Source organism: Lepisosteus platostomus, chromosome 2 (assembly GCF_059453375.1).
Source record: "Lepisosteus platostomus isolate fLepPlt1 chromosome 2, fLepPlt1.hap1, whole genome shotgun sequence".
NCBI classification, from domain to species: Eukaryota; Metazoa; Chordata; class Actinopteri; order Semionotiformes; family Lepisosteidae; genus Lepisosteus; species Lepisosteus platostomus.
Window position 1 is genome coordinate 1600677 of NC_142612.1, and position 102893 is coordinate 1703569.

Genomic DNA, 102893 nt, shown 5'->3' on the forward strand with positions numbered 1-102893 from the left:
AGGTAGAAAGAGGCATGTTTATTACTAGAAATTCAACAATATTTTTGTTCCATCATTGTTCCCAAGTTCTCGATTTTGTTGTCTTGTTTCTGCAGGGAAGGTTGTTCTATTACTTGTCATTTCCGTATTCAATGGCAAATTATTCTATTATATTAATATTTATTAAATATTTTAAAAAGTTACACTGTGTCATTCGTTACACTGTGGCTGTGTTGTCTGTGTAAAGCTGCTGTTGCCCTGCAATTTCTCTCACGGGATCAATAATCTATCAAATACTGAATGACTTTCAACAACATCACCTGTTGTGGTGTTGTTCTTCATATTCTTCATATAATACATTTCTTCTCCAGCTCTGTGACTGTTATACCTAGGTATATGATGGATACATTTTCAGACAATAATGAAGAATCACATCAGGAAGCTTTGTTGTAAAAGGCACACAAAAGATATTATTCAGTTAAAAAATTGCATTTCCTGAAACTGAAAGCATATGTACACAATTAAAAAAGAAACAGAAGACCTTTCTGACTTGCTAGCTTAAAAACCCTGTCTGTACTAGTCTTAGTAAAGCTTTATTGAGTAAATTGCTTTCAGTGCTTAGTTAGATAATGAGTAAATACTGTATTACTTATCTCATTTAAACCTTACAAGCTACAATATATACTGTAATGTTCTGTTTTAGAGGCTGAGACAAAAAGCTTTATATAAACATTTAGATTTTTTTTTCCAAACTATAGTCACTGTATGTGTAGCATTTTTTTTTAATGAGAAAAGGAAAAAAATACATTTTCAGTTCTGAAAACATTAATGTTTATTAAGAATCTTATTAAAACAAGTGAATGTATTTCTCTTGCTTCTAGGCAAGATCATGCTACACATTTTCATTAACTTGAATGGCAGCTGGTTGTTTTAAAATAAATTGTGCATTTTCTTAAACGTTTAGACAAAATTTCATCTATGAACATGTATCAGAAAATGTCTAAGTAAACATAAATCATGCACAGTAAAACAGTAATAAAAAGCAATTATTTCTTCCTATAAATGTCTTCCAAGTTTTCTTGAAATACAGATTTTAATATTTAATATTCCTTATTTTAAAGAAAGTATGCAAAATATCAGTGAGCAAGCTAATTATTCCTACATTTTTCACAGAGAACGTTAATGTTCAAGCAAGAAGACTGAATCACCATGTTTTACAACAGCTACAGTAAGTAAGGATTTCCAGGAATTGTCAGAGGTGCCTTGGGAAAGGGAAGACAGGTCAGTCATGCCAAGAAGACACACGGATAATCATTTAAATATATACAGTATATATACAAAATGGAATATAGAGCAAGAAGTATTGAAAATAAATAATTCAGACAGCTGTGTATCTTCAAGATGTCTTTTTCTCAATTTAAGTTGAAGATTTATTTCTCAATTTGGCTAAAACATCCTTAGAAACATCTTTGGCTTAAACAAAGGATTTGTCTTTTATTCCTAAGAGAAAATCTAAAAATGTCCTAGTCGTGACACCCAAGTTTTTTTTTTCTTTCTTCTGGCACTGACATCATTAAAGCCTATCTTGTTTAAACAGGATTGCAAGTAATTAAGGAAACAAGGGGGTAAATAATGTGAATTCTGTTTATAATAAGTTGTTGGGGAAAGATCACATCAGAAAGTGTCAGTTAATCGGAGGCAATAGGTAATCACCCCTCACACCTCTGGTAACAGCAATGATATTATTCGTGTCAGATGGTTGTTACCCTACCAGAAAGAGGACAGAATAATTATTACTCTTCCCATTTATGTAGTGCTTTTCATCCCAAAGAGCTTAATCATAGAACAGGTTCCACTTCGTCCTCCAGTGTGACCTGCTAGAGCCTGTGTGTGCCTGGTCAGGCAGAAGAGTGATGAACCTGCTTCATCAATTGAATTAAGGGGAAAACTTTAGGAAGGTCTGACCAAGTGTACCGTGGGATCTTTGAAAACCAAGTACCTTAGTTTAGAAGGATGGCACCTCATACAGCAAGTCCCCACATTGGGTGCTGGTTTTGGTGTATTGATCAGGGGAAAGAGGACCACCTACTGATCCAACAGCACCCCTTGCAACAGCAACCTTAATTTCATCAGAGGCCTCCCATCCCCAGCACCGACCTCAGCCTTGATCAGCTTCTGAGATCTGACGCGATCAGGCTACAAGGTGAAACAGATGTTACTGTGAGAGGGCACCCCACATTGTCTCTCCAGCCATCACTGGACGAGTGCCCCTGATGTTATTAACAAGCACATTTTCATACTGGCCCGGTCCGTGGCGGAGGGGGATGGTTATTGAAGGGCTCCAGTGGAGCTGGGTGGGGGAGGGCTTTTTGCATTTTTCTCTTGTATGTGTCATCTCACTGAGCCACCTAAAATACAATAAAAATATACTGAATGTCCACCCATATTTCCTGTACTAAATCAGCTTTCAGTGCCATGATGTCAAGGGCAGCAATACATTTGGTAGCATTCCCAGCGTTACAAATCACCTATAGAGACAAAGGCATTGGAAAATCAATTCAGTGTCTGTGATGTATTACTGTCTTTCTTTCTACACAGCTTGCGAACCACAGAAACTGTTCTAACTTTCATCCTTAGAAGTGATTAAAAAATAAATTATTCTGGAACATAATTTATAGTACAAGGTAATCAAAAGTATAATGGTGAATTTTAAGTGCACATAATGTAAAATAAGCTAATTCATGAGTAAGGGAGAGAGAAAAACATTCTAATCCATCTGTTGGTCATTCAGTACTTCTCTTGTTCTGCTTTTAGTCTCTGTGCTAATGGAGTTCTTGTGAGCTCTGCCAAGCCATATTTCAGAGAAACAATGAACCACCTAATACAGGAAAAAGGCCTTTACTTGTGCTTCAATGCACCATTTAATAACGGCCTCATGAAAAGCTCTGAAGTCTACCATGAAAAATGCGGAAAGCTGAAGGGAAGAGAGCCTGCCTGGTGACAACTCACCATTCATTCAGGCACAAATCTCTCCCTTGCTCCGCTCACAGCACCTCATAGACCGGCACAGAAACATTACAGCCTGTGCATGTGATGTGCATTTGAAATTTTGCATAAAGTGTAACTAAAAGAGGATTTAGCAAAGAAAATACTGCTGCACATTCAGTATCTTTTGACAAAGCCTGAAAACATAAAAAAGTATCCGGATGTCACTGTAGCACAACTTAATAGCCTAGCTTTCAAGAGTGTCAGAAATAGTTTTACACAGTATGTTTTTAAACACAGAGAATCACAAAATCAAATGTATTCACATCTTAGAAAATCAGAATTTTGTAGATCCTCTTTAGACTTTTGAAGAAGGCACTTCCTGTAGACTTATTTTAGGCTCAGGCTCTCCTAATGAGAGACTGTTGACCACTCCTCCATGTAAATAATTAGTCATAAGTTTAATATTTGTCTAGTGGCTTATTAAAGCACACATTCCCCCAAACTACTGTACATCTCACTCTAAACCTTTTCATAAAACCTTTCATATCAACTACACAGATAATTTTTTAATATTTGTTATCAACTGGTTAAGAAACTGGAAATTTCAATTTCACCAAGAGGTGAACATGCTGATGCTCAAGTTTCATTGTTTCTCAAGATTCATATTTCATGCAAAGAACATACTGTATTAAGCATTCAGCCAAGAAAGATGCAAATATAGTCACAGCTAACTCGACACAACCAGAAGAATTGTTTTCTTTATCAGCCAGATGAGCTACAGTACCATTAATCCTCCTGAACTTTTTAATAAGATGCCTAAACTGCAAGAGAAATCTTAATTGTGGTGATTAAAGATATAAGGATTTAAAGGCCCAATGCAATATGTTCACTGCCCAGTTATGAGATATTAGTATTTTAAACAAAAGTACAAAATGAAAAGACAGAGTACTCGGCAAAACTTGAAGCTGACCCCTTTGGACCAATTTCAAGTCAGGTTCCCTAAAGAGATGAATAACATCATACTGTACCTCTTCATGGTTTCTAATTCCTGTAACTGGTAATGAAGACAATGTTTTTTTTTAATACATCTGACTTTATGTTAATGTGACCCTACATGGCCAGCAGCCATATCACCCTGCAACTCACAACTGGCAACCCACAGAAGCTAAGCAGGTGTGAGCCTGGTCAGTACCTGGATGGGAGACCTCCTGGGAAAAACAAAGGTTGCTGCTGGAAGAGGCGTTAGTGGGGCCAGCAGGGGGTGCTCACCCTGCGGCTCATGTGGGTCCTAATGCCCCAGTGTAGTGACGGGGACACTATACTGTAAACAGGTGCCGTCCTTCGGATGAGACGTAAAACCGAGGTCCTGACTCTCTGTGGTCATTAAAAATCCCAGGGTGTTTCTCGAAAAGAGTAGGGGTGTAACCCCGGCATCCTGGCCAAATTTCCCCATCGGCTGTTATCAATCATGGCCTCCTAACAATCCCCCTCTGTGAATTGGCTTCATTACTCTGCTCTCCTCCCCACTGATAGCTGATGTGTGGTGAGTGTTCTGGCGCACTATGGCTGCCGTCGCATCATCCAGGTGGGGCTGCACATTGGTGGCGGTGGAGGGGAGTCCCCATTACCTGTAAAGTGCTTTGAGTGGAGTGTCCAGAAAAAGCGCTATATAAGTGTAAGCAATTATTATTATTATTATTATTACATGGAACTTAAGCCCCATAATGAATATACAGTACTATATCAAGAATTTGGAGATGCAAATATCAGAACATATTGGAATTTTAAGACAAATACTACAGTTTATACAGTATACAGTAAATATAAAATGTAATTGTTATTGAAATCGTTATTCTTATTATAGATTTCTGATCACATTGGAATATCTTGAATACACAATTAAACCATTGGAGCAATATAAAATTGCACCACAGATTATTTATAATATCTAACTGATTATTGTATTTTATTGTTTTCACTCATTGTGAGTGCCTTATGCAATTAAACAATGTTCTCACATTTAAGCTGAAATGATCTTTTTTCTCTATTTAAGTGAAATACCCTTAAGACAGGACTAAATATCCATATTATTGCATTTTAATGATACTGTTTCAAGAAATAAAGATATATTGGACTACCAATGTGACTTAGTATCACTTTATAATAAATAGTAATGTGTTCTGTCCTGTAATGAGTAAAATAGAAGGACAAATTAATTTCTTTGAGAGGTGGATTTTATATTTGTTATCCACAGCAGAATTGCACCTCTTTTCTTCATTCTTCTCTCCATTAAAAAACAACACTTGCAAGAAACCGAGTTGAAGTGCAAAACATTGTTGGTAGAGCTGAGAATGGAAAGTCAAGAATACATTTTTTGTAGAAGATAAAATTGAGAGATTGGAATAGTCATTTTGAGCATTCAAATGTTTAATCTTATCCTTAAACTCATCAACCTTTCTTTATCATTGTTCTAGTGGACATCCCGGAGACTTGGGCATTGACGCGTGATCTGCTCATCGTGGAGACTGTTGGCTGCTCGTTCAGTGACTGAAGTGGTTATGGTAACAGCAAATAGTACATTTACCCTTCTTCTAAATCCAGTAAATACACGGTAGTTTTTGTTCTCTTGTATTTTATGCAGTGTCATTTCCACCCTGTCAAGCTAGTCATCACATAGTAATAACTGGTACAATCTGTGCAAAGATTTATTTTTAGCTGAGACAAGGCTATTGTACATTAACCATGAGGCAATAAAATGTGATGAAAGGGAAGGGATATTTTGTCCTATTATTCTTCAGGCAAACTTCTCCATTTTCCCTCAATATAACCTTTTTTAAAAAAGAGATTGTGCAACATGTTGGCATTTATAGTAAATTAAACTGAGAGAGCTAACTTATGAATTTTCCTTGTTTAAAATTATATGCTCTAGTAGAGAAGCTCACCTGGTAACCACTAATGTATCTTTGCTATGGCCTGTGTTTTCACAACCTTAGACAGAATATTCTAAACCTAATCTCTTACAGAGTAAATCAAGAATATAACAGTATTTCAGTATAGGACATTCTTTTCAGCCTTTGCAAATGAATTATACAGGCGGTACTAATCATTGAGAGCACTGGCTTCCCCGAAGTCTGTTGTTTCTTATTTTTCCTCCTGATTTTTGTCAAGTTAATTAAGTATACCTGGAGAGATATAATGAGATTTGATTTCCATCTCCAGATATATCCCGGGGCACTGGGAAGCAGTGGAAGTAGCAGAGGCTTAAAGTGCAATAAGTGGCCTGTTTACCACATAATGTGCAAGTTAAAAGGAACTATATTTCACTTTAGAACAATGCACAAAGAACAATGGACAATGGCTATGATTTAGTTCTTGAATTTTTTTGTGTAATGTTGTCATAGCAACACATTATTGTGAAGCAACTAGAGAAACTGGTGACTATGTATTGTATCTGCAAGGATTTAACATCCTTTATATTGTATATATAGTTAGTATAATTTGTTAGCAATATTGTAGTGTAGAAATAGAATCTCTGAAGCATGCATACATTTGTTCTGCCTTTTGCAAGACAGAATTTTCTTTCATTGATCATCTTGTGACTGTAGTTTCATGCTCTGTACCCAATGCCAATGCAGCAGATGAATACAAAATGCATTGCTAAAAATATATTTCACAGCAGGACAAGCCAGAGATTTTGTACAGTGGAGTGTTATCACACAGAACTGAGCTCATAAGGACTCCTAATGAACTCATACCTTACCTATCAGTGCTAAACAGGCTACCCAAAGATAATCTTGTCAATACTGCATTACTGAAATACTTTTGTTTGGATAATTAGTTAGAGCTATAGCAAAGTAAGAAAGGTTACAGCTACAGTAGTATACTTTAAGACACTGGTCATTCTCAACACCAGTAGGAAGCTGTCTTCCTACTTCCTAAAGGGATCTGAACATGCCATATGGATGTTACACTGATAATAGTCAATCACAGCCAGATTGCCAGTCAATCACATTGCTGTTAAAGTAAAAAAAAAGTAACCAGAAACAGTAATATATTGAAATAATGCTGCTGAAATATCTTCTGGGTAGGGCATCTGGGCCATTAAAGTACCATGGCCAGAAAATAAGTCAGGTTTTATAGTAAGCCTCTCAACTTCTTGGTCAACCATAACACTGGTAAATCTTGTTTTTAAATAGGGACTTCAATAGGTTCAAAAAAAGTCCAGTGGTTGCATAAGTGCCAGACTCCTCCGTTTTATCAAGCTTTCTCCTTTGCTCTATATTTGCAACTCTTCATGAAAAAAAGAGATCACAAATCCTAATCAGACCCACAGAAATCAAATCAACTACATACTGTATACTGTATAACCAAAACTGCTCTATCAAAGAACCGTTTCAAAACATAACGGTCGAACCTGTGACTGAGAGGGTCAGAAGTTATTCCCCCAGGAAAAATCTGTTTGGTGTTACCATTGGCTCTATGAGCAAGTTTAAAATGAATCAACTAATGTACTACATTTTGTAAGAGGAAAAGACCTTGAAATCCACCTGATTGAAATAGAAAGGTATCTAGTTCTTTCTACCAATTAGAAATAATTGGCAGAGGGTTTGTTTTGTATCCAAAAACAAAATTAATATAAAGATGAGCCAAGGACCCTTGTCGAAGTTGTAGGCAGAATTGTAGGAACTACGGGAGGGAAAGACACGGTATTGTCCCAGGTTGTGACATTTGCATTAAGAGGCCTGAGGCACATAAAACCAGAAAAAAGCAATCCAATACCATCACAGCATCACCGAGAGCATTAGGAGAGCATTCTGGCCAGGTGAAAGGCCGAGAGCCAGTAAAATAGAAAGGATTATTCCAGATCACTGAGAACATTTGAAAGTTTGCACAATTGGCAGGAAAAAGAGGTCAAATGTTTTCAAAATCTCCAGCAGCTTTGCTACCCTGGGACCCATTTTAAAAGAGATGTCCCTCCATTTAGAAACAGAATATAAACAATTCTGGGGTCTAACTGGTTCCTCCTTAATTGTTCCCCCAAGAACCTGTCCCACAATCCAGACAGGACTGAAACCCCAATAAAAGAATTTAAAACCAGGCACAGCCGAGACACTGTGAGCTTTCTGGAGCTGTAAGGTGTTTTTGAAATACTTGGACGTTAATCAGTTCTAAATATTTTGGTCGAAGTTAAATAAGTATAATAAAAAACATAGAACCATGAATTTTGCGGCATAAAGCGGACCATATATTAATTAAATTGCTTTGAATTTATTTAGGACCACAAGCATGCAAGTAAACACAGCTTCAGTAATATGGGTTGTATAGGGATTTTGAATAGAAAAGGTTTTACTCTGGCTGTATAGTAAGACAAAAGATAGATTTTTTTAAAATACTTTTAAAATAGACATTATAATAAATAATATAACACATTAACATAATTAGCATGAAAAAAATGGCTTTCCATTGCATATAAATAGAAGAAGAACCACTGTGACATTTAAAAGTATCCTTTTTCATACTAATGCAGTAGCTCAAGGTGACATTAATAAAATAAGAAATTATTTCCTTACAAAACTGCAAATCATTTCATAATATTTCACTTCCCCCTTCTGATTTACTATTCTAGTACCCCTGACAACTGCAACAAGTTAAATGTTAATTTCCATCTCTTTCCCTTTCCATCCCGCTGTAGAAATCGAAAAGATTTTCTGAAACTTTCTGATGAAAGAGTCTAATTTTTCTAACCCTGCTGCCATCATTCTGGGACATAAGGATCAAACTTAAAACCCCAGTTTATTTTTACAGGTGGTGGGAAACTTCTCTTTCCTAAATTACAGTTTGTACTAGGTCTCACACCCTATTATTAAAAGAACAATAACACAATTAAAATGTTTTTTACCAGTTAAACACTACGGTCTAACAAAATACTTTATGCAAATGCTGTTGCAAGTCAAATTAAACAATTCAGACTGCATATCTGAGGATATTTTTTTAGTTTAAGAAAATAACGGTTGAAATTTATCTTTTTTAATCCAATAAGAATACGTATGGATTTAATATGAGTAACTTTTGACAAATACAAATTATGTTGTTTTTTTTGGCCAGCTAAAAACATAATCATCTAATGTTAAACTCAGTGAAGTTTTCCTGTGTCTATTGAGAATAGATTTTTTATTGAAAGTAATTATCATGAGTGCCTGCTCTCGCCCTCTGTTGTATATTTTATTTCTTATTATTGTATTATTTAATTTTTGTTTCAGAAATAGACTTTGAGGACTAAAGAGCTCTGTATCATATTTGAATACATTATGGTGCATAATAACTAGTTTTTTAATATTTTAAATATTTAATATGAACACATGTAAAACGACAGTCACTTATCATTGTGCTTTGATATTTTGTGTGGCTCAGGCAGGTACTTGCCCAAGCTGTGCATGAATGTACTTGTACACAACTACAGTATGCTTGACCACTGTACAGAATCAGCAAAAAAGCCACACGGGCACCCTTACATCAAAATCCTGCGCTTGGGTAATATTTACAAAGTTATGTCAGAAAATAAAAATATGACTTCATTCTTCCCAGGGCCTGTCTGAACTGTTGAAGTGAATCGTTTACTGATTTTCTATGAGATGCATCCTGATGGTGCTTGAAAATGCTGTGCCTTCAGCAAGATAAGGCCAATATTAGGAGCACACTACAACTTGGATTCTGCTGCAGTGGCTGTGTAATGTGACAGATATGCTCCTGCTGTTTCAGTTTTCACTTGTGAATTAAAACCAATTTGTTTGTTAGGCTCTTTCTATTAGTTCCAGTCTAGTTTCCAGGATGAATGTTGTCATGTCAAGGTAACATCCAATTAGTCGTTTCAAACATGAAGTGTGCAATGTGTCTGCTCTGCAGTCCTCATCCATTCGAGCCACATTTTCTTCTCCATCATGGGTGAACATAGTCTTGTTTAGCAGTATAATTTAACAGAAATTTGGAGATTTCCCTGTTGATGAGAGCACGTGGATATGCTGAAGCCTGGATTTTAATGGAGTGCTTGCTCAGAATTTCTGCATTACTATTAAAGGAAATGTTCACATTGAGACATTTGTCAGAATGTCATCCTGCTTGCAGTTTCATACTTGGTTAATTTCTAGGTACATTGATAATTATTATTGTTCAAAATATCTGCTAATATTTCACAGTACCAGCTGAATGAAAGCCACTGATATCCTCATACTGAAGGTATTTGTATTCCAGTGTACTCATAAAATGTGTTTTTGCGACAGAGACAGAAACTGCAAATAGAATTTGCAGAAAGTCTTACTCTAAATAAGCCTTCTGCTTGGATCAAGAATCTTCGAGCTTCGAGTCCCATGAGAACATATACTTTCTGAGAATACACAGATCAGTACAAGGAGTTTAATAATTAATCAGATATTAAATAAAGGAAGGAAAGATAGAATGAAACAAACTTATTGACACATAAAAGTGACTAGTTTTAAAGTTTGCGTTTTTTCAGTCGTCTTTAAATGATTGCTATATATAATAATTACATGGTAACCTAAATATCACAGGACACTAAATTTAGTAAAATGATTCTACAGCGGTCATTTACCAACCCAAAGCTCCTTTTGCAATGATAATTTTAGTGAATGAAATCATGTTTCATGAATTGCACTGTAATCCTCACTCAAAAATAATTTGGTGTAACAGTAAAACTTTCTTGTAGTACATAATATCCTGGTGAGTGGGGTAATTAGCAATCAGGTTTTCTGAGAAAAAGTGCTATTCTTGTGTTTTACAGGGCTGGTTATTTACTGTGAAAATACAGAGCAGTACTCTACGTTCAGAAGAATCTGTGAGCCTTTATACAGCCTCAGTCTGTATTTTATTTGTGTTTGCCATGCACATTTACACAACATTAAGAATAAAAACAATGTATGCAGCATAGAAGTTATTATAAGCACATTTCATATTTAAATCTCAGATATAAATCTTCAGGAATTGTACTACTTTTACATTACACTGAAACTAATTAATAGTGTTAATAGTGTGGAGGAGATTAGTGGATGTACAATTTTAAATGAATTTAGTTTTCTTTAACAGCTATTGGAATGGACATACAGTACAAATCTTTGCACAAATACCTGCAAAGGTAAGCTGACAGTAGGTAATGCGTGTTTAGGTTTTGTGGCCTAATGTGGAGAGTGGGATTTAGAGAAAAAGACAAGGAATGTGCTCAGTGAGATATCACAGTGTAGTTTCAGTCAGGTCGGCTGATGTGAGTAAGAGTGTATTAAACATCAAGTCCTTTGGATCACTGACTTTTTGCCCTGTTCTTCATGTTAGCCCTGCTCCACAGCTGACCCTTAACATGCCTAACCTGTCCAATCCCTTAATCGGTATGGACTGTTTGTGTGACATGGATGCTGTGGAAAAGAGGGGTTCTAATGGGGAGCAGATATATTCACCACTCACATTGTAGTGTGGAAATGCTGCTCTCAGATGTGTGCTTGCACAAACAGGATCATGCAGTGAATTAACCTAGTACAGACAGCCATGAAGAAACCGAATTTAATGATTCTGTTCATGTCACCTCAGCAGAAGTCATTTAAGCCACTCTACCGAATCATAAGTAAACTCCCTTGAAGATACTTAACCTTTTCAACTAATTTTTTTCCTTTCTCATGGTCTTAATGATGACTTACAGAGCACTCTCAGCAGGGTTAACTTTAAGTAGACCCCAAGCCAATGACAGGGCTGATTGCTGATGCTTAATATAAACTCCCGTTTGAACACACATTCACTGCATAGAAAATCTATCAAAATCTTTGGTTCAGAGCTTCTTTCATATTTTCTGATTAGCATGATTTGATTAATGGCAGAAAAAATCTAGGAAATGAAACCAGGATAACTGAGTATGTTGCCTGTTGTCCTATCCTGGGGGCATTAAATTAATTTTACTCTTTCTGTGCATCTAGAAAGACAAAATTTAAAGCTGAGATCATCACTGTACTACGCAGTTATCAAGAGTTTGTAAAACCTATAACCTTTCCTCCTACATTCCTCCCCCATCTTCACTCAGCTCCTGCCGCCCGATAGACGTACTGTACATACTCAGTGGGGCTATTTGGAAATCTATTTTGTGTAGGCCGTGAAAAGATGCAACCTTTTTACTCATTACTGTCTTTTTTCATTTCACTTCTTTAACTGGGGGTCACATTAAGGGTTGAAATACATATCTGCAGATATTTATTTTTCAGTCATTTATTTGTGTAGTGCAGCTCAGCAAACTCTAAAAACTACATTTGTACACACCCACCCACGAGCCAAAATATGACCTTGACACAAGTCAGTGCAGGCCTGATTTTCAGAAGCATGATACTAACTTCTCCCATCTTTCCTGGCCAAAACATTCCCTGGATCTTAATCCTGTTGAAATGCGGTGGAATTATAGGAACACACCCATTATTATAACTTCAGATCCTGCAAGAAGAATGGGATGAAATTGGGCTAAAATAATTTGAAAACCTTTCACCATACCCACTTCAAGCTGCTGTTCCTGCTTGCAAAGGCCAAACACAATATTTGGTAGGATATCTACTTTGTCCTATCAAAACATGTTTTTGGTTATGAAATAATGAATATTTCATAAAAATCTGCCATTCCCAAAAATGACTGTTTTGAGCTCTTTTTTCTGTATGACTAGCCACTGATATCATTGCAGATCCTTTCCAAAATGATGCATGTGGGAGCTCTGTTGAAGTGCGAGCCGTTTCTACAACATTAGCTAGTTTGAAAATGAAGGTTATGGAAGAATATTCTTCCCCTTCTTTCTGTAAACAGTAATTATGTATGGGTGTGGTGGCAGCTCATATTATTAATGTAAGTACTGTTCATGTTCTGTTTGCTTTGATATCTACTGAACAAGGGAATAAGTTACAGCTCGTTCATAATCACACAATATCTAATTCTGAGTGGAACAAAAATACTTGAATTTCGTACCTAAGTTTTAATATGATTGAAGTCTATTCCTCTCCCATTTGAACCACTTGAGAACTCCTCTCTTGATAAACAAGGTTATTGGAATAGTGTAGAATGATGTTCTTTAAATGATCATGTCTCTGTAAGGTGTTGTTTTCTATTATATGAATGAATGTATGGATAAATTTAAACACTCGAGAGTATTTCGGTGCATGTATCCATCCATCCACCCATTTTCTAATTGCTTAATACAGTAGAGAATATCCCAGTATATTTCTAATTGCTTAATACAGTAGTGACAGGCAGAGATATCCCAGCAAGCAACAGGTGCAAAGACAGGGTACACCCTGAATGGGACACCAGTCCATCACAGGGCATGCACACATTCACAACAGATACTGTAGCACCCCAGGTTTCCAGCTGAAGCCAGAGCCCCAGGGCTGTGAGGAAGCAATGCTAAACACTGTGCTGCTGTGCCACCATCTATGCATGTATATTTTTAGACCAATAGTATGCACATATTAGGTATTATATAAATATTTCTGGCATCATTTTGATAAATTGATCATTTGTTAAGCTGATAAAGCTGAGTGACTTTGGCAGTTGTATACGCACTAAGTCACCTCATTAGTGAGAGTGTGCATTGAGAACAGGCAATGGGGTGACTTAAACTCTTGAATGTCAAGACTAGTTAAAATCAAGAACAAAAAACATGGAAAGGAAACAATTATTCCCACGTACCAAGAGAACAATTTATTTATGCCATCAGTATGCTGGAGGCTGAGCTAAGTCACCTCAGGTGCCAGCGGCAGAGTCAAGTCTGCTGAAGAGAGTTGTTGAACCAGAGTTTCGTGTAGACCACTCTGAAGGATGTCAGTGAGTGTGGCGCAAACTATATGCTAATTGTTGTGTACAACAGACCAATCAATAAAGTGTGGCAAACATGAAGAACTGGGCAGAAGCATCTGTTCAGTACAGAGTCCCAGTATTAGTGGTGAATGCCTGTCTGCATGGCAATTTAATTGATCAGTTTTCCAACCTCATGTTTGTTGCCCGTTCTGCAAATTATTCCCAACATGACAACACTCCTACAGGACAGAGTGAGTCTCTGTGTTGTTTCTCTGCAATGATGTCTTTCTTGCAAGTTAAGAAAGTGACAGTTATGCCATGGCTGCCCTACTTACCAGACTTGAGCTCCATTAAACATTTATGAGGTGATCCGGGATGACGTGATGCAGCTAGGGCCCAGAGCCCAGTGATGAGGCACATGCTTCTTCTGGCTTTGTGAGAGGAATGAGACAGAATCTCACAAAGTAGCATCTGCAGCCTGGTGCAAAGCAATCTGTCACAGATACACAACAACCTGTACCTGTTGCACTGATAGATATACATGTAGGTTCTAGCCTGTGACCTCAATGATGAACCTTGCCGATGACAAATGGTAATCACCTTAATTAAAATGTCGGAGCACCTGCTACAAAATTGTCTTTCTTTTCTGATAAGAACTGTGTTTTGTTTGAGCTGTAAATGATAAATGTCTTTTGACGCTCAGTGTCGTGACTAAAATCCCCAAATCAAATTTTCAATTCAGCCATCAAAACATAGGACTCATAAAAAATAAAATGTACAGTCCAGACATCAGGGCCCTGGCTTCAATCCTTGGATCAGATGGCAGTGGGACCGCTCCAGAGTGCAACAGAGTGCAGATCCAGATTTTGGCCTGTGATCAAGTGTTAAAAAATATGTGTGGCCAATATAACAAATGTCCACTTAATTTAATCAGTCTTCACTTGTAACATGGCACCGTGACAATGCCAATCAGATTCGAATGGTTCTCTCAAGATGTGTGTTTTTTCTTTTCCAACAAAGTCCAATTTTTTCAAATGAAACGACCTGAAGATAAGATTTAGCTATCACTACTGGAGAATTTATTGGTAAGGGTTAAAGGTACAGATGATATACCTTGTAATACTAGGCTTGTCGTTAGTTTCCAAGAATATAAGAAAAGTAAAAGAAATATAGTTACACAGTAGCTGTTTTGACCCTATCACATCCATTGCTACGCCAACAAACAGAAATGTACTTTGATCTCAGTGAGATTTACAGATTTATAATCTAATAAGGACGTTCGTAAATTCACCCCACCTTCCATTGAAACATGCTTTCTCATCAAGAATAGAGCATTGGCTTTTATGATTAAGATGGAATTACACAATCCTCTGATTAAGTACTATGTAATTCAGCCAGGAGCACAAAAAAGGTTCAGCAGGACATTACTGAGATTGGTCTCAGAAAATACATTAGAAGAGCTTCTTCTTCTCTTCTCTGCCGCTCTCTCAATAAAGAAAATGAATAAATATGTTAAGGAACATAAATCCCCATGGCTTTAAATGCTGTTTGTAGTAATGGCTATACGTTCAATTTCAGTATTTCTATGGTCATAAACTGAATGTTAAAATAATGATATAGCAAAGAAATGCAGGATACAATATTAAAATAAAACTAAAGTTAATGGAATTACAAAAACCTGTAAGCACTAAAGTGTGTTTTGTAAATACACTTACATCATAAATTGCGATGAGATTCAAACAAGTAGACCACACACAATACAAATTCTCCCATATGAAGACATGGGACACATAAACACTGTTATGATTCTCTGGCCTAAGGAAATGGCATAGGAATTACCATGATTACTGTAATTACTGTGTGTTATATAGGAGGATCTTACTGTAATTATTCATACATACGGTAATCTGTGGTAACATCTGTAACACTACATTTCTTTTTAAATTATACTTAAACCAATGGTTAAAAAAACATTACAAACAAAATTGAAAAGAAAACAAGATCTACATCTATCACAAATGTGTTTTCTTGGCAGTTATCCACTGTTGTTTTCATACAGCTACTGTACAGCTCTACAAGCTGCATCTGCAAACCACTGGGGACCTTCAGAGCAGCACATGGACTGAAACGATCCTGCAGGGAAACCAGTACAGTACATCTCTGAACCCATCAGCCTCCCAGGAGGAAGAAGGATCTGCTAGGAGTTTAACTGTAAGCAAATGATCCTTGATCATTTTAATATGAACCTTCACAAGCTGTGTAACTCGTGGGAAACCTAAGATTTACAAAAAACATTTACAATTTAAATTGTCTGTGAAAGAAAAAAGTAAAGATCATAAAGATTAAAGATTAACAATATTCTTTTGACAATTGATTCTCCAAATGTTTTTCTCATCTCAGAATCAAAACTAGAAAACACATAAAATAGTAAATGAAGCTGAACACGTTTTTGAATGTGTGCTGCTATTTTCCTGTACTTTTTTCTGCTGTTCTGAAGAAGAGAACATTGTTACTAATGTTATTCCACATCTTAGTTGTAGTTCATGTAAAATTTCTCATATACTGTACAGGCAGACAATGATTTGACTGTTCATACTCTCCACAAGATGTTAGAAGTGTCGAGATTTTACTGGGAAGAAAGAAAAAAAGATGTAAGTCATAAGGAAGTATCCAACAATTTCATTTTATGCACCTCTAACAATGGCGAATACAAAGTTAAAAGATTCCTTTTGGAATACTTTTTCACCGTGAAGTATTTCAGATACCTTAAAAAAAAGCCTGTCACAGGCTAAAGGCATTTTCACATGCTTGTGCAGTTAACCTTTGAACCTTCTCACATGGCTGTGAACAATGGAAACACTTTCCCAAATTCCTGCATGTAATGAAGTTATGCAATAATCTGACCTTGAGCCAGCATGTACTCTGCTACCGCAAGCTTCAAAATGCAAAACCCTTCTTCCGTTGACGTCTGTGTCATTTTATGGTTAATGAACACTCTAAATAAATCTTCCTTATAAACACTTCCATATTACAGACTGCTGTATTTCATTTTGTGTACTCTTTGTAAAAAACTCTAACCTGAATAAAGTTATCTGTTTTACAAGCAACAGGATTGATTGTTAAAGTCCATCTCACTCTCCCATTCCAGTTATTCTACCACTAACGTGTGAACATGACTTTCACCTAAAACATACCAGTAAAACATCTCAAATACTGTATATAACCTTCTTTAGAAAACAAGATGGATTTCATAAGTCAAACTGGTATTCAGAAAGCATACTATTATATATGTGTATACAATACATATAGTAGATAAATGCTGAATATTTGTAACTTGCAAGAGATTTCACAGTATATACAGTAGTATAAGAAGTATAGTAGAAACACATTTGTAAATTTAGTAGAAATGTGTAAAAGCTTTGAATTATAAATAATCAAGCTATCGTAATTTTCACCCATACTGTATGTACAGTAATAGAGACACACCACACTGATTAAAAATCACCTACATAATAAAGGTTTATTAGTCTTTATGCAAGGTTTTAAAATTCAAAACTACTTTTAATTGTTGTATTTCTGAAGATGTGTTTATCTTACGAGTATCTATTGACTAAAAAGTATTGCAATTCATAGCAAATTCCCATAGAAGAGAATGTAACATGACTTAATGCCAGAAATATGCTTCACCTGCAGTTTCTATACTAAATGATGCATGGCTTTTGTTTCTTCCTCCATGAAAGATTGCAATCTGTGGGTTCAAAGATATCATTGTGATATCCCAACATTCTGAACAATAATCAAGTACACTGTACTGTACGTGTTTGATCTGTATATGAAGTGTATAACTACAGCTTATGAACCTCTAATAATAATTTAGCAAAAGATAAACTAAAATAAAAAAGTCATCATGAATGTGATACTTTTGTATTGAAAACCAATTCCCGACTTACAGTAACATAAAAAGCAAGCTTGATTAGAACTATAAACTTTTTTTGATGAATGCAACATTATTTGTTCATGGAACAATGTACAGACTGTTGAAATTAACATTTTAATACGTATTATTAACTCATTTATCTACTATTGTGCATTTTTAATTACCTTTACGTTTATATATAGTTCTTGAAGCCCCTCTGAGTTACTAAAAGATAAACAATAGCCCATGTATTACTCTGTTATAACCAATAAGTAGTATGGTGAACAAGGCACCAAGTCCAATGAATAATGTACAAGTAAGAGAAAACACTCAAGGTTAAGTCTGACCCAGAATGGCAGGTGGAAAACCTGGGAATTGACATTAGGTTTCTGCTGGGCAGAACCATAAACACAACAATACTATCATGCAAAAGATTCATACAGCGATTTGTGGTTGATCAGTAACCCTGGCAGGATCTAAGGATCTAAGCCAGTATATAAACCAAGGATGCTAGTTGTTCTTACCTTGAATATTTGAATATACACTTTTTCAGTTTCCTTTTTTTTGTATCAATGTAATCAATCAATGATCACTGATCACTATTCTTAAATTTGTCATTCTAACATACAATATCCTCCTGGAACGTCCTTAACCAAGCTCATTCTGTTCTTAAGATCAGAGTGTCACATAATGTTCTCGGTCAGAGTGTGAAAAACAATAAAGTTGTTCTGGAGTGTAATGGAATGATTTCCACACTCTCTGCTGTTACTATAGCAATATGAAGTGATGAGTAAAACAAATCATGACTTTAGCTAAACAACATTATAACCAATGTGATTGCTTTGTAGAAAAAAACAAATGCTGCTATTTAGTGGTTAAATTTGAGGCAACAGCAAATCACTATCTATTAATAAGTAAGAAATTTCAGCAATATCAACATTTTAAAATAATTATTCACATGAGCTTGATAAGTCTGTGGAATTGTGCACAAACAACAAACATTACAGAAAGTTTTAAAGATAACTTTTTTGATAAATCTCTACTTATCAAACCCAAGAGCTTGTTAACAAACAAGTTTAGAACTGGGAACATGCTGAAGTCAATATGGAAACTCAGCAGGATGAACAGCTCAAAAGGCAGTGAATTCAATACTGTGTAAGCATTATGACATTGCTTGTTTATGGTGTGCAGTGAACCATAGACATCAGAAATAAAACAGTTCTCGATTTTTAACAGAATTTACAAATTATTATTGTACCCATTGTAAATTAATGACTTTAAAATGTATTTCTGAAATGGCTTGTCACCCCATTAACCACATTACCTTTTAACGACAGGAAAATGGTCAAATTATGACACCGAATATATTAGCAGTGCCACTTTTATTAATTTGCTTGTTCTGGAAATAGGAGTTCGATTAAATTTGTGGAGCGCAGTGATTTTTTAAAAATAAATCTGCATTGCATTTATAAGATTATTATTGTCAAGACAAGAATATAACATAGCAAAGTGTAATACTAGAGGCAAAATGGGAAAAGCAGTTTAAATGTGGCTTTGAGACATAAAGTCTAATCTAATACTGATAATCTGGCTGAGATTTTTTGTTTTATACTGTATGTTGAGAGTATATTGGAACCAAATGAACTGCAGGCAGGCTCCAAGCACAGCAATATATCTTTAGATGTCTTTAGATAGGGTAACCTGACCTGCTCTTTCCTAAGTCACTGTCAGGCCACTATTCTTTATATCAAGCAGCGTTGTCTCGTTGTCTCTCCCCTTTTCATGCCCAACTACAATTTAGTGTTCTCGCAAAAAAGAACTGCATGTTCTTCTTGTTGACTTTAACCTGCTGTGAGAAAATTTCAGCAGCACAAAGGGAGTTATTATAGGGTATGGTACATCTGCAGACATAATTAACACTGTAATACCACTAAAGGTACCTCAATGACAGCACCTTAAATACTGCCTAATATTGTACATTGTTAAAGGATACTTCAGCATATTGTATATTAACATATTGTACTGTATATTGTTACAACTTATTACAGCTACAACTAACATTGTTGTACTTGTAAATATACTTAGTGGGGTTCATTTTTACACTGCTCTTTCAATTGAATTTTCAAATTGCTTCTTGTTTCTTTTGTTGATGTGGGGACTTCTTTTCTTTCTACAGCTGTTGGTACTGTGGCAGGACGTTGGGGTGTGCCCAGTGTGGAGCAGAGCCCCGGTAGAAGAGGTCTCAGCTGTCCTGGCTTCAAGATGATGAGCCCCACCTGGGCGGGTCCTATAAGGCACACTGGACACCCCCCGACGGGACGAGCAGGGCACCCCCACAAGGGGGAGTTTTCACCGACAGCCCCGGAGGGGGATTGCACCCGCGAAAGGTTTTCTTTTTCTTTTTGCCTGTCCCATCATACACTTTCACTGGGGTAGGCATACACACGCATTTTAGTTACACACAAAGTTCTTGCTTATTCTTGCCTTATGCGCCCTGCTCCACCAGACTGGACCCCGCTCAACAGGGTCAGTCCAGTCCGGACGAGCTGTGCCAGCGACTCTTTTTCTCCCCAGGCTGGCCCCCCGTTAGACAGGGTAATCCCAGCCTGGAGGGAATGCAGCACAGCAGTACTCTTTCTTTTTGTCTTTTTGTTAGTTTTTCACTCTTTTTGTGATATCTTTGGTCCCTGCTTACCTCACACCAGTGCTTCCCTCCCCCCGCCCAGGGCGTTGACTGTTTACCAGTGCTCGCCCCAGCGACTCCCACTCCACAGTCACACTACTATAACAATATCCAGAAATCAATGACATTTCATGCTGCTAGCTACATTGCTTTGCAGAGATGATTTTATTTAAGATAATTCTGGTGATACAACTAACTCTAACCTAACTCTTTGTCACCGTGAAAGACCTCATAATCGAGAGTTCGCAGAGTTCTACCTTTCACTACACAGATGCACATTTGAGTCAGACAATAAATGTCAAAAGCTGTTAAAGAGCTAGAGTTGGTCATCTAAAAGGATCAAAGTGGTTAATGTTGACACTCAAAATAAATCTGATTTCACAACCAGCATTGCATTGTGCTTGCTGAGTGGAAAAAAATTCAGCATTACAGCCATATTTTCCACTGATCCAAACTACAGTACCTTAATGAACTGTAAAAAAGTAAACTGATGTTCTCAATGTTTTTATGAAAGAGTAAACGCTGACACTCTCAGCGCGTGTGCTGAATGCCAAGGAAATATTAACATCCTGCACCTTTCATTTCTGGATAAACTTTAAAACAGAACTGGCGTATCTTAGGCTCACTTGTTTGACATTTCTCATCCTCTATGTCTGTACCCAACAGTGTCTGTGATGCTTCAGGAATATTTTGAGGTATATAATTTTCACTTATTCTGTAATTTTTCATTGTGGTCTTTTTTTGCTTCATTGTTAATTTATTGATTACTCATTCATCTCAAAATACTTTTTCTCCCTTATTGCTGTCTCAGCGGGGGTCAATCTTTTCTCTGGAAGATGTGCAAATTTGAAAACTCCTACTCTGTCACATCAATTTGAAATCTAGTTAGCAAATAACAGTATTCAACTTTCAGGTGTTTCATCTGGTACGCACCCCCATTTTTAAGATACTTCACCAAAAAAGACATATTAGGTGACCCCTGTCAGATATAGATACATTAGGTATGATGAATATTAAAAAAAAAACAGGCAGAAATATATTTGTTGAATTCAGAAGCAAGCAAGAAAGTGTAAATTTTGAAAACAATGCTTTGTATCTTTTTGAACTTATATATAAACTTTCATTGTATAGTATTCATCTGTCTGGCTGATGTCCATTTTCAAGGTGCCTTAACACGGTGGTAGTGAGCAAAGTTTAATGCCCTCTGTTTAGTGGATAAATAACTGAAAACACAGAAGAGTAATAAAACAGTGTAGTTTATGGCATCAAGCAGGAGAAGGCGGTGGTGGTGGGGGGAGCACAGGGAGAGGGAATGAGCAGGCGGACAAGAAGAGACAAGGGGGTGGGATGAAGGTCAGGGTGAGGCTCGGAGAGCAGAGTGGGAAAAGGAAGGAGGAGGAAATGGGATCCATGGGGAGGCAGAACTGCCAACAGATGAGGGCGGCACATAACGGCAGAAGGTAGAGGAAGATGGGAATGGAAAGGATAAAAAGTAAAGAGGAGTCAATGGGGGTTGTTGGCACAGGACTGAGTAAGAGGCTGAGAGTCAGGTTACTAATAATAATAATAATAATAATAATAATAATAATAATAATAATAATAATAATACTTGGCCCTTTGGTATTTTTCATCTCCCTTGTAGAGGAACAGAGTCCTACACACTTCCGCCCATCACCTTTGGCCCTAGGCTCCTCCCTCTCGGCTCCTGCTGCTCATGATTCTCTCTCTCTGTCTGGCTCTATCCAGCATCCTATAGTACCTCTGCATCAGCCAATGGGCATCCTACAGCTTATAATATCTCCCTTTCCTCCTGTTGCAATCCCCAATGTCTGACACAATCCAACACCTTTGTTGCCTCCCTCTCAGCCTGCTGCTCTCAATGCCGTCTCCTCAGGCCCAGGTCCCACTGGTGTCCTACCTTCAGCTCAGTCAGCAGACGTCCTACAGTCGACCATTCCCAGGCCTCTCGACATCCAACATGACCCACCAATCACTTCCAACCAAGCTTTTTATTGGCTGTGGATGGGTTATCAAAGTAAGTGTTTCTACCTTCTGCCTTTTCTTTTACATACTCTTCTGACAAGTTTTTTGCCGTTTTTTAATTATACGCTATCATTTTTGTAGCCTTTCTTTGGGACCTGAATTGCAAGCATAAGTATGTTCTCAAATGGCTTTCTATTTCTAATTCATACTTGATGTTCTCATCACAGCTCAATGTCAGTGATGCTCTCACTCCTTTCCAGTTCCTCTCTTTCATCATGTCCCATAGCTGGTTCCTCTTTCTCCTTAATATTTTTCTAAAAATCAGAATTTTCCACCAAGCTGATTTTTGTCACTTGTTTCGATATAGCCTCCCCAACAGGTCACCATGGTATTCCCGACTACTTAACTAAGAAACTCGTCGCTGGTCTTCAGAAGGACACTACACATGATTCAGAATCAATCCTGGTGCTCTGAAGAAAGCGTCCCTGTAGCTTTAATGGCTACACTCTCCTGGTGCCTGCATGTCCCTCCCATCTCTGTCTCTGCTTGTTCTGTTTTGGTGGAGGCTGCTTCTTAACCAGGTGAGAAGCCAAAATGTGTTGCAACAAAAATACTCAGTAAACATTCACAAAGCATCTGATTAATGGATGTCATTATTCCTCATTATTTAAATTTCAACTCTTGCCGTTGTGTGATGACAACAAAAGAATTTGAACTGGGAAATGCCCTCTTAAAGAGCACCTCTTTCATTATAAATGCAGATTGTGTGCTGAAATGTTTGGGCTTTAGGTGTTTGCTTAGTCAGGAGGATGTGGTTTGTTAAAATTGGTAGATTTGTCAATGCATGTATCCGATCCCGAAAGTAATAGCCATGCTATTAGTCAAACCTCTAATTTTGTGTAATTTTTTTTCCAACTTTAAGGTGATAAATAGGGTATGATCAACAGAGCTGCGTGGCTCATAATAAGATTACTTCTTACAGTACCCTTATATAAACAACTATATGACTAATGTGCATTGCAAGATCTAGAAGATAATAAGCATTAAAGTAAAAAATATTTATACCTCATTCAGTATAGTTTAACGTTCCCATATTAACATCTTTACCAAGGCAAAATATAACATAACAACATTCAAATCATATTTCTTTCACTCAGATCTCAGTTTTAAGTTCATCTAGCACTACTTACTGTTTTTGTCTAACTCACAGTAAAGACTAAATTATTTAAATATTACTTAATGTAATCTAATAAAGAATAGTTAAAAAGTGGAATGTTTTTATCAGGAAAATGATGATTGAAGAGCAAAAAGAACATAAACTGAAACATTGTATTGTTTCAGTGAGCAACTGTTATCAGTTTTTATGTGTATATAACCTATTCTATTTATAGATATTGTGGAGCAATTCTTATCTCACTGATCTGTTACTCCAGTCATCATGCAAGTATTGCTAAACATATTCATGGAAATGTTACAACCATACAGTATTTTCATAAGCTGTGAACTCGTTTTTTGGTTATTACTAGCAAACACTGAACTAGTGTAAGATTCACAGGAAACAATAGCCTTTTGAATTTATGATTTGATTATACAATTAACTTATTCACAGTTAAAAAGTGAAATATCTGAAGTATATTCTGAACTGTGTACATACTGTAAGACAATAACTGAAATATACTGTGTACAGTATATTAGCCTGTACAGGCTGAATGTTGACAGAACTCCTGCAATCGTGACCTTCCTAAATTCTTGTCAGGGGACCAAGGAGCACAGGGCTTTGCTCATGTTAACCTAGAGCAGGCAAGGAGCTGCTCAGATGACTGAGAATATAGCCTGTCGTAATATAAATGAATATACTGTACGCAGTATATTGTTGTTGAGATATTTTTCAACTGGCTACTTACCAGCATGCCTTATTTCAGTAGGTTATATATCAGAATCACACCTGAAGAAGGCTCCACGGCCGAAACATTGTGTTTTCTTTCTTCTTTTTTTCAGCATGGAATAAACCTATTACTTGTTCCTATATATCAGTAAGATGTTTTTTCATTCCCCTTTAGCCTGTGCAGGTAGGTTAGGTGATCAAAACAAAAGTACCACATACTATTTTACATCTGTGTTTGTTAAAAAGAATGCGGCTAAGCATTTCGTAACTTCAGATTAAATCTGTGCGTAACTTCCTAACTAGTCCAGATGGAAAACTATTGCACCTGGTCTCCGACAAACCTAATGAGCTCATGTACTGTGCAGCGTTGTTGAATTTCACTTCAATTGCGTTATACAGTATGTGACCATAACACTTACTACTGATGCGGGGGGACTGGTTTAGAGTGCTTTAGTATTTTGAATTTTTAGTGATGCTTTATTAAAAATTCACCTGATGACGCCAGGATTGTGTGATGAAATGTCTGCTTCTGAAACCAAAACCCGGAACACTCTACGCGTTCCAAAAAGTACTTACATTTTGATAGACGTTTTCTAAAAGTTACTTCCTTTTCACAATGAAAAACAAATGAGCCATTTAATACTGTATGTAACTCGGATTCAACTACTAGAAACCATTAACAGTAGAATTAATAAAAAGGGCTGTTCAAATTATTAGGCCTGCAAATTTGTGCAGTCAAGTCATTCTTCAGCATATAAAGGATAAAAAGTTTACAAAGTTTAAATTGTCCTGTTTGCCTGGGGAAACCTCAGATTTACATATGGCAGCATATGGCTTTAGAAAACAGAGGTCTCTTCACCTTCTTTTGACCTTCACATCAGATGTCCGATAAAGTAAACTGTATTGTAATAAGGGACTGAAACCTGTGCTATTTCCGCTGGAACACGTCCGTAGTTCCCGTTCGTTCACTCTGCGTGTTGCAATTCCAACAAATCATCGGAAAATTACGGCACAGACTTTGAAATTTGAGCAAGGCAATAGACACGTTTTCCCGAAGCCAATCCTTTCGTGGCGACTGAGTCAGCTGTTGGCGCGAGGTAAAGACGTGAAAAAAGAGCTAAATCGCTGCAAAAAGGCCGTGGAAATTTCCACGCTGAGGCTGCCCGCCCGCCTGCCTCTGCGGCGCTGCTGCCCACTGCGCCCCAGCCCCGACCTGCACGGGAGCAGCGCAACTGCGCCCTCTGGTGGCCCTGCGTGCGGGGGAGCCGAGCCGCTTCCACCCCCAGTAATGGCAGCAACAAAGAGGGAGCGGACGGGCACGGTCAAGAAAAGAGGTGAACCCACATGTTGTTTGTGAATTAATCAATTAAAAAAAAAAAGTGGACTCGCTGAAAATACGTTGATCGAATGACGTTCGCGAAACACGGGAGCGAAAGTGCCTCCCAGTGCTTGGGATGCGACCGCTGCAGTACAACCGCACCTGCTAGATGTCTGCACAGTGTGGGTGTCTAATTTCATACCTGGGGGAGAGATTTTTCAAGCAGGCGAGTGATCTGCTTAACAACGAAAAAAATCGGTACAGTTAGGAACATTTATTGTTTCAGCTGACAAAGTTAACAACAAGTAATAGGTTTATTCCATGCTGAAAAAAAAAGAAAAAAGAAAAACACAACGTTTCGGACGTGGAGCCTTCTTCTTCAGAGCCTTCTTCTTCTTCGTCTACAACGATTTATTTCCTGTGAAAAAGATTTTTTTCTATATATAATCTCCTGAAAGACTCGCTGCATTTTTACAGATAGATACTTTGTTGTCCACTGCTGTGGAAATTTGTCTTTGGCTTCTCCCACAGCTTCTCTCAAGCAAAACATGAGTCGCATAACATCACATGAAATCATAACAACAACTGTATGTGATACATGGATGTATAAATAAAATGTTGGGGGGGATAATACAGTATAGGATGAAATAATGTAACATTAGTTGAAATCCTTTTATGCATTTGTATGTATGAAGTGCACATTACTTTAAAAGTATATACATTTACATTACCTGTCCATATATAACATTTGTTTTTCATATTTGATATACAGTATATCCAGTTATGATGGCATTCAACCTAAACCTGTCAGTGACAGGTAAGGATATTGTGGTTATTTGTATTATGTGTAATATCTGAAACATATACTGTATATTATTATGTGTTTATTATTATATTGAAATTGAAAAAAAACATTAAAACGTTAACTAGCTCTTTGTATTCATCGTTAAATATTCAAAATGCAAAAAGGCTGAAACTGTACAAGAGGATGTCGGTTTTAGTACAGCCCTGTTTTTAGTTTATTCTGATTGCTTCAAACACAGCATGTGGGCATACATGCCTTTTCATTGAAGATCACTCCCCACGTTGCCCACGTTGATCACTCCCCACTGCACATCAACGGCTCCCCTGTGGAGACAGAAGCACCAAGTGTCTTGGTGTACACATTACAGATGACCTCACTTGGTCCCTCAATACCACCTCCCTAGCCAGAAAAGCACACCAGCTTCTCTATTTCCTGCGGTGACTGAGGAGGGAAAACCTTCCCCCCAATTCTTACCACTCTCTACAGAAGCACCACTGAGAGCACCTTGACCAGCTGTGTCACTGTTTGCTTAGGGAATTGCAATGCATTGCCCAGGACTAACAGTTACTGCACAGTAACAGTAAACAGGAAATGCTGTCTTCCCATGTTGTGTTATGTTGTTTCATGTTTAAATTTGTAGGTGATCAAAGTTCCTAGTGATTGATCCTTATTTGTGACTATCGGTAAGTGCTTTGCTTGCGGTAAGTAGCTTTCTTTGTGACAGCTGGCATGTTATGTTTGTAAAGCAAAGCAGAAACAAAAGAGAAGAAAAGAAACACAATGTTTTGGCTGTGGAGCCTTCTTTGGGTGTGTGACACATTGAGTTTCTTTTCTTCTCTTTTCAGCTTGGAATAAACCTTTACTTGTTCCAATATAAATACTCTCTCGCATGCTGGGTATACAGTACATGTACAGAGTGTAAAGTCTGTCAGATTAATTTCCATCCCTTTTCGAGGTGATAAGGGAGTTCCACGGGCTTCTGTCCTGGGTTTCGTCAATTGTGTATCAGCAATATAGCTGATGTTTTAGATATTTTATACAATCCTGCTATAAGATTTATCACTGTTGTCCCTATTATGGTGATCATTGTAATTGGTATTATTCTATTGATTGGCCCTCTTTGTATTCTAGATAAATACTTCACAAATTTAAATTAGATTACAGATCTCTAATTGAGACTACTGTACACCTTCATAGTTTACTGTGCTGTTTTGGTATTTAAAGTTACAATACACAGTTCTAGTTTCTACAAAATTTGTACAAACATATGTCCAAGATTATGTTTGACTTGTGTTTGAAGCACAATGCAGCAGCCCAAAAAATCTTTTGGGGGTTTTTAAAAAGGGCAAAACACTTACAGTATGATAGAAATACAAAACTGCATTGGTTCTCATAGTAAATAAGAATAATAAGTTGATTTGTATTACGACATAGAAGAACTTGACAAGTAATAACAAATATGCTTTGCTGAAAATAAACATTGTACCAATGATGTCAATAAACTATGCAGATGAGCAATTGTAGGTACCTAGGGCACTGGAAATGTTTGTGAATGCTTTTTAACAGAAGAAAATTGCAAACAACTGACCGGACACAAAGCAAAAGTTCAGAAACATTCAGATTAGGCTTGGGACTATTATACTGTAGGCATAGTGGGGATAGTCAATAATGCCAAATACAGAGCTAACAGTGTAAAATAAATAATTAAATACAGGTGTATTAAAAAGATCTCTAACCTGCATTCAGGTATTGGACATACAGTTTCTTGCAAAAGTATCCAGTAAAAGTGCAAATCCTTGCGTTTTCACATTTTGTTGCTTTAAAGCTTGCAGTCAAGACACTTTGAAATGTCAGTTGGTATTTATTATATACACAACCTACTACAGGCATCCAAAGCAAAAAAATGAAAAAGAAAGAAACAGAAAATATGAGAGAAGAATGAAAAAGTCATGATGGCATAAGGATTCCCTAAATGAAATTTATTTAGGTTTTACAAATTACCTTAACTAGCCATTGGATGAGTGGGATGTGTCAATGTGCATAAATACTGTAGTTGTTCAAATTATTTTATAATGAATGCATCTGTGTCTATAAGATCCTTATGTCAATTAGCGAATTGAAGCAACTTAGAGATAAAGCTGTGGAAAAGTACAGGCCAGAAGAAAGGAATACACAATTTCAAAACACAGAGTGCTTGCAGAGTTAAAAGGTCTGATGAGTTGTGCTACTGTAAATGAAAGGAAACATACACATTTAAAAATGAGACTACAGGTGGAACATAGCACATCTAGTACACAGGAACCCCAGAAAGCTGAATGAAGTTGCTCAGTGATCAACAGTACCATATGATGGTGAACTTTAAGAATTGCATCAGCGGTTGATTACTGTTATATTCTCACACACAGGTGATCTTAGAAAATCCCGAATTCTACTAATTCAGTTGTGAACAAATCTTAATCTACGAAGATTTGGCTTGAACCACTATTGCACAGAAAACAAAGCACCGAACAAAGCACTGTTTCAGATTAAAACACCCCCAGATACACATAGTTTCAGACCACTCTGTTGATTGGTCTCGTCATCTAGTCATGGCAAATTGAAATTCTTTGTCCAGGGCAGATTCAGTTTTAATCTTAATATACAGTATCAAAATTGTAATTCCAATTTTCACCAGCAGATGGGACAATTATGCAATGCAATACAGCGTATTGAGCCACCACCCAATATTTTTCCCAGTAAAGTACAATTTTGTAGGTATTTATATATGTGGTACAAACCACTGTTTTGAGTTTTACACAATGTTCATATTTATTTAAAACGTTTCAAGATATTACAAGAAAACTTAATTTTTTGAAGTCTATATACATTAGCACATTAATACTGCAGTCAACATGCACATCCTGACCAGGAACACAGCTTTCCTAGACATGCAAGAACAGGTCAACCTGACATTATTATTAGAAGTCTGTTTTCGTATCGACACCTCTTTGAAACGGGTGAAACACCTCACTTATTTTACAAATACCCAAATCCTCCATTCTCCTGAACCTAGGAGTGCATAATTTTTAGCATGGTACAGTATGTGAATATGGAGTCTAAAAAAATTTGCTTTCTGGATTTGCAGAATGTGAAGTATGATTCTTTTAACGTTGTCAACATGGGGGAATTCTATGAGATCAATGTATCTGGTCACTTAATATTTTTTAAATGAAATTTAAAAACATTTTTGTATCATGTTGGCCAGAAATATTTACACAGTACTCTAAATATGATCAAACTTAAGCATTGTAAGATGTAACATTTTAAATTTTTCACTTCTGTGTATCTATATACTTCATATATTCCCAAATTTCTGTCTTTTTTTGCTTGCTAATAGATTCTAATAGATTAATTAAATCAATAATTTGTAACTACTTCTCATTACATAGACTTATGTACATTCTTCAGGCTCTGTGGATCCAATTTTAAATTTATGTCTTCTCAGATGTTATCAAGACCTGTCTGTGTGTTTGACCTCCACGGCAGGATAGCTCAGTACATAACTTTTACAATCCTTAACATTGAAAAACTCTGTAATGAACAGCACCGAACATGTTTATTTGTTGTGAAAAAAAGAAGCAGCTGGCTCTGTGAAATATCTGTTTTTGTAGTGTCGGATGGCTGAGAGGAGAGATCCTGGCTCTAGAGTTTCCACTGACAAACTGTTCAGTTATGAAGTCAGTGGCTGGGAGTGGCACTTCCTTAGGAATTCTCTGGGCCAGCGCCCTCCAGTCTGTGTCTGTGCTACTTACCACTTCCTACATTACCGAGACCAGAGCATACTGCTTTTGTGTCAAGCTATGTAATACAGCAATATAATAAAAATATAGTCATGCTGATCCAGCTGCCTACTTGAACTACTCCACTTCTGCTGCGACCAGCAATACCTTCCTCTAAATCTCTTTCTAGATCTCTTCGTCGTTCCTTCTCCTCCTCCCTGGGCCACTTGCCCCTGCTCGCACTAACACTAAGTGTTACATACTGTATGTCACACAGAAGTTACTGAACATAAATTAGATTTTAAAAATCTTATTAAAATCAAAACACATACATTTTGGTTAGTCATTTTTACTAAAACATTCCTGAAACATTTTTTTTTACATTTATGTTTCCTTTCGTGGTATTGTACATTTTACTTTAGCACAATCTTGGGAACTTCGAGTGGGCTAGACCTGTCCAGGATTTCCTCAGCCTGTGGCCCAAGAGCAGATCTTGCCGTCTTGAAGAGGTATGCAACTCATCCAGTTAAGGCCAGCTCTTCTGCAAACAGCTGTGGGATTTTCAGTGCGTTGATTAATGGCTCTGTCAGGAGACTACACACAGGTCCTCATTCTCCCTGTGTGGTGCAGGGATTGTGGCACAATGTATTAACAAATGCTGTATCCCACATCTTCTGAAGTACTGCTTGATCGTTTCTATTACAACGGTAGGTTATTGAAGTTTGAATAACTTTAAAGTACAAATAGAAAAAAACATCTCAAGGGTAATAATTAGCTAAGACCACGTGGCTATCAGTTTAGGAATATTGGTTTCCTTTTATGAAGTTTATAGTTTACTTTCTCTCTGCATTTTTCCATTTCAGAATTTGCTTTCTACTGTAGTTATATTTTTTGACTCTGAAATGATGTGATGTGGCAGTTGTGCGCAGGATATTATTAACATTTTATGTAGTCATACACTCCTGAAACAGTCCTGAAACATCATATTGTGCAAGTCTCATGTCCTTTTTGAAGGCATTTTAACAAACTATTTGATGTTAACTCAAAATATGAGTGTATTACAGGCAAAATACAATATCTGTAATTTATATACCTGCCTTAATTTGTTTTCTTTTGTGACGTACAAAGGTAATTTACACTCACAAAAACCTTTGAGACAAATAGCTCTAAAAAGGTTTGTAATGATGCATTAGAGGGTCAGTTTAAAGAGAGGAAACTACAGTATAGCACTGTATAAACATTAGTCCCAAATACAAAATTCCTTCTATCATTCTCCTTGAATTTTACTTACTGAAATTAATACTGAAATATTGGTGGATTTGTTCAGTCTTTGTAAGAGTTTTGGCAAAATATGTACATTTATTGTAGATAATGTAGAATTTGAAAGACTCCAAATTAAAGAACAGTTTATGTTTTGTTAATTACCAGTCTTACATAATTTTCATATGAGCCACTTGCCAAAGTTATCATCCTTTCCAAAACTTAAATAATAAGTTAGATAAGTTAAACAAAATATTAGCTGCTATCTTCTCAACAAGCTAGCTGACCTGCTCTGCATGTAAGGAAGGGTTATGTCCTGATGACACGGAAGGAATGAATATATATATTTCCACTCTACAGCATAGAGATTTGTTATTGCAACAGATGTATCACACAAAATAAATCATAGCCTCATAACATTAAAATAATAAAAACATGCAGCTAAAAATTCAACACTCACTCTTCAACAAGCATTTTAAGGTACAGAAAAGTTACTAACACAGATTATTCATTTGTTCTTCAGGTGAATGACAGTCACATGTCTTTCAGTACCACTGTATCCGGTTCAGTTCATGTCCTGTGCAATGAGCTTACAACTCCATTCAATCCTTAAGCAGTGTTGAGAACTGACATAAAAGTGATGTTTCACTACAGTGATATTAGTGCTGTGTCTCCTTAATTCAGCCACACTTGAGAAATAGAGTTTTCAAACTTTTGCATCAACATACATTGATAAACATATTTTAAGGAACTTAAAATGATAAAGCATCAAAGTGGTGATGCTGCAGAATGGCTCTCACTTGTCTAATTACTACACAAAACTGGAACTAGACAACGACATATACGGAATGCCGCCAGGTTTCCAAATAAAACTAATCAGTTCTGTTGCCACTCTTTTTCTACAACATCAAGTCACATGTTTTGTTTTGTCTTCAAAGAATTCTACTTTCTCCGAAGATAACATATTGCATGTATTTATATCATCTCTTTGGATGGAGCTTAATGATATCTTTCCAGTAAGATTTTTTTCTCCATAGGCACTGCTACTGCAGTCCTCTACATATGGTATATCAAGTGTCCTCAGGCCAGAATTCCATCTTCATCAGAAAGGAAATAATATTATGGAACATCATCTGTGTGAACAAAATTGTAATAAAAAGTTAAAAACTTCAAAACTGCATGTGACACCAGAACAAATCTGAAAATACCTGAATAATCAAACAACTTGCATTCTCATATCATAACACTTGCATACAGTGCCAAAAACAGATTCATGAATGCCCAATATCATTATGGGAATTACAACAATTACAATTAGGTGGTTAAATAATTAGATAACAGGCAGCCCAGTCCTATATACCGTCCAGAAGCTTAGCGAGTTTGGCTTTCACCATAAAGATTAGTGGAAATGGATCATGCCACAATCAAAAGTAATTTCAGAAGATCTCAGAAAAAATGTAGTTGATTCTTAAACGTTTTGTGAAGGTCACAAAATCGCTTATAAAAACAAAAAATAAACAAAATGCCTCTTCATTTTGTTCTTGAGTACAAGTACAAATTTCAAACAATTTTTTTTCTTGACAAGTAATTTACTAAAATTCATTACTTGTCGTTACTTGTGATTGTGATCGTTTTTTATTATAGTTTTGACAAAATATCTACATTTATTATAGATAATGTAGAATTAGAAAGATCTGAAAGTAAAGAAAGGTTAATGTAAAGAAAAGTATTTATCATCTATTTACCTGCTTCTGATGTGTTCTGGGTGTCTTCAGGTTGCTTCAGGGTTGCTTCATCTGATGTGCTGGAGATTCTTTTACTCTCAGGCTCTTCATTCTGCTTTTTATCAGGTGTTTCATCTACATTAATTTAAAAAGGCTGGTTATTCTAGTACAGATTTAACTTTAGATTTGAACTATCAAAGCAAGATAAACAAAAAAAGCTATAAGAGCAATACAACAAGGTTGTAATGTGAAATACGTTATACGGTAAATGTGAAGAATTGCTCATCACATAGCACTACCGGCTGTAGCTTATAAACCCAGCTCAAAGGAGAGGTTAGTTTCTTATTCAAGAGGATGGTTTAATATTATTATTCCGTTATTATTAGTTATTACCTTCTGATGGGACAGGCTTATCTCTGATTGTTTTCCCACCTTCTGAATTCTCTGTTATTTTTTCAGTCTCCAATTCATTGTCCACATCTGAAGCACCATTTTTTGCTGCAGGATCTTAGTAAAAAGAAAATAGTATTTCTGAGAAAGTCTGATTTTAAAGGTTCATAAAATAAAGAGATTCATAAAATAAGGAAAACAGTTGTAAGTCTGTTTCTGTCACTTTCGCTGATATCTTGGATTCAGATTTCAACCAGTGCTACATGAGCACAGGATCTAGGGTTAGAAAAACGACCTCGCTAGGTTAAGAAAAAACACAAAACTTTGACTTTAGTCTGGGTGATGACTGTGTTCTTCATGGCTAAACTACGCTTGTGTGATATATTAAAGGGTGGTAGGCTTTTGCCCATGGAATCTGTTTCCCCAAGTGACACCTGAGACCAAAACGTACACTCATACTGTAATTATACTCTCATTCAAACTACAGATATACCATTATAAGGAGCCTACGTTTAAGAGGAAGTTTAACCCTGAGCCTTGCTTCAGTTTTAACCTAGAGCAATTTACAAAATGGTAAGCACATAAAACTGATAAAATGAAAAGAAAAACTGAATAAAGTCAATTTACCAAATTTACAATCATTTCTGCACTACTGTCTTAAGACAAAAAATTCCAGTTCACAAAAATCCACTTAATTTGGTTCTAGACAAGTTAAGAACCATATTTAATTAATCAATTTCCCTACAGGATTAATAAAGTATTATCTATCTATCTTATCATCTATTAACCTGCTTCTGATGTGTTCTGGGTGTCTTCAGGTTGCTTCAGGGTTTCATCATCTGATGTGCTGGGGATTCTTTCACTCTCAGGCTCTTCATTCTGTTTTTTATCAGGTGTTTCATCTACATTAATTTAAAAAGGCTGGTTATTCTAGTAAAGATTTAACTTTAGATTGAAACTATTAAAGCAAGATAAACAACAAAAGATATAAGAGCAATACAACAAGGTTGTAATGTGAAATACGTTATACGGTAAATGTGAAGAATTGCTCGTCACATAGCACTACCGGCTGTAGCTTATAAACCCAGCTCAAAGGAGAGGTTAATTTCTTATTCAAGAGGATGGTTTAATATTATTATTCCGTTATTATTAGTTATTACCTTCTGATGGGACAGGCTTATCTATGATTGTCCCTCCTTCTGAATTCTCTGTTATTTTTTCAGTCTCCAATTCATTGTCCACATCTGAAGCACCTTTAGCTGCAGGATCTTAGTAAAAAGAAAATAGTATTTCTAAGAAAGTTTGATTTTAAAGGTTCATAAAATAAAGAGATTCATAAAATAAGGAAAACAGTTGTAAGTCTGTTTCTGTCACTTTCGCTGATATCTTGGATTCAGATATCAACCAGTGCTACATGAGCACAGGATCTAGGGTTAGAAAAACGACCTCACTAGGTTTAGAAAAAACACAAAACTTTGCCTTTAGTCTGGGTGATGACGGTGTTCTTCATGGCTAAACTACGCTTGTGTGATATATTAAAGGGTGGTAGGCTTTTGCCCATGGAATCTGTTTCCCCAAGTGACACCTGAGACCAAAACGTACACTCATACTATAATTATACTCTCATTCAAACTACAGATATACCATTATAAGGAGCCTACGTTTAAGAGGAAGTTTAACCCTGAGCCTTGCTTCAGTTTTAACCTAGAGCAATTTACAAAATGGTAAGCACATAAAACTGAAAAAAAAAACTGAAAAAAGTCAATTTACCAAATTTACAATCATTTCTGCACTACTGTCTTAAGACAAAAAATTCCAGTTCACAAAAATCCACTTCATTTGGTTCTAGACAAGTAAAGAACCATATTTAATTAATCAATTTCCCTACGGGATTAATAAAGTATTATCTATCTATCTTATCATCTATTAACCTGCTTCTGATGTGTTCTGGGTGTCTTCAGGTTGCTTCAGGGTTTCATCATCTGATGTGCTGGGGATTCTTTTACTCTCAGGCTCTGCAATTTCACAAAATGGTAAGCAAATAAAACTGAAAAATGATAATTACTTAGTTGTTCGCCTTAGCAATCTTTTGCATTTTACTGCTAACATTTCTTTAAAACACTAAAATGTTGCTAATTAAAAAACAACTTTTTACTAAGCATCATACCAGCTAAATTTCATTTAAAAATTTAGCACTTAGAAGTCAGATTTATATCCACATCTTTGATTTTTTAACTGTTTTAATGTTTAATGCAACTGTGTAAAATTTGCTTTTATAACAATTTCTTCTTGTTGTGACTGTAGTCCCTCCTCCTTAAGGGCGCTCCAGCTCGTTCACTTTTGAGTTGATTTTTATGCACCTGCTCCCTGTTCCTGCCTCCCTGTAAAAGCCAGACGCCCACTCTGTTCTTGGCTCTGCATTGGTTCCTGTACCTCTGGATCTGGAGCGCCTGGTCCCGCTTCCCCCTTGTTCCCCCCGACCCTCCACTGGATCCTGCTCTGGTTTTTAATCCTGTTTGTCTTCGTCTCGGATGGAACGCCCGGCTTTGGATTTTTGCCCCGTCTTGGATTTCCCTTTGGACTCTGTTTTGGATTGTTTGCCCCGGACTCACCCCCTTGAACACCTACGCACTATGGACACGCCCCCTGTTTTCATTCCTGACCCCTACATGCTTTTTTTCCCTGTGTTTTCCTCACTCATTCCCGGATTGTGTCGTCTGCATAGGATCCCAAAAGAACGCTTCCATTACACTTCTCAATAAACTCTGAATCCGAGTGAGATTTATGCCCTTGATCAACAGGTAATTTTAAATCATTAAAAAAATGACCTCCAATATTGTTTCCTAATTGTTGTTCTTATGGCTGAATAGCCTATTTATTCCTCTTGCAATTGTTGATACACTGTAGTTCACGTTTCTTAGGACAAAATTTTGGTGAGCTTAATTATTATTTTTTTAAAGTTTTGCACAACAGGAAAATATTTAATTTGTAAATACCTGTAGATGCCTCTGATGACAGCACACCCATATATTGTTTAGTATCTGCCACTGAAACACAAATGACAAACTTCAACAAGAGCAGTTCACTTATATTCATCACCTATCCCTCCACTTCCTTACTGCTTTATCCAATACGGGGTCATGAAGGCAGTTGGAGCCTACCCTGGCATGCAACAGGCACACAGCAGGATACACCCTGGACAAGAAGCCACTCCGCTGCAGGGCACACACAGACACCCACACTCACAGCAGGGCCAATCGAATGTCAACACAGGGAGGACATACAAACTCCACACAGACAGCACCCCAGGAATTCAACCCAGGGCCCCAGTGCTGTGAGGCAGCAATGCTCACCACTTCTGCACTGCCCTATTACTCATCAGGATTTTACACAATCAAAATGCTAGTTTTCCAAACATTTCAACAAATGCGCCTCAAAACTTTCACACACAAAAAAACATTTCCCTCAAGAAGCAGTTTGCATCTGCATTTCTGTGCCATATTTTTGTTTTACTTTTTGGATACAGCTATGCTATGACTTTCTGAGGTGTCCTCTGTTGATTGTGATGTTGCCTTCATAAGACCTTCCTTAATATCATAAAATGATTTGTCTTTTTTATATTCTCTGTCTTAAACTGAAATTAAGTAAACACCCTAACTAAATAATACTACAGATTTTTTTGGGATCTTGGTTATTTGTGGACTGGATTCATCCATCCATTCTCTAACCCTTTCTTCCAATTCAGGCTTGTGGGGTGGCCTGCACACGGCAGGATTCAACACACACTCACACCAGGGCCAATCTTTCCACAAGACAATTAACCTACAGTACCAGTATGTTTCTGGACTTTGGGAAGAAATCAGAGCACCCAGAGGAAACCCACGCAAACAAGGGGAGAACATTCAAACTCCACACAGACAGCACCGGGGTCTGGGATTCAACCCAGGCCGCAGTGTTGCTAGGCAGCAACACTAACCACTGCACCCTAGCCTTAAACACTGAGTGGAGAATTGGTGAAATGAATAACATGGCAATTTTTTCATTAATACTTTGCTTACACTTGTTGTATATGACAGATGACAACACACCCTTACCTCCGTTTCTTCCATATTTCACGGCAAAAGACAAAAGGGTAATGAGTAACATTACTACTGGCAGAATAAGGATTAAATGCATACGTCCTCCTAAAAAATATAAATGATTATAATGATATAAACACAATGATTTTTCATACATTTTCACCATGATACACAACATATTAACATTTTCCTTGATTATACACAAAATGATAATTTTCCACTGCCAAAGTGAAAAATTGCCAAGAACGGTCGTTATGAAGACCATTAAACGTCACGCTGATGGAGTAATCAGTCGGACCACCAGTTTGAATAACACTGCCATTAAGAAAGGTGTTGTCTCGGCAACCGGCTCTTCCTTGGCAAGGTCTGTGGCCGGACACAAAGAGGGACAACGCCCTGGACAGGACAGGAGCCCACAGCAGGAAACACTCACAAGCAAGCAAAGGAGATTCCAAAGCCTCACCCGAGTCACGGTTCTATTAATGATTAACATGAACATATTTAAAATAGGAAGCATTTACAATAAAAAGGATTTATAAAGGATTTTATAAATTTATAAAAGCAACATTTCTTCAAAGATGGAAAAAAGATTCCGTATGAAAGAACCTTTAAAAATGTTCAGCTTTTTTCATTTGAAATATATGTTTTCAACAATGTTATCGGAGTCTTACTTAATATGGCCATTTTTTTGCAAATATTTTAACTAAATATAATACTTGAAAATATAAAAGGAGGGACACTGGTTGTGTCAAAATATCACAATGTAGTTTGATTGTGATACTAATTACATGATTATTTCAAATTTGACTGCAATCAGGGGGAAAGGGTCTTTATAAAACTGAATCACAGTGACATTTTTGATTGTCTAACCTGACGGGGGTTCTATGACAAAGGGCTCGCTCTCCTCTTCACTCTTGGGGTTTCTAACTTTACAAACGTATTCAAGGTTTTCATTTCTCCAAATCAGCAGCCTCTCAGCGGTGTTGCTCCATGAACCAACCCGTCCATTGATGCTCCAGCTGTATTCTCTAACGGTACTGTCGCCCTCACAGGATAAACTGCACTGGGTTTCATTGCACTTAGCAGTTATATTTGGTTTGGAGACCGGCCCTGTAATGAAAACACTGATTAACATCAATTAACATTTTTAGATAAAAAAATATATGAAATTCTGAATAAAATGCAATCTGGTTTCCACCTTCTGTACCTTAGTGAAAAGCACAAAAAGCCTGTGAGCTTTCTCCAGTTTACATCCTATGTCCACCCATCATCACAAAGCCTCTAATTCATGATTGGGGTCTTGACAAACGACTGTATGTCCATGGCAGGTATCCACAAGACACAGGTACAGGACCGCCAGGACAATTTAGAGACACCAGTTAACTTGGCCAGCATGCCTGTGGGAGGTGAATGGCATACTGGCTAAGAATGGCACCTGGAGAAAACCCACACGGACATGTGGAGGACATGCTCACTCTGAGACAACACCACTGCCACACCTCCACACAGTCCTACTTCCTACTGCGTGCATGGAGCAGAACTGTATTTCCCCACTATTCTGTTTGCAGGCCGTACATTCTACAGGAAGACCACAAAAGGTTTCTGACTGGTTTTTCTTCCAGGTCACAGGCACTCTTGGTAGGTCCAAACCTCAGCAGCTGCTGTGAACTAAAGACTATAGACCTGGTCCCATCTGAGCCGGAGATGGGAACTGGGGATTGAGTCCATGTCTGCTGTTTGGATTTTAAAGAGATCCTTCTTTACAGTTTTATTCTTCTTCCATCTTACATTTTGCCTCGGATTTTGTTTCTGCTTGCCGTTTTTGTTTGTAACTAGGGAATGTAATGTAACTGAAAATAAAATGTAACTAAGGAAATGTCGGTAGTTTGCAGAAGGTCCATTTGCTACAAGGGCTCTACCGTATGCTCGTTGGGGTTCTCTCTCCTCTGTTATTCTTATTTACCCTAGTTTTGGAATGACTAGGGCTTGAACTCAAGGAGCTGAACAAGGTAGCATTTCCTATGACAGGCTCTGATTGTGAATCAGTAGCAAAAAATACTAAGGGGTAAAAATCTCAATTTCAGTGGTGAAGTTTCCACAGGGTTTCACCTAACACACCGGGTATTTGAGAAATATAATTGCAAACGTTTTCAAGTATACACACGGAAACTTATGTTCCATGTGTGTCCTTTCATCTCTTGAAAACGGAGCCGAATACTCCACCCTTTCTAGCTGCGGTCACTGAGTTAGTCACAGACAACCCAAGAATCAGAAAGGACAAAACTTTTGCTGACTTAAGCATCAACCTTGTCATCATTCATTCTAACCTTTTCAAGTTCCCTTAGAAGTTCCTAGTTCCTATTGAAGGAGGCTAACTTCAGCACAATTTTAACAGTACCAAAATGTTCAGTATTTATAACCAATTACCAGCTTGGCTGAAATTCTCCATATTACATTTGAATTAATATTTTGTGTTCGTCTTTAAAAATCACCAAAGCTTTCCCAGTAAAAAATCAGGAAAAAATTCTGTAACTGAGACAGTACTTTTGACATGTTCAGTAAAAGTTGCAAGAAGTTCTGAAGGCTTGCAATCAAGTCACTACACACTTTAACAGGGTGAGTGAATAGCAAATCCAGGGCTTCAACGTACAGTACCCAGGGGAAACTAAAAAACAAACTTAGAGGCAGTTTGAATTTAGAGAACAAACAGTGGTCCATTTGACCATGTAACTGGCCCAAAGGACTTTAAAGTGCAGGATGTGGGGAGTGTTTTCAGGTATGAAAATTAACATAGCAGCCTTTCAGGTGCAAAATTTAAAAAGCTTTGGTTGTCGAAGAAATCTGCCAGTTTCCATTCAAATGGTGCTGTGTTTCATGAGGATAGACTGAAAGGGTTAAAAGGGTTTTGGAGTATACAGGTCAGGCTGCCATCTTGGTTCACACAGGACTCTCATTGTGTCAGAAATATAACAGATTATCTGTCTCAGTGTGCTGTCACTCTTTTTGCAGTATAAAATTATAACCCATCTTCATACTTCATTTCTAACAGTTTCTGAGTGAAAACAAGGTGCACTCTGAGGGTTATACACCCTATACACACCACACAAATGATTAAGCACTTTCTGTATTCAATGGTATTGTTTAGGAAACAATTTAATAACAGCTACTAAAACATGAAGCACTTTGGCTCTACATGGTTCTACATTAGACCATTTTCATAACAATGTCAAATATACAGTATATGGAAAGCCATTAAACATGCTACAAATGAGCACTGGATCCAACTGTACTGGCTGTGCTTGTTATGCCTCTATATATTAATTAGTATTTTGTTAATTATTTAGAAGTGTTGTTTTATGAAACTACACAAATGTGATAGATAGCAAAAGTACGAAATACTTACTGATTACTTCAATAGAGAACTGTTGCGTCTGCATTTTTCCATTCATGTGCATTTCAACAGTATAACCACCAGAATCTTTCTCTGTTAAGTTTTCAATGGAAAGAGTTGCATTTTTTTCAAGATGTGTTCGTCCTTTAAAAGGAGGATAATAATCTGGTTTATCTGTTAAGGAATCCCATTCAGCAACCTTATTAACTCCGAAGTGCCATATGACCTCTTGAAATGACCCACTTAAACTTGGAGATATCTGAACGTGGCCATTTAATAATTCATAGATGATTTTATCTAAAAGAAAAAAAATAGTTGTTATTATTACTCTTTGTCTCCTGATTGTCATCTCTATTGCATCATCACAGCCATGTTCTCCAGCACTTGTGAGCTGCCTGTTGTCTGAGGCCCCTGAGAGCCACTTTCCCCAGGTCAGGGCTTACTCCACTGTGGGCACAGTGGGGCAAAGGGCCTCAGACCAGTGTGGACTCCCCACATGCTGGTATGAGGGCTCCAGATTAGTACTGTAGGTTTACAAATGATCATTGCACAGCGAGAGAATATAAAAATAATCTGAAAAAACAAAAATGAAAATGACCAAATTTGGATTATTTAAATTACACGATTCATTGGTTTGCATACAATATAATAATAATAATAATAATAATAATAATAATAATAATAATAATAATAATTGCTTACACTTATATAGTGCTTTTCTGGACACTCCACTCAAAGTGCTTTACAGGTAATGGGGACTCCCCTCCATGTAGAAATAAAACATTACAGGCAAGTACAGATATTCAAAACTATTTTGTATAAAGATTCCTACCAGTTCAAGACAGGTAAAATACTTGCGGATTGGAATGAGATCTGATAATATCAGTAATTCTCCTTCCACATTCAACTACCTGTATATATTGTGTTGCTGCAACAGAATATAAGAACATAAACTTTCTAGCAAACACTAAGTACATCAAGGACCTCAGCACATAAAACCCACAGAATTTAACATAACATCATGAATTGTATTATCAAGATTTCAACTAGTGCTAAACTGTAATATTGTAAATACCACAATGATTAAATTATTTTTAAATGAGAAATAATAATCACTTTAAAACTAAATTTACCTTTACCACAGATGTACATCTATGTTTTGTTTTCTCGCCTAAAGATACGATATCTATATTTTTCCACAAAATGTTAATTATGCTTAATATAATAACATTGTAAGTATTGGAGTCTTCCAAAGTTGTTTCTCCTTGAGACAAGAGAATATTTATTGCTTGATTATTTCGTGTCAGAGACAAATGAATTAGGTTATTTTTCGATTATTATTAGGTTATAGTGCCTTTATTGTTTTAAGTATAATAAACTTAAGAGTTATAATCAAGATCCTAGTAAACTGTTTAGACGCGTTCAAGCTTTTGTACCATGTGTTGAATGAAGGGCATGTTAAAAATGGATATTTCAGGAAGTGCAATAATAACAGCTTCTCTGATTTTCTTTTCACCTCGAATAATGTGTGGAGCAATTTTATGTCTTTACCACATTCGCATTACACCCGTTGCAACATTTTAACTGTTCATTTCATGTACATGTTATTCATGCTGATATTCGGTTGTTGAAATCTACTACGCCGTGGAGCTTAATGACGCGCCGCCTTGCAATGAAGGATCCAGATCTCAGAAGGCCCGTTCATGTCCAGTCTCATCCAAAACTTTCATCTTCAAGGTACGGTAAGAGATATACTGTACATCATCTCAGCTGGTCCACGAATGAGAAATAAAGGCAATCAACTCTTTGTACTACATTATTCCTAAAGGTTTGTTCATTTTTCTTACCTCGGCTACGAGAAGACACTATAAACCTGATTTATTTTTAATTTCTTGTGAGACATACCTGTTCTGGCGCTACTGGTCTGCTGCAGCACGACAGGTAGAAGAATAAAGAGGCCAGCGTTTATTTGCATTTCTCTACCTTTACATAATTTAAGTAAAAAGAAAAGACTAGTGTAACAAGCGTCTACAGATCCCCGGGCGAGGCTGAATTGAAAGTGAAAGTAAGAAGTCCGTTTCCTGTTTTTTCCCCTCCTCAAATTCGCTGGAACATAAATAAAAAGAAATTTTAAAAGCAAAAGTGAAAAAAAACAACAAATTTCCATACAATTCGTATTCAGAAAAACTAAAATCAATCACAGTACTCAATATCGTAAGTAAACGTATGATTGTAATCATACTGTACATTTAGGTTTAATTTATTTGTGTTACTTTTTCGCCATCTAGAGATAAAATACACTGCTACACTTCCTTAATTTATAAGACTAATAATCGTCAATTGCATTAACCAGCAAGCACAGACAAATATATATATATATTATTAATTAGTTCAGTAAATGTAGGGTAATCGCACATATTGTAGCGATCCTTTATATCTCTTGAAGTCTTCCCGGCAGGTGTAGTAGTAGAAATCAGGACAGCATGGCTGAATCCTCACACAAGTTTATTGCCCATTGTAATTAACAGGTGCGTGCAAGTCTCTACAGTTGGTAGCAGTTACAGTAGTTGCCTATATACTGTATAGTGGATGTACAGGAGAAAATGACTTAGTTATTTCTAAACATCGTACACCTTTTGTTTGTTATAACAAGCCGTTAAATAATCCAGTCCATTCATTTTTTAAATTATGCCAGTATACATAAATTACATAATATACATGCAGATAGATACTGTATAAGTCTCCCAGGAAAGTAACTATTTTTCTTTTTTACAGAACTCTGATTCTCTGATTATAGTAGTGAGCTGTTCACCACATTCTAGCCATGAAAAACTGTAGAAAAAAATGATGAATGGTGTCCCTTACCTTCCAACCACATGCTGCCTGCGTGTGTGTCTCTCAACTATCCTCGAGGGCCCTGTGATCAACAGACTTATAGTCTCATCTTGTGCCCTGTGTCTCCTGGTTAGGCTCTTGATTTCCGCAATCATTACCATATGATTAAATTACTTATAACTAATTAACACTGGACTCGTGAGTGCTTTATACAGGACTTGGCATCATCATTATAACTAAAGTATTCTTAGAAAGAGCTACAAAGCAAACAACACACCCTCCTTGTCCACTTTGCTATCTGTAATATTACACTGAAAGTCTAACAAGTCATTATTGTTTTTTCTCCTTTATCCCAACTGCTTAAACATACTGTAGCTGCTACTAGTCTGGTAACACTCACCATGATCATTCAAAGGTATCAATGCATTCATTATGTTCTGCTTTTCAATTTGATAGATGGCCAAGAATCATCCAAACAAAATAACTTCTCTGTACAATACATTTTAAAAAACAGTTCAAATGCGGACACACTTGATCCTGAAAAACTGTCGATTTGCAGTGTCTGTAGTATCTTTATGAGAGTGAATGGTGAGGGAGGAGGGACATCAGGTCATGTCCACCGAATGTTGTTTTGCAAGTGCCGCATGATCAGTGCCCACAATCCTCGTCAGGTCCTCCAAAACCTTTGTCTGTTGCCAGATGGACAGAGGAGAATCTCCCATTTCCTTCCTCCATTGATCCGTAAAAGATTCTCTTGGATTCTACCCTGCAGTTCCAAAGCTGTACATACTGCACAGTAGGGTGCTCTTCAGCAGAACCTTCTCCTCGTGTGATGCCCGTTCTGATTGCTCTTGTTGCTCCTCTCTGGTTATGAAATACCACTTGGGTAAGACATTAATACTCAAATCTTAAACACTGATCAGGAAGACAAAAACTCAACTGAAATCTATTGTCCTATGTGCTAATTGTCAGTTTATGGCTTTTATTAAAAAAATGAACATTTATTAGTGATGTGAGGGTTTTAATTTACTGTAACAATTTGAAATTGGAAGAGTAAATTGTGACAGTTCCTGACCAATTGTTTAGGAAATAAACAATTTACAATCATACACAAGTTCTAAATAAACAATATATAGAATTTATAGATATAACATTAAAACATGCATAACAAACTCAATAGAATATATTTCTGAAACAATATGAGGGGGGAAAAAGACTGTCAGGAGTCTGTCTCAGAAGTTAAAAGAAGTTTTTATTTCATGCGCATGGGAGCAAAACACACAGAGATGCTCTGTGTTTTTTTCTCAAAGTAATTAAACTAGAACAGTCCTTACTTATCTTTCTGTTATCTATTACGCTTCCATGTGGTTACAAGAAGTTCCAAAATCACACATCCCTATTTGCTAAAGCTAACCTCTTTTAACACAACTGGTTACTTAGGTTCGTAGCACACCATTCCTATATAACGGTTTATAATTACATAGTAGCCCTTGTGTCCAGCTTTCTTCCAGTTCAGTTCAAACCAGTTCTGAATGTCCATCTTATAATATATTGCATCTTCTGCAGGAAAAAGTGTGTACAAAGTTTAGAGACCCTCTCAACATGTCATTTTGCTTGGATCTGGCCACAGGGAAGATGTGTGGGGAGATCTCAGTTCGTCCAGGCTATAGCTTCACACTAGGATATTCAGGATATCAAGAAAAGACAAAGAACAGGAAGCCCAATATCAAAATCATTTAAAGTCTAATAAAGGAGAGAATTGTTTCATACGGTGCTGTTTTTACAAAGTGTGTGCATGGTACATTACAAACTTCTGCTTATACTCCAAATATGTTAAAAAATATTAACTACTTCAATTACATAAATTGGAATGCACCTATATATATTCAGCTGAAAGAAAATGAGAGATATTTAACATTTGCAGATCTTTCTCTGTTAAATGTTACAATATTATCAAATATTGTATTCGTAACAGGAAAGTTTTGAGACAAAGAGCATATTTGTTGAATGTTTTAATGTAAGCACCCAGATTCTTCTCATATATTCTTACAGTCTAAGGACATCAGAAACTAACCCTGTCTGATTGTGTTACTGCAAATGGAATTGTTGAGTTTGCTGGGGGTTGGGTGTTTATCTTACTTTTCAGGTCCCTTAATATCTCCTGAGTCACTAATTTCTACCATCTGATTTTCTTGGATCAGAATGGCATTATGACGTTGATGCTGCTGACTGGACATTCTTCTCTGCTTAGACATACTGAATGAAGACATACTGGTTCTTTTCATATTTTCTTAAACAGACAGCAGAAACTCACCCACTGGTTTTGGTGGTAGTTTTGGCGTTAATTGAGGTTTATCTTCCTCCTCAGGTGCCTTTGTATCTGCTGAGTCACCTCTTTCCCCAGCTGATGGTCTTGGATCAGGATGGCTTGATGCTGTTGGTGCTGCTGGCTGGACAGTCTTCTCTGCTTAGAGACAAAAATTCCCAAATCATGATTTAGTCCTCTCTCACTGTTTAATACAGAAGGACTATGTGAGTTGTGCGTTTTACTACTGTTGTGCCAAACAAAGGGCATCAGCCGAGAGTTTGTGTGCTGAAAGGCATCTTTATTTCATATGCATATGGGAGTCTTTCTCTTGTACGCAAGACAACACTTACAGTGCTCTTTTATACAGTGAAACAAATGATACAAGATACACTCCCCCATGAATCTCTGCTTGCACTGTGGCTATATATGGTCATTCTAGAAAGCTGACCAGTACTTATATTTTCTTTACTGCTGGCTCTGTGACAAGCAGCCCCTTCTGCCTCGACCTGAATAAACCATTTGTTCCAGGAGAGATCCCTCGGTCATTTTCCTGACAACTATGCCAGCTATACGTAAAGATACAGTGTGGTATATAATCTTTTTAAAAAAGGCATCCTGAGACGGAGTTAGTAAAATATAAAGAAATAAATAAATAGCCAACAAGATATAATACAAACGTTTAGTTAATTCCCTTAGTATCAATTACAAAAGTGACAAGAAGGCATCATGTCAGAAGTTTGGAAGTGTGGAAAGCATATCAGTTACAAAAGGAAGTGCTCTAATCTGTGCACTGCTGGTTAAACTATGACACCGGTGATCAACAAATGAGAATATGCAGAGCCCTCCATAAATACTGGAACAGTGATGTCAGATTTAATATTTCTGCTATATACTCACCTATTCGGACTTGAGATTAAAAGATTCATTTTCATTTCAGCTCTGTCAGATATTATTTGTGGGTATCTCTGTGCTTATATATTACACTATTTTAAGAAGCATAATCTTTTTGTTTTGGGGAACATGTCAAAATCCTATGCGAAGAGAGGTTCAGATATAGATCAAAGAAATGCTCAGTTGACACCCCAGGTAGGGTTAGTGTTAGCATGCAAACACAAGTTTTAAGCTCAGCGCTGGATTTTGGGGCCCAAGTCAGGGTTAGGACGCATGTTTTTTTGCTCCTACAGTATGTGCAAAGTATTGCATTGTTAATAGTAATGACTAGTACATGAATTTGAGTGTATACACTTAATCTATGAAGAAAATAGATTCAACATTTGCACATTTTCTTCTTCTGTTGTTTGATGTTACAATATTATCAAACACTGTATTTGAAACAGATTTAAAATTTTGAACCACAAAGCTGGTTACCTGTTCTTAATGAGCACATACTGGTTCTTTTCCTATTTTCTTAAACAGACAGCAGAAACTCACCCACTGGTTTTGGTGGTAGATTTGGCCTTACTGGTTTTGGTGGTAGTTGTGGCCTTACTGGTTTTGGTGGTAGTTTTGGCGTTAATTGAGGTTTATCTTCCTCCTCAGGTGCCTTTGTATCTGCTGAGTCACCTCTTTCCCCAGCTGATGGTCTTGGATCAGGATGGCTTGATGCTGTTGGTGCTGCTGGCCGGACAGTCTTCTCTGCTTAGAGACAAAAATTCCCAAATCATGATTTAGTCCTCTCTCACTGTTTAATATAGAAGGACTATGAGAGTTGTGCCAGTTTTAGTATCAATTCCAAAAGTAAGAAAAAGGCATCATGTCAGAAGGATGGAAGTGTGGAAAGCACAGAATGTGTCCGACAGTGTTTGTTTTTAACACATGAGCACATGGTTCTAATCTGTGAACTGCTCCCCCTGCTATCAGTGTACCCTGGAATGCACTGAAATCCATTGCAGCAAACATTTGAGAGAATGAAAAGAAAGATAATCTGTCATTTTTTAACAACTCTAAAAACCTCTGGTTCTTACAGCAGATACTGTATATGGTATTTCATTTTAATGCTCTCAGCTTCTCTGATATATGCCTTGGTCGCTTGTATCAGCCACTCTCCTCTCGGTTAGTAATTTCAGCCTCAGCCAGCTGTACCAACATCCCCTGCTCTCCTTTGTCTAGGCCTGACAAAACCTGACTTTTAGAGCTGTGCCTGTTTTAGTATCAACTACAAACGTGACAAGAAGGCATCATGTCAGAAGTTTGGAAGTGTGGAAAGCGTATCAGCTACAAAAGGAAGTGCTCTAATCTGTGCACTGCTGGTTAAACTATGACACCGGTGATCAACAAATGAGAATATGCAGAGCCCTCCATAAATACTGGAACAGTGATGTCAGATGTAATATTTCTGCTGTATACTCACCTATTCAGACTTGAGATTAAAAGATTAATTTTCATTTCAGCTCTGTCAGATATTATTTGTGGGTATCACTGTGCTTATATATTACACAATTTTAAGAAGCATCATCTTTTTGTTTTGGGGAACATGTCAAAATCCTATGCGAAGAGAGGTTCAGATATAGATCAAAGAAATGCTCAGTTGACACCCCAGGTAGGGTTAGTGTTAGCATGCAAACACAATTTAGACAAGTTTTAAGCTCAGCGCTGGATTTTGGGGCCCAAGTCAGGGTTAGGACGCATGTGTTTTTGCTCCTACAGTATGTGCAAAGTATTGCATTGTTAATAGTAATGACTAGTACATGAATTTGAGTGTATACACTTAATCTATGAAGAAAATAGATTCAACATTTGCACATTTTCTTCTTCTGTTGTTTGATGTTACAATATTATCAAACACTGTATTTGTAACAGATTTAAAATTTTGAACCACAAAGCTGGTTACCTGTTCTTAATGAAGACATACTGGTTCTTTTCCTATTTTCTTAAACAGACAGCAGAAACTCACCCACTGGTTTTGGTGGTAGTTTTGGCCTTAATTGAGGTTTATCTTCCTCCTCAGGTGCCTTTGTATCTGCTGAGTCACCTCTTTCCCCAGCTGATGGTCTTGGATCAGGATGGCTTGATGCTGTTGGTGCTGCTGGCTGGACAGTCTTCTCTGCTTAGAGACAAAAATTCCCAAATCATGATTTAGTCCTCTCTCACTGTTTAATATAGAAGGACTATGAGAGTTGTGCCAGTTTTAGTATCAATTCCAAAAGTAAGAAAAAGGCATCATGTCAGAAGGATGGAAATGTGGAAAGCACAGAATGTGTCCGACAGTGTTTGTTTTTAACACATGAGCACATGGTTCTAATCTGTGAACTGCTCCCCCTGCTATCAGTGTACCCTGGAATGCACTGAAATCCATTGCAGCAAACATTTGAGAGAATGAAAAGAAAGATAATCTGTCATTTTTTAACAACTCTAAAAACCTCTGGTTCTTACAGCAGATACTGTATATGGTATTTCATTTTAATGCTCTCAGCTTCTCTGATATATGCCTTGGTCGCTTGTATCAGCCACTCTCCTCTCGGTTAGTAATTTCAGCCTCAGCCAGCTGTACCAACATCCCCTGCTCTCCTTTGTCTAGGCCTGACAAAACCTGACTTGAACTCAGTCCTGACTGAAGTGCTCAGTGGCTATAAATATAATGACAAGATACAGGTGTCCTTTATACCACAGTGACATGCCAAAGTTATCAAAGTTTCCTGTGTTTGATGGAATATTATCAGATGTTATATCTTTCTCAAATCTGAATATTGTGTGCCAACGTTTATAGTAGGTTCTTTCAATCATTAGAGGTGGCGTCTATTGTTTCCTTATATATTGTAATATAGTCATCAGAGACTCGCCCTCTGGTGGTGGCTGTGCTGTTATTGGTTGGATAGTTGCTGGTCATTTTGGGGGTTTATCCTGCTTATATATTACACCATTTTAAGAAGCATAATCTTTTTGTTTTGGGGAACATGTCAAAATCCTATGCGAAGAGAGGTTCAGATATAGATCAAAGAAATGCTCAGTTGACACCCCAGGTAGGGTTAGTGTTAGCATGCAAACACAATTTAGACAAGTTTTAAGCTCAGCGCTGGATTTTGGGGCCCAAGTCAGGGTTAGGACGCATGTGTTTTTGCTCCTACAGTATGTGCAAAGTATTGCATTGTTAATAGTAATGACTAGTACATGAATTTGAGTGTATACACTTAATCTATGAAGAAAATAGATTCAACATTTGCACATTTTCTTCTTCTGTTGTTTGATGTTACAATATTATCAAACACTGTATTTGTAACAGATTTAAAATTTTGAACCACAAAGCTGGTTACCTGTTCTTAATGAAGACATACTGGTTCTTTTCCTATTTTCTTAAACAGACAGCAGAAACTCACCCACTGGTTTTGGTGGTAGTTTTGGCGTTAATTGAGGTTTATCTTCCTCCTCAGGTGCCTTTGTATCTGCTGAGTCACTTCTTTCCCCAGCTGATGGTCTTGGATCCGGATGGCTTGATGGTGTTGGTGCTGCTGGCTGGACAGTCTTCTCTGCTTGCATAGACAAACATGTCCAAATCATGATTTAGTCCTCTCTCACTGTTTAATACAGAAGGATTATTAGAGCTGTGCCTGTTTTAGTATCAACTACAAACGTGACAAGAAGGCGTCATGTCAGAAGTTTGGAAGTGTGGAAAGCGTATCAGCTACAAAAGGAAGTGCTCTAATCTGTGCACTGCTGGTTAAACTATGACACCGGTGATCAACAAATGAGAATATGCAGAGCCCTCCATAAATACTGGAACAGTGATGTCAGATTTAATATTTCTGCTGTATACTCACCTATTCAGACTTGAGATTAAAAGATTAATTTTCATTTCAGCTCTGTCAGATATTATTTGTGGGTATCACTGTGCTTATATATTACACCATTTTAAGAAGCATCATCTTTTTGTTTTGGGGAACATGTCAAAATCCTATGCGAAGAGAGGTTCAGATATAGATCAAAGAAATGCTCAGTTGACACCCCAGGTAGGGTTAGTGTTAGCATGCAAACACAATTTAGACAAGTTTTAAGCTCAGCGCTGGATTTTGGGGCCCAAGTCAGGGTTAGGACGCATGTTTTTTTGCTCCTACAGTATGTGCAAAGTATTGCATTGTTAATAGTAATGACTAGTACATGAATTTGAGTGTATACACTTAATCTATGAAGAAAATAGATTCAACATTTGCACATTTTCTTCTTCTGTTGTTTGATGTTACAATATTATCAAACACTGTATTTGTAACAGATTTAAAATTTTGAACCACAAAGCTGGTTACCTGTTCTTAATGAAGACATACTGGTTCTTTTCCTATTTTCTTAAACAGACAGCAGAAACTCACCCACTGGTTTTGGTGGTAGTTTTGGTGGTAGTTTTGGCGTTAATTGAGGTTTATCTTCCTCCTCAGGTGCCTTTGTATCTGCTGAGTCACCTCTTTCCCCAGCTGATGGTCTTGGATCAGGATGGCTTGATGCTGTTGGTGCTGCTGGCTGGACAGTCTTCTCTGCTTAGAGACAAAAATTCCCAAATCATGATTTAGTCCTCTCTCACTGTTTAATATAGAAGGACTATGAGAGTTGTGCCAGTTTTAATATCAATTCCAAAAGTAAGAAAAAGGCATCATGTCAGAAGGATGGAAGTGTGGAAAGCACAGAATGTGTCCGACAGTGTTTGTTTTTAACACATGAGCACATGGTTCTAATCTGTGAACTGCTCCCTCTGCTATCAGTGTACCCTGGAATGCACTGAAATCCATTGCAGCAAACATTTGAGAGAATGAAAAGAAAGATAATCTGTCATTTTTTAACAATTCTAAAAACCTCTGGTTCTTACAGCAGATACTGTATATGGTATTTCATTTTAATGCTCTCAGCTTCTCTGATATATGCCTTGGTCGCTTGTATCAGCCACTCTCCTCTCGGTTAGTAATTTCAGCCTCAGCCAGCTGTACCAACATCCCCTGCTCTCCTTTGTCTAGGCCTGACAAAACCTGACTTGAACTGAGTCCTGACTGAAGTGCTCAGTGGCTATAAATATAATGACAAGATACAGGTGTCCTTTATACCACAGTGACATGCCAAAGTTATCAAAGTTTCCTGTGTTTGATGGAATATTATCAGATGTTATATCTTTCTCAAATCTGAATATTGTGTGCCAACGTTTATAGTAGGTTCTTTCAATCATTAGAGGTGGCGTCTATTGTTTCCTTATATATTCTAATATAGACATCAGAGACTCACCCTCTGGTGGTGGCTGTGCTGTTATTGGTTGGATAGTTGCTGGTCGTTTTGGGGGTTTATCCTGCTTATATATTACACCATTTTAAGAAGCATAATCTTTTTGTTTTGGGGAACATGTCAAAATCCTATGCGAAGAGAGGTTCAGATATAGATCAAAGAAATGCTCAGTTGACACTCCAGGTAGGGTTAGTGTTAGCATGCAAACACAATTTAGACAAGTTTTAAGCTCAGCGCTGGATTTTGGGGCCCAAGTCAGGGTTAGGACGCATGTTTTTTTGCTCCTACAGTATGCGCAAAGTATTGGATTGTTAACAGTAATGACTAGTACATGAATTTGAGTGTATACACTTAATCTATGAAGAAAATAGATTCAACATTTGCACATTTTCTTCTTCTGTTGTTTGATGTTACAATATTATCAAACACTGTATTTGTAACAGATTTAAAATTTTGAACCACAAAGCTGGTTACCTGTTCTTAATGAAGACATACTGGTTCTTTTCCTATTTTCTTAAACAGACAGCAGAAACTCACCCACTGGTTTTGGTGGTAGTTTTGGCGTTAATTGAGGTTTATCTTCCTCCTCAGGTGCCTTTGTGTCTGCTGAGTCACCTCTTTCCCCAGCTGATGGTCTTGGATCAGGATGGCTTGATGCTGTTGGTGCTGCTGGCTGGACAGTCTTCTCTGCTTAGAGACAAAAATTCCCAAATCATGATTTAGTCCTCTCTCACTGTTTAATATAGAAGGACTATGAGAGTTGTGCCAGTTTTAATATCAATTCCAAAAGTAAGAAAAAGGCATCATGTCAGAAGTTTGGAAGTGTGGAAAGCGAATCAGCTACAAAAGGAAGTGCTCTAATCTGTGTACTGCTGGTTAAACTATGACACCGGTGATCAACAAATGAGAATATGCAGAGCCCTCCATAAATACTGGAACAGTGATGTCAGATTTAATATTTCTGCTGTATACTCACCTATTCAGACTTGAGATTAAAAGATTAATTTTCATTTCAGCTCTGTCAGATATTATTTGTGGGTATCACTGTGCTTATATATTACACCATTTTAAGAAGCATCATCTTTTTGTTTTGGGGAACATGTCAAAATCCTATGCGAAGAGAGGTTCAGATATAGATCAAAGAAATGCTCAGTTGACACCCCAGGTAGGGTTAGTGTTAGCATGCAAACACAATTTAGACAAGTGTTAAGCTCAGCGCTGGATTTTGGGGCCCAAGTCAGGGTTAGGATGCATGTGTTTTTGCTCCTACAGTATGTGCAAAGTATTGCATTGTTAATAGTAATGACTAGTACATGAATTTGAGTGTATACACTTAATCTATGAAGAAAATAGATTCAACATTTGCACATTTTCTTCTTCTGTTGTTTGATGTTACAATATTATCAAACACTGTATTTGTAACAGATTTAAAATTTTGAACCACAAAGCTGGTTACCTGTTCTTAATGAAGACATACTGGTTCTTTTCCTATTTTCTTAAACAGACAGCAGAAACTCACCCACTGGTTTTGGTGGTAGTTTTGGCGTTAATTGAGGTTTATCTTCCTCCTCAGGTGCCTTTGTGTCTGCTGAGTCACCTCTTTCCCCAGCTGATGGTCTTGGATCAGGATGGCTTGATGCTGTTGGTGCTGCTGGCTGGACAGTCTTCTCTGCTTAGAGACAAAAATTCCCAAATCATGATTTAGTCCTCTCTCACTGTTTAATATAGAAGGACTATGAGAGTTGTGCCAGTTTTAATATCAATTCCAAAAGTAAGAAAAAGGCATCATGTCAGAAGGATGGAAGTGTGGAAAGCACAGAATGTGTCCGACAGTGTTTGTTTTTAACACATGAGCACATGGTTCTAATCTGTGAACTGCTCCCTCTGCTATCAGTGTACCCTGGAATGCACTGAAATCCATTGCAGCAAACATTTGAGAGAATGAAAAGAAAGATAATCTGTCATTTTTCAACAATTCTAAAAACCTCTGGTTCTTACAGCAGATACTGTATATGGTATTTCATTTTAATGCTCTCAGCTTCTCTGATATATGCCTTGGTCGCTTGTATCAGCCACTCTCCTCTCGGTTAGTAATTTCAGCCTCAGCCAGCTGTACCAACATCCCCTGCTCTCCTTTGTCTAGGCCTGACAAAACCTGACTTGAACTCAGTCCTGACTGAAGTGCTCAGTGGCTATAAATATAATGACAAGATACAGGTGTCCTTTATACCACAGTGACATGCCAAAGTTATCAAAGTTTCCTGTGTTTGATGGAATATTATCAGATGTTATATCTTTCTCAAATCTGAATATTGTGTGCCAACGTTTATAGTAGGTTCTTTCAATCATTAGAGGTGGCGTCTATTGTTTCCTTATATATTGTAATATAGACAACAGAGACTCGCCCTCTGGTGGTGGCTGTGCTGTTATTGGTTGGATAGTTGCTGGTCGTTTTGGGGGTTTATCCTGCTTATATATTACACCATTTTAAGAAGCATAATCTTTTTGTTTTGGGGAACATGTCAAAATCCTATGCGAAGAGAGGCTCAGATATAGATCAAAGAAATGCTCAGTTGACACCCCAGGTAGGGTTAGTGTTAGCATGCAAACACAATTTAGACAAGTTTTAAGCTCAGCGCTGGATTTTGGGGCCCAAGTCAGGGTTAGGACGCATGTTTGTTTGCTCCTACAGTATGCGCAAAGTATTGCATTGTTAACAGTAATGACTAGTACATGAATTTGAGTGTATACACTTAATCTATGAAGAAAATGGATTCAACATTTGCACATTTTCTTCTTCTTTTGTTTGATGTTACAATATTATCAAACACTGTATTTGTAACAGATTTAAAATTTTGAACCACAAAGTTGGTTACCTGTTCTTAATGAAGACATACTGGTTCTTTTCCTATTTTCTTAAACAGACAGCAGAAACTCACCCACTGGTTTTGGTGGTAGTTTTGGCGTTAATTGAGGTTTATCTTCCTCCTCAGGTGCCTTTGTATCTGCTGAGTCACTTCTTTCCCCAGCTGATGGTCTTGGATCCAGATGGCTTGATGGTGTTGGTGCTGCTGGCTGGACAGTCTTCTCTGCTTACATAGACAAACATGTCCAAATCATGATTTAGTCCTCTCTCACTGTTTAATATAGAAGGACTATGAGAGTTGTGCCAGTTTTAGTATCAATTCCAAAAGTAAGAAAAAGGCATCATGTCAGAAGTTTGGAAGTGTGGAAAGCGAATCAGCTACAAAAGGAAGTGCTCTAATCTGTGTACTGCTGGTTAAACTATGACACTGGTGATCAACAAATGAGAATATGCAGAGCCCTCCATAAATACTGGAACAGTGATGTCAGATTTAATATTTCTGCTGTATACTCACCTATTCAGACTTGAGATTAAAAGATTAATTTTCATTTCAGCTCTGTCAGATATTATTTGTGGGTATCACTGTGTTTATACATTACACCATTTTAAGAAGCATCATCTTTTTGTTTTGGGGAACATGTCAAAATCCTATGCGAAGAGAGGTTCAGATATAGATCAAAGAAATGCTCAGTTGACACCCCAGGTAGGGTTAGTGTTAGCATGCAAAGACAATTTAGACAAGTTTTAAGCTCAGCGCTGGATTTTGGGGCCCAAGTCAGGGTTAGGACGCATGTGTTTTTGCTCCTACAGTATGTGCAAAGTATTGCATTGTTAATAGTAATGACTAGTACATGAATTTGAGTGTATACACTTAATCTATGAAGAAAATAGATTCAACATTTGCACATTTTCTTCTTCTGTTGTTTGATGTTACAATATTATCAAACACTGTATTTGTAACAAATTTAAAATTTTGAACCACAAAGCTGGTTACCTGTTCTTACTGAAGACATACTGGTTCTTTTCCTATTTTCTTAAACAGACAGCAGGAACTCACCCACTGGTTTTGGTGGTGGTTTTGGTGGTAGTTTTGGCGTTAATTGAGGTTTATCTTCCTCCTCAGGTGCCTTTGTATCTGCTGAGTCACCTCTTTCCCCAGCTGATGGTCTTGGATCAGGATGGCTTGATGCTGTTGGTGCTGCTGGCTGGACAGTCTTCTCTGCTTAGAGACAAAAATTCCCAAATCATGATTTAGTCCTCTCTCACTGTTTAATATAGAAGGACTATGAGAGTTGTGCCAGTTTTAATATCAATTCCAAAAGTAAGAAAAAGGCATCATGTCAGAAGGATGGAAGTGTGGAAAGCACAGAATGTGTCCGACAGTGTTTGTTTTTAACACATGAGCACATGGTTCTAATCTGTGAACTGCTCCCTCTGCTATCAGTGTACCCTGGAATGCACTGAAATCCATTGCAGCAAACATTTGAGAGAATGAAAAGAAAGATAATCTGTCATTTTTTAACAATTCTAAAAACCTCTGGTTCTTACAGCAGATACTGTATATGGTATTTCATTTTAATGCTCTCAGCTTCTCTGATATATGCCTTGGTCGCTTGTATCAGCCACTCTCCTCTCGGTTAGTAATTTCAGCCTCAGCCAGCTGTACCAACATCCCCTGCTCTCCTTTGTCTAGGCCTGACAAAACCTGACTTGAACTGAGTCCTGACTGAAGTGCTCAGTGGCTATAAATATAATGACAAGATACAGGTGTCCTTTATACCACAGTGACATGCCAAAGTTATCAAAGTTTCCTGTGTTTGATGGAATATTATCAGATGTTATATCTTTCTCAAATCTGAATATTGTGTGCCAACGTTTATAGTAGGTTCTTTCAATCATTAGAGGTGGAGTCTATTGTTTCCTTATATATTGTAATATAGACAACAGAGACTCGCCCTCTGGTGGTGGCTGTGCTGTTATTGGTTGGATAGTTGCTGGTCGTTTTGGGGGTTTATCCTGCTTATATATTACACCATTTTAAGAAGCATAATCTTTTTGTTTTGGGGAACATGTCAAAATCCTATGCGAAGAGAGGTTCAGATATAGATCAAAGAAATGCTCAGTTGACACCCCAGGTAGGGTTAGTGTTAGCATGCAAACACAATTTAGACAAGTGTTAAGCTCAGCGCTGGATTTTGGGGCCCAAGTCAGGGTTAGGACGCATGTTTTTTTGCTCCTACAGTATGCGCAAAGTATTGCATTGTTAACAGTAATGACTAGTACATGAATTTGAGTGTATACACTTAATCTATGAAGAAAATAGATTCAACATTTGCACATTTTCTTCTTCTGTTGTTTGATGTTACAATATTATCAAACACTGTATTTGTAACAGATTTAAAATTTTGAACCACAAAGCTGGTTACCTGTTCTTAATGAAGACATACTGGTTCTTTTCCTATTTTCTTAAACAGACAGCAGAAACTCACCCACTGGTTTTGGTGGTAGTTTTGGCGTTAATTGAGGTTTATCTTCCTCCTCAGGTGCCTCTGTATCTGCTGAGTCACTTCTTTCCCCAGCTGATGGTCTTGGATCCGGATGGCTTGATGGTGTTGGTGCTGCTGGCTGGACAGTCTTCTCTGCTTACATAGACAAACATGTCCAAATCATGATTTAGTCCTTTCTCACTGTTTAATATAGAAGGACTATGAGAGTTGTGCCAATTTTAGTATCAATTCCAAAAGTAAGAAAAAGGCATCATGTCAGAAGGATGGAAGTGTGGAAAGCGTATCAGCTACAAAAGGAAGTGCTCTAATCTGTGCACTGCTGGTTAAACTATGACACCGGTGATCAACAAATGAGAATATGCAGAGCCCTCCATAAATACTGGAACAGTGATGTCAGATTTAATATTTCTGCTGTATACTCACCTATTCAGACTTGAGATTAAAAGATTAATTTTCATTTCAGCTCTCTCAGATATTATTTGTGGGTATCACTGTGCTTATATATTACACCATTTTAAGAAGCATAATCTTTTTGTTTTGGGGAACATGTCAAAATCCTATGCGAAGAGAGGTTCAGATATAGATCAAAGAAATGCTCAGTTGACACCCCAGGTAGGGTTAGTGTTAGAATGCAAACACAATTTAGACAAGTGTTAAGCTCAGCGCTGGATTTTGGGGCCCAAGTCAGGGTTAGGACGCATGTGTTTTTGCTCCTACAGTATGTGCAAAGTATTGCATTGTTAATAGTAATGACTACTACATGAATTTGAGTGTATACACTTAATCTATGAAGAAAATAGATTCAACATTTGCACATTTTCTTCTTCTGTTGTTTGATGTTACAATATTATCAAACACTGTATTTGTAACAGATTTAAAATTTTGAACCACAAAGCTGGTTACCTGTTCTTAATGAAGACATACTGGTTCTTTTCCTATTTTCTTAAACAGACAGCAGAAACTCACCCACTGGTTTTGGTGGTGGTTTTGGTGGTAGTTTTGGCGTTAATTGAGGTTTATCTTCCTCCTCAGGTGCCTTTGTATCTGCTGAGTCACCTCTTTCCCCAGATGATGGTCTTGGATCTGGATGGCTTGATGCTGTTGGTGCTGCTGGCTTGACAGTCTTCTCTGCTTAGAGACAAAAATTCCCAAATCATGATTTAGTCCTCTCTCACTGTTTAATATAGAAGGACTATGAGAGTTGTGCCAGTTTTAATATCAATTCCAAAAGTAAGAAAAAGGCATCATGTCAGAAGGATGGAAGTGTGGAAAGCACAGAATGTGTCCGACAGTGTTTGTTTTTAACACATGAGCACATGGTTCTACTCTGTGAACTGCTCCCTCTGCTATCAGTGTACCCTGGAATGCACTGAAATCCATTGCAGCAAACATTTGAGAGAATGAAAAGAAAGATAATCTGTCATTTTTTAACAATTCTAAAAACCTCTGGTTCTTACAGCAGATACTGTATATGGTATTTCATTTTAATGCTCTCAGCTTCTCTGATATATGCCTTGGTCGCTTGTATCAGCCACTCTCCTCTCAGTTAGTAATTTCAGCCTCAGCCAGCTGTACCAACATCCCCTGCTCTCCTTTGTCTAGGCCTGACAAAACCTGACTTGAACTGAGTCCTGACTGAAGTGCTCAGTGGCTATAAATATAATGACAAGATACAGGTGTCCTTTATACCACAGTGACATGCCAAAGTTATCAAAGTTTCCTGTGTTTGATGGAATATTATCAGATGTTATATCTTTCTCAAATCTGAATATTGTGTGCCAACGTTTATAGTAGGTTCTTTCAATCATTAGAGGTGGCGTCTATTGTTTCCTTATATATTGTAATATAGACATCAGAGACTCGCCCTCTGGTGGTGGCTGTGCTGTTATTGGTTGGATAGTTGCTGGTCGTGTTGGGGGTTTATCCTGCTTATATATTACACCATTTTAAGAAGCATAATCTTTTTGTTTTGGAGAACATGTCAAAATCCTATGCGAAGAGAGGTTCAGATATAGATCACAGAAATGCTCAGTTGACACCCCAGGTAGGGTTAGTGTTAGCATGCAAACACAACTTTAGTCCTCTCTCACTGTTTAATATAGAAGGACTATGAGAGTTTTAGTATTAATTCCAAAAGTAAGAAAAAGGCATCATGTCAGAAGGATGGAAGTGTGGAAGAGAAGATACTGTCTTCAACATTTCGTACAAATGTGAGCACTGGCCTAGTACAAATGTCCAGTTTTGTAGGCTTGATTCATTAATGTGATAACTGGTTTCTTCTTATGTATCCTTAGACAGACAGTCTTCTCTCACTGTTTAATACAGAAGGACTCTGATAGAAATTCTCATCATGATTAAATCATGAATTAGCCCCATCATACATTTTCTAACCACTGTTTCCAAGTACTGTTTATTAGTAGGTATCATCAAGGCTTGCAACACTTTTCTTAGTTATGCCCAGCTGCCATTGCTACTCCAGTGTTTCTCTTGAATAATAAGAAAGACAAAAGATTTTGATTTGACTCTGATGAGAAAAGTAATGTTCTTGTCACTCATTTTGAATTGGTACAATCTCCTCAGCTGCTTGTCTAGGTACTCAAAGAACTCGAGTGACTGAATCATAAGGAGTGTTAAAAAATAAGCAAAGAAGTGGGAAAAGACAGAGTATGCAGCAGCTAACCCTAACCGTAACCCAGGAGAGGACATGGACACTAGGGACTCAGAGCAGAGGAGGAAGGCCCCCTCCCCCATACCCAAAGCTGGACTGGCAGACAAACAGGGTTGGGGTGGGGGGAGTGCATCGACGGACCACATGGTTGGACAATCCACTGAAGGACAGCCGGGCAATAGGGATGCCAAAGACTACACAGAATGTATTTGCTGTAGCACAATGAGGCCAAGTAGCTGAAAGGGGCTTCTTTCGAAGAACGACGATGCTGGACTGCTCTTCTGGCACATTTGGTTCTGGTAACTGTGGTTACCACATGAGGTTCTTCACGAGCTCTGTGTGTGTGTGTGCTTCTTGAGGGTAACTGTGTCACGTGTTCTGTGAGTTGGCTGGGCCCTGATAGGAACCGCTGTGTCATGGGGAGATGTGTTTGTGTGGCAGGTAGATTGAACAACCATAATTAAATGGGGTGTTATGCAGAATGACTGTCTTGCTTGCTCTGTTGGTGACTGGTGGTTCCGGAAGAGCCTGTTGTGAAGGGTGGGGAGATACACCTCTTTTTTGACTTGTTAATTCAAGCGCCCCACCTCCACCCCATCTCCACCTTTGCAGCTGCCCCTTGGTGAGGTCCTGTCCCCTGTCCTTCTCCTATGGCAAGGAGGCTGCCTCTTAGACAAAAGGGTTAACACAGAATTTCTTGGACATTTTTATTTCTTGTGAAAGTACATTTGTGTTGTCTTCTGGTGCTCCGCCTGCTGCTGTTAAATAATGAAAATTAGCAAGTTAAAACTGAAATTGCAGTTTATTATCCATGAAATGCACCATTTAAAAAGTATAAGAGATAATACTATGTTTATTTCTTTCATCATTATTTGATGAGGGAATGCAAGGACTTTTTAATTATTCTATTCTGGTCTATGTTTTCATAACAAAGGGTTTTCAGATCGAGACCAAAAATTGATGAATATTCCAAATATCTTTTTTTCCTAACAAAGTTATGCATATTATGTTTTTGTTTTATTGTATTATAATATAATGCTTTTTTATATTATTGTATATACAGTATATTAGTTATATTATCAAGGGAATTTGAATTTCAACTTGAATCCTGTTTTTCAATGCATTAGAAATAGAAAATAAATGACTATTTTTGATGATTAATTTGGAGATTGTGACTTTCCTCAGAGCTTCATCAATGCTTGATAATGCTCTAGAAGGGAATAGTACAACAGCAAGAAAGAACAAGTGGAACAATGGAACAAGTAAAGATTTATCCTCTGTAGAAAGGAAAAAAGACACAATGTTTCAGTTGTGAAACTTCTTCAGCTGACACCTGAAGACCGAGGTGAATGAATAAATCTTTATCTGTGTCTTTGCAGCGTACACGTCCTGACGCAGCTCCCTACTTGAACTGGAACACTGTATCTATTTCTCACTTCCTCTTATGCATCATCTCCCTCAGTAAACTGAGAATGAATAAGATCGTTCTTAATCATGAATCATGAAACTACTTTGCTACTTTATTTATTTTTGTATATAATTGTAAAAATTTAAGATGTAGTTTGAATATATTGCTTTTCACAATTTCTCCAATCTTTACAGTCACACATACTGTCACGCCCAGTACACCTAGAGGGCGCTCTACTTCTCTCCTGTTCCTAGTATCCTGTGATTATTCATGTCTTTCTGGTGTGTCTTGTTGTGTAGCCTATTTACTTCCTGCTTCTGGTCTGCTTCTCGCTCAGCACTGGCGTTCGGATGTCCTGAGACCCGCCTAGCACCAGGTCACTCCTGTCCATAGCCTGAGGGCATAGGTTTCTATACGGCATTTCCTGAACAGCTGAGCCCGGGCTAACCCCCGTCTCGCTGCTACGCATAGGGTCTATTTTCGCTCTACTGCCATTCCACGGTTTGTTCCTTCAGACATCTGTGACACATACACTGGACTGAGAGAAAAAAAAGCTCCTGGAAGTCCTAAACTTTTGCCGTTCACTGTAAAAAATGTGCCATTTATGACATCAGTGCAAACACAGTTCTTTAAAATAGACTGTGTCTACTGAAGAAGAAATCAAGACCTGACCTGAGTCATTGTTAGATTGCATAAGTAACTCCTTCTCTTTAGGCTGTTCATCAGACCGTTCAGCATTACCTGAAAAAGAGAATCATAAGAGTAATAATGTGACCAACTTAAATGAACAATGTCAGTACTGTGGCATCTGGTGATTGCTCTTATGACTAGAATGCATTGGTTCCCATTTGGGCAGCAAAAGATTTCAGATTTAATACAGGGTTACTGAACTGCGTATCAGAGAGATATTAGTTCTGTAGTTAGAAGATATTAGTTGTGCCATGTTGCTTTTTACTATCCTCTGTAACTGAATTCTGTTTTTCACAATTCTGCCTAAGAGGTTAAGCGTGGTCTGTAGAGTTTCCCCTGCTCCTCACTGTGTTAAACTTTTCAGATCTCTGTGAGAGCTGTGTGATTTTCTGATTAAAGAATGTAAATTCTATCCTGTCTTACCACTGGAAAATGCTTTAACACTAAGGTGCACAGCACTAGATAGTGTAGGCATTTCATTCCCACATAGAATACTCACACAGGGTGGTACAGACTGGAGTCAGTATTCTGTAGTTAGTGGTACGTGTTAAGAAGCATATTTAATACTTTGGTGTTAATTTGACTGGCAGAGAAAATGGTAATTTCTATAAGAATAAGAACATAATGCCTTTCTAATAGCCAAGAGAATGTGGTTATTCCAATGGTTACCTGCAGTCAAAAAGAATCTGATCTTTCCTTTTGGAAAATAAAAACAGTGATGTGGTTTTTGACACAATCTGGACTACTCAACATTTAATCATGTTTGTCACAATAATGCAAATGTTTTCTAAACTGCCTGTAAGATTTTTACAACCATATAAACACTTAAAAATAACAAAGTAAAATGTTCTTGTTTTGTTTGTCTTTGGAGATCTTGGAGAAATGTATTTATTCTATTATGCGGTAAGACATCAAGTCTTATACCAGTTGAGTTGGTTTTCAATGGCACTCAGCACTCACAGTAAATAATGAAGAGAACATACCTTTTTTATAAAAATAACAGGATACTATTATTGCTATTATTACTAAGACTGCACAGGATCCTACAGCAATGGATGCAAGACTCCAGGTTGGAAGGTTGTCTGAGAAACAAGCAAAATTAATTAGCATTGGGCATGAACACACGAAACAAATCAAATTTCTAATCTCACATATAAAGCAGAACTATGTAAAAGACATCAGAAAATCTGGGAGAGCCACGGCAGACAACTTCCTTGCTCTTATTGTGATTCAAGTTGTGCCATTAATATTCATTCCCACAATTCATAGTCTGCTTGTTCTTAAAAGAACACAAGAACTCAGAAAGTGTACTTTGTAAGATGCATATAGACATGTGGTAAGATCCATCTAACAATGTAAAAATATTGTAAAAACAATTAAACTCCTGAACACAGTGTACTGCATCTTTCATAAAAGATGTTCATTTGTTCAGGCAGTCCTTAAATAAGTGATATACTGTATTAAATCATTCAAACTCTTGCTCCACTTAAAAATAGTTTTTTTCTATATACAAAAATACCAAACAGTCCATGCTTCCTGCACTTACATTGCACATGAATTATTTATTGTCCCCAGTAAAGGGGACAGGAATGTGACTGTCTGTTTTACTTTGTTTTTTTAACAGTTCTTAATTGTGATGTACAAGTATAGACAAATAATGATATAGTTATACACATGCCTACAGTAACACACATGTAGCACTTTAGATACGAATTTTATGTAAAAAATGCATTTTTATGTACAACATAAGTCGACAAGTGACCATTTGTCTTACAACTTTTTGAAAATATAAAAGTTATTTTAGCGTGTAATAAGTAAGACATAAAAAGGTATAATCACAAAGAAAAACAACTACTAAACATAATATTCAACAATGTACTGATTTAAACTACTGAACATGTCTGAAAAAGACAACACTGAGGTGTAAGAATATAAAACCCTTGATTTTAGTGAGATAGATTGTCCTGATATCCGTATTAACAAAACAATTTGCATATCAGTAGTCTGAGTACCAGTTCTGTCAGAAATATAAACTAAAAAAATGAAATCTTACCTCTTCTAATGCAGTTTGTAATTTTAATAGGGTCACTCCTGGCTTCACTCCTTTCATTGCTGGCAATACATATGTATTCTGTGTCATCAGTCTCATTTCTCAGTTTCTGAATAATCGACCCGTCTTCAATTTTGCTTCTAGTGCTGCTCCATCTGTAAGTGGTGTCTGTACTTTTTGCCTTGCACTCTAAAATCACTTCAGAGTCGGTAACCGTGCAATTCACTACTGGTTTAGGTACTCGGGCTGTGGGCAGAACAAAGCATTTGTGACACTTTAGAAACATTAAAAGTTGTGATTTTGATGTTAAGGAAAGTATTTTCTCATTTTGTGAAAGTAATTGTAAAAGTTCACATGCACATCTAAGAGATAAAGTGCATAGGAGAACAAATGGGTTTTATAGTTTCTGTTTAATGATACTTTTGGAAAATAGGATGGAATTTATGTGAAAAATCATCAATAGGAATCTTTTGCACTGGATCAAGATGCTATTGCTTCAGAAGTGAACCCTAGTTTATTACCCTAACCTACTGTATCTAACATACTTACTCTGAACTGGAATTCTGGGGGAAATATTTGATCAAATTTTAATTTTTACTCAAAAAAGACGTATTCCAAGTAAGAATTATGTAAACCATCCCATCACTTTAATTTAGTAAGACAAGACAACGTGAAGCTGCGGACTGTGAAAAAGTGCAGGTATTTGCAGGTATTCATGTCAGCTCTTCTGATATTCTTGTGTACGGTACTGTAAGTGCCCAAGCTCAATAATATGAAAGCAGTTGTTACTTACTGAATATTTCTAGAGAAATCTTTTCTGTGAGTGTTCTGGCAGTAACCTGCAGCTCAGCGGAGTATTCCCCTTTGTCTTCAGATGTCAGTGTGTAAATTGTTAGAGATCCATCACTGCAGTTCAGGCTCACTCGACCTCTATAGATGCCATAGTATTGTGCTTTACCATTGCTCTTGATGCATTCCGCAATTTTGTCTGCATTATATTTCCATAATATTTCATCCCAAGAACTGTTAACCTTTAAGTGAATGCTTTCACCCATAAATCCTTCCCGATGTGATGATACTTCACCTTAGTTGAAAAAGAGAGAAACGTTCATCACCACCTCGCTATTCTTAGTTTTGTACCTGTCAGACAATTGCATACTGTGTATGCCTTTATCAATACTATGAAACCAGCTTAAACATACTTTACTTGCAATAGATCTATGAGAATTTGTACTGTTTCTTTGTACTGTTCTGTCAGTAAGTGACTCTGAATTTTATTGTATGTAATGGGTAGAATCATAGACTGAAATAAATGGGATACTACAAATGATAATAGTCTGGTCTATGGATGCACTGGTGATACTGGGAGATGAAAAGAACCTGGAGCAAGTTAATAAGTGGTCTAGCAACCATTATCAAGTTCAAGTTTGTTTGTCAGTCCAGCCATATACAAGTACAGAGGAGCGAGATCTCGTTCTCCAGGTCTACGGTGTGAATACAGACAGACACTGACAAAGACAATGCTGTAGACAATATAGACACAGACACTTCTGACAAGGTACATAGTGCAATGTGCATAGTGCACTTTACTTTACAGGATTGTGCGGAGAATTAATTAGACAATATGCCTGACATTAGGCAAAAAATAACTAAGTTTCCAGATTTGGAGTAGGTGCAGTAGGTACCAGGGTGTTGAGGAGCCTGACAGCCTGTGGAAAAAAGCTGTTATGGAGTCTGGTGGAGCTGGCCCGTATACTGCGATACCTTTTACCAGATGGTAGGAGGGCAAAGAAGTTGCAGGAGGGGTGGGAGGGATCGTCATCAATACTGGAGGCTTTGTGTGTGCAGCGTTTGTGGTAGATGTCCTGAATGGATGGAAGAGAGGCTCCAATGTTTCCTGCTGTATTGACAATTCGTTACAGGGATTTGCGGTCTGAGACCTTACAATTCCCAAGCCAAACAATGATACAGTTTGTCAAGATGCTCCCGATGGTACCTCTATGGAATGTGGATAGTATTGGGGGGGGGGGGGGGGGGTTTGCCCTTCTCAGTCACCACAGGAAGAGGAGACATTGTTGTGCTTTTTTAGCTAGGGATGTGGTGTTGATGGTCCAAGTGAGGTCATTTGTGATATGCACACCAAAAAACTTAGTACTTCTAGCTGTCTCCACAGGGGAGCCGTTGATGTGCAGTGGAGAGTGATCAGCACGGGTCCTCCTGAAGTCAGTTATCACCTCTTTTGTCTTATCAACATTCAGAGACAGATTGTTGTTTAAGCACCAGTCCGCTAGTTGCTCCACCTCCTCTCTGTATGGTGCCTCATCATTGTTACTAATGAGGCCCACCACTGTCGTTTCATCAGCAAACTTGATTATGTCATTTGCACGGTGCTTAGCAGTCCAGTCATGAGTCATCAGTGTGAACAGGAGTGGGCTGAGTATACATCCCTGGGGGGTCCCAATGTTCAGTATCGTGGTACTAAAGACGTTATTTCCTATCCGGACTGTCTGAGGTCTCTCAGTCAGAAAGTCCAGGAGGACTGAAGGAGGGGGTGTTGCATCATGGCTGACAGGCACCCTCCGATGGTGAAATAGGGTGGCAGTTGGTGGTACCTCACTCTCTGTGGGATGTCGTGCTGAAAGCAGTGCATGGGTAGCCGGGAGTGGGACATTTTGGCACTGCCAAGACCCTGCAAGTCTCCACTTCTACTGGGGACAGTGTCACCGGGATGTGGAGAATTTCTGCTGGACTTGTGATGTGTGCCTAGCACAGAAAGGTCCTCCTGACTGTTCCCGCGCCCCTCTACATCAGCATCAGGTGGGGGCTCCCATGGCGCAGTTGGGGATCCATGTGCTGGGCATTCCCTCATTCGGATTCCGGCAACCGTTTCATCCTGGTGGCCATTGACCATTTTACAAAGTGGCCCAAAGCATATGCCCTTCCGGACCAGAGCACCACCACCGGAGCGGACACACTGCTGGAGGCACAAGAAGAGCTACACAGTGACCATGGGGTGCAACTTTGAGTCCCAAGTTTTAAGCCTGTTGTGCCAGTGCCTGGGGATAATTTTTTTTCACTTTTTTCCTTGCTGTCTATGGGATAATTGTTTGGGGTGTAAATGTAATAGACATATCATCAAAGGAGGTATTCTGCTTGAAATTTGTTAGAGTGCATTGAAACAGCCAAATTATTGAATAGACCTTCGATGGTGATGTGTTTTTCCCGGGAAGGTGGTTCTGCCACAGACACTAAGGCAGAAGGTAATTAGTACACCAACCAAAAGTCCTTTGGCAAAAAAATCAAAGGTGGCAGAAGTTACAGACACCGCTAATTTGGCGATTTTGGAAGCGATACAAAATCTTACAAACGTTTCGACTCTCAGGACAAGAAGCTCCTAAATGTACATGAGCCAATTAAACAGAACACCGCGATAGTGGTTTCACTGCTGCGGAACTGAAAGATTGTAAATCAAAAATCTCAGATTTAGAAAATGACTCAGCCTACTTCAAAATGAAAACAGAGATTTAAAGAAAATATGTTTGGAACAGGAGAGATACAAACGCGGATGGGGTCTCTGGCTAAAAGGGCTGAAAGAAGAGAACTCTGAAAACACCAGAGAAAAGGTGATTGAGATACTAAGTCGGATTGCTCCTGAGTACTCTACAAAATTTCCAGAGGTTGTGGACACAGTTTATGGGATGGGAAGAAGAGAGGACTACAAACAACGACAAGTCAATATAGCTATAACCTGTAGCTTATATCAATGGCCGCCCTGTTTCGGCTAAAGAAGAATCCTCTGTTTGTTATCGAATTTAGTATAACTGAGGATGGTAAAAAAAAAAGAGTCGGGGACACTTAATTCCGCTTCATTCTACTACCTTGTTATTCTAGGCGTAAGACTTTTTTGTTCTTTACTGTTCAAATGGTTATGTTCTTTGTTCTTTGTCCTAATGAAAACTCAATTATCTTTTATGTCCTTAAACGTTAGGGGATTTAAAAATGCTGTTAAACAAAAAAGCCATGTTCCTGTTCTGCAAAGAACAAAAAGCCAACCTTATATTCCTACATGAATCTCACTCTACAGCAGAGGATGTTCAGTTTTGGAGCAATCATTGGGGTGATTCAATCATGGATCCTGCTGGTGAGCAGGGGGTGCGATTTTATGTAATAATTGTGTGGATCAAGTTATACACTGTAAGACAGATGGAAATGGTCATTGGGCTGTAATTGTTTTAGCTTTAGATGATTGTTTTTTATCTTGGCCAATATATATGGTTACAATAATCTTAAACAGAACAAAAATCTGATGGAAGAAACCCTTCAAATAATAAATCATCTAAAAATACAATTTCCAACTGACAAACTAATTATAGGAATTGACTTTAACATATGTCCTGATGAATGCCTTGACAGAGATCCTTTTTAATACGACTACCCCCATAAAACTACTTTGCTAATTACTTTGCTGACACTTTAGGAGTTGTCACGCCCTCTCCAGCCAGAGGGCGCTCCTTCTCTGTCCTGTCCCTAGTTTCCTGTTCTTTGCTGTCCTTCTCTCTGGGGCTATATATTTCCGGGTCACTTATTCTGCTTCGCTCAGCATTGACGTTCGGATGTCCTGAGACCCGCCTAGCACCAGGTCGCCGCTCCGTCCATGGCCTAAGGGCACAGGTTTCTATATGACACTCCAGAACTCTTTGCACTGCTGAGCCCGGGCTAACTCCCCATTCCGCCTCTTCGCATAGGGTCTTTTTCCACTCTCCTGCCATTCCACAATTCGTCCTTTCCGACATCCGTGACAGAATGCGGAGCCATCTCCGATCACACAAGCGTCGCTTTTTTGTCTTGCCGCAGTTTTTTCTTTTTCTTTGGTCTTTTTTTCAGTTCTTCTATTCTAATCGCTGGATGCTACACCTGACTTCCATGCCTGTGAGCGGGTCCTGTGCCTGGCTCTCCTCGGGCAGATCACTCCGATATCAGTGATAGGATGTTGAGCTTTTTCCCAGGTTTCCTATTCTCATTGCTGGATATCACTCCAAGCATCTGTGTCTGTGAACGGGTTTTGTGCCTGGATCTCCTCGGGTTGTTCATTCCGATATCAGTGATAGAATGTTGAAAGTGTTTTGCCCAGTTTGCTGTATTTTTCCTGTGTTTTTGTCTTTTTATTTTTGTTTTTTGTTTGGTGTTTTGATTTTTCCCCTTCTATTTGGTCCCCCTGTTCCCTGTTTCTGAGAACCTTTGGTTCCCATCTGTTTTTTGTAGTTTGTCATCCTGGTCTCCCAGGTTTATGTTTGTTGTGGTTTGTGCTTGTGTACTTGTCTTTTTTTTGTTTTAAGTCTCCAGAGCTCTACCTGACCCCCTCTTCCTTTACCCAATAAAGGTTTATTTACCCTGGAGGAGAGGGCAGCTCTCAGCCATGGACTCCCAGAGGTTTCCTTTCAGTTAAATGAGGTTTTTCCTCCCCCCAGTGCTGTGCAGCTCACTTATTTGTATGGGCGTCAGGAGCCCCCCATGAAGTGGGGGGTACTGTCACGCCCTCTGCAGCTACCCAGCTCCTGTGCTTTGCTCTCCTTCCGGTGTCTCTCTCTCTCTGGGGCTATATATTTCGGGTCACTTATTCTGCTTCGCTCAGCATTGACGTTCGGATGTCCTGATTGAAACTGCCCGGTAGATAAATCTGCAGATACTTTCTGTTTAAACCAAAATAATTCTACCAAATAAGGAGATATCTCTTTGTAGTCAGCTATTAAGCCTACTGTAGCTTGAGTTTTGGAAACGTTGTTGGCTAGAGAATGTTTAATCCTATCCTCTACATTTTTATTTATACAAATCCCCAAGTATCTGACTTCAGATTTAATTCGTAGTGTTTGAATTTATACAAGTTGGTTATCATAAATCATCATTATTTCACATTTTTTAAAGTTTAAAGATAATCCTGAAGCATTTGAAAATGTCTTAATAGTTTCAATTGCCAAAAATACCTGATCTTTATCTTTTAGAAATATTGTTTTATCGTCTGCCATTTGGCTAATAATAATAGGAGTGCCCATGGCATTCAACGGCTTGATGTTACTGTTTTTGATTAGGATTGCTAATGTTTCTGCAGCCAATATAAATAATAACGGAGAAATGGGACAACCTTGTCTAACTCCCCGATGTGGAATCGTGGTGACATTCCATTACTAAGAGAAACCGAACTGTCAATGTTATTCTATAGTAATTGAATTATTATAATATATTTAGAGCCAAAACCAACATTTTGTAAGGTTTGACCAATAAACGGATATTCCAGTCTGTCAAAAGCCTTGTAAAAATCGAAGACTTGTTAAACCGTCATCCGATATGAAGTTTTGATGATCTAACAAGTCCAACACTAAACGTATATTATGAATGTTCCTTCCTTTTATAAATCCTGATTGAGTCTCACTTATTACTTGCGATTATTACTATTTTTACAGAGTAAGAAGTGGACGTAAGCATAGGTGGTCCACTGCATCTGTGACTTGGATTAAGTGGTCCGCGGTTTTCATAGAACTTCGAGAACCACAGAGGACATAAAGTTGAAGCATAGAAAAATGCAAAAATTACATGTACATCTAAAACATACAATTAAAAAATACAGTAATAATATAATCCCTTATATAATACTTATGTGGTGCGTTTATGTCCAGGCCTGTAATATAATGTATCCATTTATGAGTGCAATGAGTGTGAGTGGTGGGAGTCTCAACCTGCATTAACTCACTAACATATTTAAGGAAACATGGAGGTACTGTATGTGCAATTTGTTCTGGTTTAATTCAGATTTCTACCTGTATTTCAATAGATGGAATTAATTTGAATCTGTTTATAACCACTTTGAATTTAAACCTACTACTACCGAGAGCTGATAAGCAGCGTAGACAGTTGAGGATAATTAATGAGAGACAAAGCGCAGGTCCAGACAATGAGTGTGGGAAGATTTCCTACAATACCCTACGGGATTAATAAAGTCTTATCTATCTATGTAGATTAGTTATATGACATTTTTAACTTGTGTTTTCAGATGTCCTTGTTTTACAAATCATCCCCTTTCTGTGGAAAAAATCTACTATTCCCATTCCAAAAACTGCCAGACTAACAACCACCATCTCACAGAAACTCGCAGTTTACACAGAAACTCTCAAAGAATTTAAATGTGACACCATAACTTCACAGAATAGGTCCTAGACATCTTAACATAGGTCTGACATTTACTATACTTCCACTGAATCATAATAATAATAATAATGTTTCTTTATTAGCCCTATACAATTTCTTGCATTAGGAATTAATCTTTTCACATACCCCAGCTTTTCTCCATGGAGACACAGACAGGGAGAGAAGCTTGGGGTCAGAGCGCAGGGTCTGCCATTGAACAGCACCCCTGAGCAAGGCAAACACATAGACATCTCAATAAGTTTGTTGATGACACAGCCCTGGTTAGGTTATTAAAATACCAAGAAAATAATGGGCCCATTCAAAATGATTTTAATAAATGGTGTAATGAGTTCTCTTTGAACTTTGAACACAGGAATGTTTTAGGAAAAATCCAACACCCCTCAGACCTGCTGTATTAATGGTCAGAAGGTCAATTACTTGGGACTGGATTCATAGACACGAAGATGTGATAGATACTGTGATTCTTAGGGAACTCAAGATAGAAGCGATTTCAAGATATATGGAATTATTTTCACACTTTTCTAGAAGTATTGAAAGTGTCTCAACATATTGTCTCACTTGTTGATTTGGCAACTTCAGTTTTGTTGATTATGATAATTGGGAAAACCTACTTCAATTTCTTCAGCACAAGTAGGTAATGCTGTATGTCTCTTCATTTAAATGGTGTCTTAATGTGAATCTGACTTGGTACAATTCTAGTTTAAACATCACATAATGTAAAATAAAACATCATATCAAACTTACCAGTAGTGAGGTTCATGTGCAGAACAAACAATGCAACAAGAAAACAGGGTTTCTCCATGTTTTCGTCTCTGGTTCCCTCAGCTCTTCACAGATAATAACGGACTTCGGAATCCTGATTTTACTTCTTACCGTAATAACTGTAGTGAATGCTCCAATGAAATGTCTGGTTTGACAGGTAAAGAAAATTAAAAGGTGTTCTAGGTGGCATTTTATTTCTGTTAATGTATTTTTTTCCCTCTAATTGTTAGTACGCACCCCAAATCAAATCTTAGGGAGTGTAATACATTTTCCTAATGTTATTCAAGATTACTGTAAATTGTATTCTGAACAATGTGGTAAAGCATAGTTAAATTGAAAGTGAAAGCATATTTTGCAGTTTCAAAAGAGCTATTTTAAGAGGAAAAGGCAGCATGGCATGTAGTTCTGTTTTTGTAATATTTTACATAAATAATTATTGTATTAATTATTAATTATTCCTTAGCTCTAACTACATGAAATACCTTCCTGTTTCCCCAGTGTAGATGGCTGGGATGCAAGAGATGCAGTAAATAAGGTCGCTGGAGGTACAGCATGTCATCTGAGTGATCAGGAATTGTCCAGAGGGGCCTTGATGAGCGTGGTATGCCCAGCTATCTACACTGGGGAAACCGGAAGGAGACTAGCAGACCGATTCAGAGAACATGTTAGGGCTGTGAAGATTAAAGATTTCTCCAAGCCCATAGTTTCTCATTTCACCTCAGACGGCCATGATCACACTGGTCTCTGTTCTCAAAGAAGGATTTCTCAACTCACATAGCAGAAAAAAACAGAAACGAAACTCATCCTGAAACTAGGTTCACACCATCCCACTTCTCTTAATGACCAATTTAGTTTCGTTTTGACTTCACACCCTTCTTCACCCTTCTGCACTTTGCACGTCCTGAGTGGCCTCCCTGCTTCTCTGCCCCTCCTCCCTCCTCCCCTCTCCCAGCTTGTGTTCTCCTGTGCGGTTTAATCTTTGCTGTCTGCCCTGTCTTTCTCACACCTGAAGAGGGCTTCCCAGCTGAAATGTTGTGTTTTCTGTCTTCTCTATTCAGCATGGAAACCTATTACTTGTTCCTTTGCAGACTACGCATGCTGATGCAGATACAGTACCCACCTAAACTACTGTGGTATTAGATATATATTTGCAGGTGATGCAGCAAATGGTGTTGCAGGGGAAAGTGCCTGGTGTGGATGGTTGCTGAGGGCGGTCAAGGGAGCTGTGAACAAGGTTATGCAGATTAGGTGGCTGGTGATATGAGATGATGGGGTGGTCAGAAAAAAGAGTACCAGTGGAGGGATCATCCTGTAAGATGGAAAAGTTGTTGTTAATGGTCCTGGGGACAGAAAGGGTGTTAGGGTGGTAGATCTGAGGGCTGTTTTTGGCTCTGGAGAGGGCCCTGTCGATAACATGGGTGGGGTTAACTCTGTTGATGATAAAAGAGTGCATTTTGAGGGCTTGGTTATGGAATTCCACGTTGTCACTGCAAAGTGTTTCGGAGCCTGATGAACTGTGGAAAAGGGGAGAGGATTTTTAGTATGTGTGGGGTGTAAGGAGCTGTACAGGAAATAGCTGTTATATATTCTTTTCAACACATGAACACTGTGAAGGTCCCACTGGTTACCACTATTAATCATCTGCAGATCTGATACAAGTAGACCGCTCTGGCCTTAGGTTAGGGTCTTGGGATAGAGGTCAGCCTGAACCCCTTGTTCCATCATGCACAGGTCACAGCCCATAGAGCTCATCCCACCACAGAGCCTCGGGGTCAGCAAGAGTTTTCTGAGCACTACATCACTACAGAAGAAACACGTACTCATCAAGAGTTGGGAAAATGAATTGGTTGTGGTTCTAAAGGTGTTTTCATTTCTTGAACTATTTGCAGCCCTTAAACCCACAAAATATTCTGGTCTGAAGAAAAAGTCATTAAAAATGCCACCGTACCCTTTAAACATGGTATTCGAAACAATAATAAAGTCCAAATAATTAGTTATAATGAGTTAAAATAGTTATAACTACTTATAGCTAATTAACACTGGATTAGTGAGTGCTTATACAGGACTCAGCATCGTTGTAACTGAAGTATTCTTTCGTTCAGAGTTAGAGTTAGAGCTACAGAGCAAACCACACACACTCCTCGTCCACTTTGCTATCGGTGATGTTACACTGAAAGTGAAACTCAAGTCATTATTGATCTTTCTCCTTTATATCAACTGCTTTAACATACTGTAACTGCTACTAGTCTGGTAACACTCATCACGAGTCCTCCAAACACCTTGTCTATTGCCAGATGGACAGCGGAGCATGAGATATGCTGTAGTAAATGCAGTAATAAATGTGTTAGTATGATGAAGAATTAAAAAGCAAACATTTGCTGGCTGGATGCTATCTGTTATGTCTGTTATGTAATTAGTAGTAGCCTCTGGTCAATGCAACTCACTGTGCTACAGATATGTCTTATCGAACGATTTATTGTCATATATCCTGTTTTCTGTAGAAGCCTACAAAACTAACTGTTCTTGGCAGGATACCAGGGACATCTCAATATAAAAATTGTTTGAGTTACTAACACGTAAAAGTGATGAGGTATGCATAAATGTTCTATGAAATATTGTGGTTTCTGGTTTAAGTTTAACATTGGGTTTTGTATCGTGAGACCTGTGTTCCTTTCTTTATTTTTAATAACAATTTGATCATTATTATGTAATGATATTTATTATTATAATGAACTTGTTCAAAGCTCAAAATAGAGCAAAAGACAGCTCTCACTCTTAAACATTGACTCTATCTCAGAAAAATGCAAAAAAAAACATCAGTGTGAGTTGCTGGTAGAGGTAGAATTCATTATCATGACAGCTTGCAGGAAGAAGCTGTCTCTGAATCTGGAGGTTTGTGCCTTTCTGCTCCTATAATGCTTACCAGAGGGAAGGAGAGAGAAAAGTGAGAAACCAGGATGACTGGTATCTTTAGCGATATGTCCAGCTTCCTGAGACAGTGTGTTGTAAGCATGTCCACAGTAGAGGGGAGCTGTACTCCAGTGATGGCCTGGGCTGACCTGATCACCCCCTCAGACAACGAGCTGCTGCCAAAGCACACTGTAATCCCACACGTGAGCCACTCTCAATAGCGCACCTGTAGAGAACAGTGAAGGCAGACAGGTGAGATCAGTCCTCTTCAGGAGACTGGGAAAGAGAAACAGAGTCCAGGCTACAGAGGTGAATTGATCTTCAGGCCTTTATTGCAGTACTGAAATCAGGGCACAGCAGCAGCGCACAAGAGACGAGATCTACAGTCTGCTCCTTTGTTTTCATTACATGATACATAGCTTGTTGATCAGATGATTTGTTCCTGCCAGCGGCCTGGATTTTATTTTTATCAAATGTCACAAAAACCTGGTTTTATTGAATCCTGTGAGATGTAAGCAATTTTGTGTAGGCTACAGGTTAACAGTTCTCTGGTTACAGCTACAGTATGTTATACAAAACATAAAATACAATCCTTCAGTAGTAAGAATATTTGAAGACAGACCAACATTTGTCCACTGTCTGAGGAAGTAAGTGCCTTCTTTGTACTGTAGCTCCAGTTCCATGCTGGGACCACGTTAAATCGTTAGTAATGAAGGTACCCCGGAACTGGAAACTGCTTACCATCTCTACAGCCTCCCCATTGATGTGAAGGGGGGTGTGGTCTCTAAAATCAGTGACCAGCTCTTTGGTTTTGCTGACGTTGAGGGGGGGGTTATTGTCAACACACCAGGCCTCGTGAAAACCGACTGCTGCTAGTTGAGATTTTAATTTTTCCACTTTTCTTTTCCGTAACTCACTTTTAGTGTTGAAAGTCCAAAACATGTTTTGTGTGCAGTTTTAAAATGTTGTTCTGTATTTCCCTTTTTCACGTAGACGCCAGCATTGTAGATTTGAATGCGAAAGTACAAAAAAATAATCATCTTCCCATTCCTTGTGGTAACGGTAAGATTTGGGTCTCTTTTCTTCATCATTTTCTCTCGCAACTGTCGAACTTATCAAGCTGCTGGCGAATTTGTCACGGCCAGTCTGTTTCGCTCCACTATACACTGAGGCGAATGTGAGATTCGTGCGGCAATAACCAAGAAACCGTTCTTGGGTAGCACTCACAACACTATTTACAGAGCTCCTGTAGCCTTTTTCGGTGTCAGCCAACACTCAGGGAAGAGACTTTTACAACACATTCAATGGGGGTTTAACACACACACATGGGCAGTCAAATGTATGACATTACATGCATAGATCTGAATGAATTTTTAGGCTATCAAAAAAAAGTAAATAGTCAAATAGAATTTTATTTTGTTGCCAAACATCGACTGTTTTTTTTCGATCAACATTGATCGATCGACTGGTTGAGCACCCCTGCCCTAAACAGACTTACTCCAGATAGTCAGTAAGTAAGCCACCATGGTGGCACGGTGTCGCACAGTGTTGGAGCCTTGGGCTCACACCTGATGTGCTACCTGTGTGCGTTTGTGTGGGTTTCCTCCCACAGTCCAAAGCATTCTGGTAGGTTATTAGCTTCTGGGAAAAATTGGCCCTGGTATGAGTGAGTGCGTCTGTGTTTTTCTGTGTGTCTGCCCTGGGGTGGACTGGCGTCCTGTCCTGGGTGTATCCTGCCTTGAGCCCGTTGCTTGCTGGGATAGGCTGCAAATCTCACTGTGACCCTGAATTGGAAGAAGCGTTAGAAAATGGATGAATGTCTGGTTTATTGATGTAATCGGGACTGTTTAATCTGAGTTAACTATTTGGACTCCTTTGGATCATTTTGGACCAGTTGATGTTTACATGCTTTATTATGTCAAACATTTACAATAGGGCTACAAAGCTGGGAACTGCAAACAGGCTTTCCTCACTAAAACTCGGCATACCCCCTTTCCATACAGAAGCTCTTGTGGCAACAGGCATTTTCTTGCTCACCTTTTCTCCTTATGTCAGAGTAATTTTTAAATTGTGTACAGTGCTGAGAAAGAGTATGTATATCCTCAATATAATTATGTAAATTATAATTGCTTACCATGATACCTTTGCTTAATTTACGTAAGTGTTTTCTTAAATAAGCAAGAGCATTATTTAATAGAAAGTAAATTTATATTTTTTTCAGACCCTACATGAAGAAGAAAAAATAATAATTAAGAATTGGTGTATGTGAATTAAGTAACCCCTAGTCTACTTAACACAATTCAGGGGGTGATTAAGATTAACTTGTTGTCCATCTTTTGACTGTCCACCCGCAGCTTCAGACTGTCCTGCTTCTTGTCCGTCTTCTGACTGTCCACCTGAAGATTCAGACTGTCCTGCTTCTTGTCCGTCTCCTGACTGTCCACCTGCGGCTTCGGACTGTCCTGCTTCTTGTAAATCTCCATATTGTTCACCGGCGACTTCAGACTGTCCTGCTTGTTGTCCATCTTCTGACTGTCCACTTGTGGCTTCAGACTGTCCTGCTTGTTGTCCATCTTCTGACTGTCCACCTATGGCTTCAGACTGTCCTGCTTGTTGTCCATCTTCTGACTGTCCACCTGTGGCTACAGACTGTCCTGCTTGTTGTCCATCTTCTGGCTGTCCACCTGCGACTTCAGACTGTCCTGCTTGTTGCCCATCTTCTGACTGTCCACCTGCGACTTCAGACTGTCCTACTTGTTGTCCATCTTCTGACTGTCCACCTGTGGCTTCAGACTGTCCTGCTTGTTGTCCATCTTCTGACTGTCCACCTGTGGCTACAGGCTGTCCTGCTTGTTGCCCATCTTCTAACTGTCCACCTGTGGCTTCAGACTGTCCTGCTTGTTGTCCATCTTCTGACTGTCCATCTGTGGCTTCAGACTGTCCTGCTTGTTGTCCATCTTCTGACTGTCCACCTGTGGCTACAGGCTGTCCTGCTTGTTGCCCATCTTCTAACTGTCCACCTGTGGCTTCAGACTGTCCTGCTTGTTGTCCATCTTCTGACTGTCCATCTGTGGCTTCAGACTGTCCTGCTTGTTGTCCATCTTCTGACTGTCCACCTGCGGCTTCAGACTGTCCTGCTTGTTGTCCATCTCCTGACTGTCCACCTGCGGCTTCAGACTGTCCTGCTTGTTGTCCATCTTCTGGCTGTCCACCTGCGACTTCAGACTGTCCTACTTGTTGTCCATCTTCTGACTGTCCACCTGTGGCTTCAGACTGTCCTGCTTGTTGTCCATCTTCTGACTGTCCACCTGTGGCTACAGGCTGTCCTGCTTGTTGCCCATCTTCTAACTGTCCACCTGTGGCTTCAGACTGTCCTGCTTGTTGTCCATCTTCTGACTGTCCATCTGTGGCTTCAGACTGTCCTGCTTGTTGTCCATCTTCTGACTGTCCACCTGTGGCTTCAGACTGTCCTGCTTGTTGTCCATCTCCTGACTGTCCACCTGCGGCTTCAGACTGTCCTGCTTGTTGTCCATCTCCTGACTGTCCACCTGGGGCTTTAGACTGTCCTGCTTGTTGTCCATCTCCTGACTGTCCACCTGTGGCTTCAAACTGTCCTGTTTGTTGTCCATATTCTGATTGTCCACCTGCAGCTTCAGACTGTCCTGCTTGTTGTCTTTCTTCTGACCGTCCACCTGCGGCTTTGTACTGTCCTGCTTGTTGTCCGTGTCCTGACTGTCCACCTGCAGCTTCAGACTGTCCTGCTTGTTGTCCATTTCCTGACTGTCCACCTGCAACTTCAGTCTTTCCTGCTTGTTGTCCGACTCCTGCATCAGCATCAGACTGTCCTGCTTCATCCATTTCCTGTGGTGGAAGATTGTCCACCACAATCTTCGGATTGTCCTGCTTCTTTTCTGTGTCCCGACTGTCCACCTGCAGCTTCAGGATGTCCTCCCTCTTGTCCGTCTCCTGACAGTCCCCTGTCAGCTTCTGAATCTCATAACACTCGTCCACAAATGTTCCCTGACCTGAAAAAAACAGCTTTTCAGTATAGACAATACAAATGTGGATATATTTTTGTTTCACTTGTTCAAGACATTTAAACTCAGTTGAAGAACCAAATATCAGAATTAAAAAATGTTTTAATTAAAAAAGATTGAAATATACTGAAAATGTATTGTCTACATAGAAAATACAGTTTCCTGAAAAAAGCTAAACTATTTCAATTCAGACATTCACACACAATGGACAAAATTCCCCTTTAAATTCCCTTTAAATTAAAATTCCCCTTTATTTCACTTTAAATATTAATACTGCAGTATTTTTTGTTTGTTTTGCAAAAAGAGCAAACACATTATTTTGTTTAGGTAACCCCAGAAGATGCTGCTGTTTGTTAGTTGTATTGTTATACTCATTTGGAAGAGCCAGCTGTGAGTTTCTTATGTCTCTATTCACAGCTATGAACCCGGCGATCTTATACAGGAAAATGAGGAGGTGGAGGTGGACCCCCCCCCAAGCCATAAACTGTCGAGATGCTCATCTCTTATTATGCTACACCCTCGTACCAGAGGCTCAGCATTGGAGTTCCTGCTTAAATATCTCTAATGTTAGCTCTCTAGTGTTACAGCATGGAACCATGATGTATTTTACTGAAAATCTTTTGCCACTCATCAACACAAAGTACTCTATAATGTCAAAGTGAAAAATATATACATTTGACTAAATTAATTAAAATAAAACACAGAAAATAATAGAATGCATAAGTATTCATCCCCAATACTTTATAAGGTGGTAAAACACCTTTGGCAGAAATTGCAGCTGTGAGTCTCTTTGGGCAGGTCTCTATCATATGTTTTGGGTCATTGTCCTGTTGGAAGATGAATCGTCTTCCAAGTCTCAGTGCTCTTGCAGACTGCAGCACGTTTTGCTCCACGATTTTTCTGTACTTAGCTCCATCCATTTTCCCTTCTACCTTTATGAGTTTTCCACTCCCTGCCACAGAGAAGCATCCCCAAAGCATGATGCTGCCACCACCATGCTTCACTGTTGGGATGGTGCTCTAAGTGTGATGGGCTGTGTTAGGTTTGCGCCAAACAAAATTCAGTTTTGGTCTCATTAGACCATAGAATCTTCCGTTACGTATCTTCCATACGTTTTTTTTCAACAAAGTCTTTCTTCTTGCCACCCTTCCATACAAGCCAGGTTTATGAAGTGTGCGTGCTATTGTTGTCTCTTGGACTTTCTCCCATCTCTGTCACGGAGGACTGTAACTCCTTCAGAGTTGCCGTAGGCCTCTTGGTGGCCTCCCTTACTATGGCTTTTCTTGCCCAGACACTCAGTTTTGGAGGGCGGCCAGTTCTGGGCAGATTCACAGTTGTTCCCTATTTTCTCACCTTTTTAATGATGGACTTCACTGTCCTTCGAGGTGTGTTCAATGCCTTGGAAATTTTCTTATATCTTTGCCCTGACTGGTGTTTTTCAAGAACCTTGTCTCGGATCTGCTTGGAATGTTCCTTGGTCTTCATGGTTTTGTGTTTCCTTGGAAATGCACTAAGTGGGGAAACTCCCCGACACAGTTGTATTTGTTCTGAAATAATGTGAAATACCTCAAATGCACAAAGGTGGACTCCAGTCAAGTAATTATGTGACTTGGAGAAGAAAGTTGGTTACTTCAGAGGCAATTTAGGTGTGTCAAAGCAAGGGGATGAATACTTTTTAATTATTTTCTGTGTTTTATTGTTAATTAATTGAGTACAATTCTCAATTAAATACATCATGGTTCCATGCTGTAACACAATAAAATTTGAAAAAGTCCAAGGGGGGTGTAGACTGTCTACAGGCACTGTATAAAGAAAATGAAGTAGTTCTTAGCTTTTAATTGACCAATTAGAGTTAATAAAATTCACACTTGTATTCTTCTGAATTACTTAGCATTCCATGCTAAAAGCCTCCAAAAGACTGTTGAACTTTGTCTTAATAGAGCCAAATCAAACCAGAACAGGTGTGCCAGAAGTATTATTTTTTAAGCAAATTTAACATGCCATGTAAGTACTTTACGCTAAAGAAGACTGCCACATTTGACCACATGAACATCATGTAATATAATAGCATTATAAAATTATTATACAAATGTCTGTACACCTGCACACATACAATAAATGTGCAAGTATCAAACAAGAGCAAAAATACTCCTGCTTATGTAATAAGAACATATACAGTGCTTTGCAAATGTATTTAGGTTTTTCCTATGGTGTCAAATTTGTGAAAGTTTTTGTGCACAGCTGTATTTTCCACATTCTACCAGGTGTTTGTAGTAGATACCTGTGTGAACACTATTGTCTCCTGAATTCATCAGTGGTGCTGTAGAAAACAAACAACAATAAATATTAACACAAAGACGTCCAAAGACTTAGGCTGTGTCCTAATATTCACACTGACCTCCCCTTCCTGTGATGTCGCGCAAGTGTGGACCTCAAGTGTGTGGGTATTTGAGGGTGCACTCTAATAAAAAGGTTAAAGGGACACCCTCACGTGACATCACTCGCTGGTTATGCAAGTCAAAAAGCTGTCTGTTGTTCATGCTTCTTTTCGAGTCGCTAAGGGCATGTACTGTAAATAGATACATTTTTCATTTTCCACTCGCACTTTGATGAAATTGAATGTCATCTCGTCTATCCCCCACAAAAGAAGTGGCACATCGTGTTCATCCATGTTGAGCAGGCTCCACTCAAAACAGCCGAAGAAAACTTGGCAATACTGCTGTTTATTCAAAGCTTTGTACTACTAAATGTATTTAATCTCATCTGTCCCAGTACAAAAATGACAGTATGAGGAATATAAACAGTTCATTCACATTCAAAGTAAACTAAATAAGGTAAACTTGGCAATACTTCAAAGCTTTGTACTATTAAATATGCATACTACTAAAAATTCTGTGTACAAAATACACAGCAGGTAAGCGCATATTCATCAGTCAAAATGAGGTGATGAAACTTCGTACCTACAATACAAAGGAGTAGGTATCTAAAGTAGACAAATTAAATTTTGTTTTTTTTGTTTAAAATGTTCTGTTTTAAAACTGTAAAAAGGTTACGTTTTACTAACACGTGTATATTTTATTCTATATGGCAGCTTCTCTCCGCTGTGATAGGCTAGTGACATGAAACGTCACTGTCCACAAAGCATTGTGGGTGATTCCCTTCAGCACAGTGTGCTCCGATGCGGACTTCAGAGATTGGGATTGGCAGCACACAGATTTAGAAATGGGACACCCTGAGCCCTTGAAGCAGGAACGTGCATATAAAGGGTGCTAGGCTACAAGTGTGCATATTGGGACACAGCCTTATAAACAAAAGTACCACATGCTTCCAAATTTCTGTTTTGTGTGAGTGTTTAATTTTCCAAACTTAAAAAAGACATATCAGCTATTAAATATGGAAAAATATCTATTTGTCACTTAAAATAGCTTTTTAATTTTAATTTTAATTAATCTGGTTTAACAAAATGTAAAAAAAAGATGTGAAAGGATCTATAAAATTCTATACACACGTATAGACAAGTGCACATTACTTTACCTGCAGGTGATTCTGTATCTCTGAAGCGATCACCTAAAAAGAATATAAATGGAGAGAATCAACTCCCAAGTTAAATAAACAATTTTATAAATACACAACTGTATTTGAAAAGTTGTAACTTCTGTATATTGGATAGGAAGAGTTCTTACAAACTTGTTATGTAAAATCTATCCCTGAATGACAATAATCTGAGATAGAATTTGATAATACAGCCAATTTAAAATACATTCAGCAGGGATGAGAAACACAGAGGCAGTACATGACCAGGTAGTCCCTCCAGACAGCTGAAAAGGCCAAAGCATGCAGAGTAGCCAAAGAAAATCCCATGGTCAGCTCAGTTGCTAATGTTAATACAGTATCATGATATTACAATGGATGATTACAAACATCCATCCATTTTCTAATCCAGTTCAGGGTCATGGAGGAAGCCGGAGCCTATCCTGGTAAGCACAAGGCAGAACACATCCTTGACAGGATGCCAGGGCATCGCAAGGAAGACACCCAGACACAAACATGCAAAAACACCTGGGCCAATCTTCTCAGAAGCCAATTAACAGACAGCCCCCCAGGTCTGCAGTTGAACCCAGGGCCCCATATCTGTGAGGCAGGAATGCAGACTACTGTGCTGCTGGATTCTAAACATGTGAAAGAACGAAATTAATTTGTGCTTTCTCATAAAAAGAGTAGCCCACCTTTTTGATGTCTCTTGGAGTAAAATTTCCAAAATAAAATACCCAAAAGTATTAAAATGAGGATCACAGAAAGAATTCCAATTACAAAAGAAATCAGATTTCCATTTCCATCATCACCTAAAAAAAGACAGAAATGCATTAAAATTCATAGAAAGTAAAGGTACATATTTTTTTCTCAATAAAATCAAATTAAGCTTCCCTTATACCTCAAAATTCCCTAGATCATACAAAACACATACTTATACATTTTAATTCTAAATCATGGGATAGAAAATGACCAGTCAATCAATTTGCCATTATAAACCCCATGTATCAGGAGCAGAAATTTTATGACAGTTAACACATAAGATTAATCTATCAACCATGAACTAGAATGGTATTCATCACAATATGCTGAAATTATATTAAAAACACATCTGTAACGGTAAAGATAAAAAAAAAAACTATGATAAAGAAAAACTAAACTGAAAACCAGCCACATAGCTGATGAATAGATGAATCACAGGGACAGGATCTTAGGCTAAAATCTAAAGAATTGACAGAAGACATATTATAACAAATAACAAATAACAAATAACAATATGCTATGAACCTAAACACATACAGTAGCTTTACTGTTGTACTGGTCATTCATTGAGTGTGAAACCCCTAGTTACAATACCGGGTTTAAAGCAGTGCTCAGCAGAAAAGTCCTCGCTGCTTCTCTTGCTCACAGGGTTGCTGGAGATACACCTGTACACCCGGCCCTCGCTCTCCTCTCTGCTGATCTGCAGCTCTTTCCCTGCAAGGACCTGCGGAGGAGCTCCAGACACTTCCCATCTGTACTCAGTACTGGGGCTTGTGTCCCCAGCACAGCGCAGAACTGCAGCAGAGCTGTTTGCAGTGCAGGTTACCTCTGGTTGTGTTACCGAACCTAAAATTGTAGGAAAAAAAGTGGGATCACTCTTTGAGAGAGAAATTAAATATGAACATGTAAATATTAATTTGATCTGGTGCTGTAAAATATAATAATGCTAGGGTGGTCTTGTGGCAACAGTGAAAAGAAGGATTGATAAAAGGAGAGAAGGCAAAACAACAAATATATCCAGAGGCTGTAGACGAGGTGAGTTGGAGTCTGGAGTCTTAGTCAGAAACGGAGAGAAAGGGGGATTGAGGTAAAGCAGACTGACCAGGATTTGGCCCGAGAGAAGGGAAGGGAAAGGGGGAACCTAAGCAGATGGCTTAGTAAGAACAGAGCCAGTTGTTTTCAGTAAGGAACTTCAGTTCACAGAGCAGCCTGTTCAGGAAGAGGTGAGAAGGTGCTAGTTAGTCCTAGTTAGTGGAAACGAGACAAATGTAAGGTCCCAGCGAAGAAATGGGTGCTGGAAAAGATGCAAGCAGCAACTACACATGGAGGAGTGGATGTGCAACGTACTGTGATGACTGACGATTTCCCAGGCTTCTGTTAAATAACACCATATACCACTAAGAACATCTGACATGCAGAGAATATGTTGGACATTTAGAAAGACTGACTTCTGTAGATGTTGCATTGGATAAATTGTAATCTTAATTCTGAAATAATGGCTACTCACTGAAGACTTTCACTTGATACTCAAAGGATTTAATTCTGCCATCTTGGACCACCTCTACTGTGTACGTTCCACTGTCCTGTAGGCTGAGCTTCTCAATCGTAATGCTTCCATTTTCCTCGTTCAATAAGGTTCTGGTTTTGAACCTTCCATAAATTGTTGTACCAGAACTGTCAAACTCAGCAATATTGTCTTCTGAAAACTTCCAGGTAATATCTGTTAATTTTCCAGTAATGGCAGGACTTAATTGTATGGTTCCATTTAATAATCCAAAGCGCAGCTCCAACTCGCCTAAAGTGAAAACTATGACAATATTGGAATTAGACTTGAATTAAGTGCATTTCTTTAACATTTTTATAATTTATAATTTACTTCATTTCATTTCACCCATTTAAATGTGTTTTTCACTATATTTTAGTTGTAGCTAATGAGATTACTAACAAAAGAAGAAAAATGCTTTATTCACTGTGATGTGATCATTATAACCTGTATATAACAGAGGTTATTTGCCGTGCACCTGTTATAGTGCATGGCAAATTCCACTGGAATTTGAAAGGCACATTGGACCATCAGGCTTGTTCACTCACCTGTGTATTCTGTGTTACTTTAGGTCACCCGAACCTCACTTGTGTCAGATGTGTGTAACAGTGCTCAGTGACAGTGCACATCTTACAGAAGTGATGTTACTAGAAACCCAGTGTGTGATTCTCCTGCTGTAGAAGACCCAGTCTTTTGGTGAGCTGGAGTTAGCTGCTCTTTAGGGAGTGGGGCTGTGTGTGTACAGTCTGTACTCCTTGATTGGACTGTGATTGAATCCTGGCAGGGGCAGAACAGAGCTGAATCTGCCATGAATAAATAACTGTGGAATTCACATCACTATTGGTCACATTAGTATTAGTATTCACATTACTGTTGTTTCATTTTTTCAAAGGACAGATTTCTGTGTAGAAGGGTAGAGTACTAATGAAAATCCAGAGAGGCTGGGAAAGAGGAATCACATTCACCATTTGCACTGCTGTGGAAAATTTCTCATCTGGTCACTGGTCAATCTAACACCAAGCAGGTTAGTTGAGTCAGTTTGCTCCTGCACCGCAATACGCTAACTCACAATGTTTGAGGAAGAGGAATAAAAATCACAATTTATCATTCGCAAGTGAATCGCCCAACTATATATAGCATATCTGATAACATAATAAACCAAATAAATATACATTGATATAGAACATGTTGCATTTGACATAAAATATAACTCATATTTTGCAAGGATAATGACACATTTTGCGTTTGGTCATCACGTTCAGCAATCTTTCCATTAGATATACAGTCTCTATGTCTGTTCATTTAAATGCTGTCTAAACATTAATTTAACTTGAAAAATTAAAACATCACATAGTGTAAAATAAACTTCATACCAAACTTACCAGTAGTGAGGTTCGTGAGCAGAAACAACACTGCAATAAGAAAACAGGGTTTCTCCATGTTTTCGTCTCTGGTTCCCTCAGCTCTTCACAGATCAGAACGGACTTCGGAATCCTGATTTTCTACCGTAATAATTCAATTCAATTCAAGGTGCTTTATTAGCATGACCGAAGGGTACAATCAGTGTTGCCAAAGCAAATAAAAATAATAAAATTAACATAGAACAAAACAAAAAATAGAAGTAAAATAAAATCTACAGACATGTTACAGACATTTACAACAAAGACATATATATATATAATAACTGCAGTGAATGCTCCACTAAAATTCTGGTATGACATCAGGAGAAGAAAAATGAAGCTGCTCTGGGCAAATTTTAATTTCCATCTATAAATGTTTTTCTTCCAAACGTATTTTGGCTTGCCAAATCAAATTTCTGGAAGTTCAATCAATTTTCTTAATGTCAATTGAGATCAATGTAGTTTGTATTCTGAATAATGTGGTAGAGAATAGTCAAATTGAAAGCGAAAGTGTATTTTGCTGTCTCTAGTTATTTTCAGGATCATGGCTCCTGTAGTTTCGATTAGAATAAAGTATCCTACTGTTCATTCAAATCAAGCAAAGAGCTATTATAACAGGAAAAGGAGACATGACGTTAGTTCTGTTCCTTAAAATATTTTACGTTATTTTTAATAATTACACATTTCGTTTTGGATTTGTGTTCAGACGCAGCGGTTTTTGAGATTACTTTAATGCGGTCGAAATGGTCTCTCGTTCGTTGCGCAACAGGGCCACTGCATGGCACAGAGCTACCATCGTGTATAAACAGGCGTGTCGGGGGAATTACCAGAAAGTCGAATAGCAGGAAGTAACAAGATGGAAAATTCCCTGGTACGTTCTTTCGTTTTAGAGTCAACTCACGTTGAATTTCTATACCGTACCTACTCGAATTTAAATAGTTTAAAGCTTCCTTGCATCAAGACATGAATAATAAAAAGTATCTGGTGGTACAATGGAACTTTTTTAACATTTCTTATCCTGATTATATGTCAGTTCAACCTAATTGTATGAAATATTATTTCCATTTCTTGTAAACTTCTGGATATATAATATTGGTTTTACAGAGTTTTCTTTTTACCGGATTATCCCATATTAATTATCAGCAACACCAGGACACTGGACGGGAGACCTCCTGGGAAAAACTAAGGTTGCTGCTCACCCTGCGGTCTGTGTGGGTCCTAATAATAATAATAATAATAATAATAATAATAATAATAATAATAATAATTGCTTACACTTATATAGCGCTTTTTCTGGACACTCCACTCAAAGCGCTTTACAGGTAACGGGGACACTATACTGTAAACAGGCCCCGTCTCGGGTGAGATGTAAAACCAAGGTCCTGACTCTCTGTGGTCATTAAAAATCCCAGGGTGCTTCTCGAAAAGAGTAGGGGTGTTACCCTGGTGTCCTGGCCAAATTTCCCATTGGCCCTTACCAATCATGGCCTCCTAAAAATCCCTATCTATGAACTGGCTTCATCACTCTGCTCTCCTCCCCACTGAGAGCTGGTGTGTGGGGAGCGTTCTGGCGCACTATGGCTGCCGTCGCATCATCCAGGTGGGGCTGCACATTGGTGGTGGTGGTGGAGGGGAGTCCCCATTACCTGTAAAGCGCTTTGAGTGGAGTGTCCAGAAAAGCGCTATATAACTGTAAACAATTATTATTATTATAGTGTGAAAATACCTTTTAGATTTAAATTCAAGGATTATCTATCTTATAACATTATTCTTGGGTACAGTAAACATGGATCTACATTTGCAAGGAGGGATACTGTAAACACAGTAAAAACAGAAAAGCAATAAAAAGACTGGGCCGACAGTGAGTGAAACATGAAGCAGACAGGAGTGAAATATTTCAACAGGTCAGGATTCTAACTCTGGGATATGTGGTGCTGAACCAGAAGAATCAACACGATAGCAATTAGGATTTTACACTATTTTACTGTTCATAATACGAAGCGACGAAAAGCAACAAAAAAGCCTAAGAAGTTGTATTTAAATCAGTTAATTTTATAACTGTAGACTTTCTGTAATGGAACAAGTAAAGGTTTATTCGGTGCTAAAAAGAGAAGAAAAGAAAAGGAAAGTTTGCACAATCTTGGATTTACATCCCGACACAAAAGTGCAAACGCGTAGAAAAGCAAAAGATGAAAACATAAGAATTTAAGCATAATGATGGCAAATAGACTATATTTCCTCCTAAATGTCACAAGGGCTCACCTTCAATATGTAGTATGTACAGTGCCTTGACTATATAATACTGGGGTATTTTACACGAGCACCAATTTATTTGGCATGATTTAACTTCTGGGACACCTAACTGAAACAGGACGTTCACATGACAATTTTACAGCAGGTTTTACCATTTCATCAGCATATACTTGGTCTTTCTTCTACAGGCATTAAAACATTTACTCTTCAAAGTGGACTGACATCTACCTGAAGGAGCTGATTTTTACTTCACGTGAAATGAGGTCCTGTTTTGCTCTATAGCACAGAATGTCTGCCCTGTCTCTCTCACACCTGAAGAAGGCTTCACAGCTGAAACGTTGTGTTTTCTGTCTTCTCTATTCAGCATGGAAACCTATTACTTGTTCCTTTGCAGACTACGCATGCTGATGCAGATACCCACCTAAACTACTGTGGTATTAGATATATATTTGCAGGTGATGCAGCGAGTTGTGTTGCAGGGGAAAGTGCCTGGTGTGGATGGTTGCTGAGGGCAGTCAAGGGAGCTGTGAACAAGGTTATGCAGATTAGGTGGCTGGTGATATGAGATGATGGGGCAGTCAGAAGAAAGAGATCATCCTGTAAGATGGGAAAGTTGTCATCAATGGTCCTGGGGACAGAAAGGGTGTTGGGGTGGTAGATCTGAGGGCTGTTTTTGGCTCTGGAGAGGGCCCTGTCGATAACATGGGTGGGGTTAACTCTGCTGATGAAAAAAGAGTGCATTTTGAGGGCTTGGTTATGGAAGTCCACATTGTCACTCTTAAGTGTTTCGGAGACTGATGAACTGTGGAAAAGGGGAGAGGATTTTTAGTATGTGTGGGGTGTAAGGAGCTGTACAGGAAATAGCTGTTATATATTCTTTTCAACACATGAACACTGTGAAGGTCCCACTGGTTACCACTATTAATCATCTGCAGATCTGATACAAGTAGACCGCTCTGGCCTTAGGTTAGGGTCTTGGGATAGAGGTCAGCCTGAACCCCTTGTTCCATCATGCACAGGTCACAGCCCATAGAGCTCATCCCACCACAGAGCCTCGGGGTCAGAAAGAGTTTTCTGAGCACTACATCACTACAGAAGAAACACGTACTCATCAAGAGTTGGGAAAATGAATTGGTTGTGGTTCTAAAGGTGTTTTCATTTCTTGAACTATTTGCAGCCCTTAAACCCACAAAATATTCTGGTCTGAAGAAAAAGTCATTAAAAATGCCACCGTACCCTTTAAACAATTGGTATTCAAAACAATAATAAAGTCCACATAATTATAGGACTCAACATCATTGTAACTGAAGTATTCTTTCGTTCAGAGTTAGAGTTAGAGGTACAGAGCAAACCACACACACTCCTCGTCCACTTTGCTATCAGTGATGTTACACTGAAAGTGAAACTCAAGTCATTATTGATCTTTCTCCTTTATATCAACTGCTTTAACATACTGTAACTGCTACTAGTCTGGTAACACTCATCACGAGTCCTCCAAACACCTTGTCTATTGCCAGATGGACAGCGGAGCATGGGATATGCTGTAGGAAATGCAGTAATAAATGTGTTAGTATGATGAAGAATTAAAAAGCAAACATTTGCTGGCTGGATGCTATTGTCACGCCCCACACTCTCCCTCGCAAACGACGCTACATTCCCGGAACCTCTGCTTCCCAATCTCATCCCTGATTGAACCCATCACATTCTCACACGCATCAGATTCCTCAAATTCTCACTCCCTAACCAATCATCCAATCACACCCCTTTCCTTTCAGTATCTAAACCCCCCTTCGCACACCTTCCCATGCTCCCTATTGAGAAGCCTTTCATTGTATTCTCCAGTGTGTGTTTCCAAACCTTTTGACTGATCTCCCGTTATGAATCTTCTGCTTCCGCCTCTTGACCTCGCCTTCTGGATTTTGCCTTTTGAATTGTTTTTTGAATATCTCTTGTTACCGGACCCTCTGCCTCCCTTATCATCCCAGCCTTTGGATTTAGTCTTTTGGATTGTCCCTTTACTACTCTGCGTCCTGTGGGATTCCGGTCACGCATAAGGATCCTCCTATTCCATGTATAGGTTCCCTGGCAGCTATCTGTTATGTCTGTTATGTAATTAGTAGTAGCCTCTGGTCAATGCAACTCACTGTGCTACAGATATGTCTTATTGAATGATTTAATGTCATATATCATTTTTTCTGTAGAAGCTTGCAAAACTGTTCTTGGCAGGACACCAGGGACATCTCAATATAAAAATTGTTTGAGTTACTAACATGTAAAAGTGATGTATGCATAAATGTTCTATGAAATATTTCTGGTTTAAGTTTAACATTGGGTTTTGTATCGTGTGACCTGTGTTCCTTTCTTTATTTTTAATAACAATTTGATCATTATTATGTAATGATATTTATTATTATAATGAACTTGTTCAAAGCTCAAAATAGAGCAAAAGACAGCTCTCACTCTTAAACATTGACTCTATCTCAGAAAAATGCAAAAAAAACATCAGTGTGAGTCGCTGGTAGAGGTAGAATTAATTATCATGACAGCTTGCAGGAAGAAGCTGTCTCTGAATCTGGAGGTTTGTGCCTTTCTGCTCCTATAATGCTTACCAGAGGGAAGGGGAGAGAAAAGTGAGAAACCAGGATGACTGGTATCTTTAGCTATATGTCCAGCTTCCTGAGACAGTGTGTTGTAAGCATGTCCACAGTAGAGGGGAGCTGTACTCCAGTGATGGCCTGGGCTGACCTGATCACCCACTCAGACAACGAGCTGCTGCCAAAGCACACTGTAATCCCACACGTGAGCCACTCTCAATAGCGCACCTGTAGAGAACAGTGAAGGCAGACAGGTGAGATCAGTCCTCTTCAGGAGACTGGGAAAGAGAAACAGAGTCCAGGCTACAGAGGTGAATTGATCTTCAGGCCTTTATTGCAGTACTGAAATCAGGGCACAGCAGCAGCACACAAGAGACGAGATCTACAGTCTGCTCCTTTGTTTTCATTACATGATACATAGCTTGTTGATCAGATGATTTGTTCCTGCCAGCGGCCTGGATTTTATTTTTATCATATGTCATAAAAACCTGTTTTTATTGAATCCTGTGAGATATAAGCAATTTTGTGTAGGCTACAGGTAAACGGTTCTCTGGTTACAGCTACAGTATGTTATACAAAACATAAAATACAATCCTTCAGTAGTAAGAATATTTGAAGACAGACCAACATTTGTCCACTGTCTGAGGAAGTAAGTGCCTTCTTTGTACTGTAGCTCCAGTTCCATGCTGGGACCACGTTAAATCGTTAGTAATGAAGGTACCCCGGAACTGGAAACTGCTTACCATCTCTACAGCCTCCCCATTGATGTGAAGGGGGGTGTGGTCTCTAAAATCAGTGACCAGCTCTTTGGTTTTGCTGACGTTGAGGGGGGGGTTATTGTCAACACACCAGGCCTCGTGAAAACCGACTGCTGCTAGTTGAGATTGTAATTTTTCCACTTTTCTTTTCCGTAACTCACTTTTAGTGTTGAAAGTCCAAAACATATGTTTTGTGTGCAGTTTGTTCTGTATTTCCCTTTTTCACGTAGACGCTAGCATTGTAGATTTGAATGCGAAAGTACAAAAATATAATCATCTTCCCATTCCTTGTGGGAACGGTAAGATTTGGATCTCTTTGCTTCATCATTTTCTCTCGCAACTGTCAAGCTGCTGGCGAATTTGTCACGGCCAGTCTGTTTCGCTCCACTATGCACTGAGGCGAATGTGAGATTCGTGCGGCAATAACCAAGAGACCGTTCTTGGGTAGCACTCACAACACTATTTACAGAGCTCCTGTAGCCTTTTTTTTCGGTGTCAGCCAACACTCAGGGAAGAGACTTTTACAGCACATTCAACGGGGGTTAAACACACACATGGGCAGTCAAATGTATGACATTACATGCATAGATCTGAATGAATTTTTAGGCTATCAAAAAAAAGAAAATAGTCAAATAGAATTTTTTTTTTGCCAAACATCGACTGTTTTTTTTCGATCAACATTGATCGATCGACTGGTTGAGCACCCCTGCCCTAAACAGACTTACTCCAGATAGTCAGTAAGTAAGCCACCATGGTGGCACGGTGTCGCACAGTGTTGGAGCCTTGGGCTCACACCTGATGTGCTACCTGTGTGCGTTTGTGTGGGTTTCCTCCCACAGTCCAATGCATTCTGGTAGGTTATTAGCTTCTGGGAAAAATTGGCCCTGGTATGAGTGAGTGCGTCTGTGTTTTTCTGTGTGTCTGCACTGGGGTAGATTGGCGTCCTGTCCTGGGTGTATCCTGCCTTGAGCCCGTTGCTTGCTGGGATAGGCTGCAAATCTCACTGTGACCCTGAATTGGAAGAAGCGTTAGAAAATGGATGAATGTCTGGTTCATTGATGTAATCGTGACTGTTTAATCTGAGTTAACTATTTGGACTCCTTTGGATCATTTTGGACCAGTTGATGTTTACATGCTTTATTATGTCAAACATTTAGAATAGGGCTACAAAGCTGGGAACTGCAAACAAGCTTTCCTCACTAAAACTCGGCATACCCCCTTTCCATACAGAAGCTCTTGTGGCAACAGGCATTTTCTTGCTCACCTTTTCTCCTTATGTCAGAGTAATTTTTAAATTGTGTACAGTGCTGAGAAAGAGTTTGTAAATCCTCAATATAATTATGTAAATTATAATTGCCTACCATGATACCTTTGCTTAATTTACACAAATTTTTTCTTAAATAAGCGAGAGCATTATTTAATAGAAAGTAAATTGATTTTTATTCAGACCCTACATGAAGAAGAAAAATAATTAAGAATTGGTGTATGTGAATTAAGTAACCCCTAGACTACTTAACACAATTTAGGGGGTGATTAAGATTAACTGGTTAAATAAATGGGTGATGAGTAAAAAAGGACTGTATTTTGGCAGTTCTGACTGAAATGTACATTTTTGGAAGTTTGGGTAAGTGGGAACACATTTGATAAAAAGAGCAGTTGAATTTTGCATTCTGGATAGGGTTATTAAACCATTTCTAAACAGTTTGTACTCAATCCTTTCATGGTTAGACAGAGTCTGGAAATGAAAAATATTCAAGACCACAGTAAAGGCTCTTCTAAAGAAGAGGGTTTTGAGTCTGGATTTGAAGGAGTTTAGAGAAGGTGACTCTCTGATATCCTTGGGGAGAGAGTTCCAGAGCTTGGGGGTGCAACAGGAGAAGGCCCTGTCACCCACAGTGTAGAGGGGCTTGGGGGACAGACAGGAGGGCAGAATTAGAAGAGCAGAGGTTGCGAAGTGGGGAGTAGGGTGATAGTAACTCAGACAGGTACTGAGGTGCCGAGCCATGCAGAGCCTTATAGGTGAGCATGAGGATTTTGAAGTTGACACGAAAGTTGACAGGAAGCCAGTGCAAGGATTCCAGGATAGGGGTATTGTGATCACTTGCACTAGACCTAGTCAGGATTCTGGCTGCCGAAATTTGGACATACTGGAGTTTGTTCAATGTGGATTTAGAAACCCCAGCAAGTAGAGCAATATAGTAGTCAATTTGGGAGAAGACAAATGTGTTGAACAGCTTTATAGACATAGTTAGTGATGACATAGGATGTAGTCTAGTGATATGGAAGTACAAAACACATCAATCAAAGGATCTGCAGGTAATGTGTGTCTTAACCATTAGGAAAAAAATTAAATGAGAATGGTTTTCATGATGGGCAGCACAGTGTGCAGCAGTTAGCAATTCCAGGGGTGCAGCCTGGGAGAAGTTTGGAGGGCCATTTTTTCTCAGAAACCAGTAACCTACCAGAATGTCTGTGGGCTGTGCAAAGAAACCAGAGCACCTAGAGGACGGAAACACACAAAACCACAGGGAGAACGTAAGAACCACACAGGTGTCATCCCAGGGATGAAAAGGGACTCAGGATTGCAAGGCAGCAATGCTAATCGCTTTCCTGCTTCTTGTCCGTCTCCCGATTGTCCACCTGCGGCTTCTGGATGTCCTCCTTCTTGTCCGTGTCCTGACTGTCCACCTGCAGCTTCAGACTGTCCTGCTTCTCGTTGGTCTCCTGACAGTCCACTCGCGGAGTCGTAAGTTCCAGCTTGTTGTCCATGTCCTGACTGTCCACCTGTGGCTTCGGACCGTCCTGCTTCTTGTCTGTTTCCTGATTGTCCACCTGTGGCTTCACTCTGTCCTGCTTCTTCTCCATTTCCTGACTCTCCACCTGCGGCCTCAGACTTTCCTGCTTGTTGTCTGTCTCCTGACTGTCCACCTCCGGCTTAGGACTGTCCTGCTTTTTGTCCGTCTCCTGACCGTCCACCTGCAGCTTCAGACTGTCCTGCTTTTTGTCCGTCTCCTGACTGTCCACCTGCAGCTTCGGACTGTCCTGCTTCTCGTTGGTCTCCTGACTGTCCAACTGCGCCTTCAGTTTTTCCTGCTTCTTGTCCGTCTCCCGACTGTCCACCTGCGACTTCAGACTTTCCTTCTTCTTGTCTGTCTCCCGACTGTCCACCTGCGACTTCAGACTTTCCTTCTTCTTGTCTGTCTCCTGACTCTCCACCTGGGGCCTCAGTCTTTCCTGCTTCTTGTCCATCTCCTGACTGTCCACCTGAGGATTTGGACTCTCCTGCTTCTTCTCCATCTCCTGACTCTCCACCTGCGGCCTCAGACTTTCCTGCTTGTTGTCCGTATCCTGACTGTCCATCTGTGGCTTCGGACTGTCCTGCTTGTTGTTCGTGTCCTGACTGTCCACCTGCGGCTTCAGTCTTTCCTGCTTCTTGTCTGTCTCCTGACTGACCACCTGCGGCTTCAGTCTTTCCTGCTTCTTGTCTGTCTCCTGACTGTCCACCTGCGGCTTTGTACTGTCCTGCTTGTTGTCCGTGTCCTGACTGTCCACCTGTGGCTTCGGACTGTCCTGCTTGTTGTTTGTGTCCTGACTGTCCACCTGTGGCTTCAGTCTTTCCTGCTTGTTGTCCGTGTCCTGACTGTCCACCTGTGGCTTCGGACTGTCCTGCTTGTTGTTCGTGTCCTGACTGTCCACCTGCGGCTTCAGTCTTTCCTGCTTCTTGTCTGTCTCCTGACTGTCCACCTGAGGATTTGGACTCTCCTGCTTCTTCTCCATCTCCTGACTCTCCACCTGGGGCCTCAGTCTTTCCTGCTTCTTGTCCATCTCCTGACTGTCCACCTGAGGATTTGGACTCTCCTGCTTCTTCTCCATCTCCTGACTCTCCACCTGCGGCCTCAGACTTTCCTGCTTCTTGTCTGTCTCCTGACTGTCCACCTGAAGATTTGGAATCTCCTGCTTCTTCTCCATCTCCTGACTCTCCACCTGCGGCCTCAGACTTTCCTGCTTCTTGTCTGTCTCCTGACTGTCCACCTGAGGATTTGGACTCTCCTGCTTCTTCTCCATCTCCTGACTGTCCACCTGCGGCCTCAGACTTTCCTGTTTCTTGTCTGTCTCCTGACTGTTCACCTGCAGCTTCAGACTGTCCTGCTTTTTGTCCGTCTCCTGACTGTCCACCTGCAGCTTCGGACTGTCCTGCTTCTCGTTGGTCTCCTGACTGTCCAATTGCGGCTTCAGTTTTTCCTGCTTCTTGTCTGTCTCCTGACTGTCCACCTGCAGCTTCAGACTGTCCTGCTTTTTGTCCGTCTCCTGACTGTCCACCTGCAGCTTCGGACTGTCCTGCTTCTCGTTGGTCTCCTGACTGACCACCTGCGCCTTCAGTTTTTCCTGCTTCTTGTCCGTCTCCCGACTCTCCACCTGCGGCTTTGTACTGTCCTGCTTGTTGTCCGTGTCCTGACTGTCCACCTGTGGCTTCGGACTGTCCTGCTTGTTGTTTGTGTCCTGACTGTCCACCTGCGGCTTCAGTCTTTCCTGCTTGTTGTCCGTGTCCTGACTGTCCACCTGTGGCTTCGGACTGTCCTGCTTGTTGTTCGTGTCCTGACTGACCACCTGCGGCTTCAGTCTTTCCTGCTTCTTGTGCGTCTCCTGACTGTCCACCTGCAGCTTTGTACTGTCCTGATGTTGTCCGTGTCCTGACTGTCCACCTGCGGCTTCAGTCTTTCTTGCTTCTTGTCTGTCTCCTGACTGACCACCTGCGGCTTCAGTCTTTCCTGCTTCTTGTCTGTCTCCTGACCATCCACCTGCGGCTTTGGACTGTCCTGCTTCTTGACTGTCCACCAGCGGCTTCGGTATTTCCTGCTTGTTGTCCATCTTCTGACTGTCCACCTGCAGGTTTGGACTTTCCTGCTTCTTGTGCATCTCCTGATTGTCCAGCCTCTTGTCTGTGTTGTGTCCCATCAGCCTTTGAGACTCAATACTCTCGTCTCTCCGGCCTGAAAAAAACAACCAAATATCAGAATTGTAAAAATTAAAATTGAAATATACAAAATGTATTGTCTACATATAAGAGAAAATACAGTTTCCTGAAAAAAGCAAAACTATTTCAATTTAGACATTCACACACAATGGACAAAATTCCCCTTTAAATTCCCTTTAAATTTAAATTCCCCTTTATTTCACTTTAACCTTTTACTTTTACCAGGAGCCTATCCTGGTAAGCACAAGGCAGAACACATTCTTGACAGGATGCCAGGGCATCGCAAGAAAGACACCCAGACACAAACATGCAAAAACACCCGGGCCAATTTTCTCAGAAGCCAATTAACCCCCACGAACATGGAGAGAACATGCAGACTCCACACAGACAGCCCCCCAGGTCTGCAGTTGAACCCAGGGCCCCATATCTGTGAGGCAGCAATGCAGACTACCGTGCTGCTGGATTCTAAACATGTGGAAGAACGAAATTAATTTGTGCTTTCTCATAAAAAGAGTAGCCCACCTGTTTGATGTCTCTTGGAGTAAAATTTCCAAAATAAAATACCCAAAAGTATTAAAATGAGGATCACAGAAAGAATTCCAATTACAATAGAAATCAGATTCCCATTTCCATCATCACCTAAAAAAAGACAGAAATGCATTAAAATCCATAGAAAGTAAAGGTACATATTTTTTTCTCAATAAAATCAAATTAAGCTTCCCTTATACCTCAAAAGTCCCTAGATCATATAAAACACATACTTATACATTTTAATTCTAAATCATGGGATAGAAAATGACCAGTCAATCAATTTGCCATAATAAACCCCATGTATCAGGAGCAGAAATTTTATGACAGTTAACACATAAGATTAATCTATCAACCATGAACTAGAATGGTATTCATCACAATATGCTGAAGTTATATTAAAAACACATCTGTAACAGTAAAGATAAAAAAAAACTATGATAAAGAAAAACTAAACTGAAAACCAGCCACATAGCTGATGAATAGATGAATCACAGGGACAGGGTCTTAGGCTAAAATCTAAAGAATTGACAGAAGACATATTATTACAAATAACAAATAACAAATAACAATATGCACCTAAACACATAACTTTACTGTTGTACTGGTCATTCATTGAGTGTGAAACCCCAAGTTACAATACCGGGTTTAAAGCAGTGCTCAGCAGAAAAGTCCTCGCTGCTTCTCTTGCTCACAGGGTTGCTGGAGATACACCTGTACACCCGGCCCTCGCTCTCCTCTCTGCTGATCTGCAGCTCTTTCCCTGCAAGGACCTGCGGAGGAGCTCCAGACACTTCCCATCTGTACTCAGTACTGGGGCTTGTGTCCCCAGCACAGCGCAGAACTGCAGCAGAGCTGTTCGCAGTGCAGGTTACCTCTGGTTGTGTTACCGAATCTATAATTGTAGGAAAACAAGTGGGGTCACTCTTTGAGAGAGAAATTAAATATCAACATGTAAATATGAATTTGATCTGGTGCTGTAAAATATAATAATGCTATCCCTCTATTTCATTACCATTTGGTTCTATGATTGAAAAGTCAAACCTACATAGGAAAAGGAATCACTTCAAAGGTCATAACAGACACCATACACTTACCTTTAACATTACTATGATTAGGCAGAGTGGGGAACAGTGACTAGGGTGGTCTTGTGGCAACAGTGAAAAGAAGGATTGATAAAAGGAGAGAAGGCAAAACAACAAATATATCCAGAGGCTGCAGACGAGGTGAGTTGGAGTCTGGAGTCTTAGTCAGAAACGGAGAGAAAGGGGGATTGAGGTAAAGCAGACTGACCAGGATTTGGCCCGAGAGAAGGGAAGGGAAAGGGGGAACCTAAGCAGATGGCTTAGTAAGAACAGAGCCAGTTGTTTACAGTAAGGAACTTCAGTTCACAGAGCAGCCTGTTCAGGAAGAGGTGAGAAGGTGCTAGTTAGTCCTAGTTAGTGGAAACGAGACAAATGTAAGGTCCCAGCGAAGAAATGGGTGCTGGAAAAGATGCAAGCAGCAACTGCACATGGAGGAGTGGATGTGCAACGTACTGTGACAACTGACGATTTCCCAGGCTTCTGTTAAATAACACCATATACCACTAAGAACATCTGACATGCAGAGAATATGTCAGACATTTAGAAAGACTGACTTCTGTAGATGTTGCATTGGATAAATTGTAATCTTAATTCTGAAATAATGGCTACTCACTGAAGACTTTCACTTGATACTCAAAGGATTTAATTCTGCCATCTTGGACCACCTCTACTGTGTACCTTCCACTGTCCTGTAGGCTGAGCTTCTCAATCGTAATGCTTCCATTTTCCTCGTTCAATAAGGTTCTGGTTTTGAACCTTCCATAAATCGTTGTACCAGAACTGTCAAACTCAGCAATCTTGTCTTCTGAAAACTTCCAGGTAATATCTGTCAATTTTCCAGTAATTGCAGGACTTAATTGTATGGTTCCATTTAATAATCCAAAGCGTAGCTCCAACTGGCCTAAAGTGAAAAATATGACAATATTGGAATTAGACTTGAATTAAGTGCATTTCTTTAACATTTTTATAATTTATAATTAACTTCATTTCATTTCACCCGTTTAAATGTGTTTTTCACTATATTTTAGTTGTAGCTAGTGAGATTACTAACAAAAGAAGAAAAATGCTTTATTCACTGTGATGTGATCATTATAACCTGTATATAACAGAGGTTATTTACTGTGCACCTGTTATAGTGCATGGCAAATTCCACTGGAATTTGAAAGGCACATTGGACCATCAGGCTTGTTCACTCACCTGTGTATTCTGTGTTACTTTAGGTCACCCGAACCTCACCTGTGTCAGATATGTGTAACAGTGCTCAGTGACAGTGCACATCTTACAGAAGTGATGTTACTAGAAACCCAGTGTGTGATTCTCCTGCTGCAGAAGACCCAGTCTTCTGGTGAGCTGGAGTTAGCTGCTCTTTAGGGAGTGGGGCTGTGTACAGTCTGTACTCCTTGATTGGACTGTGATCGAATCCTGGCAGGGGCAGAACAGAGCTGAATCTGCCATGAATAAATAACTGTGGAATTCACATCACTATTGGTCACATTAGTATTAGTATTCACATTACTGTTGTTTCATTTTTTCAAAGGACAGATTTCTGTGTAGAAGGGTAGAGTACTAATGAAAATCCAGAGAGGCTGGGAAAGAGGAATCACATTCACCATTTGCACTGCTGTGGAAAATTTCTCATCTGGTCACTGGTCAATCTAACACCAAGCAGGTTAGCTGAGTCAGTTTGCTCCTGCACCGCAATACGCTAACTCACAATGTTTGAGGAAGAGGAATAAAAATCACAATTTATCATTCACAAGTGAATCGTCCAACTATATATAGCACATCTGATAACATAATAAACCAAATAAATATACATTGATATAGAACATGTTACATTTGACATAAGATATAACTCATATTTTGCAAAGATAATGACACATTTTGCGTTTGGTCATCACGTTCAGCAATCTTTCCATTAGATATACAGTATCGAGGTAATGTCTCTATGTCTGTTCATTTAAATGCTGTCTAAACATTAATTTAACTTGAAAAATTAAAACATCACATAGTGTAAAATAAACTTCATACCAAACTTACCAGTAGTGAGGTTCGTGAGCAGAACAAACAATGCAATAAGAAAACAGGGTTTCTCCATGTTTTCGTCTCTGGTTCCCTCAGCTCTTCACAGATATGAACGGACTTCGGAATCCTGATTTTACTTCTTACCGTAATAGCTGTAGTGAATGCTCCACTAAAATTCTGTTATGACATCAGGAGAAGAAAAATGAAGCTGCTCTGGGCAAATTTTAATTTCCATCTATAAATGTTTTTCTTCCAAACGTATTTTGGCTTGCCAAATCAAATTTCTGGAAGTTTAATCAATTTTCTTAATGTCAATTGAGATCAATGTAGTTTGTATTCTGAATAATGTGGTAGAGAATAGTCAAATTGAAAGCGAAAGTTTATTTTGCTGTCTCACCGGTTATTTTCAGGACCATGGCTCCTGTAGTTTCGATTAGAATAAAGTATCCTACCGTTCATTCAAATCAAGCAAAGAGCTATTATAACAGGAAAAGGAAAGTGACGTTAGTTCTGTTCCTTAAAATATTTTACGTTATTTTTAATAATTACACATTTCGTTTTGGATTTGTGTTCAGACGCATTGGGTTTTGAGATGACTTCAATGCGGTCGAAATGGTCTCTCGTTCGTTGCGCAACAGGGCCACTGCATGGCACAGAGCTACCATCGTGTATAAACAGGCGTGTCGAGGGAATTACCAGAAAGTCGAATAGCAGGAAGTAACAAGATGGAAAATTCCCTGGTACGTTCTTTCGTTTTAGAGTCAACTCACGTTGAATTTCTATACCGTACCTACTCGAATTTAAATAGTTTAAAGCTTCCTTGCATCAAGACATGAATAATAAAAAGTATCTGGTGGCACAATTGAACTTTTTTAACATTTCTTATCCTGATTATATGCCAGTTCAACCTAATTGTATGAAATATTATTTCCATTTCTTGTAAACTTCTGGATATATAATATTGGTTTCACAGAGATTTCTTCTTACCGGATTATCCCATATTAATTATCAGCAACACCAGGACACTGGACGGGAGACCTCCTGGGAAAAACTAAGGTTGCTGCTGAAAGAGGTGTTAGTGGGACCAGCAGGGGGTGCTCACCCTGCGGTCTGTGTGGGTCCTAATCCTCCAGTATAGTGACGGGGACACTATACTGTAAACAGGGCCCGTCTCGGGTGAGATGTAAAACCAAGGTCCTGACTCTCTGTGGTCATTAAAAATCCCAGGGTGCTTCTCAAAAAGAGTAGGGGTGTTACCCTGGTGTCCTGGCCAAATTTCCCATTGGCCCTTACCAGTCATGGCCTCCTAATAATCCCTATCTATGAACTGGCTTCATCACTCTGCTCTCCTCCCCACTGATAGCTGATGTGTGGGGAGCGTTCTGGCGCACTATGGCTGCTGTCACATCATCCAGGTGGGGCTGCACACTGGTGGTGGTGGAGGGGATCCCCAATACCTGTAAAGCGCTTTGAGTGGAGTGTCCAGAAAAGCGCTATATAACTGTAAACAATTATTATTATTTGTTAATCTGGATGTGTGAAAATACCTTTTAGATTTAAATTCAAGGATTATCTAGATTATAACATTATTCTTGGGTACAGTAAACATGGATCTACATTTGCAAGGAGGGATACTGTGAACACAGTAAAAACAGAAAAGCAATAAAAAGACTGGGCCGACAGTGAGTGAAACATGAAGCAGACAGGAGTGAAATATTTCAACACGTCAGGATTCTAACTCTGGGATATGTGGTGCTGAACCAGAAGAATCAACACGATAGCATTTAGGATTTTACACTATTTTACTGTTCATAATACGAAGCGACGAGAAGCAACAAAAAAGCCTAAGAAGTTGTATTTAAATCAGTTAATTTTATAACTGTAGACTTTCTGTAATGGAACAAGTAAAGGTTTATTCGGTGCTAAAAAGAGAAGAAAAGAAACACAACGTTCCAGCTGTGGAGCCTTCTTCAGGTGTGAAACTGAAAGAGGCTCCGCAGCTGCAACATGGTGTTTTTCTTCT

General features: G+C 38.7%; 4 protein-coding genes and 2 long non-coding RNA genes across 49 annotated transcripts; 2 read left to right on the top strand and 4 right to left on the bottom strand.

Moving 5' to 3' along the window:
* The first annotated feature begins 14858 nt into the window (after positions 1 to 14858).
* LOC148675651 (uncharacterized) lies at positions 14859 to 26511 on the top strand. 2 transcript variants are annotated; one of them, XR_015941120.1, is made up of 5 exons: positions 14859 to 16002; positions 19884 to 20094; positions 21057 to 21085; positions 22257 to 22425; positions 22741 to 23093. It is a non-coding gene; the product is annotated as an uncharacterized LOC148675651 (long non-coding RNA). The 2 variants fall into 2 exon arrangements; XR_015941122.1 differs by lacking the exons at positions 14859 to 16002; positions 19884 to 20094; positions 21057 to 21085 and adding an exon at positions 26349 to 26511 and having other exon boundaries at positions 21341 to 22425; positions 22741 to 22954.
* Positions 26512 to 30472: 3961 nt separating this feature from the next.
* LOC148675652 (uncharacterized) lies at positions 30473 to 43295 on the bottom strand. 22 transcript variants are annotated; one of them, XM_088644523.1, is made up of 11 exons: positions 42889 to 43288; positions 40996 to 41280; positions 38463 to 38702; positions 37608 to 37697; positions 36510 to 36560; positions 35445 to 35528; positions 34710 to 34781; positions 34302 to 34415; positions 33517 to 33630; positions 33145 to 33258; positions 30473 to 32532 (listed from the first exon to the last, which is right to left on the bottom strand). In XM_088644523.1, exons 1-11 carry the CDS (start codon positions 43148 to 43150, stop codon positions 32519 to 32521), a joined length of 1440 nt encoding a protein of 479 aa, XP_088500649.1. In that variant the 5' UTR covers positions 43151 to 43288; the 3' UTR covers positions 30473 to 32518. The 22 variants fall into 22 exon arrangements, with proteins under 22 accessions (XP_088500649.1, XP_088500651.1, XP_088500648.1 ...); XM_088644525.1 differs by having other exon boundaries at positions 33556 to 33630; positions 34674 to 34781; XM_088644522.1 differs by having other exon boundaries at positions 34674 to 34781; positions 36510 to 36554; positions 42889 to 43286.
* Positions 43296 to 45050: 1755 nt separating this feature from the next.
* Positions 45051 to 72752, bottom strand: LOC148675653 (uncharacterized). Of its 2 annotated transcripts, none has more exons than XM_088644517.1 (17): positions 72452 to 72752; positions 65301 to 65591; positions 64511 to 64753; positions 63441 to 63539; positions 62440 to 62508; positions 58658 to 58819; positions 57674 to 57826; positions 56242 to 56406; positions 55258 to 55410; positions 53838 to 53990; positions 52856 to 53008; positions 51424 to 51588; positions 50440 to 50592; positions 49020 to 49172; positions 47558 to 47764; positions 46133 to 46285; positions 45051 to 45495 (listed from the first exon to the last, which is right to left on the bottom strand). In XM_088644517.1, exons 1-17 carry the CDS (start codon positions 72507 to 72509, stop codon positions 45491 to 45493), a joined length of 2535 nt encoding a protein of 844 aa, XP_088500643.1. In that variant the 5' UTR covers positions 72510 to 72752; the 3' UTR covers positions 45051 to 45490. The 2 variants fall into 2 exon arrangements, with proteins under 2 accessions (XP_088500643.1, XP_088500644.1); XM_088644518.1 differs by lacking the exon at positions 72452 to 72752 and adding an exon at positions 71834 to 71916.
* Positions 52317 to 58788, top strand: LOC148675654 (uncharacterized). Its single transcript, XR_015941125.1, has 4 exons — positions 52317 to 52375; positions 52892 to 54777; positions 55294 to 57193; positions 58706 to 58788. It is a non-coding gene; the product is annotated as an uncharacterized LOC148675654 (long non-coding RNA).
* Positions 72753 to 75689: 2937 nt separating the features above from the next.
* On the bottom strand, positions 75690 to 87459 carry LOC148675655 (uncharacterized). 2 transcript variants are annotated; one of them, XM_088644519.1, is made up of 8 exons: positions 86626 to 87459; positions 85217 to 85504; positions 84304 to 84555; positions 83643 to 83759; positions 82951 to 82983; positions 81698 to 81736; positions 79072 to 79404; positions 75690 to 78975 (listed from the first exon to the last, which is right to left on the bottom strand). In XM_088644519.1, the coding sequence occupies exons 1-8, from the start codon at positions 86690 to 86692 to the stop codon at positions 77666 to 77668; spliced, it is 2439 nt and encodes an 812-aa protein (XP_088500645.1). In that variant the 5' UTR covers positions 86693 to 87459; the 3' UTR covers positions 75690 to 77665. The 2 variants fall into 2 exon arrangements, with proteins under 2 accessions (XP_088500645.1, XP_088500646.1); XM_088644520.1 differs by having other exon boundaries at positions 86635 to 87456.
* LOC148675656 (uncharacterized) lies at positions 79136 to 101505 on the bottom strand. Of its 20 annotated transcripts, XM_088644511.1 has the most exons (10): positions 100886 to 101503; positions 99459 to 99746; positions 98404 to 98655; positions 97755 to 97871; positions 96961 to 97248; positions 96674 to 96865; positions 95954 to 96625; positions 95666 to 95809; positions 95522 to 95569; positions 91812 to 95185 (listed from the first exon to the last, which is right to left on the bottom strand). In XM_088644511.1, the coding sequence occupies exons 1-10, from the start codon at positions 100941 to 100943 to the stop codon at positions 94716 to 94718; spliced, it is 2529 nt and encodes an 842-aa protein (XP_088500637.1). In that variant the 5' UTR covers positions 100944 to 101503; the 3' UTR covers positions 91812 to 94715. The 20 variants fall into 20 exon arrangements, 19 of the variants coding, with proteins under 19 accessions (XP_088500637.1, XP_088500639.1, XP_088500635.1 ...); XR_015941116.1 differs by adding an exon at positions 79136 to 79167 and having other exon boundaries at positions 95138 to 95809; positions 100886 to 101504; XM_088644513.1 differs by lacking the exon at positions 95522 to 95569 and having other exon boundaries at positions 95570 to 95809; positions 96674 to 96817; positions 96866 to 97248; positions 100886 to 101504.
* Between the last annotated feature and the right edge of the window lie 1388 nt (positions 101506 to 102893).

Excerpts from the sequence above, each read along its gene's own strand:
- LOC148675652 (XM_088644521.1), bottom strand. The coding sequence starts at position 43,150 with ATGGAAATTTGTTGTTTTTTTTCACTTTTGCTTTTAAAATTTCTTTTT. Across the intron at positions 35,529-36,509 it reads GTCATCAGAGGCATCTACAG|AGCCTGAGAGTAAAAGAATC; the intron begins GTATTTACAAAT and ends GTGAAATTGCAG. Across the intron at positions 34,416-34,673 it reads TAAGCCTGTCCCATCAGAAG|ATGAAACACCTGATAAAAAA; the intron begins GTAATAACTAAT and ends AAATTAATGTAG.
- LOC148675653 (XM_088644517.1), bottom strand. The coding sequence starts at position 72,509 with ATGGAGAAACCCTGTTTTCTTGTTGCATTGTTTGTTCTGCACATGAAC. Across the intron at positions 63,540-64,510 it reads TACAAACTGCATTAGAAGAG|ACAACCTTCCAACCTGGAGT; the intron begins GTAAGATTTCAT and ends CTTGTTTCTCAG. Across the intron at positions 50,593-51,423 it reads ACTACCACCAAAACCAGTGG|CAGAGAAGACTGTCCAGCCA; the intron begins GTGAGTTTCTGC and ends TGTCTATGCAAG.
- LOC148675655 (XM_088644519.1), bottom strand. The coding sequence starts at position 86,692 with ATGGAGAAACCCTGTTTTCTTATTGCAGTGTTGTTTCTGCTCACGAAC. Across the intron at positions 81,737-82,950 it reads AGATACAGAATCACCTGCAG|CACCACTGATGAATTCAGGA; the intron begins GTAAAGTAATGT and ends TGTTTTCTACAG. Across the intron at positions 78,976-79,071 it reads AGGACAGTACAAAGCCGCAG|GTGGACAGTCAGGAGATGGA; the intron begins GTGGACGGTCAG and ends TTGAAGCCACAG.
- LOC148675656 (XM_088644496.1), bottom strand. The coding sequence starts at position 100,943 with ATGGAGAAACCCTGTTTTCTTATTGCATTGTTTGTTCTGCTCACGAAC. Across the intron at positions 98,656-99,458 it reads GTATCAAGTGAAAGTCTTCA|ATTCGGTAACACAACCAGAG; the intron begins GTGAGTAGCCAT and ends CTACAATTATAG. Across the intron at positions 96,626-96,673 it reads AGGACAGTACAAAGCCGCAG|GTGGTCAGTCAGGAGACCAA; the intron begins GTGGAGAGTCGG and ends CTGAAGGCGCAG.